Genomic DNA, 144,179 nt, shown 5'->3' with positions numbered 1-144,179 from the left:
TATACTACTTTCTTTTTCCTTCCATCATTAAACTGTGCCATATACGACTACACCTTTAGATATATTTTGTTATGATTTTTTTGTATGACCATTCTGCTTTTGTCCATATAAAATCAAAGGCAATCGGAAGAAATGCTTTAGATACAGCAGTTTATTTCAGATTATTTACAATATAATGGTAATAATTATTGATATTTCTGAAGAAATACTACTGTATATGACAATCATTATGACGTAGCAGACCCTTCAGCCAATCAGAGCCGCAGGCTCACCTGCCCAAACGCCCTTTAGCTGATACACGTGTTTTCATTGGAAGTAGCGAGTGTCCGTCAAATCTAGTTCTAAAACCCGCGAGCTAAACACAGCTATTATGTTTTATATTGTTTTTAATCCTTAATGATGATCCTGGGGGTAAATTAACGACACCAATTTCATCGCGGATATTTGGCACCACTTTCTCAAGAGGAACTCTGAAACTAACGCAGGACTTTGTGGAGAACTAGCGGGAACCAAGGCCGGACTTTGCCGGGATGACGAGAGGAGTTTCTCCGCATCACTGGAGCCCGGCGCGGGACCAAAGCTCTCAGCGGTCAATGGACAACGGGACACAAGGGTGACACAGAGTCTGAAAACACCAGGACGTTTGAGGACAGCGATGGAAGTGGACAGATGAGGTACGGAGTTAGCAATGGATGCGCCATGGAGTTGGCAATGGATGCGCCATGGAGGAGACTTATCGTGAAGACTGTATTGGTGAGTGTGCTTTGGTATCGCTGTTGTTGTGAGTAAAATGGATATAACCTAGTATACCAATATCATGTAATATGAGAGTGGTGGTGAATTGTGACCGCTGCTGCCGGTTGGGGAGGTTATGCGCAATAGCGCATGGAGCGCACGTTTGGAGACCGTTTGGAGACCATTTGGCACCGCCCGACTCTCAGTCCTTTTATAGTTGTGGCAGGACTGAAAATCTGGGGCTGCTTTTGTCCTCACATTTTGCATGGGGGGGCTAATTTTGCAAGTTTGTGATTCTTATCGTGATACCCATTGTGTTGCAACCCAATATCACGCAATTACGTGACTATTTCACGTATGGACCAACGTGAAAATGTCACGTTTTGCCGTGTTTGAACGTGAGCATGTCACGCTTTTTCTGTTTGTGTCACTGTCACGTATTGGTTACTCAACTTTTTTGTCCTATTTTCAAACCATTGTCGCTTCGGTTTAGGGTTAGATTTGGTGCTTGCGTTATATGTCACTTTAAGTATTTGTCACTTTAAGTATTGGTTTATAAAAAAAAGATACAAGACTTATTCTTTTATATTTTCTAAACTTTAACCAATTGTCGCCTGACGTTGGGGTTAGAGTTTGTTTAGGTAAGGATGTCATTTTATGTAAATCTAACCCTAAACCGAAGCGACAATGGTAAGAAATTAGGACAAAAAAATTGAGTAACCAATACGTGACAGCGACACAAACTGAAAACGTGACATGCTCACGTTCAAACGCGGCAAAACGTGACATTTTCACGTTGGTTCATACGTGAAATAGTCACGTAATTTGGTTTTTCTTATTATTATTATTAATAAACTTTCTTCTGCCATTGGAGTCTATAGCAGCCCAATTAGAATAGAACTGTCTGGTAAAAAGTTGTGAAATTTGGCACACAAGTTAGCAACCAATCAGCAATTAGCGGACATGACGACAACTGTGTGTCAAGAAGACAGCTGTAGTCCAATTCAGAAAATTGAATATAAACTAACAAGAGCGCGGAGGCACAATCCTTAACTCCATCTATGATTAGTTTTGGCTAATAACTTCTGTGTGTGTCACTGTTGAAAGAACGACAACATAGCGGTGCAGCAAGCGACGTAACCTTGTCATTTCCCTGTGACAGTTGTGATTGGTTCGGCTAGGCCTCAGCCATTCAGTCACTTGTTTACCGTGTGTGCTCAGCAGTGTTGGGAAAGTTACTTCCAAAGTGTCATACATTATATATTACAAAATACTGTCATTTGAAAGTAATTAGTTACATTACAAAATTACTGTCTCTGAACTGTAATGAGTTACACTACTTTTGCGTTACTTTTGAGTTACTTTCATCAAAATAATAGAAGGCACAGTGAAGACAGCAAAATACAGTAACAATCACTGTCAGAATCATAGACAAATGATCTGGTAAAAGTCTGGTAAATTATGGTACACATACCAAACACAATACAGCTAGAGCCCACTATTATACAACCTATAGACTAATAACATCATGGCAAGACACGCAACCTCTTTTCATTTCTATTCTTTAATTCACTTTTAATTCAGATTCACAGCACAAACCTGGTATGCACTGGGTTGACACAACTTATCAAAAAGTGCTATTGGAGGATCAGGCCTCAAGGAATACAGCTCATTTCAGTACAATATAAGGATTACATGTAGGCTAACATATAAATGCTTAATAAAACACAGACAAATAGAGGAACACTGCTTTTGCCAAACAATGAATATAGACTCCCATACAAAGGCTGGTAAAATCTTTAAACAGTGATGTTTAAATGTACTATTTACATAACCATGTTTAAGTCTACATTAATGTTACGTTGTAGTTTAGGTTGCTGTTTGTAATAAAACTGTAGATAGCATAGGAATAGCCTAGCAATCTATTATGTATAGGGCTTATTCGCAAACACTGGAAGTCGCTAACCGCAGCCATCTTGTTGACATGACATCTGTCCTGCCCCTAGCCGCACGTAGATTTGAGTCGAGGGGAGCATTAGCCTAATGGCTTCATCTCGTCTGTATTAAGAGAAGATGAGCTTGATTGTTGTGGAACCATATCAAATAGACCCAATAGCCTTAAGTAAAGATCCGTCCTTATTGCCAGCTGTAACTTATCCGGATATTTATAACTATATCGTTCATACAGTATCCGCATTCATCATACAAGCACTGAAGGGCCGTTCACATTATAACGATAACTATATCATCGTCCACATCACCAAACAATACGTTTATGCTAATTCGCTCACGGCATTCACGCAAATCACTTGCCTTTAATATTGCTTGTAATAAAAACTTTTGCAGATGTCCTCAACACGCTGCGTTTCGCGTAACTCTAAACAGTGAATCTAATAGTTTGTGTAATCTCTTACCTTTTGGCATAACAGTTAGTTAATGTAATAGATTAAAACGCATTACGTAGTCAATTTTCACAGCAACTGGAGGTAATCTAATGTTATAGACCTCAGCAATGAGCTCACTGTCATTTCAGTGCTTGTGCACTTGAAGTTCAAACAGATTTTAATGCTATCAATGGTTTATACTTCATCAGGTGGGAAAAATCGCTCAGAAAGTGATCCCAATGATGTCGTTCATTGTATCTGTATCGTTATAGTTTTGGTGTGAGCTCCACTATTTTGTTTAATATAAAACGATTTTCAAAACTATATTTTTTTATAGTTATCGTTATAATGTGAACGGCACTTAATTCCCTACCTAGTATCAATGCCAGACCTATTATTATGTTCATATAGTTATTAATACTAATTTAATAACTGTCTCAATTTATGGCAGCTTATTTGAAAGAGCAGTTTCAGCCACTGCTTACAGCTAACCATATGTGATCAAATTATGGGGACAGACTTGGCTGTGAGGCATATATCCCTAACGTTACCTGGAGTAAAATGATGGGGACAGATTTTGCTGTTGGGAGTCTCTCCTTCGCTGGTTCAACTCCTCTGTCTCCTTTCTTTCATGTTTTCTGACAGTCGGTATCGCATAAAAACTAATTCCGGGGTTCTTTTTGCTGTTGTTAGAACATCCATGTATTACACCACACACCATCGCGCGGTTTAAAAAAAATTACACCGATAATACCATGCATAATACCCACGCTGCCTCGCTTGTCAATTGACAGACTGACAGTTCTATGTCAACAATATGGCCGCCGCGAACATTGATGACGTAGATCGAATAACCCCTATATGACTGTAATCATAGCAACGTTAGCTTACCTTGTCATTGCTGGTGTTGATGTGGATTTTACAGGCAAGTCTCTTTACTTTTGGGGTTTCAAGCAGCATGGGAGACCGATAGAAACTTTCTGTTGCTTTTACTTAGTGCTCTAATTCGCAGAATTATGCGTGTGCTGCGCTACTGGACCTGATTGTGACCACTTTAGTCAATGCTTATACAGCCCCAGACTTCCCAGATTTCGGCTCTTTAAGAGACGCGTCTTTATTTGACGCAGTGTCCAAATTATATTTCAAATACAAAATTAAAGTAAAAATGAACATGCTGCATACAGCACCCGGAAACAGACATACTATTTTACCCGCAGCTTTTTCCTGTATGCATGCTGGTCGCGCGTCATTGGTCAAAAATAAAAATAACACAGTCTAATTTTGAAATGCATTGTTGTAACACGCGCTACTAAGACTGTAACAAGTACAATATCACCAAAAATTTATTAGTAATGCGTTATATTACTGCGTTACAGCAAAAACTAATATATTACTGTAATATATTATATTTGTAATGCGTTACTCCCAACACTGGTGCCCAGACCCACCTTCTTTCTAGGGCTGGTCCGAATACCAGGTAATGAGCTTTGAAGCTTTGGCAGTATCAACACCGAATATTTGATGCTTCATTTAGAGGGGACTGAACATATTCTCTAGCCTGACGTTGTCATACTCAAAATTCTAGTCAGAATTTGAGTCTGATACTGATTATGGGGAGTGTTTCAACCAAACCAGGAAAATGCCTCTGCACTCAAGTGGATAGACCTACAACCAATCAGAGCCATCTTTGTTGTAAACGGAGTCAACACAAATGCTCTTTGGTGACGTGGATCATCACGTAACTTTTGATCATCTGTCCATCATGGTATAAAGCCCGCCCTGACAATTCGATTGGTTCGGTCAACTCTTGTTCGGGCATTGTTGCGCTACAACGGAGCAATGCCAGACTGAACTTCCCGACATTAAATGTTGTGGGCGGGGCTAAGTTCGGCCTGGCACCCAGGCTACATATTCTCTCTAATAAAGGCAGGCATCTCTGTCTGTTTGCATTTTTATTATGTTGAGAACTGTTCATCCTATCAACTTCAGGCATTGCGGGTGTGTTGCTGCGGAGCAACGGGAGTGCAGTTTCGCATTTTGGTGCAATATGGACACGGGACACGTTCAAAATAAACTTTTACGCTAACAGGTCTTATATGCTCAGAGATACTGCACTAGTGATATAAAACACAGAGGGCTGTTAAGAGCAATACTTATAATAAGGTAGCCTATCATTTTTTAATAAACAAATCATTTCCTAATCAGAAATTAGAAGCACAATAATTACCGTAAAGGGTAGGCTATTTGAAAAGAAGTGGGTGTGGTTTACCAGGCTATCATGTGAACTGAACTAGTCTGTTACATATGCACTCTCGACTGTTGCGTATGAACTGTGAACTGTTTCACATTAACTGATCTCATCTACGAAATCATATGAATTTTCTATTTGAATGGCCATTCATATCCATATTTTTGTCTGTTTGTTGTATGTCCACTGTAAATATTTAATAACATTGGTACCACTTAAAAGCAATTACTGGCCTCTGTCCCATCCCTCCGAGGGTCGTAAACTTAGCGTTCTGACTTCCCTGCTGAAAAAAACAGCATACCAGCAAGACCAGCATATGTTGTGTTTTGGTGCTGGTTTGCTAGTGAACACCAGCTAAACCAGCACCAAACCAATTGATTCCCTGACCGTGAAAACCTGGGTATTGATGTGTGGTTATGATTTTAAGCATAGTCATCTGCCAAATAATTACTTTATTACTGTTTGGGGTGACAGTGTATGAATGAGAGAGTGAATGGGTGACTGGTTCCTTGATGTAAAGCGCTTTGAGTGCCTAAAGCAGGTTTAAAGGTGCTTTATAAATGTGACAATTTACCATTTAATTATGTGAAAGAAACTACATTTATGCAAAAAAGGGTAAATTGACACAGCCAATAAGAAGTACAGGTTGCATTTATTAATTACAAATAAAAAATAAAAAAGATTTCTTGATTGAGATAAATTAATTCATAGCAGCAGCTTTACCCATGTAAAATATATTATGAGGATTGTAAAATATATATATATATATATATATATATATATATATATATATATATATATATATATATATAGTCATCATTTTTTTTATAAAAGACCATTATCTCTTCAAAAAACTTACCAAAAACTTTGTTGTCTTTTGTGTTACCTGCAATTTTACTTATTTTACCTATTTTCAAAATAAAATTACAATATTTGTAAGCACAAGAGGACATTATAAAATCCTAATTTATTGCAGTACTTGTATTGACCACTATGGCGCACTTCAGCATTTTTTCCTGCAGTACTAACTTTTGCCAGAGGGGGCGCTCCAGAGTAAATAGTGTGTAAAATTCAGGGGAACAAAACTAATTTTTCTATCATTTTGAGGACTATCCCTGGAAAGCACCAGGGCAACTTGAGGAACCCTAGAACAGGCTTTTTTTACTTTAGCAAAGTGAGGACAGGCCAAAATGTCCTCACTTTGAAAAATTGTCCTCAGTTTGTTGGTCTAAAACTCGTTGACGTCCTCACTTTGTGAGGTTTGCAAGAACACACACACACACACACACACACACACACACACACACACACACACACACACACACACACACACACACACACATACATACAGGAGATTCTGTTTCTTCAAGGTTGAGCTGCCCTGCCCCCATTAAGTTATTCTGTATGCAACCTTCATTTCATTGGTTAATACACATTTATCAAAGACAACATCTTATATTTATTACATCAATTATTCAATGATTAATACTGATTAAGTAAGAAATACATGGCATATTTTATCCTGTGAATATTAAAGCATTAATTAATGACATAGTTCCCTGTTTGCTTTTCTCCCTCAGGCCTCTCTCTTATCTTAACAATCTCCAGACGTAAATTCCTCAGCATATGCTCCTTGTAGCTTTTACACACATACAAAAACTGGTAACTCTCCACTCTCAAACATAAACACCTCATTTCTACATAATAGCTCAGTGCATATATGAAACACACAATGTTTATAGAATAAAATGATCAATTAAAGAAATATAAAAATGGAACAAAATCAATTTCCACAGTCCTTATTTGGACATCTTTGTAACTTTAACACTTTTAGCAATCAGCATGAAATGTAGGCAGTAAATATGTAAAACATAATTATTCAACAACACAACAGTACTCCATTGTTCATGAATTGGTTAAATGCATTCATTAGTTAAACATACTAATTTTCACTTTCTCTAAATATAACATAGTTATAAAGCAAACAACTTGTTTATTGAAACCATCTGTTCTGCGTGTTTTCTCTTCAGGGCTTTGTTCCTACCCCCAACTGGAACAGCCTTTCCACTCACACAAACAATCTCTCACATATCTCAGCACAAAACGCATAATGGCACATATGGATTATAACATAACATACTGATTAATAAAACAACATAAAAATCCCACAACACGCACACAGGCGCACACACGCGCACCAGAGGTCGCGTTAGACTTTCACTTTTAAAAATTCTGGAATCACTTATTATTCGTCATTTCATGCTTTAATTATAAAAATTGTTTTTGTTTACATGTTCATTTTAAATCATGGACTTACAAAAAAAGCCATTCAAGTTAAAATGTGTTTAATTATTTGTGAAGAAGAGAACAGATAAACAGACACCATGCATCACTTTACATGTTTAACATCATGAAACAGATGAATTAATGTTTTTTTTCTCACAGTGACAGCGGAGGCGATTAAACACGCGAACTTGTGCTGAACAGGCAAAAATAGACAAATCAAATCTCTGTTAAAATAGCAACAAACGTGTTAAAATTGTCAAATTGTTAATTTGAATTATATCCGGAGCTCCGTATCAAACTGGACCTTAGCTAACAAATAACTGTATGTAAATACAGAAAAACACACTACAAAAGTTACTACATCATTTTAAAATATTATTTTTAAAAAACTTAACCGAACCATTAAGCAGACATATAATTTAGATGTAGGCAACAGTAAATAATAATAATAATAATAAATAATTATTCTTCTAAATATCAATTAAACGTCATTAATAATAAAAATAATAATACAAATATTACAAAACGTCATGTAATTATTAATGCATCTTTAATCCCGCTCTAAACGCCCAAATAAAACAATTTTGTTTCTTTCCACTTCCCTGGTTTCTCTTCTTTGCCGTCTTCCATGTGTCAATGTCGTAAAATGATGGCGTGGGGGAGGTGGAGACTTGAATTTATATGGGCGTGTTATTCTAATGACGATCGATTTCAGCCGCGGCATTTATGAAGGGCAGATATTACTTACACCTGAATTTCAGAGGTACGCACAGCTTCATAAATTAGGCGGTGAGAGGAGTGTAAGCACAATCTTACGCCAACATATACGCCCGTTTCTACGCAAGAATGATAAATGAGGGCCATTATCTCTAATGTGGTCACACCCAGAGGCGCGGTACTCGATGTTCACATGGTAATGAACAGACGAACAGTTCAAACAATAACAAACAAAGCATAAAGTTTCAAATGAAATTTAAAGACTTTACCGCATGTTTGGATGATAAACTTTATACACACACACGTAAGGAATATCTTCATTTATGTCTAGACATTGAGGAAGAGAAGCGTTTATTTTTAACATTACCTGAGAAAAAGAAAAATGGAAGACGCAATGGACCCTGCAAACACGTCCACTTGGGGCCCACATGGGCCTCAATTGGGCTAGTTGGGCTTCGGCTGGGCATGGGGTCAGAGTGGGCTTTGTTGTTGGGCCCTATATGGGCAGGAGATGGGCTATATGGGCTAAACTAATGTGGGCTCCAGCTGGGCTCCGATCCTAAGATATTATGTTTTCACATATATATATATTTCACATATATAATCAAAACGGATTACGTCAGACATGGATGCTATTTTTAACAATCGCCACATGGACTAGGTCCACTTTTTATACAAATTATATTAGACTATTAAACTAATTAGAAGCCAAAGCAATGTAATGGTCTTAAACTATACGACTTTCAACAGACAAGTTTGACACAGCAGTTTCCCCACAAAATGTTCGAACCCTAAAGTAAGCAGTGCACACTCTGTGCAGCGCACATCCAAGCTCCGCCCCCCATCACCGGGTGAAAGAAGTTTGCCCAGCAACAACTTTGCCGCCTTTTTGAGTCTGCTGTCAGATCCGTTACGGTGTCGTGTGGACAAAAGACAGGTAAGATAATAAATGTATAATAAACAGGATGATTTACTGTATGATGCATGTTAATTAAAAGCTTTTTTGGAAAGTAGTAGTTAAAAGGAGCTTTTGGTTTTATGTAAACCATGGTAGCTGCTTTGGTAATGTTAATTAAAGCATGGCGTTGAAAAGACGAGTTAAATTTATACAATTACAATTAAGTCAATATCATGCATATGTTGAGCTTTTTTGAGTGGTTGACTTGAATATATTGTTTAGAAGTTTGGTTGTGAACTTGTTAGCAAGGCAGTCGAACTTTAAGATATAATTACAGTATTGTGATGATATATTTTCATAGAATAAAGCCTGATCGAGTTTAGGAGTCAGGGTAGTGATAATGAAGGGTTATTATAGTAACACTTTTAGGTCTTTATAGATTTGAGATGTTTTAGGAAAAAAGCTCTTAATACTGCTGACAAGAGATTGTGTTAAAAATATATTTTGTCCGTAATGCTGCTTAGTTTTAAAATAGTTGTTTTTTGTATTAAAAGAGAACAGAATATTTAAATAATGCTTAGAAAGCACATGTGTGTAATTTGAGTTGGACAGAAATCCAAAAACTTAAGAGAATGACCTGCTCAAAGTTCATTAAAACAACTATTTCAAATACTGAAGTGATTTTATTTTTTTATTTATTAGTTAGAATATGTATAACTTAATGTTTTAACTAATTGAAAAAGCTGAATAATCGTCAAAAGGTACTGAGTAGTCGGTGAAATAATCGCTGATTAGTCGATCAATTAATCAAAGTAATCGTTTGTTGCAGCCCTAATACAGGATGGTGCTGACAAACTTGCTGTCCGAGTGGCTCTATGCGGTCATCGGACACAACCGACTTTGTGTTTAACATTAAATATTCCCATTTCAAATATTTTTTTACAAAAGGTAATATATTTAACAGTTTGTGATAAAATAGCATTCATTTCATAAAGATGTTAATACATTGTGAATCATAAAATAAACCGAAATCCATATTTTTGTTGCCCCACCCGAAGCTGCAGTCTGTTAGCATTAGCTTGCCCAACGGCCATTTTCAAACACAGGGGGCGCACCCTGCAGACTTGCGGAATAATCACCGAAACAGTTTGCAGGAGGTTGTCTTTCCTGGTCGTGGATGAAAGATGGGGAAATAAGGATGACACACGTATGAATTTTATGTGTGACCTCAAATTATTTATTGAGTTATTGGCATTTAAACGTCGCTCTTTACGGAACATCGATGTGTACGGAACACAGTTAATCTACGTTAGGCCTTAACAGAGATTAATGCTATCTTTAAAATAGTGTACTGATCAAATTGAAGGTTACTACAAGAAAAGTTGGTAGGGATGTCCCGATCCCACTTTTTCATATCCGATTCTGATACAAGAATTCTGTATATCATCCGATACCGATATCTGCCCGATACTATTGTAATTAAATGTGTATAGTGCTTTCTGCTACATCTAGTATCATTTTAAATGTTAAAATCTATAATTTAAAATGATTTACAAGTTACAGGAAACAGTAGTAAATATTAATCAGTGTTTAGGAAAACATATAATAGGTATGTTTGATCAATTAAGTATGCTAAATATTTTTTTCTTAATTGCGTAAATCTGTCATAGTAAAAAAGCTTTAGTGTGCGGATGGTTATTTGGGGATTTAGGCATTTGACCGGACTTTTTATGCATATTCCGGGTGCAGTATTGATGCGCCTAAGTCATAAACTGGGCTTTCTGGTGGTTTATGGGCTTTCTGGGTGCAGAATTGATGCCCTTGAATTATCCTCTCATGGGAATCCTCACACCGCAATGGGAAGTTTATAACTGTTAAAACACAAAGAGAATAGACGCATCGTGTGCTCAGCACAAAGTGAATTGCCTCCATCCAACGGCTTACTGAGACTTTATAAAATCAGATCTTTAACCCTCAAGAGTTCCTTTAAAAAACTTCCTTAAGTGTTCCTAAGGCCACAAAATGACACCTTCACAAAAACTGCTCTAAAAATATCATACGTCAATATTTTTTTTCATTTTAAAAGATGCAGTCTTTTAGAACTAGTTCTGCCTGAAACATAGATATCAAATATTGATTACATTTGTGGAAATTTTAACCCTTTATATGCCTGTTTGTTTACATTAGCCCATGTTTTTTTAACAGAAAATTTTTTCCAAAAAACACATTTGAACCACCATGTGATTATTATTATTATTATACCCTAAGATGGGTCAAAGATTGGTAGCAACATTGATTTTCATGCATTATTATTTTTTTAACAAGGTCAGATTTTATAAAAAACTTCCTTAAGTGTTCCTAAGGCCACAAAATGACACCTTCCTAAAAATTGCTCTAAAAATATCATATGTCAATATTTTTTTCCACTTTAAACGATTCAGTCTTTTAGAACAACTTCTGCCTGAAACATACATATGAAATATTAATTAAATTTGTGGAAATTTTTACCCTTTACATGCCTGTTTGTTTACATTAACCCATGTTTTTTTAACAGAAAAAACGTCTCGGTTACGTATGTAACCCTCGTTCCCTGAAGGAAGGGAACGGAGACGTCACGTCGTGACCGACGAATTGGGAACCGCTCCGCGGGTGACCTATCTACTTCGAGAAACTATAAAAACGCCAATGAACTTGGCATGCAGGTATTTGCATAATGCCGGCGCCGCCCCGCCAGGTGCGTATATAAGCCGCAGGTGCACAATACCAAATTAGCTATATTATTGCTGAGAAGCCGAGCAACAGTGCCCGGCCTGAAAAACAGCAATGGAACAGCAAACTGTGGCGACGGGACGTGACGTCTCCGTTCCCTTCCTTCAGGGAACGAGGGTTACATACGTAACCGAGACGTTCCCTTTCAGTCGGTCACTACGACGTCACGTCGTGACCGACGAATTGGGAATCCCTACCAAAACGCCACTGCAGCTGAACCCTTCCAGTGTCTGTAAAAGCCCTCCGCCCTCCACATAGGGGGCGGAACCTAAGGCGAAATGCAGAAGGCCGGTCACTACCTGTTCCTTAACCCACGATAGTGAAGCAGCGAACTGGGGAAGCGTCTAAACTGAGCGGAGCTAGAACACTGCGGAAGCCATCCCCTAAGAAGGTTGAATGGATGACATAAAAATATGAAACAACCGATAGGTTGCTCATAAAAAGTCTCTGAACAAAACATAGTATGCAGAGAGATGCAGAGCAGGCTCTGCTAAGGAAAACGTGGAGGATTAGTACCCCACGGAGTATACACACAAATGAACCCCACGTAGGGGACAAATGTGGACGCCTAGCCTACACAGGTTTACAGAGAATACATCAGTGATAGGTTGACAGCGGATGCTCCGCAACACCAGCTATCAGGGCGGTGGAGGAGAGGCAAAAACAGTTTTTTAGACGTTTTTGTCCCGATGGCCTTCCATATTGGTGCAGATGTGCAGCACCAAAATAGAGGCTCCAAGCCGACACACGAGCCGACCCTCGGCATTCTTAACTAGTTAGTAGAAAGAACCCGAGTGGAAACCGGTTCGACACGAACACTATAGAATCTTGTGAACGTATTAGGTGTCGCCCAGCCTGCAGCTCTACAAATATCTGTTAGCGAGGAACCGCGAGCCAGTGCCCACGATGATGCCACACTGCGTGTAGAGTGAGCACGTAAATTAAATGGACAAGGCACATTCTGCTTTTGATATGCAAGGGCTATAGTATCCACAATCCAATGGGACATCCTCTGCTTGGTGACAGCTTTTCCTTTCTGCTGACCACCGTAACAAACAAAGAGCTGATCTGAGGTCCTAAAACTTTGCGTCCTGTCTATATACACACGTAGTGCACGAACAGGGCATAACAAAGCCATGGCTGGGTCTGCCTCCTCCAAAGGCAGCGCTTGGAGGTTCACCACTTGATCTCTGAAAGGAGTGGTGGGAACTTTGGGCACAAAGCCGGGCCGGGGTCTCAGTGTTACGCTGGATGCAGCCGGCCCGAACTGAAGGCACGATTCATCGACCGAAAATGCATGAATATCCCCTATCCTCTTAACAGAAGCCAAAGCAAGGAGAGTTAATGTTTTCATAGTAAGAAATTTAACACTCACACTATGCAGAGGCTCAAATGGGGCTTCCTGGAGTGATTTCAGCACCAAGGACAGGTCCCAAGGAGGAATAGAGGGAGGACGAGAAGGATTCAGTCTTCGAGCGCCTCTGAGAAATCTAATGACTAGGTCGTGCTGACCCACTGTTCTACCGTTTACGGGTGAATGGTGAGCTGATATCGCAGCGATATCGACCTTAATAGTGGATGGTGACAGCCTATTCTCCAAACGACGCTGGAGATATAAAAGCACAACACTAATCGGGCATTCTCGGGGGTTTTCACTTTGGGAAGAACACCAGTCGACAAACAGTTTCCATTTAAGCGCGTAAGCCTGTCTCGTAGATGGCGCTCGCGCAGCAGCAATAGTGTTAGATACCTCTTGCGGTAAATCACTCATATCCTCCGTGCCCCGTCCAGAGACCACACATGGAGGTTCCACAGGTCGGGGCGCGGGTGCCATAATGTGCCCTCTTGTTGAGAAAGAAGGTCCTTCCTCAGGGGAATCTTCCAAGGAGGGGCTGTCGCGAGGAGAGAGAGTTCTGGAAACCAACTCCTGGTTGTCCAATACGGTGCCACCAACAGCACGCTCTCCTCGTCCTCCCGGATTTTGCATAGGGTTTGCGCAATGAGGCTCACCGGAGGGAACGCGTATTTGCGCATGTTTCGCAGCCAGCTGTGTGCCAATGCATCCACGCCGAGCGAGTCGTCGGCTAGTGAATAGAACAGGCGACAATGGGTCGTTTCTGGGGAAGCAAACAGATCTATCTGCGCTTTGCCGAAACTTCTCCAAATCTGCTGAACCGCAATGGGGTGGAGTCGCCATTCGCCGGGACGCGCAGCCCGAGAGAGCGCATCCGCCTCTACATTGAGCGTGCCCGGGATGTAAATGGCACGAAGAGACCTCAAATTCTTCTGACTCCAAGTGAGGAGATGACGGGCGAGATGCGACAGGTGACGCGAGCGTAAACCGCCTTGACGATTGATGTACGCCACGGTCGCAGTGTTGTCTGTGCGAACTAATACATCTTTGCCCTGTAACTCGTTGCTGAAACGGACGAGCGCAAGATATACAGCCCACATTTCTCGGCAATTTATGTGCCAATGCAGCTGGGGTGCCGTCCAGACCCCCGAAACCGCAAGCCCATCGTACGTGGCCCCCCACCCCGTGTCCGAAGCATCTGTGCATACTATTGCATGCCTGGAGACCTGTCTCAGAGGCACACCGGCTCGGAGAAACGCACGGTCTGACCACGGAGTGAAAGTGCGACGACACGCAGGTGTAATGATAACACGGTGAATGCCGCGCAGCCACGCTCTCCTCGGGACTCGATCGTGAAGCCAATGCTGAAGCGGTTGCATATGAAGCAGTCCGAGCGGAGTTACAGCTGCGGCTGCTGCCATATGCCCCAAAAGCTTCTGAAATTGTTTCAGCGGGACCGCGCTCTTGCTCTTGAATGTATTCAGGCAAGTCAGAATCGACTGTACACGCGCTTCTGTTAGACGAGCTGTCAAATCGATCGAGTCTAGTTCCATCCCGAGAAAAGAGATTCTCTGCACGGGGCAAAGCTTGCTCTTTTCCCAGTTGACCCGAAGACCCAAACGAGCGAGGTGTTTTAGAGTTAAATCTCTGTGATCGCACAGCGTCTGACGTGTTTGAGCTATTATGAGCCAATCGTCTAAATACGCGAGAATGCGCACACCTTTCTCTCTCAGGGGTTTTAAAGCCCCCTCCACTACTTTGGTGAATACACGGGGAGACAGAGAGAGCCCGAATGGGAGGACTTTGTACTGGTATGCTCGCCCCTCGAACGCAAAGCGGAGAAACGGCCTGTGCCGGGGGAGAATCGATACGTGGAAGTACGCGTCCTTCAGGTCGATGGATGCGAACCAATCGTTTGGACGAATGCATGGAAATATGCGTTTGGGCGTCAGCATTTTGAACGGCATTCTGTGAAGTGCACGGTTCAGCGAACGCAGGTCCAGGATCGGTCGCAAGCCGCCGCTTTTTTTGGGTACAATAAAGTAAGGGCTGTAAAACCCCGACCTCATCTCGGCTGGAGGGACCGGCTCGATCGCGTCCTTCGCCAGTAGGACAGCGATCTCCGCACGGAGGACGTGCGCATCGGCAGCTCTCACCGCAGTGAAACGAACGCCGGAGAATTTGGGGGGACGCCGGGCAAATTGGATCGCGTAGCCGAGACGAATCGTGCGTAAAAGCCAACGCGATGGGCTGGGAAGCTGTTCCCACGCCCCCAGACACAGTGCGAGAGGGACTAAAGGCACGATCGGAGTACCCGCGGCTGGCGCAACGGAGGTGATCGCCGGTGTGTGCGTATTGGCTGCACCGACAGCAGTGTTGTGCATGATAACACTCACCTGAGTCCGCTGCTGGGTGGGTGAGTAAGGGAGGCTCTGCTGGAGACACCTCACGCCACTCGATGCACCCTCTGGCGAAGGGGGAGGAAGACGATGGGTTATGAGCCCGTGATTGTCTTCTCTCCCCTGAGAAGACAGAGAGCGCGGAGGGGTTATGAGCCCGTGCGTTGCTCTCGTACTCCTCTGATGAGTCGGAGAACGAGGGGGGGTTATGAGCCCGCTCGTGTCTCCGGCGCTCATCCGAAGACCTAGAGATGGAAGTGGAATTCGCTCTTTTTGTGGAATTGTGGGTGCCGACTGAAAAGTCGGCGGAACAGAAAAATGAAACAAAAGATTCCCCAACCGGCCCTTCTCCGGTGGGGGGAGTGGTGCCTTCACCATCTCCCGAAGAGCGATCCCCTCCATCTCTAGGTCGCCCGTCTCAGGGCCGCTTCGATTTTCTTTTTCCACCCTTTGAAGCGGGCTGAGCGGGCGGGGCGGGCTGCTGACGACCGGTTCCTCGCTTCTTAGAAGAGCCCCGGGGAGGAACGGAGGCGGCCGCCGCAGGACGCCCTCGGCGAGGAGCAGGCTGAGGTGCCGACGTGGACGGGGCAGGCGCAGGACGCTTCCGACGTGGCATGATCTGAGCGATGGCCTCAGTCTGCTTCTTGGCCGCGGAGAATTGCTGGGCAAACTCCTCGACCGTCTCGCCGAACAGGCCGGCCTGGGAAACCGGAGCATTCAGGAGCCGGGTTTTGTCAGCATCCTTCATGTCCGCCAGGCACAGCCAGAGATGGCGTTCCTGGACCACCAGGGTGGACATCGCACGACCGACGGCACGTGCGGTGACCTTGGTCGCACGAAGCGCCAGGTCAGTAGCCGCACGGAGCTCGGAGAACTCCGCCGAATCGTGACCCCCCGCGTGCAGGTCCCTCAGAGCCTTAGCCTGGTGAACCTGCAGCAATGCCATGGCATGCAGGGCTGAAGCTGCCTCCCCACAGGCTTTGTAAGCAGCGCCGGTTAGAGCGGACGAATGCCTACAGGCCCGTGAGGGGAGAGTAGGCTGGTCCCGCCAGGAGGAAGCGACACCGGCCGGACACAACTGCATCGCGACCGGCCGCTCCACTGACGGGATACCAGTGTACCCCCTGGCATCTCCACCCTCGAGGGAGGTGAGAGGTGAAGGCTGAAACGGCCGGTTCCGGGAGGAAAACGGGGTTTTCCACGACCGCGTCAGCTCTTCATGCACCTCGGGGAAGAAAGGCACCGGGGGCGAGGGCTGGGAAGCCCTGGCACCCCCGAAGTACCAATCGTCGAGGCGGGACGGTTCGGGTGGGGGAGGTTCAGTCCACTCCAAGCCGACCGCCGCCGCCGCCCGAGCGAGCATGGCTGCCATCTCGGGGTCGAACGCAGGGCCCGCAACCCTTCCCGAAGGAGGGAGTGGGTCTGGATCGGCGTCCGAGATTGACAGCCCCCCCTCCGATGCTACGGTGGACAAAGTCTCCGGTGGAGGCTCGACAGAGCGCGAGGACACCGTAGAACACGGGCCACTCGTCTCCATCGGGACCTCCGCTGGCAACGGATCAGGGCGCTGGGAGCCACTGGACGAACCAGCAGACCGACCCAGCACCGTTATACGGAGATCATCCTTCGCAAGCCTAGTAACTGCGCTCTTAGCAGTACCAGGCTTGGAAGGCGGGGGCCGTTCCCGGAGAAACGACACCCGTCTCCGCAAATCCGCCATAGTCATGCCCTCGCAGATGGAGCATGAACTATCACGCAACGCTGCCTCTGCGTGCTGGAGCCCCAGACACGAAACACAGCGCTCGTGGCCATCCCGGGGAGCGATGAACACACCGCATCCAGAAACGGAGCACGGGCGGAATGCCATCTTTAAAAAGACGCACCCAACCGTGACACGAATGAGTGGCTGTCTTTAAAAAGACACAAAGCTCAAACGTGCTGCTCTTTTAGGGAAATCACTCTTTTGTGCGAGCTGGTGAAACACACAGGGAGAGGCAAACGCACTCACTCGAACTCAAGTCCTAAATTAAAGAGACAGAGAGAGAGAGAGAAGGGTGGAGAAAACACTGCGAGCCTCCGCTGAGGTGTCTTTGCCCAACCAACTTCAGCAAGCTGAGATTTTTCTTTCCCCTCTTTAGAGACAGGATCTACGAAGATCAGTTTAAACAGCTTCTCGAGAGCAGATGTCTGCCGGCTTCGAAGCAATAAAAGCTAATTTGGTATTGTGCACCTGCGGCTTATATACGCACCTGGCGGGGCGGCGCCGGCATTATGCAAATACCTGCATGCCAAGTTCATTGGCGTTTTTATAGTTTCTCGAAGTAGATAGGTCACCCGCGGAGCGGTTCCCAATTCGTCGGTCACGACGTGACGTCGTAGTGACCGACTGAAAGGGAACAAAAAAACGAAATATTTTCCCCCAAAAAAACATTTGAACCACCATTTGATTATATTTATTATTAGACCCTAGGATGGGTCAAAGATTGGTAGCAACATTGATTTTGATGCATTGTTATTTTTTGAACAGGGTCAGATTTTATACAAAACTCACACTTCCTAAGGCCAAAATGATCCTAAGGCCAAAATGACACCTTCCCAAAAACTGCTCTAAAAATATCATACATCAATAATTTTTTCCACTTTAAACTATTAAATGTTTTAAAACTACTTCTTCCTGAAACATATATGTCAAATATTAATTAAATTTGTGGAAAGTTTAACCCTTTAAATGCCAATATGTTAACATTAATCGAACCACAGTGTTCGGCTGATGTCGTGAAACCTTTTGTGGGACATCGTAGCCCAGATGGTGACCTGTCCTGATTTCTCACTCCAGAGACTGAGGGCTGATTCATTTTTTATCTGTTAACACCGGTCAGAATGAGAAGCCCCACATAAGCCTGTAGTTTCTCTGTCTCAAGATCTCTCCAGTCTATGACTGTCTCCCATGTAGGTTTGTCATGGCCCCAATATACTGCAGGATTTCATGCATCCGCATCAATGAAAACTTGAAGTCAGGGCACTGATTCGGGCAGTGGCGTGTGTGTGAGCCCTGGGATCAAATCTCTGGCTGCTGGGAAGTAGCGGAGCGTCTCCATGTTTGTGGGAGACCAGAAGATTTTTCAATATTTGACGTCCATCCTGCCGCCACTTCATCCATCTCCTCTCCGCACTCAGCTTCTGACAAGTCTTCTGAAGATCCCTCTAATGAATTAGACTCCAGCTGGTCTACTTCCACCTCTGAGGCCTCTGTGTCGACCTCAGAATCCTCGGAGGAAGATGAGGAGCCATCCTCACTCTTGAAGTGCATGATTATTTCAGGAGCCATATGTGTGTTGTAATGCCTTGCCATTTTCACTACTTCTGCTATACTGTTCATACTTATAGCAGTGTACTTGCATAAACAACATGAGCGAGAAACAAAATGAACATTGATTTTGTTTCGGTTCTGGCCTCTCATCGTTTTTATTACTGAATTAGTTTATAACACAGAATGTGCCCTTCAAAGAGAGAAGAATTTGGATATGTTGAATATGCCCCCCTGCCCCACTCAACACCAACTCCACCCCGAAATCACCACCACCCCCTTACCACTCAGACACACTTTTTTTACACACACACCAATTTTCAACATTAAAGGTTTATCTTTTCAGCAGCTATGCGGTCCGCAGAAAACAGCAAAAATTGTGACATTTTGATGAATGCATGAAATGGTAAAAAGTAGCGCCACCTGGTGGACAAGAATAAAAATTAAAACTTCAAGGCCAGTAGTTTAAAATGATATATTGACATAGAGGTATGTATTAGTTTATGATAAGATAAATGGGGGGTCAAAAATGGTAGTTATAATGGTTTTCAATGGGGCAGTTTTTGTCCTTAGGAACACATTAGTCGGTTTTTGCGTAGCTTAGCCATTTTAAGCTAATTTAATAATCTGAAACCAAAATTCAAAAATGTATCAAAAATGATTAACCTTTGGCAAGTTTGGGCAATATTCAATAATCACAGTCAAGATGGTTTAAAAATCAAAATCAAAATGGCACAAAATGTCCCTAGGAACTCTTAAGGGTTAATAAAGCCTACAGTTATCTTGTGTTTGCGTGTGTAAATGACGCGTTTCATCCGTCCACTTCACCAGTGGATTATTAACTAATTTTGCGAGTAAGTTACAGTTTCTGTGAACTAAAATATCTTTAAATGTGTGTTTGTTCCTTCACATGAAGCTATTGAGTGTATTAAAAGACTTTGAATATAGTGCATAAAACGTTTATGGTGCTTTTATAATACGTTGTCCATTTAATAGCTTGTCAGTAACAACCACGGCTAACGCACATATCGGAATTGGATCGTTCATTTTGTCGGTCCTCGATGCGATGTCCGATCCAGCCAAAAAGCCTGGATCGGACCCGATACCGATCCAGCATATCGGATCGGGACATCCCTAAAAGTTGGTAAAATCAGCCACATTAATACCAGCTTCACCAAACTATATGAAATGCAATTGTACTCTAAAGTTTGTCATTCCTGATCCCCTGTAATCATAGATAAAAACTAAAATGCTTTTTTTTATAATATGGAGTGTTCAGAAAGAACTAAAAGGAGGAAAATATCAGCGAAAGTGGAGGAACATTTGCGTCTCCTTGAAAAGGAGTCTATGATTGATGATTTGTTGGCACATGACTCTGAAAAGGAATACCCACTGGATGATTTGTTAGAGCATACTGAAAGCAAAGATTCCACAGAGACTTTCTACTATGCTTGTGATGAGATTTGTTTTGAGAATTCATCAAATGATTTAGAAGATGAAAATTCCTCAGATTCTTTTTATGATATTAAAGAGCACCTATTATGAGATACACGTTTTTAAACATCCTTTTGTGTGTAGGTGTGTATTAGTACATGCTAACGATATTCAAAAAGTACATACCTCAACGAAAACGATGACGCGAGTAATCGTCTCTAACGTTCTAGGACTACAAAAAACACTCGGATTGTAGGCAACAGTTTACTTCCTGGGATTGGTGACGTAGACAAGACCAACATTATCATAGTTCAGCCCTCTCTGCTTTGCTTGGGTACGCCCTCAAAGACGGGGGTGGAGAGCGCAGAGTCAGAAGAGAGCTAAAATGGCGGAGGTTGGGAGTCCCTGCTTTGATTCTGTTTGTAAACTCTTGTTTCATCGTTTAAGCCAGTGGTTCTCAAACTTTTTTGGCTGAAGTACCCCTTTTTATGATTTTTTCAAGCCAAGTACCCCTTAACCAGTCAACAACATTTGATTTTGAGATACAGCGAAATGAGAGTGAGACAGTTATTATATCTGATGCCCCAGAGCAGGTTTATTGCTTATTAGTATTCATCACGAAACTGGTGGTATTTTTGAGGCTCTGGTTTGTTTTTTCTTTTTAGCCTCCTCTTTTAAGAAGCCACCTCTCATAACTTTTATTATTTTGCGCAGACCCTACTCCTGATTTTGGATTCAGGTCTCAATAAATACTGTTAATGATCTCAGTACTGAACATATATCAGGGGTCTCCAACCTTTTTTTATTGGAGAGCTACTTTCTAAAAAATAAAAGTGGTCGAGGGCTACTTGTGTCACCTTATACCTAAATTAGTGAGTTCATAGACACCTGTCTATTAACTCACTGTGATTTGAACTCTTTCCCCGTCAGCATTTTTAAAAAAAAGTTGCCAGCCAGTGCCAGCATTTTTTTTTATTTTTCACAAAATTGTAATGCCTTCCAGAAAATGCTTTTCTTTAAACATAAACGTACAATACATCAAATGAAAGAACAGATCCTTTTAAACAACAACAACAAAAAAACTTTCATGTTGTCTTTATTTATACTTTTTGATCACCTCTTATATAGGATTCATCCAAAAACACCACATTTTGAATAAAAAAATAAATTATTAAAGATCAGATTTAGAAAGATGATCCAAACATAGAGTATTTACTGCTTTTGGATTCATAATAGGGATGTGCATGTATGTCACGCATGGCTCTCTGGTATCTCTTGACATTTGATGTTTAAATATGAGATGATATTGAACTTGTGACGACTGTATTTTCGTTTTATCAAAAATGAATCCGAAAATGACGGCATACATTTTAACCATAGTGCCTCGACTCGAGATGTGCGCGGATCGTCCAGGTTGCCGCGGCCCGGGCTTCACAGCGTTGCGCGGATCGTCCGGTTGCCGCGCCGCGGGCTTCATAGCGTTGCGCGGATCATCCGGCGCGGGTGCGCCGACTTATCTTTTTGAATCATACATGTTAAATTACTGATGTCATATGATACGCCGGTCTACACAGACGCGACATCAAACACGTACCCAGTCTTTACCACAGGCGCTTGTAACCAGACATCCAAATGCGCCATAACCACAGAAAATAAATAAACCCACGAGCGAGCTACCTTCAATTAAGACGCGAGCTACCCGTAGGAATTTGTGTGGAATACAGCTGCTTTCCCAAGGTTATTGTGGAAGATTTAATGAGGTACATTTAAATAAAACTCAAACATATTAACAACACTGTCAGATGTCACTTACTTGAATATATATATATATATGTGTGTGTGTGCACAGCAACACCACAAAAGAAAGTAAACTTTAAGTATGGAATGATAACAGGAGCAGACTCCGTGTATCTCCGTTGCTGAAGCTGCTGAACTGAAACCTTGTGCATGCGCCAGACAAGGTCAACAGGTTGAACTCGCACATGCATTTTGTACAATGTGCTTTAAATTTATGATTTTTTTAATGCATCTTTGTGTAGTCCTAATGTCATATCAAAATACTATCATCATGAATTACTGATTTTATTAATTTATTCCTAAATGTCAGTATCCACTTTCTCTCACGTACCCCCTGCAGTACCCCAAAGTACCCCTAGGGGTACGCGTACCCCCATTTGAGAACCACTGGTTTAAGCGATTAAATCTCTTGAGTAAACACTGTCTCTTTAGATGCGAGGGCAAAATAGCACTATGGACTTCCACAAAGGACATCATGTTTAATACGGTTCCGGCAAAATCCAGTCAGAAGTTGTTTGTTTTCACAATGACTGCTTCATGAACCGAAGCTAGATTGCGCAACGTCTCCTCCTGAAAGTTGGATTACTGTGCACTTCTGGATCACAGGCTGTAAGTGTCACAGGGTGACTATTGGAGGGCGGAACCAAAAGTGACAGAGATTGGTTCCGCCTGAAGATGGGGTTTCCGCCCACGCTGCATTTGATGACACACCAGTACTTCCTGGTTTCCAGGGCAACACAATCGGGACCTTACGAGCCACAGGTGCAATGAATTAAGTAAGCAAATTGTGATTGGAGGCTGTGTGAGGATGAGACACATAAATAGCTCTGCAGGAACACAAAGAAAGCAGGGATTGACACGGGGAAAGCTCCTTTTGCCAAGGGCAGATTGAAGACACGCACCTTTTGAAGAGCCCGAAGGCTCTGTTGATCCGGGTATCGCTGGGAAGCGAGCGGAAAGAGGACAGAGCCACAGGAGGCGAAAGAAAGGTATGCCGTGGACTATTTAAAAGAGCACCCCGAAAAAGGTTCGAGTTTTGGTGCGCTCGTTATTGTGCTGTTTCCCTCTCAGGCTGAAGCTGGCGTGGCTGTGTGGGACAGAACAAACCATAGTGGCTGGAAGACGACTGGAGATTACTGGAAACTGAAACAAAACCGAAGGAGAAGCGGAGTTAGCGTGAGTGTTTGCTATATGAGGAAATTGTGACACTAGTGAAATCGCTGTGTAACCCTGTTGGGGGAAGATATGCTTCGTTCCGTGTGGCTGGAAATAATCGCCTGTGTGTACTAAAGAGGAGAGCATCAGAGAGAGATCATACAGGATTGTGAGTATGAAACATTGATTTTGGACACGCTGTGCACTAACCTATTCCGTAGCGAACGACTCCAGGAAAAGAAGGACGGCCCTACCCCTGAACAGTGTGGTGGGAGAGCCGGAGGAGGACGAACCTGGGCTACTACAGTGGCGTGAATGTTGACTGGGCCATGCTAACAACGCCTAACGGGTCCCGGTGAAGTGGAGGAAGACGGGGCGTCCTAAGTGTTCACTTGAGTGCGTTGGGTGAGTCTGTGTTTACTGTGAAGAATACACTTTGAAGTGGTGTAGTGTCTCTTGCTGTGTGTGTATTGTCAGAAGAAACCCCCGCCTCCACCCCTTCGTCGTGGAAGCACGAAAAGACTGCCGGTACCAGTCGTTATAGTGCTTGACATATGCTGTGGGCAAGCCCCTGATGTGAGCAGTACCGTGGTGAGAGAAACCAGCGGTATGAATAACTGATCTTCTGTGTCCCAGTCAGCAGCCTATGGAGAGAGAGAAAGAGCACGAGGAAAACTTTACCTGCACCGTACTTACTGTACGTCGTCCCAAGTTTGGAGAGGTGAGAGAAACCAGCAGTTATAAATAACTGATCTTCTGTGTCCCAGTCAGCAGCCTGTGGAGAGAGAGAAAGAGCACGAGGGAAAACTTTACCTGCACCGTACTTACTGTACGTCGTCCCAAGTTTGAAGAGGTGAGAGAAACCAGCAGTTATAAATAACTGATCTTCTGTGTCTCAGTCAGCAGCCTGTGGAGAGAGAGAAAGAGAATGAGGAAAACTTTACCTGCACCGTACTTACTGTACGTCGTCCCAAGTTGGAGAGTTGAGAGAAACCAGCAGTATAAATAACTGATCTTCTGTGTCCCAGTCAGCAGCCTGTGGAGAGAGAGAAAGAGAGCAAGGAAACTTACCTGCACCGTACTTGTACTGCCTGTAAAGAAGAGAAAGTGAACCTGAAGAGGCCGTTATTTTAAGTTCCCCTTTTTCCCTCCCCTAGTTATCTTTTAAATAATTTAAATAAAGTGTATTTTACTATTACTCTTACCTTGTGTGTCTGGTCATTGGGTTGACTTTGGGAACCTCCTCGAGATGGAACCTAGGAAAGGGGCGTGACCCTTTAGCTATCTCGGGTCCGCCCCGACCTGTGACATAAGTATTCATGTTTATTATTTGCCTTTTACTGTAAGTTATGTTACCGGTAACCGGAGCTTAACATTATGTGATGTAGAGCTAAGCTTGCGAGCTGATTGTTATGTGTTGTAAAACAATATTTCATAAACAACGTACCATATTTACACACGTGTATGTTGAATTATGCAGACTATCGTTTTTTTATTGATGTTGATTTAGACGTGTTTACAAACTTGCTAAGTTACCAGCTAAACTGTTACTGGTAAAGTTTGTTCTCATGATCAAACTCAAGAGACTCTAAGTATCATTACAGATGGTTTGTTTAACGTTATATATATATTACTGTTGTATTTACTTGAAGCTTTCTTAGATTTTGAAACAAAGTAAACACGTCATGTGTGTTGCTAATGTTGGAGCATGTAATACATGAACGTTTTAATAAATAGTCTAACGATTTATAGCCGTTGTACCCTATTGTTATAATATGTCTTTATGACTGAATACATGTTTGTTTTATTTGTCTATATCCTAGAATCGCAGCAGGACACACCCTTCTACACTGTAGGCAGCAATAGACGTGATGTACAGTGCCAAACATGCAACATCATTACACACAGTACAAGGAGTCATACTGGCATATGAGGAGCAAAGGTGTGTAACACATGATATATTTAGCTAGTGATCCCACTAACAGTCTTAAATGTATAACTGATGATGACAAAGTTTTTTTTTTCTCTGCATAATCATAGGAACCCAGGAAGTAGCATCGTTTCACAATATTTCCATCACCATCATCAGTGGATGCCTTTGCCGTCCGTAGCCTGAAATTTCAGATTTGCAGCAAAAAATTTGATTTTCCCATTTATTGGAATGCTGTGCAGGTATTTAAGTATTTTAGTAACTGTGTTAAATAAAGTAATATTTACTTTTACAATAAATGTATTTCTTGTTTATATTTTTACAGGTTGTACCTTGCAGCCATCCATTACAAAGTCACCAAGCCTTAACAAAAGCAGGAGAGGAAAAGTACAAGGTTATGTTCCCAAAACACACAAGTGACATACTGTAAGCAGTAATGTTTTTATTTCAAATATATTCATAAATAAAAACTAAATGTATGAAGCAGGGAAATAAATGATCAAAACAAAAGATTTATTGACTGCAATATTTCTACAGTTATGTGGATGATGTGATCAGGCTTGTGTTTGATGAGGTATTTGAAGATAAGCTGAAGGAAACCCCGATTCCAATGGACCTGGCATCACAGTTTGAGAGACCTTCAAAGGAGGACGTGATTGCATGTCAGTATGTTGGCTTCAGACGACCCCTACACTGAAGATGGCCAGTCAGATCAGGAAGCTCCAAGCATATCTGGAGAACAACACACGACAGGATGATAACCTTACTGTACAGTGTCGTCTTAGATAGCATCAGCTGACAAAGCCTTGATATGCCATTTATCTGTATAAATAGCTGTAAGAAGTGAATTGAACAATTTATGGTTAACATTAAAATATATATTTGTAATAAATAAAAAAAACTTTTGACTGAGTACTATAATTTCTTTGTAACATCTTTTGTTCTTTTAGGTACTTTGTTAGTATAATGCTACTTTAGTGTTATTAGTTTAAAAATGCAATAAAACTTATAAACACTTACTCTAGTGTCCTTCGCCTCAAATGCCCATAGTTGGTACAATAAATGTTCTGTGTGTAGGATTTACACAAGTTGTGCAAAACCTGGATGATGAATCACGCAGGTAAGAGGTCCTGGACCTGTTGCATTCTCCTTAAAACCTAATAAGTAATAACATAGCACATATAAGTAAGCAGTCTTTCGTAATAAAGTTTACCATAGTGAAACAATGTAGAACTAACATTCATTTCTATGAATATGTGCTACAGTTGGTGTTTCCATATAGTTTGCACAGTAAAATCCCAGCAAACAGGGGACGTCCCCCGGACGTCGCGAACGTCCTATTAAGTCCACATAAGGTCCTCAATTGGTCCGCATTGTAAAGTTCGCTGGTGGACCTTCCGAGGACGTTCGCATATGGTCCGCTAAATTACGTTCGCCGGCTGACCTTCCGAGGACGTTCGCATATGGTCCGCTAAATAACGTTCGCTGGCTGACCTTACGGGGATGTCCGCATATGGTCCGCTAAATAACGTTCGCTGGCTGACCTTCCGGGGACGTCCGGATATGGTCTGCTAGACAACGTTCGCTGGCGGACCTTCCGGGGACGTGAAACCACTCGAAGCTTTAATATAAACCCATACTACACATTTAACCATAAGGCAGAGAGTTACACTTAGAGCTCTATCTTACACCCGGCGCAATGCAGCGCAATGCGCGACGCAAGTGTCTTTCGCTAGTTTCCACCCTAATTTTCACGTTTAGCGCCGCGTTGTTTAAATAGCAAATGCATTTGCGCACCCTTTTGCACTCATGGGCGTTCTGGTCTGAAAACGAGGTGTGTTCAGGCGCATTGTTGGCACGTTGCTATTTTGAGGCAACTAAAATAGACTACGCCATTGACCAACAAAAACCTGGTCTAAAGTCTAAAGTCAATGGCGCAATGTGTTTTATGTTATTTAAAGAGCGCATTAGTAAAATGCGCATATAAACGGGAGGACAACGCGGGTTTGCTTATCACAAGGTACATGCGCAGCAGCACAAAAATGCTTTTAAATATGAAAGATTAAAGGATTGAATGTAAAAGATTATTATTAAATCTCTTGGACATAAATGAGGACTAATTATGAGACGTTAGAAGGCGCAAAGAGCTGCTTCACCTGCAGCCTGGTAAGTAAATAAATGCTTTGCTTTAAACTAATGCATCTGTTTTTAAATGTTTTTTTAAATGCTACCTCACGGATTTATTATATGATGACTCTGTACCTGCGGATATGGTGAGATGAGAAAATTTTTTAAGTCATGCTTAAAAAAAACTCTTTGCTAAAAAAACCGCTGTCCAAAGTGCTGAAACGCGCATAGAGCCATTTGAAAATTCTTTATCTCCTGTTTGTTACAAATAAAGTATTTTTAGAGTACAAACCTTATCTTACATGCTTGTAAATTATTTTTTGATGATATTGGATAGCCATACATTTAAAGGAATTACAAGCCTGCTTTTTTACTTCCATGACTAAAAGAAAACGGGTTTTAAAGGTTTTAATAAAAAAATACAAGTGAAATACAAGTGAAAAACAATACAATTATTTAACATTAATCTTAAACTGGGGATCTTCTTCCTCCGCTTAGTTTTTCAGTTTACAAAGTCCGTCATCTAAATAGGGATTAGACATAGCGCCAGCGCAACTTGCTTTTAAAGGGGATGAGAGCTGAGACTCTCATTGGTTTACTGCACGTTACGCCCAAAATACTCCCATTACAATAGGACCAACCCTTTTCGACCATGCACTCGGGGCACAAACCATTTTTCCCGTCCTTAAATTAGCAAAAGTGGATTCGGACACGCCCATTTACACGTTGCTGTGTGCTTTAGACAATGCGCTTAGATCGTTAAAATAGGGCCCTTAGAGTTACCCTTTTATGCAACATCAAAGTAAAAATGCTGTTTTTGCTATGGCTTTACTAATGAAAATCGTAATTTATAGAAATTTTTTCGGTAACACTTTACAATAAGGTTCATTATTTAACATTAGTTAATGTATTAACTAACATGAATGAACCATGAGCAATACATTTGTTACCGTATTTATTAATCTTGGTTAATGTTAGTTAATAGAAATAAAGCTGCTCATTATTTGTTCATGTTAGTTCACAGTCCATTAACTAATGTTAACAAGATTTTAGTAATTGCTGAAATTAACACTCACAAAGATTAATAAATGCTGTATAAATGCAGTTTCTTATTAGTTCATGTTAACTAATGTAGTTAACTAATGTTAACTAATGAACCTTATTGTAAAGTGTTACCTTTTTTTCTTAATTTATAAAGTACTTAGAATGCTAAAACATGGCCTTTATATCGACCCTTTACTGAATATATTACATAGATTCCATTACAGCTGCTTACAATTGTACTATAATTTTATTGCATTTAAAGTAAATGAAAGATCTGGCACCTTGTCTTTTTAAGTAAATGATTTTCCCCACTATTCCTAAGACATAACTATGGTCAATAAATCGCAATCACAATGCACATATTCATGTAATAGTTAAAGAATCCACCATTGTGAAGTTACATATATCACTCGATTAAATATAAATGAAGTGCAAAGACATGTTTATTTTTATTAATATGACACATACATTAATATGAGTGTTGTGTGGTTCTTCAAGTGTTGTCTTTCTCATATATGACGCACTGCATGATAAATAATTGTAAAAATCTATATAAATACATTATATCAAGGAAAAACAAACTTGAATCTACAACTACAGTTCAAATGTAAAACTTTTTGCGAAGTTATTATTGCGAAGGATTCAAAATGCAAGCAAAGCAATGCAAACAGAAATGCAGAATGACAGTCGCTCAATCTGTTGCAAGCAATGACTTTCAAACAGCAAGTGCTAAAGAGGCCAAACACGCAGAATTACAAGTCTGCTGAAACTGCTGGAAAAGAACATTTACACATTTTTAGGTTTAGTATCAAATTGCAATGGTAACACTTTACAATAAGCTTGTATTTGTTAGCATTTGCTACCATGAACTAACAATAAACAATATTTCTACAATATTTATTAATCTTAGTTCATGTTAATTTCAGCATTTGCTAATCCATATTTAAAATCAAAAGTTATATGTTAAATGTGTATTATATTTTGTTGTGGCATCTAGCGGTGAAATTGCAAACAGCAATCAACCTCAATTTCGAAACGCAATGAGATTCTATGGTAGCTGCCACAGGACAAAAATGTCATCGTCTGAAGCCCATGTTATAGTGCGTGCATAATGTCTACACCGTAGGTTATCCCTAGCCTGATAACCCATTAGAACCCCTCTCATCAGGTAAAAACTGCATCATAGCCATTTCCAATTGTGACGGTGAGAACAAAGATAGGCCAAGTTGAGGATTGATTTAACTCAAACTGCACGATTCGCTGTTTATTTACTTCCATCACTACTGGTCAGTGGCGTTCGTTACTCCTCATCCAAGGGGCGCTAATTCAAAATAAGTGTACGGAGTATCATGTGCCTTATATGTGTCCTGCGTGTTGAGAGATCCTGTGTGCATCACATGTTTTGTCATAATAAGTGCCTACTGCACACGCGTCAAAACCGTTTATGATAAAAAAGAGACGCTCACGTTCACAAAATACATGCAAGACACTAGTGTTGGGCGATATGCCCTATTTTCAGATCGTCCTATCGTCAGCCTGTGAGATCGGCGATACACGATACTATCGGGGGGCGTGGCAGTAGTTTACTCTTTTTTTTATTTGTTAATTTTTACTCATTATAACAAGTCACTTGATGGGTTGACAAAAAAACAAGACCGTAACACCGTCATGACTGCAACATTCTTAAAACTGATGCCATTAAAGCGAGCGCGTCATTAAAACCCTATCATGATTACTTAATAACTGTAAAAACATGCATCTGCGCACGCACACACACGTGCGCGCACATACAAACCATTCAATGCATTTATTTAGTGCTGTTGCAGAAGACTACACGTGTCAAGCAGTGGTGCTCTCATGAGGTGCCTTTTTAAACGCATCGACGGTCCAGCGGAACGTGATCATATTTTAAACACAATCATATATTAAACACGAGGGACGTGTTGCTAGAACTCATTGAAATGCATATCATAAACAGGATTAATACCTAGTGATCTGACTTCAGTTCAGACAGAGCGCAGCTCTCTGCACGTACGCGAGAGTGAGAGAGAGGCGCTAATATGCAGCGGGTCATATTTTAAACAAAAAGTAAAGTTTGCATCAGCTCGCATGAAACGCATTAAACTGAACAAATAAGGATTACTACTTTAGTTTATGTTTAGACTGCGGACAGACGCGAGAGCGCGTACACGTGAGACAGAGAGAAGCGCAGCTGCTCATGACGCGGCGCGCTGGATTTATTATTGGTAGAAGGAGACCAAGACGCGCGCATTAAGTGCAGGTACGTGCAAGAAGGAATTCTCTCTTTACAAGCTCTCCGCGTAAAGTGAAGCCCACAAACCCTCATGTGAGGAAAAGCATGCATTGTCGGTGTTAATATAAAACTATGATGATAATAATAATAATAATAACCATTCGCCAACTATCGTCTTGACTATCGCCATGAAAGCCTGCCATTGGCGATATGTCTGAAGATCGTCGATACACGATACTATCGTCTATCGGCACAACCCTACAAGACACTCCCTTAACAGTAAACTCTGATTACGCATGAGATTATGTGAGTGTCTGGCAATCGTGAGTGTCTCTTTTATCAAAACCCTTTAGACGCATCTGCAGCAGGCACTTATTTTGACATGACACGTGATGCACACAGGATCTCTCAAAGCGCAGAACACATATTTTGAAAAAAGAAACCACACACATGATGGGTTAAATACATGTTGTGACGAACTTCGAATTGAGTGCCCTCAAAAAAAGAAGTCACCGGCCGCCACTACTGTTGGTCTTCTCAAAACATACACAACAATCTGCTGTTTCTTCATTTGTGAGTTAAACTGGCCAAGCTGCTTCTGTGGTTACACGCGTGGAAACTGCCTACCAGCGATCTGCATGTATGTTTGCTATAATGAGCCCTTGAGACAACCTATGGACGAAACACGCTCTGTAGAACAGTTTGTCCGTTTTGGGCTACTGTAGAAACATGATGGTGACTTTCATGTATGGTGGACCGCGGTGTTTAGACATAAAAACGGCTCACTCAAATGTATTCATCTGTGAAAGACAAAAATCTCCATATCTCATTAAATGTGAATAAATGTTAAGATCAAAATGCCGTGTTTACACTGCAAGAAAAAATTAAAACTTTTTTTATAAAGTTTTAGGTTGTGATGTGTCAGATAAATTTGCTTACCTAAATCCTTCAAGCCACAAAAGTAGGACACTTTTGGCGCTTTTCCACTGCATAGTATGACCCAGTTCAGCACAGCTCACTTTTGGGGAAGGAGTAATGGGTTTCGGATGTGAAGTCATGTGCAAAGTTACAAAAATGCAGAGCACACCACCATACCTATGTCTGCATGGCATTTTTGTAACTTTGCGCATGGCTCCGCATCCAAAACGCACCAAAAATATAGGCGTCATGGCTTAAATGTTCTGTCCGCGGAGTGCAGGTACTGATGACACGGGTGTTTGTACAGAACCTGTCATGTGAGAGAGGTAGTGGAAAATGTAGTTGTGGCTGTCAATTTTGATTTTGTGGCTACATTCCATTAATATGCTCTGTTGCTCCATGTTGTGTGTGTGTTTATATCACATTTACGATGATGTTACGGCAGTAGAGGGGACGCAACTGTAACAATAAGCCTATAATTAGGGGTGCACATAACTTTTTTTGTCCTGGTTCTAAAAGGAGCACCTGGAGAGCTTGCTCTCTTCCATTGGTGAAAAGTGAAGCCGCCAGTGTCGCCGCTGACATCTTGGGTTTTGAGTCTGCGCAGTAGCAATTTCGGGACCAGTCCTGCGCAGTAGTGTGCAGGAAGTAAAGCAGCGAAATCAAGGCCCCGCCCTCACTCTCCCAGAATGTGAATACACAGCTGTCAATCATGACGTGACACCACCGTTTTTATAGCATTAACTAACTAACTAAAAACAAACTTATTTTAAAAACAAACACTTGAATTTACATCAGCATGATAAAACCTACAGTAAATGACAAAAACCAGCTTCGAAAAAAGATTATTGAAGCGTAATTAAATTGTTTAGTTTAAAGTTAAAGAGGGAGGCGGGGTTTATGACCTATACTGGGACCAGTCACTGGGGAGTGATCGAGACGTTATGAAATCCCTTATGTTGCAGTAAATTAGCTAACTATGTAACAAAATTCCAGCAACGTTGGTACGCTGGAATTGTTTCTAATCGTGCATACACACCCTTATGTGCACCCCTGCCTATAATCTCACCCACTCTGAAGCGATACTAAACTGTACTGGAAAAGCAACGAAAGCGAGCTGAGCTGCATCGTGCCAAGCCAAGTTGTACCCTACATTGGAAAAGCGCCATGTCATGACATCAGACCCTGGAACACAGAAAAGCATGACCCCTCGTTCAGACAGCCAGCAACGTTATCACTGTGTGTCGCTTGTCTCTTTCAATGAGGCGTTTCTAAATCTGCTTGTCATAAACAAATGAGTTCCATCCACGCCAGTAACTGACGAGAGAAGGATGACGTGAACTCCACTGCTTTGTTCTCATTGGTAGTCGCTCCCGAAAGTCGCTCGACATTTGCATAAAGTTAAACTTTTCTTAACTTTCTCGCGTCGCTGGACACGCCCATACGGTCGCCAACGGTCACTTTCGCTCGTGTCGCCGGAAGTCGCCATCTTTCCATTGATATGAATGAGATCGCGTCGCTCTGCTACTGCTTTTCGTTGGCTGTCTGAATTGGGCGTAAGACAGTAAAAAGCATCAGATGTTTGGTTCTGTTTGAATGCTTTCTCTGAACAATTTCACCATGAACTATGCATGTAAACGAAATTAACCAAGCTACCTATTATTTCTTTCCCCTTCTTAAACATCCTGTAAAACCATAGCCAGAAAACTCACCATTTCAGCTTGTTATTAACAATATCCTTATTTGTTCAAACAAATATAACTATATAACTTGCTATACAAGTCAAATATACAAATATAACTTATTAATAATCTTATTAAGAAATATTACCAAATTAAATTATTTTAGCCAGGGAAACTTAAATGGCACTACACTGAAATGTCATATACCGGTATGGTTATAAAAGTATAAATTTTGACTCACAGCTCAATATGGTGGCCTGCAGGTCTTCATTCTTGATGGGATTCAGAAACTGAACTACTGTGTCTTCACAGACAAATAATCCAAAATCAGCCTAAGAGTGTGGAGTAAACAGCATCAAGCCTCTCTTTAATAGGGAACTCATCTACAAAAACAAACACTTGTTATACTTTTATTAATTATCAAGTTGTACAACACACAGCAATTAGGATTTAGACAAACAAAAAAAATCACAGATTTTATTAATTTTATTGTTGTGTCTAATATATATTAGGGGTGGCACGGTTCATGAAAAAAATCCGAACCGTTCGGTTCGCTTGTCTCGGTTCGGAGCGCGTGTGTGTCGCTCGGTTAAACGGTTTATGACATGCGCAATGTAGCCTCATGCCCTGTATGTGACCTCAGATTGTGTATGGAGCACACCCTGCAGTTAGCGATAAATTCTTTAACTGTAGCAGCCAGGTATTGGTGCCACCACTGGTTAAGATTGGAAATGGTTTGTTTGATTCCAACATGTGAGGGGGGTGTGCTTGAGTGATTAGAGGTTTTATCATACTAGGTGGAATAATTGATTTACGTCAGGTCCCACTCAGCCATTGTTTAAACGTACCGCCCCTTTTGAAGCCACATAGACTTTTCCTCAGGTGATGCTTTGTGTTGCTCTACTGCTATGTCTGAGTCAGGTAAAATGTTATTGGTACCTTCCTGTTCTGCATCTTGTAACACCATTTGTGTGACGTACCCTGCACCTTGCTTTGCCGCCATGTCGGCTATCCGGTTACCCTGTGCCGCATCTGAGTTACTGTTATCATGACCTTTACATTTTATGATTGCCACCTGCTTGGGTTTCAAAATAGCTGCTGCTAATGCTATGATGTCTTCCTGATGTTTAATAGGTTTGTTGTTAGCTGCCATAAAACCACATCTTTTCCACTTAGGCAATTCTGTTACAACTGCACCCACTGCATAGGCAGAGTCACTAAAAAGGTTGATTATTTTTCCTTCTCCCCACTCTAGCGCCTTTGTCATTGCCACAATTTCTGCTCTCTGAGCTGACTGATGTCCCTGTAAAGGTTCTGCTATCAATATTTCAATGTCTTCCTCTTCCAGTGCTGCAATACCTATTCCTGACCTCAGTGTTGCACTCGAATCTCTGAAACAGCATCCATCTGAAAACACCATAACTCCCTCTGGAATGATTTTTGTCAACAAATCTGGTCTAATTTTCTCTTCCCTTTCCACGGTCATACAACAGTCATGGGGTTCTCCTTCTGTCCAATATGAGGCCATGTTTATGCCCTCATGTGTGAAAACCAGATTTGGTTGTGCGAGACAGTTTTCCAACCGTCTTTGTCTCAGAGTGGAAAGTGTAAATGATGCTGAATTAACATAAGCTACCACTGAATGTGAAGTGAGAACTGTTAAACAATGTCCCTGTACTATGTGCCCAACTTTGTCCACAATTTTTGCCAGTCCTGCTGCATATCTGGTACATGGGTGTTCTCTTACCTCAATGTTATCCAGTGAGATGCTGATGTACATAAGAACTATCCGATTACCCTGATCTTTCTGGAACAACACTCCGTTTACTGTAGTCTTACCCTGTGAAACATCTAGGAAAAATTGCTTGTCATAATCTGGTTTTGCCAAATCTGCTGCCATGGATAAACTGCTCTTCAGATCTATGAACGCTTTTTCTGTCTCTGTGTCCCATGCTAACTTTGCTCTTAGTTCCCTTGGCCCTGCCTTCCTAACCATTTCCCTTAGTGGGCGTGTCAACTCTGCATATGTTGGAATATAATTCCTGCTAAAACCTGCCAAGCCAAGAAATGATAACATATCTTTTACTGTAATTGGTTTGGCATGTCGCAAAATTGAGGTTCGATGTTGGCTGGACAATCCTGATCCCTGTGCTGACAATACTCTTCCTAGAAAAGTAACTTCCCTTCTACATACCTGTAATTTGCTCTTGTTCACTTTGAAGCCTTGTTCATACAGTCGTTTGAGCACTTCATGTGTGGCCTGGATACAGTGCTCTGCTGTTTCTGCGGCCAGTAACAAATCATCTACATACTGAATGAGAGTCGTGCCCTCCGGCAAGTTCACTCCCTGTAACATATCTTTCAGTGCCTGGTTAAATATCCCAGGGGATAAAATGAATCCCTGCGGAATGCGGGAATATCTTATTTGTCGCCCCCTGTAGGTGAAGGAGAAAATATCTCTTAAGTGCTCTGCAAGGGGTAAACAGAAGAAAGCATTAGCGAGATCGATGCAAGTATACCATGATTGATGTTGAGTGATTTCATTCAGAGAAGTTTATGGGTTTGGAACAGGTAAAGTTGGAGTTTTAATGATTTGATTGATTGTTCTCAAATCATGTGCCATTCTGAATTTTCCTGTGTTTTGTTTTTCCACAGGCAGAATGGGTGTGTTCCAATTGGAATCAGCATACTCTTAAACCCCTGCGGTTAACAAACCTTCAATGGTATCTTTGATACCTTCCTCTGCCTTTGGTTTGTGTTTATACTGAGGCCTCCAAATTGGATCATCAGCTCGAACGAAATTTCTGGGTAATTTTTACAAAACCCTACATCTGTGGGACTCTGAGTCCATAACTGGTCGGGCAAACTTTTCAACATTGTCTCAGCATCTTCATGATCACTTTTCTCCCTACCATGCCATCTTGTGAGCCATTCGTGTTCCAACACTACAGTGTCTTTTGTTTCCTGTGTGATCAAATAATACCCTGAGCTAGATGAATATTTTACACCAGGAAGTTGGGTTCCCTTTCAGTCGGTCACTACGACGTCACGTCGTGACCGACGAATTGGGAACTCGCTTAGAGAGACCAATCTGCTTCGTACTCTACTAAAACGCCAATGAACTTGGCATTGAGATATTTGCATAATGCTGGCGCCGCCCCGCCAGGTGCGTATATAAGCAGCAGGTGCAAATAGGGAAATTAGCTTTTTTCGCTTCGAAAGCCGGCATTATCTGCTACTGCGAAGCTACTCTCTGCTCTTCTGGGAACGGTTGCTGAAGTTGATTGACAAGCAGTACTGACACAGCGGACGCTCGCAGTATTCCACTGCTCTGCATATTTTTTGTTTTGAGTTTAGTGTGTGCGTTGCCTCTCCCTGTGCGCATCATCAGCTGAGCACCTAAAGAGTGATTTCCATAAAGAGTGATACGTGAGAGCTCTGTGTCTTTTTAAAGACAGCCACTCTCTCGTATATTCGGAGATCAGCGTCCTTTTCAGGATAGCTTTTCCTCTGTGCGATCTTGGATGCGAGAAGTACAGGGATTCCAGTGACGGTCACGAGCGCTGTCTTCGTGCTTGGGCATCGAGCACTCCGAGGCTGCGTTCGTGGAGAGCTTTTGTTCTCTCTGTGAGAGCATAACCCTCTTGGATTGCGGAGACGACTGTCGTTTCTACGGGAACGACGTCCGCGCCTTTGCAGTGCTGAACGCCGTCATGGTGCGGCTGTCAAGCGCTCGCAGGACGCTCTTCGCATCACTACGCTGAGTAGGACGGAGGATGCGTCCTTCACCTACCGGCCTTCTCATCCTCAGCCGGTTGAGGCTCCGGTGGAGACTGCAGAGTCGTGTTCTGCGATTTCTGCCGAATCCATTGGACCTCCTTCTGGTCCCGTCACTTCTGCAGCATCAGAGGGGTGCCCATTTTTTCCCTCCGAGGCGGAGTCGTCCCGGAGATGGCGGCCGTGCCCGCTCGAGCGGCGGAAACGGTAGAGTTGGAGGGGTTAATCCCTCTCCGCCCGAACCGTCCCGCCCACATGATTGGTACTTCGGAGCTGCCCGGGCCTCTACGGTCCTCACCTCCTGTGCCTGCGACGGCACGAAGAGCTGACGTGATTTGCGGCCGTCTCGGCCGTTCAGCTTTCACCCCTCATCTCCCTCACTAACGGAACCGCTAAGGGGGATCCCTTCAGTGGAGCGGGTGGTTGCGATGCAGCTGCGTTCCTGGAGGGACCACCCAACCCTTCCCTCCCGTGTTTGTATAGACAGTCGTCCGGTTACGGGCGCTGCCCATCAGGCATGCGGAGACGCGGCTTCAGCCCTGCACGCATTATCGTACTGCAGGTTCACCAAGCGAAGGCTTTAGAGATATACGAGGGAAGCCGCGACCTTCAGTCGTGCGATGTCCACCACAGTGTTCAAGATCGCCACCTTTGGCTATGTCTGGCTTATATGACGGAACAACTTCATGAATGCTCCTGTCTCACAGACCGGCCTCTTCGGCGAGCCCGGGGAGTCGTACAGCTCCGCTGCGCAGACTGAGGCGATCTCCTAGGTCGTGCCCCGGCGGATGAGAGCTGCCCTTGGTCCACCAACGCCGGCTCCTCAGTCTGCCTCTCGCCGTCGGCGTCCTGCGGCGGCCACCTCTGTTCTCCTCCTCGGACCCCATCTCGGCAGCGCAGGGGAACCGGTCGTCAGCAGCTCGCCCCGCCCGCTTAGCCGCTTCCCGTGAAAATCGGGAGTTTGAGTGGCCAGAGACGGGCGACCCGGAGTGGCAGAGGATCACTCTTCAGGAGACCGTGATTCGCTCCTTCCCCCGGTAGAGGGTCGGGTGGAAAATCCTTGGTTTGCATATGTTCCACCGGCTGTCCAGCCGGTACCCCTTAACCACACATAAGAGTGCATTCCTCTTTCCTCTCCAGGTCTCCGGAGGATCGATAGAGCCGGGGGGGTACACCTGCTCACTCTACCTCTCCTCTATCGCCAGCGGGTGTCCTGAGGAGTCCGAGCTCTCCACTGAGGAGACCGGACCACCAGCACCCTCATCGGAGTCTGCGCTCTCCGCAGAGGAGACCAGACGACCCTCAGCGGGCTCAGGTCAGTGTCACACACACACACATACTGTAGATGTTTATGCTGTCACGGCAGACGCACCGGCAGTCTCACCTGTCTCGCTTCGCTGCCCCACCGCGGGTACTTCGGTAGTGTCGTTAATTCTCCTCGTACGGTCCCGGGATGCTTCGCTTCAGTTCCCAGCCCGTCTCGTTGGGTTTTACGCACTATCCGCCTCGGTTACGTAATACAATTACCGGCACTCCCCCAAATTCTCGGGCATTCGTTTCACTATAGCGAAAGCGTCCGATGCACATGTACTGCGTGCAAAAGTCGATGTCCTGCTGGCGAAGGACATTCGAGCCGGTCCCTCTTACCGAGAATGATGATAAGGTTTTTCCAGCCTTTATCTCATATTACCCAAAATACGCGGTGGGTTACGACCGATTTATTTACGCTCCGGCTCTACAAGTGTGATCCTTTAGGATGATACGCCGAGGCTCGTATTTCAATATTCAAATCGGTTTGCAGCCTTAGACCTGTAGACGTGTACTTTGTGTCCATCTCCCCTCGCCTAGACCGTTTTTCGCTCTGCGTTCGTGGGGTGGGCATATTAATAAGTACACCATTCGAGCTGTCTCTCTCTCCCCGTGTCTCCATGAAAGTGCTAGTCATGGCATTTAAATCTCCGAGAGAGAGAGCGTTGTTCGCATTCTGCTTATATTTACGTCAACTATAATGGCTCGTTCTTGGCAAACGTGCGCGAACACAGAGATTTAATGCTTCAGCATCTCGCTCGTTTAAGTCATCAGGTCAGCTGGGAAAAGAGCAACTTTGCCCCGTGCAGAGGATCCTTTTCTCAGTTTGGAAATAGACTCGATCGATTTATTGGCGTGTTTTACAAGAGCGCGCAACCAGTCAGTTCTGACTTGCCTCGGTTTAATTCGAGGGAAGTACGCGGTCCCTCTGAAACAATTTCAGAAGCTCTTGGACATATGACAGCATGCTGCGGCTGTGACACTGCTCGAGCTGCTTCATATGAGACCGCTTCAGCATTGGTTTTACGATCGAGTCTCGAGGAGAGCGTGGCGCAACGGCATACACTGTGTAACCATTACACCTGTGTCATTTCAATTTTACCCCGTGGCAGACCCAGCATTTCTGATAGCAAGATATGCCCCTGAGTCGGGTCTCCTGGCATTCTGTTGCACATACAATGCCCCCAGCACGGGATGAGCAGCCACGTATGACGGGCTTGCAGTCTCAGGGGTGTGCATAGCACCCCAACTGCCGCGAGCGGTGCGCTGTATATCTGGGACTTGTACGCTCCGCTATGGAGATGCGAGGGAAGGATGTATTAGCCGACACCGACAACATTGCGACTGTTGCGTTATTTACCGTTAAGGCGGTTTTTGCGCTCTCGTCACCTGTCGCATCTCGCTCGTCATCTCCTCCTTTGGAGTCAGAAGCATCTGAGGTCCCTTCGTGCCATTTACATCCCGGGTTCGCTCAATACAGCGGCAGACGCGCTTTCCCGAGCTGCGCGCCCCGGTGAATGGCGACTCCACCCCCAGACGGTCCAGCTAATTTGGAAGAAGTTTGGTCGTGCGCAGATATATCTGTTTGCGTCGCCGGACGATACCCACTGTCGCCGGTTTTTATTCACTAACCGAGGGCAGCCTCGGCGTGGATGCGTTGGCACACAGCTGGCCGCGGGGGACGCGAAAATACGCATTCACTCCAGTGAGCTTAATTGCACAGACACTGTGCAAAGTCAGGCAGGACGAGGAGAGCCTTTCGTTAGTCGCCCCATACTGGACGACCAGGAATTGGTTTTCAGAGTTAACGCTCCTCGCGACAGCCCCTCCCTGGCGAATTCCCCTAGGAAGGACTTTCTTTCTTTAGGAAGGGGCACATTATGGCACCCGCGCCCCGACCTGTGGGATCTCCATGTATGGTCGTTGAGTGCGCGCAAGGTTTAGGTGATTTATCGCAAGCGGTATCTAACACCACCGACGCGGTACGAGCACCGTCCACAAGACGGGCTTACGCGCTTAAATGAAACCCTTTTCGTCACCTGGTGCTCATCGCAACGCGAGGACCCCAGAGAATGCTTAACATTGTGCTTTATATATCCTCAACATAGGTTAGATGGTAGGCTGTCACCCTCCACCATTAAAGTTGATATCGCCGCTATTTCTGCTCATCACTCGCTTATTAACGGCAGATCAGTTGGCAGCATGATTTGGTTATTAGATTTTAAGAGGCGCTCGCAGGCTAAACCCCTCGCGCCCTCCCTCTATTCCTCCTGAGACCTGTCCATGGTGCTGAAGCCCTACTACAGGTTCCACGTTCGAGCCTTTGCAGTCTGCGAGTCTGAAGTTTTTGTCAATGAAAACTCTGACCCTGCTAGCATTGGTCTCCGTGAAGAGAGTAAGGAATTTACATGCATTCTCTGTTGACGATTCGTGCCTTCAGTTTGGTCCTGCTGTCTCACTGAGACCCAGACCAGGCTACGTGCCCAAAGTTCCCACCACTCCCTTCAGAGATAAGGTGGTGAGCTTGCAAGCGCTTCCCCCCGGAGGAGGGCAGACCCAACCATGGCTTTATTATGCCCCGTACGAGCGTTACGCATCTACGTGGATCGCACACAAAGCCTTAGGACCTCAGATCAGCTCTTTGTTTGTTATGGTGGTCAGCAGAGAGGGAAAGCTGTCACTAAGCAGAGGATGTCTCATTGGATAGTTGTTACTATCGCCCTTGCTTATAATCTGCAGGGCATTCCTTGTCCATTTAATTTGAGAGCTCACTCTACTAGAAGTGTTGCCTCATTTGGGCATTCGCTCGTGGTTCCTCGCTAACAGACATCTGCAGAGCTGCTGGTTGGGCGACACCTAATACGTTCATTAGATTTTAGTGTTCGTGTCGAGCCTGTCTCCTCTCGTGCCCTTTCCTCGTTAGGGGAAGCACAGAGAACAGGTCGGCTTGCAGCCTCCGACTGCTGCTCCAAACTGAGCTCAGTATGGAAGGCCATCAAGGCAAAAACGCGTAATAATTTGTTTTGCCTTCCTCCGCTGCCTTGGCAGCCTGATGTTGCGGAGCATCCGCTGCCAGCCTCTCACTAGCTGCATCCTCGCGAACCTGTGTTTGGCTCGGGCATCCACATTGCGTCCCACCGGGTTCCTTTGTGAGTATTTTCCGTGGGGTTAATCCTACTAGCCCACGTTTCCCTCAGCAGAGCACTGCTTTGCTTACACAGCCACGGCTGTCATTTATACCTCAACTACGGTTGACTTTCGCCCACCAATAGCCCTTTACGGGGCGGTGGCTTCCGCAGCGTCCCTATACCGCTCAGATAGGGCGCTTCCCAGTCGCTAGCACTACTGTGGGGTTAAAGGAACATCTAGTGCCCGGCCTTCTGCCTTAAAACCTAATTCTCCTTATCCTTGAGTGGAACCGGAGGGCTTTACGCAGACACTGGAAGAGGTCAGCCCTCAGTGGCGTTTTGGTAGGGATTCCCAATTCGTCGGTCACGACGTGACGTCGTAGTGACCGACTGAAAGGGAACGTCTCGGTTACGTATGTAACCCCCGTTCCCTGAAGGAGGGAACGGAGACGTCACGTCCCGTCGCCACAGGGCTGCTCCCTGCTGTTTATCGGCCGGTCACACTTTCCGGCTTTCTCAGCGAAAAAGAAGCTAATTTCCCTATTTGCACCTGCTGCTTATATACGCACCTGGCGGGGCGGCGCCAGCATTATGCAAATATCTCAATGCCAAGTTCATTGGCGTTTTAGTAGAGTACGAAGCAGATTGGTCTCTCTAAGCGAGTTCCCAATTCGTCGGTCACGACGTGACGTCTCCGTTCCCTCCTTCAGGGAACGAGGGTTACATACGTAACCGAGACGTTTCCCTCCAATCTGTTAAGTGTATTCCCTTCTTTACCATTGGTCCTAGATCTTTAGCTTGGTGTTGGGGGTGTACTAACAATGATATATGGGGTGATGCCTCTTCCCTCATTTTGTACCATTGTTTCTGTTCGGGGGTAAGTTCTACAATACCTGCCACTCCCTCTTTGCCTATCAATATTCCTGCCCCAAAAATTTCCCACTGTTCTCCTGCAATGTTATCAAATTGTTCTTGGTACCAGTACTCTTGTGTTCTATCATAAAACAGAGTGACATGCAGTGGATCTATTAGCTTGGTGTATGGCGCTAATGATAATATCCAAGGTTCCCATTGAGAGTACAGATCGTTCAGGGTGTCCCCTGTGTCCCCCAGAAGCACCCTCCCCCAGTAAATGTCAGCTCCCTGTGGAGAGGTGTTTGCAGAAAGTAACCATTGTCCATGCGTTCTCATTGTGGTCATGATGGAACAGTTCATGGTGATACCATTTTTCATAGTTACTATAATCCCCTCCGGGCTGCATAGGATTTCAGCTCCAAGTTTCACTAGCAAGTCTCTTCCCAACAAATTTGTCGGTGAGGAATATGACAGCAGAAAAGAGTGAGTCAGTGATTGTTTTTTCATGCACTGCACTGTGAGTTCTTTGGAGAATGGCAGTCTAGTTATAGCCCCGGAAAACCCCCTTACTTCAGTGGTTTCGTCTGAAATAAGATTTTTTGGAAGTTCAAAGTTCAGTGTGGAGTATGTTGCCCCAGTATCCACCAGGAATTCAACAGGACGTGTGTTTACCTCCAAAGTCAGCAAGGGTTCCGCCCTGACCCTGCTGAGGTCGTTCCGTGGGCTGTCTTAGTACCACTCCCTTTCCCCTCCAGTGGACAAAGGGTACTGCGAGGCTGTGGTCGTGGTGCTTTTTCCACGTTAGGGGCCATGTGTGGGTTATGGCCTCTGCCCCGAGACGGTCTCTGTTGGGCTCCGAGTTCAGGTTGCCGACAATCACGGACGAAGTGTCCCGGACGACCACAACGGAAACACCCTTCCTGATACTGCACTCTTCCCCTCCCCCTATTGTAATCCCCACCCCTACCTCTATTGGAGTAATACATTGGTCTTTGGGTGGTTCTCTCCCATTTAACATTTGATGGGTCAACTTCCTGTTCTTTGTTATATCTTGGAGGGGCTTTCATCTCCTGAACTACCATTTGTATATCCTTCTTTTTCCCTTTTTCTTCATTTAATTTAGATCTTGCTTCCTGCAACTGTAATTTTAGCAACTGTTTTTTCAATTCCTCTACTTCCCCTACCTTTTCTTTTTCGTTCGCCCTAGACATGTGATGAAGGAAATGTCGTTCCCAAACCTCACATAAAGCACCTGGTAAATCGGGGTTGGCTTTTATTTCATCTTGTACAGATTTAGGAGTCCCTTCCAATACAGCAGCTCTGAACATCTGTTCCTGTATTCTATCTGAATGTGGATGAGCCCCTGTTTGCTCTTCCCACTCTCCTTTGCATCGACTCAGATATGCTGCTGCTGTTTCTTCCCCTTTTGGAGAACATTTTATATTGTAAAGGGTGCCTGCTGGTGCTGGGTACAGCTTTCGCAGTGCCTTTCCCCAATCTGATGCAACTCGACAGTATGGATAGTCATCATATATCCCAACCGTTCCTGCCTCTTGCCCAATTTCCGTGATCTGTCCTACAGTCAGTACCTGGCCCAATAACGCCCTCAGGTCTCCTATCGCCAACGTATGGCCCTGCATCAAAGTTATTACCTTTCCTATCCATTTACCCCCTCCACTCGTGATATGAGGTAACTTTGCAAGGATAGCTCCCATGTCTGTGAATGACCATGGTTTGTATTCTGGGTTTCCATTTGTGTCCACTAGTGGGCACATATTTGGTATCCCTCGAATGAGACCTAGTTCCCTATATTCCTGTTCTTCACTTTCCTGTTCTTTCTTTGGTGTCTTTATACTGGAGTTATATCTGCTCTCCTCTCTCATCCTCTTACCCATCTTCATTTCTCCTCTGATTTCAACTGGATATGTTCCCTGATTTTTCAACCTCTATCTGACTCCCAGTCTCATCCACTGTTTTAAATCTGCTGCTAAATGATTCTCCTGGGGTGCTTTGTGCTCTGGGCTGAAATGTCCTTTCCTGTGCTACGCTGTTCCATTGTTCCCTTATTTCTTTCTCCAGTGTTGCTTTCACCTGTTCTCCCTGCACAGCCAGCTCTTTACGTTGTCTCATCAGCTCAGCTGTCTCTCTCTCTTTCTCCTTAGCTTCGCATCTCTTCATTTCCTCTCATGTTTCTTCTTACACACAAACCCTGCTTCCTGTACATTCTTTCTCAGAAAGTTGCAGTTTGCATCTCCTTCCTGTATTCTAATTTCTTTCAGACTTAACCTTTTTTTTTCTTCATATCTTTTCGTTTGCTTCCAATCCTCATATATTTCTTTTAATTTCTGAATTTTCTTCTCCCTATCTTTGTTCTCCCATCGTTCCTTAAGAGTTTTCATTTTATTTTCCCACTGAAGTAGTTCTTACCCTGAATGTGTTGTTTATTCTTCCTTTCAATGTTATTTGATGCCAGTCCTTCTGTAAATACACAAAAACTATTTTCTGTGTTTTCTTAGTCAAATGAATAACAATCACCTCTTTATCAAAATTAAAGTTCACTTTAATAATATTTAATACTTGCCAGACAATAAAATTCAGTAATGTTAACTTCTTTTTGAAATTAAAATATAATAATATTCAACTCTTCAGTCGATGACGGTTAAAGAGGATTCAAGGCGTTGTCAAAACTTAAAGCGAATTCAACCCAGTAATATGTAATTCTTGTCAAAATTCAAACTACATTCATTATATAATACTTGTCAAATTTGAAATTTAAAATCTGTCAAAGCCCAAAAAATTTAATGATATTTAACACTCTAATCTCTTTACTGATCTCACTAATATTCTAACGTTTTTCCTAAAAGTTACAATATTCTTATTAGAAGTCAAACAATTTATACAATACGCGTCTCAATCAATTCACAGGCACTGTATACTTTTATGATAACATGGCTGAGTTTCAAACAGAGTCGGTTGATTTTTATTAAACCCTGTCCCAATACTGCAATCAAAACTATTAGATATAAGTAACCGTTTGAATCTTTTACAATTCAACACTTTATGTCTCTTGTCTATCTCGGACTGGGTTTATCTCTCTTCCGCACGCCTTTTTACCATTGATAATCTATAATATATAACTACTTCAATTTTATTTTTCCAAAATGAAAGTAAAACTACAGCCCCGTAGCGGACAAACAACAGAATAAGAGCACAACTTCTAAAGAGAAACTAAATTACGCTACGAGCTGAAAAGTTCACAGTTTTCTCTCCCTTATTTTAGAATCTGTTAAATATGAAACAATCTCTTCTGGTAATAAATTCACCGAAATCAATTCTCAATTTCAATTTATTTTAAAATCAACTACAAATAAACCACTCTTTCTTCCCGAGTCACACCCCGGAATGAAATAAGAAAATGGACATCCACACTAAAATACAATAAACATAAAATATACTGCAGAAACGTCTACTCCTTTAAACATGAAATAACACTAGACAACTCCGGAGAATCACACATTCACACTAATAAAACAAAAATAAAAACTGGATCCGTCTACACTTGTACCGTGTAAATGAAATGATACTAAACAAAATCCCCCAAATACACACAATAGTAAAATATAATATACACAGGATATAAAATATGCTTTTCTACAAATTGAGTTAAAATTTGCTGACAGTAAATTGCAACCACAATAAATTTTCTAAAGACGGAATCCGATGGCTTTTAAAACTAGAAATTTTATTCCAATTTCACTTACAGTAAAACGATTAACAACTGAATACATAAAAACTGAATTACGATTTTACTTATAATAATTCTAGACAATACTCAGATTTTAGGATGCTAAATTAAAATTTACTGATCATAAATCTGACTCAAAATAAAATGTCTTCGTAAAAATAGAAAATTGAATCAAAATTTAAGATATACAATTAAGTAAAAATCAATGACAATAAAATTGAATAAGAAAAATAGAAAATTTAATTAAAACCTAAGATATAAGATTAAGTAAAAACTTGTTAATAGGAAAAATAGAAAATTGAATAAAAATGTACTAATCGTGGAATTTAATAATAGCAAAAATATTTCGTAAAAAGATAACACTGAATTGCAATTCACTGGCAGCAAAAATCAATAAAAATATTTATCCAAAGAAGAAGTTGAATTAAAATATACTCACAGTAAAGCTGATAATATACCGGTAGCAAACAGCGCAAATAAACAGCACATTTAAAAATAAGCAGCCATTTCGTATAATCTTCAGCAAGTTTCAAATTCCTATTCTTTAGCACAACTTAACAATATTGCTTACAATAAAACTTTTTCAAATACCAATATTCTCTTCGTATTTTCGACTATTTCGTGGCTTTCTTACCACTTTCGCTTTCTCTTTATGCGGTCCAACCGCTGCGTTGCCCGTGGTCCCTGACCACTTTCTCGGGTATGAAACCCACTTCAATCTCTATGTATCGCGGTCCAACCGCTCTGTGTTCCCAGAACATTAAATCCTATTCTACTGTATTCTATTCCCGCGGTCCAACCGCAACGTGTTCCCAGAACACTAAGTCCTATTCTACTGTATTCTATTCCCGCGGTCCAACCGCAACGTGTTCCCAGAACACTAAGTCCTATTCTACTGTATTTTATTCCCGCGGTCCAACCGCAACGTGTTCCCAGAACACTAAATCTTAATCTACTGTATTCTATTCCCGCGGTCCAACCGCTCTGTGTTCTCAGAACACTATCAAATATGTCCTACGTTAACAACGTGGTACGTGTCCACGTTCGGGTCCCGGACCCTAATTTTGGAATAACCCACAGAACACTCGTCAGTGCCAGGTTTCCAATTCTGCGTTCCAAACGCCTCCTGGTCCCGGACCAGTTATAACAATATTTCCTTTCTTTCGTTTCACAATTTTTATTTTATTTTATTTTATTTTAACTGAATAATTGTTATTTCCCTTTTTATTTTATTGACACATTTAATAGTTCATTTGAGATATATGAAATTTAGATAAAAATGACAATAATCATTGTATCATATCATTAATCATTCTTCACGACATTTAAATAAAGCAGAATTTTGATATAACAGGTATCTGCTTACCTTTCCTATTTTGCGCAAGTGGAATGTCGAGAAGAAAAATCAATGATGTCCAGTCCTCCTCATCACGTCGATGGGGTCACCAATTGTTGGACTTTAAATGTCCTGCATGTTCTTTGAATGAGGAGATCAGACAACATAACTCAAATCAAATTATTTAATGTATCTCAAATGAAGTATTACAGAGCTCTGGGTCACAGTTTTCCTGTCCATTATATAAAAGCAATGCGAGTCTGTCGACAGCTAACTGTAACAACTCGCCAAATCCTCTAATTCAAATATATATGTGAGTTGAGTTGGGGTGGGTTTCCTCAGACGGAAAGTTTCACTTCTTCTTTTGAAAAGTCCCTTTGCAGAAATAGCTATAGTAGGCTGTCTTGTCTACATCCTCTGTTTTCACCAAGCTGACTTTCTGAAACTCAACAAGTTGAACACACACAGAGCACAGTTTCATGCAAACATGACCTTTAAAGGTAAAACGTTATAAGCCTGATACAATGGATTCATATATACCCTTGTCAAAAAAATCCTATAGGATTTTTAATAAGAATCCTGTACAGGAATCCAATTAGAATTTCTATCATATTTTGGAACCGTTCCATTAGAAAAATCCTATAGGATTCCATTAGAAAAATCTTATAGGACTCCATTAGAAAAATCTTATAGGATTCCATTATTTTTATTTATTTATTTATTTATTTTGTTTTGAACATGTAAATGCAATTACAAAATAGAAAATTGAAAGAAAAGAGAAAAGAGAAAACAAAACACATGGTAACAAAAAATAAAAAACTTATAGATATAAAACAACTCAATTCACATGTCCAAAAGGGATAGTGATGGGTCGTTCGCGAACGAGCCGGCTCTAAGAGCCGATTCTTTGTAGTGAACGAGAAGAGCCGACTCCCGTCAACGAGAGCCGAATCTTCAGCCGCAGGCAGGGACGGGACCTATTTGTATGTGGCACAAGATGCATCCAATCAAATGGGAAAACAGACTAGGATTATACTGTTATGTGAAAGAATAATGGGGGATATATGCTGCAAAAAGCCAGTGTAGTGGTACAGTACAGGCCAGTATAATGTAAGCACGTTGGGACTAAAAGAAGAAGAAAGTTGAGGCAAGCTGAGGCATTTAATATTTCTAAATGCTAACCTGCACTAAAGACTAATTTTGACTTTATTTATTTGGTTTGCTGTGGTTCTGTGTTCATTGTTCAATTGTTTAATTAAAGTTTTATTATAATGTTAATTAAATAACTATGTAGTTTTTGACAAAAAAAATCATAAAAATACAGCTTTTATAAAAACAATTGATACAAAAATTGCATACCAATTCACAAACCATTCACAATTGCTACATTTGGCTTTAAAAATAAGTCTAACAGATACTAAAAATTAATAAAGAGCTGGAGCCATAAGAGCCGGCTCTTCTAAGGGAGCCGAGCCAGAAGAGCCGAATCTATGAAAAGAGCCGGATTGCCCATCACTAAAAAGGGAGTAGGAAGAAGTAAAACTTATGTACTCCTACCCCTTTAAATCCCTACTTTACTTTTTTTTTTTTTTTTTTAAATATATATAATCTGTAAATCTTTATGTGCACATACAAATATTACACATACACAATATTATTTATACACATATAAGTTATTACAAATACCCTCAAATTATTGTTAACACCCTGTGTCTTTATACCTCTGAAATATAATTTCTTTACACATCTTTTTAAAATGTAATATGTTTGTACATTGTTTTAATTCATTATTTAATTTATTCCACAGTTTGACACCACTGACAGATAAACAAAAACTTTTCCTTGTAGTTCGAAAACTAGGAGTCTTAAAATGTGACATTCCCCTTAACCCATAACCCCCCTCTTTTTCAAAAAACCTTATCTGTATATTGCCCGGCAATAACTTTTTTCTAGCCTTGAACATAAATACAGCTGTTTGAAATTCAACCAGATCAATTAGTTTTAATGCTTTAGACTGTAAAAATAATGAGTTGGTATGCTCCAAATATCCTGTGTTATGAATTATTCTTATTGCTCTTTTTTGTAGTATAAATAATTTATGCAATGAATTTTGGTATGTGTTTCCCCAAACCTCTACACAATACATTAAATACGGTAACACCAGTGAACAATACAAAATGTAGCGTGATCTGTAATTGAGAATGTACTTAGCTTTAGCCAAGATTGAAATACTTCTAGACAGTTTAGTTTGGATATATTTTATGTGAGATTTCCAGCAAACCTTGTCATCAATAATCACTCCAAGAAATTTTGTTTCATGGACCCTTTCGATGTTCACATTATCGATCTTTAGCTGACATTGCTTGATTGAATTACTATTTCCAAATAACATAAATTTAGTTTTGCTCAAGTTTAGTGATAACTTATTTATATCAAACCACTGTTTTATTTTGTTTAATTCTAAAGTGATTGTGTCCAGGAGTTGTTCCAAATTATGACCAGAACCAAAGATATTTGTGTCATCTGCAAATAGTACAAATTTCAGTAGATCAGATACCTTACATATATCATTTATGTAGAGAATGAATAATTTTGGTCCTAGTACTGACCCCTGGGGGACACCACATTTAATGTCCAAACAATCAGATGCATAATCTCCCAACTTCACAAATTGTTTCCTATCTTTTAAATAACTGCTTAACCAGTTCAACACTATCCCCCTAATCCCTAGCCTTTCCAGTTTATTGATTAATATTACATGATTAATTGTATCAAATGCTTTTTTCAAATCAATGAATACCCCAACTCCATATTTCTTTTTGTCTGTAGAATTAGTAATTTCTTCAATAAGTTCAGTTAATGCTAGTGATGTTGACCTACTTTTTCTGAAACCATATTGACTGTCCGAGAGTAATTGGTATTTATCAATGAAATTATCTAATCTGTTGTTGAATAATTTTTCTAAAATTTTTGAGAATTGTGGTAATAAAGAAACTGGCCTATAATTTGTGAAGTGGTGTTTGTCTCCAGATTTGTATAGAGGTATTACTTTTGCTATTTTCATTTTTGTAGGAAATTGACCTGTTTGAAATGACAAATTAAAGATGTAAGTTAATGGAAAAATCTTATAGGATTCCATTAGAAAAATCTAATAGGATTCCATTAGAAAAATCTTATAGGATTCCATTAGAAAAATCTTATGGGATTCCATTAGAAAAATCTTATGGGATTCCATTAGAAAATTCTACAGGATTCCATTAGAAAAATCTTATGGGATTCCATTAGGAAAATCCTATAGGATTCTATTAGAGGATATTTCTAAAGGATTTTAAGACATGACAAAAATATCCTTTAGGATAATTTGTAGAGGATTTTAATGGGATCCAATTAAATGTTTTGTTTCTTAAAATATGCTTTCCTCTTTTTGATTTTGTACATTGTTGTTACACTGTAAAACCCGAAAAGTTAACTCAACTTAAACCGTTTGAGGAAACCGATTGCCTTAAACCAAACATTAGTATAAAAAATGATGACAGAAAAGGGTAAAATTATTACAGTTTATAAAACAATTGTTTATTTTACAAACATTTTTTTGCTTTTCTGTCCAAATTCACATTAAAACTAATATTAGATTTACACATTCCTTTATAATATATATCAAGTATTCCTTTATGACTTTAACAGACTCAGTGTATTGCACACTTTTAATAAATCAGCGTACTGTTCCTTAAACGACATTTAAACATTTTTAAGACGTACACATTTCCCATGAAATTTCCAAATTACACAGGGTCACATTTGTCTATGCCAAGCATTGAGAAAAAACAAACATTATTGTTTCACTGATAAAATTGTGGTCTACTCACAGCATAATGATGAGTAACTGAATAGGTCCACTTGTAGTAACATTTCTTTAGTTTTTGTTGTGTTAATGACAGTTGGTAGATGAAAGTCAGTCAACCTCCTCAATGGTAAAGATCCAAAACTGCTCTAGACACGTTCATACTTACCTGTGAGAAAACACAAAAGTATGAATAAATGTTTCACTAACAGAACTGTGGTATACTAACAACTTAAATAAATGTGGTACCTTTAAAGTTTTTGCGTGTGAATGATGGTTGGTTGAGAACAGTCAGCCAGTCTCCTCAATGGTAAAGATATAAAATTATGCTGGATGCATTCGTGCTAACCTGGGAGAAAACACACAAATATGAATTACTTTTCCAATTACAGAACTAGGGATGTGCATTTATGTCATTTTTTCATTTCGATTAATCCATAGGTCTGAAGAACGAGTACTCGATTAACTGGGGCGGGGCAATCAAAGGGGCGTACACGTCATGGTGAAAATGAAAATATTTTTATTAAAAACACTGAAATAAAACTTAATTTTGAAGAAACTATGACAGAACAATGAACACATACTAGATTATTAATGAATTAAATGGTTTTAACAGAAACCTCTAATAGGAATAGCTGCGTGATGAAGTGAATCTAAAGGGTTAATAAGCACAAACCGCTTTCTATATGACGCACTCTAAATATAGTAAGCCTTTATACAACATAAATGTACATTGTGCATCTATCTGCATAAAATGCTAGACTTCAACTAAGTTTTTAACTAAGTTATGTACAGAAAGTTTAACTCCCATTGTGGATGTGCACCATAAACAGCGCCCTTTTAAACACGTCCAGTCAAAGCACAAGCTTCATAACATTAAGCAGCTTTAAGTCTTTTGCTATTATTGTTGTGTATGTAGTATAAAACAAAGCAGTCACAGTCCAGGTTAACTATATTTTCTTTACTCAACTTCCTCACACACGGTTCTCTTCATCTCCTTCATACATACGTATTCTGTTGAATAACATGGGTGCATAGCGCCACTAACTGGGCAGGAGGTGTATTGCCTTATACCACATATTCCTCTCTTGTAAGAAATAAAACTCTGTACTGTAGCACCAGAATATCAGTACTTAATGAACAATATATGTAAACTGAAACAACAAAATTTGTAGAAAATAATAATCTCACATGTAATCACATGGAAAGTATGTATGTAACAAAATCTGTAGAAATGTTAGTAACTAATGACCTAAACATGGAAGAACAGAATCCACAGGTATTGTCAGATCTAGCCTAGCATGTAAACGGAAAGTCTAATCAGTAAGTCAAAATTCAAACTTATGACAAATATACTAGTAAATGAACTGTAGATACAATCTTCAGGGAACAGAGACAAAATAAACATGTTCACATCACTTTTTTTTTTTTTTTTTTAAATCACATAGTCTCTGGACCATACCGGGGGAAGTCGCATCCTTGGAACTCTTGGAGAGAGGGGAAGGGATTGCACAGTTTCGGGTGGTTCAGAGGTGCTTGGCAGCAAACAAGCATCATCGGGCTGTGATGTAGGAACACTCGAATTGGTGGGGGGTGTAGGTGCAAGGTGGATGGCATTCCACACTTTTCCATTTGATAACAGGTAAGTAGCGGGGCCTTTCTGGGCTACCACTTTAAAAGGTTGGGTGAACTTAGAACATCCTTTCGCAATGAACCCAGGCTTGCGGACACGTACAGAAGATCCAACTTGGAAAGTGGATGGTTTTGCACTACGTCGTTTGTCTGTATACCGTTTTGTTTTCTGTTGCTTCATCTGGATGTTTTGTTTCAGGTTTGTATGCTCTGTAAGAGGCAATGTGGAGTGGAGACCTCTGATATGCAGCTTTGTATTGAGTGGTCTACCATGCAGCAGCTCGGCAGGAGACACTGAGGTCATGGCATGGGGAGTGGCTCTGTATGTGTGTAAAAACTCAGTGACAAAAGCTTTCACAGGTTTACCTTCGATGTTGGCTGTCTGTAAGCAGTCCTTAAATACTCTGTTGAAGCGTTCTATTTCCCCATTTGCTTGTGGGTAATACACGGAGCTGCGGCAATGCTTGATATCTCTGTCAGCAAGGAAGGATTCAAACTGAGCCGAAACAAACTGAGGGCCATTGTCAGTGACCAGTTCGAGTGGATTTCCTTCTCTACTAAACACAGTGGCAAGAAAGTTCATAACAGTAATTGAGGTAATACCTGAGCTGAAGGCAATCTCAGGCCATCGGCTATAGTAGTCAATGAGAGTTATTGCAAAACGGCAGTCAGGAGGTGCAGCTTGAATAGGTCCCACAATATCCACAGCTACCTTTTCCCAGGCTGCAGACGGAGTAGGCACAGGTTGTAGCGGGGCAGCACGGGTGATAGCAGTTTTGTCATGCTGCAGGCAGGTAGAGCATGACTTAATGGCAGACTCAACCTGTGAATCTATGCCAGGCCACCAATACAAGTCTCGCAGTCTTTGTTTTGTGCGAACAATCCCTTGGTGTGTGTCATGAGCTAACTGAATGAGCTTTGATTGCAGAGCTTGTGGTACAATCACACGATGAGTGCCGCGAATTATGTAACTATCCTGCACAGCCAGTTCATTCTGGATACGAAAGTAAGGTGTGATGACAGGGTCTAGGTTCTTTGCACTCCTAGGCCATCCTTTAGAAATGTAGAGTCTCACCTTCTGTAGCACTGGGCATGCATCACAGGCTCTTGAGAGCTCTTCAGCAGTGACAGCTGCAAAGTCAGCTGACACAACAGCCACCATCTCCAGCTCAGGATCTTGATGTTCTTCTGTAATGGGAAGAGGCAGACGTGACAAGCAATCGGCTGTAACATTCTCTCGCCCTGGTTTGTATTCAATGTTGTAATTGAAACACAACAAGCGAGCAGACCATCGGGCTATTCTCATGCCTGCACGTCCAAGGCCTTTGGTTGAGAGTAAGGTAGTCAGAGGGCTGTGGTCCGTTCTTAAAGTAAAGTGACGACCCCACAAGTAAGTGCGCCACTTTTCAGTCGCCCACACACACGCTAAGGCCTCTTTTTCGATTGTAGAGTACTTGCGTTCACACTCGGTCAGTGCTCTAGAAGCGAATTCAACTGTCTGTTCTGTATGGCCCTGGATCTGTGTCAACACAGCACCAATGCCGTAATCTGACGCGTCGGTAGTGACGACTGTCGGCAAGGAAGGGTTGAACAAGGCAAGAGCAGGGCTTGTAGCTATTATGTCTTTAACACGGGAGAAGTTTTCCTGAGCCTCATCAGTCCAATGGAAACCAGTAGACTTACGAAGTAGAGCACGAAGAGGTTCAACAAGTGTGGCATAATTGGGAATGAACTTTGAATACCACGCAGTCAGGCCAAGAAAAGAACGTAGTGACTGAGCGTCATGAGGAGGGGGAGCTTGAACCACAGCTTGGACATGGTCAGGGTCGGGTTGTAGGCCAGAGGCAGAAATGAGATGCCCCAGAAAGGACAACTCAGACTTTCTGAAGTGGCATTTAGCGGTGTTCAGCTTCAACCCACTCTCTTGTAGGCAGTGAAGGACAGCTTTCAGTCTCGTGTCATGAAGTTCAGGCGTCTCACCATATACTATGATGTCGTCTAGATAGCATTGCACACCTTTTTTATCTGTCAGAATCTGAGACATCATCCGTTGGAAGGCACTAGGTGCTGAGGCCAAGCCGTATGGGACCCTTGTAAAACGAAAAAGTCCGTCATGCGTTATAAACGCTGTAAGGTCTCTGCTGCTTGGGTGTAACTGGACTTGATGGTAGGCATTTTCCAAATCGATTGTGGAGAACATTGTTGCACCACGAGCTCAGTAAAGACTTCTTCTATGTGTGGCAAAGGGTGACTGTCTATCACCACCGCTCTGTTTGGCTCACGTAAATCCACACAAAGACGAATGCCACCAGTCTTTTTCTTCACAACCACCAGAGGAGACACCCAGGCAGACGAGTCAACTCTCTCTATGACGCCTTTTGCTTCGAGTCTTTTCAACTCCTCTGAAACAGCATTACGAACAGCAAATGGCAGTCTGCGAAGTTTCTGCTGGACTGGGGGCACATCAGAACGCATTTTAACTTTGTGGGTAAATCCAGTAGCAATGCCTAAAGCCTCAGTGTTGTTAACAGCAGTTCGATCCTCTGCTGGTGAGGCAGGTGGTTCAATATGTCCATCTTGAATTTGAAGGCGCAGAGCAGTGAAAAGATCCATTCCGAGCAAAGATGTCCCATCACGGACAATGTAGAAGTCTGTTTGTGTGCTATGGTTGCAGTATGTAACAGTAAGGTTAAGGCATCCAAGGACAGGAATAGGTTTCTTCATGTAGGTCACTAGACGTACTGTAGGCTTTTTAAGGGGCATATGCAGGAACGTCTGGCGGTAAACATGCTCTGGAAGAATGGAAACTGCTGACCCTGTGTCTACAAGCAAATCTGTGTTAAGTAACTGTCCATCTTTTACATGAAGAGACACAGTACAGGTAAGGCGTTTTGTCTGTGACACAGTGGAAGTAGGAGTAATATTTAAGACCGTAAGATCTGGCACAGTAACTTCTTGCACATTGCATGTGGAAGCTGAACTGCGACACACTTTGGCAAAGTGTCCTATTTTTCCACAATGTTTGCATTTTGCATGTTTAGCAGCACATGTTGGGTTGTTGGCTAGATGTGAACTGGATCCACAACGGTAACAAGTCTTGCGTTGGGCAGTGTGAGTAGGGCCATTGTGTGTGCGTGTTGCATTTGATTTCGTTGTCGTTCTATGTTTATGTGTGGCAGCACCACCTCTTGATTGAACGAATTTGACTGTAGCCTCAGCTGCGGGAGCCATCGCTTTCGCTTCAGCCACTGCATTTTCAATTTGGGACGCAATTGTAATTGCTTTCTGCAGTGTGAGATCTGTTTCTAAAAGTAGACGTTCTCTAATACGTCCGGAGGACGTTTTTTCTATAATTTGATCCCTAATCATGTCATCAGCGAAAGCGCCAAAATCACAGTTCAGAAGCAAATCCCGTAATGCAGCAACGTATTGAATAGTAGATTCGCCGTGCATCTGCGCACGCTGACGAAATTTATTCCTCTCCACCACCACGTTCACTTTCGGAACAAAAAAGGCTTGTAAAGCATCACACGCAGACTTGTAAGTTGTACCGACATCCGGAAGTGTAAGAAAAATCCGCTGGCCTTCTGTGCCCAAACAATGAAGCAGCAGCGCACGTTTTCGCTTGTCCGGCATGTCGTTTGCAGTGAGCGCCAGGAGGTAATTCTCAAACATTTGTATCCAAGACTTATAGAAAATTGTCGGCTCACCAGGAGTGTCCAGGAAAGCTGGGGGTTGTGAAATTCCAAGAAAAGCCATTCCTCGTCGCCAATATGTTGTGTATGTAGTATAAAACAAAGCAGTCACAGTCCAGGTTAACTATATTTTCTTTACTCAACTTCCTCACACACGGTTCTCTTCATCTCCTTCATACATACGTATTCTGTTGAATAACATGGGTGCATAGCGCCACTAACTGGGCAGGAGGTGTATTGCCTTATACCTAGGGATGGGTATCGTTAAGGTTTTAATGGTATTACTACTCTTACCGGTACTGCGTAACGGTCCGGTGCTTTAACGGTATTCTTATCGGTACTTTGGCCAATGTTAACATTTGATCACGAACATATGTTCACATGATTAAGTTAATTATGTGTCTGCATTTCATTATTACAAATTAATTTCTGGATATCATTTCTAAATATTATACATATATTTATTAATGCACCAGCGTGAAAGCTGCAGAAAAAAATACTCTAAATAGGATATTTAGGCTAAATAAATGTTTACATGCTGATTTTTCTTTATTTGGGATTTTAAAAAGAAGTAGAAAATATGTTGAATGCATAACGTTCAGCATTTCTCCCAAAAGAAATCAACAGAATTTCAACGTAAGGTAAGCAAACCAATTAGGGAGATTGTACATTTATTTTAAATGATGTGAACAATGTTGATTCAACATGATTTTAGCATACATGCCTGATACGGTTGATGCGGCAACCACCAGAGATGATGGTTGAATTTTGCAGGCTGCGACCTTCTAAGGACGTATTTTAAGACCGATTGCGTCACAGCAGCGCGACTTGAGGCTGTGACTTGTGTTAATATTATTCTGTTTATGTTGCGTATTTCTAAGGTTGATTAATTTTATATACTGTTGAATAGTTTAATCTACATCAACGTGTCATATTTTCTAAAATAAATGAATATTTTTCTGATTCCATATTTATTTAAATAAGTCAGAAACGTCTCCGCTGTGTCCTGCTGACAGGCGCGGTGGGCGCGTGCAACAGGTGACGCAAATTATAGGTCCTCCGAGGGTTAGACTGTCTCATTTCAGTTCTCTTCGCGGACTTCTGAGGCTGCCACCTTGAAAGAAAGCGTGCTCCCCTTTTAAGGTTGTATGCTTAGAAGGTCGCAGCCCTTGAATTGGGACACAGCTTCTTTCTGCACGTAATACACTTTTGAAAGATGCTTTGACAGATTGCTTGTGTTTCCGCCCTTACATGCAAACATCTTGTTGCACTTACCTGTATGACAACGAGCGTTGTCTGCATCAACTCTAGTGAAGTATAACCACACTTTTGAATGTTTTGCTCTATCCGCCATCGTCACTCTTTGTATTAAGCGGTAGTTCTAAGCGCGTGTGCGTGCGGCGCGCTCGTTGTTGTGGTTGTGTTTGACAGACAGCCAGCCTCCGCGGCGCGCATGAGAGATCTCGCAGATCTCACAGACAAACGTCTTAATCACAAATTAGAAATGTTTGGTGAGATAAAATGTGCACGAAAACATTATTAAGCAAGAATACATAGTACATTTATTTTTATTTTTTTCTCCAGGACCGAAAGCAGAACCGATAGCGTCAGATCTTACTGATACTACGGTCTTTCATAATTTAGCCCCGGGGCCAGTTTAATACCGGGTTTCGGTACCCATCCCTACTTATACCACAATTATTTTAGCGATTAGCTGTGGCGTGTCATCCCCTTACCTGTTCTCAGTCAAGATATAATGTTAATGCTCGTATGGCTCTCTGGTATCTTTTAACATTGATGTTTAAATATGAGATGATAACCGTCCCCTTACCTGTTCTCAGTCAAGATGAAATGTTAATGCTCGTATGGCTCTCTGGTATCTTTTAACATTGATTTTTAAATATGAGATGATAACCCATTGAACTTTTGACGGCGCTGTACTTTTTCACCTGACTGACTGTATTTCTGAAAATCAGGGCATCTTTTTAAACAATAATGCCTCAGTGATGTGAGGTGTGACCGGCTTCACGGGATCGGCGAGTTGCCGCGCATTGCGCGGATCGAGGGGTTGCCGCGTGCACGGCGGGTGCGCGGAATTATCTGTTTGTTTTTTAATCATGCATGGTAATGTTACTGATGTCATACGCCGGTCTGCATAGCTCAACACGACGTCAAACACGCATCTCCAGACCTAGCCTTTACTACCACATGCGCTTGTAATGCTAACCAGACATCCAATGCCGTCATATCCACAATAAATAAATAGATAAAGCCGCATGATCATCGTTTTTGTGATCGATCATCGATGCCACGTTCGAGTACTCGTGCCCATCCCTATACAGAACTGTAGTATACTCACAACATAATAAATGTGGTAACGTTACCTTTAAAAGGTTTTATGAGTGAATGGCCATCCATCAGTCCTTACTGAGAGAAATTCTAATTTGCGCGGGAAACACTTGTGCTAAACAGTAAGAAAACACACACAAATATGAATTAATTTCCAAATGAAAGAACTGTTGTGTACTAAACATAACAAATGTGGTAATGTTACCTTTTAAAGGTTTTATGAGTGAATGGCCGTCCGTCAGTCCTTACTGAGAGAAATTCAAACTTGCGCGGGACACACTTGTGCTAAACGGTAAGAAAACACACACAAATATGAATTAATTTTCAATTGAAAGAACTGTGGTGTACTAAACAATATTAAAAGAACAAATAAATGGGGTAACATTACCTTTAAAAGTTTTTTATGAGTAAGAATGACCGTTTGGTCGAGAACAGACAGCCAGTCAATAAGTCCTTACTGAGAGAGATTCAAACTTGCACGGGAAATATTTTTGCTAAACAGTAAGAAACACATAAATATGAATAAATTTTTCACAACTGTGGTGTCCTCAAAACATAATAAATGAATGAATAAATGTGGTAACGTTACCTTTAAAAGGTCTTGAATGACCGTTTGGTTGAGAACAGACAGACAGACAGACAGAAAGTCAGTTAAAGTTAGTCCTTACTGAGAAAGAAACACACATAAATATGAATTAATTTTTCACTTACAGAACTGTGGTGTACTCAAAGCACACTAATCTGCTGATAAAAATGAGTCTGAGGTCAAATTGCTGTATCAATGTCGTGTTGTTTTATCGTATGTCCAACATTACACAAATTACTGTAACCGGGTGAGTATTACAATGTAGAGTCACGACCAGGGCCTGAAGTTAACATTTTTGACCACCAGCCACTGTGGCAGGTGGATTTAGAAATCCACCTGCCACAGAGACACTTTACCAGCCATTTTTTTTTTTTTTTGCCTGAATAGTGAATGATAACACTGTCTTTTTTGTATGAATTCAATATATATATATTTTTAGAGATACAAAAGTGAATTTCTCTTTGTCTTAGGTTGTTTGATTAAAATTAATGACACAGACTTAAGTAGGTTAATTGAGGTTACTGTCTCTTTAAGACCAGCACAGACTGGTTTTTGACTCTCTAATACATACACTTAAGACATAAAGAAATATTTTATTAGAAAAAGAATACTGTTGAAATAATTTTGTTTATATGTGCCCTGTCAAGAGCAGAAAGAGTTTATGTACGCTTGCTTTTAGGAACGCGTCTCTCCGATGTGCCCTATTGAGTGCCCTAAAACCCGCGCACGCATACAGAGACGGAGGGGGCACAAACTGCGCACATAAACACCGCACATACGTTGTTTTTCATTACTCTATTCGCAAAATGTATGTTAATGTACTACAGTATAAAGCACAGTAGCGCAACTCTCTCTAAAGTTTACACATCAAGAGTTCTGATCCGTCACAGCAGCACTACACATCTGTGGAACTGTGATTATACTGTAGCCTATGTCAGCATTACATTCTCATCCCATCTCACCAACAGTTTAATACTTACTCGCACATCCAAACGTAGTCAGAGAAGTGCCTCATCTTCTTTCCAATCGCATGAACGTTGCGAAACAGCAGTCGCATCCTCTCAATGAATCACTCAATTTGCATCGGTGATATGCGCAGGTTGATAAGAAATGAGCGGGTGCCGGTTACGAGTCATTCAAAAATATTTTAATGATATTCTGGCCGCGGTCATTCGGTCGAGTTTAAAAACTATTTTGAACAATTGCGGGCGCGTTAGCTGAAAATGTCGGTCGGGAGTGGGTTGTTTATACATTGACCCGCACATCACTGATTCGCATTGGCTACCCGCCAATGTGGCTGGTAGATTGACAGTGTTACCCGCCAATTGCAAAATCCACCCGCATTTGCCGCGTGGTCGGGTGTTAATTTCATGCCCTGGTCACGACAAACAACATGTTTTTAAAGTGTAAAGATGCTTTAAAGGACAAGTTCGGTATTTTAGACTTAAAGCCCTGTTTTCAGATTGTTTATGGTGAAATAGAATGGTTTTGACTGAAATTTCGACATTTGCGGCTGCCCTGAGAATTTTCGCATGTTTGTGTTTCAGCTCAGACCTCTACAATGGGTTTAATGGTGCACTGGAACAATCCTTCCTAAAATGCATTAAACCTTCGTTTACAAAGACGTGAAACTCACCGAGTGGTCAGGGGTGTTCACTGGTATGCTCACACAAAAATCGCTCCAAAAGACACATTCCAACAGGTTTTATTGTAGTTTTTGCCAACTCCATTGACTTGTATTAGATGTGCTGTGAGGTACGTATTACTCCGCGCCGGGAACTTTGTTTCTATTCTTGCAATTGGCAAAGGCGGATTAGCGCCACCACCAATGTTCCCTCTAAGCTGCGCGCGTGCGCGGCCGCGCAGGCCAGCCAAAGTGGCCGCGCAATAGATTTGTCAGACCGCGCACATTTTTCAGACCGCACATAAACATTGATGCATTTGCTGTTGTAAAAGAATTAAGAGAGAGAGAAGGCGAGTGTTCTAGAAGGAGAAGAAACTTTCAACCAATCGCTGATCTTGCTACGGTGACAGACACTTTTATGAGCCAATGGTAGCAGCGCATTCAGTTCACACAGTGACGCTGCCAGCACGCACGAGCACAGAGTGAGAGCGAGCCAGATGAGCAGCTGCACGGGTCGATCTCAAGAAACTAAAATATTTATTAAGAGGAAAAAGTTCAGATTCAAAACAGTGATTTAAAACAAATTATTGGATTCCTGAAGTGATGCGATAACTTGGAAAAGCTGTCGCTAGAGTGAGGAGAGAGCAAAATAGAGAATTAGAACGGAGGCAGATGCAGAATCACAGAGCATCAAAACACTGCGAATGAACTTCTTCTTTTAAATAAGAAGTTAAAATGTATGCTTTGGTGAGTTATATTCTAAATATTAACTTGACATTGTGGCATAAGTGTTGCAAATTTGGCAGCAAACTATGAGTTTTATTAGTTTGTTTACATTGGCCGTTGGTATATAACGAACGAGCTGAAGCTATTTACATTTGAAAGTTAACAGTCAAGTAACATAAATGTGATTAAAAAATAAAATTTTAAGTGTCAATATGTTCAATAAGTGTTGAAACCCTGAGTAAGGTTGTTATTTGAAATGTTTACATGATGCTTATTGATAAATCTGTTGAACTGAAGATTAATTACTGTTCTGCCTTGTGTTTTTACAAGGCTGGGTTTTTTTGTGAGAATTTCGAACATCTGTAAAGTTCTCCTGCTCCATCTTGGACACGCGAGACAATTAAGTGAAAGTGTATACAAAAAGGCGAGCCAACCAGAGCTGTGCTTTGAATTCATCAGAACTGGTAGGAGGATATTTTTCCTTTTTGTTTCGGACAACTACTAGGACGTGAATTCGCTGAAACTTCATTTTCCGTATTTTCTTGGATTTTCTTTAAAGGACACTGACTTTGAACTGAACTATTTGAACTATATAAAGGAACAAACGGTCCTTTGAACCGAATCAATTGATTCATGAATTCAACCCAACAGAGTCATTTAAGTGAATCATGAATTTGGATTACAAACAAAATGAAACAGTGTTACACTTTTACAAGTATTTTATTTATTTATTTATTTGCACTGTAGTATATGAGAACTGATTTTCAGCTTGAGGTGAACGGTTCAATCTGCTAAACCCAGGTACCTGGTAAATTCAAAGAGAGTGTTAATTACATGTATTGGGATTTATACACAGGCCCACATTGAACATTATACGTGTGTATACACTAAACCCCGTTACACGCTACACTGTCATCTCTTTGAATCTCCTATGGTTAACGCAGGCTCGTGTTCATTTTCGGCAGGTCGTGTGGTTGCGAATTCCTCACAGTACTGAAATGTGTGCTCAGAAAAAAAATAATTTGCTCAGTGCTGAAAAAAATTAGAGGGAACATTGGCCACCACCTGGGCTGGAGTGTCTATTATTCAAGCTCTAAGCGGAAGAATGTACGGGTGTGAGGCGTTTGGAAAAATAGGTCCACAGGTTAACAACGAATGCTAAAACAGCTGTTGGAAAGCATCTTTTGCAGCGATTTTTGTGTGAGCATATCAGTGAACACCCCTGACCACTCGGTGAGTTTCACGTCTTTGTAAACGAAATTTTAATGCATTTTAGGAAGGATTGTTCCAGTGCACCATTAAACCCATTGTAGAGGTCTGAGCTGAAACACAAACACGCGAAAATTCTCAGGGCAGCCGCAAATGTCTAAATTTCAGTCAAAACCATTCTATTTCACCATAAACAATCTGAAAACAGGGCTTTAAGTCTAAAATACCGAACTTGTCCTTTAAAAAGGTTGAAAGAGTTTGCAGTGCTTACCTGTTAGCTCTTCATATCTGTGTCCTGGCTGTTGCTTACTTATTTGGTTTAATTTATGGTTAATCATTTGCAGTTTTTGAGTTCATATCACAGTTTTTATTAAGTGAAATTAACTTTAAAAAATAATAAGTTTTAAAAACTCATTTCGTTTAGTGACTTACACTGTTAGGTTTTACAGTGTATATACAAAAAAATAAAACAAACAAGGCTGAAATAAGAGGTTATGGGCTAAATAACCAAGGAGCACACATACTAATAAAAAGTATATGCTTTGGATAAAGCCGTCCACCTAAAGCATACATGTTTCCACCTTGGTGGTCCACCTGGGGTTACATCATGTGTATATATAATATTTATGCATTTGGAGACGCTTTTATCCAAAGCAACTTAAAGTGCATTACAAGCTGCTTATTATTTGTATCAGTATTTGTGTTCCCTGGGTTCAAACCCACGATGACCTTTTGCATTGCAAATGCAATGCTCTACCACGGAGTTATACATGAACAGCTCTAAGGCTCTAGAAGCAGAAAGGGTATCATGTTGTTTTTTGTGTTAATAAGAAAACAATTAAAACCCAGCAAAACCATACTTTGTAATTATGCTGTGTTTGAACAAAACAATTTCTTACCTCTTTTGAATAGAGTATTAGTGCTGATAACAGGTAAAACATAACAGACACAGTGACAAATGCTTATAACTGTAATTATTTTATTAGATACTGTAATCATATTATATTTGTTACTTTCAAAAGGTAAAAAAATCTATATTACATTACCGTGAAATATCTTTTAATGCAAAGCAGTAATTTTCACAAACAATGACTGTGGTGCCTTTTTGACATCTTACATTCATCTGCACATTTCTGGGAGATGGTCTTCCACTAAGTTCCATATGGAATTCATTTTTGAGGTAGCCTGTAAAATAAAGAAATAGAAAACATATTTTAACAAACCAAAATTAATAAATAATGTCATTAGTTGTAAATTCTGTTCATAGTCTAAATTTAGAGATTTGAGAAAGTAGAATTGTTTTAGAAAAAACAGATCTGTGGACATACATCCATCTTGGACACGCGAGACAATTAAGTGAAAGTGTATACAAAAAGGCGAGCCAACCAGAGCTGTGCTTTGAATTCATCAGAACTGGTAGGAGGATATTTTTCCTTTTTGTTTCGGACAACTACTAGGACGTGAATTCGCTGAAACTTCATTTTCCGTATTTTCTTGGATTTTCTTTAAAGGACACTGACTTTGAACTGAACTATTTGAACTATATAAAGGAACAAACGGTCCTTTGAACCGAATCAATTGATTCATACATAGTAATATACTTTAAGTAGGTTGGTTTCTACACAATTTGAGACCTTTAATGGCTGATTGTTTAAATTGCATGAAATAACCAAGAAAACTCTCTTACAATGTAGTGAGCAGATCGCATGAAGTGTCAGTGTTGTTAAAATGAAGTGTTAACTGTTATTCTTATCAACTGAAGATTTAAAGTTACCACATTTACACCATTAGTACTTTATACACTAGATTTACATAGAGAACAAGCTGACGTGCTGAGCCACGCGCTGACTGGTGTTTGTTCATTCATGTGTTCACATAAAGTATGACTTTTCTTTCCCATGCACGGAGAAAAGACAGTAACATTAGACATAACTGCGGTGTCCATAATAGTTTACCATGGTTCTCTCTTATAATAATAATATAACAATTGTAAAACTTTGTTTGTAGTTGCCTCTATTCTGGTTAAAAAGGCGAGTTCAGTTTGAGAAAAGTGACGCAAGCTCTTACACGTGCAGCAAAGCTGTTATGAACTAACATCAACAAAAAAGGTCGATAACTTATCATTAGTTACAACAAACATTTAATGCCTATCCAGTTTTGTACTTTTATCACATGAATTTGCGTATTTTGCACGGATACTCACTCTCTCGCTTCATTCATAACGGTTAAGAATGTTGCTGGGTAACGGGAACAACAACAGTAGCTTATAATGAGAAATTATATTTTACACACGCTTACATTTCTAGACTGTGCAAAATATTGAAAAAATAGTAAAACTTAGCCACTTACCAGTTGTTTGTGCTACTCAGAGTTTCCATTCAGACGAACTGAGTTGTGGCTAGAAGGGATACTAGCCGGCTTACAGCTGTGTCCAAAATCTCGTGAGCTCTCGCCGAACGAGCGCTGTTTTCAGCTAAACCCAACATCTCGCGAGATTTTGCCGTAGCTGTACTTCATCTAGCCAGAACCCTCAAACTGCTGAAGTTTTTGAACAGGACAAAGGATGCCTATGCCCAATGTTAATGATTACAAAGTGTGATAGGGAAGTGTAGACATTTTATGTATAAATATACAAATTATTTTATTTGTATTTTATTATGATTACTTGAGAAAGACACAATTTATTGTTGTTGTTGTTGTTATTATTATTATTTATTACTGGTGCTCTTTGCAGTTAACTACATGTGTGATTTCTTATATAATATAAATCTAATAAGTCAAATAAGATCCTATAGGTCAAAATGAAATTTCGATAGGGTGTATAACAATGTCAAACAGGATTTGTAAAATCAAATACAATTCTAAAGGATACACTGAAAATCCACTAAAATACATCTGAATTTCCAATAGGATTGTATAATCCTTTAGAATCATACAGGACAAATTAAAATCCATTAAAATAAAGCTGAATGCCCAATAGGATTTTAAGAATCCTTTAGAATCCTACAAGACAAAGTTAAAATCCACTAAAATATATCTGAATGTCCAATAGGATTTTGAGAATCCTTTAGAATCCTACAAGACAAAGTTAAAATCCACTAAAATATATCTGAATGTCCAATAGGATTTTGAGAATCCTTTAGAATCCTACAAGACAAAGTTAAAATCCACTAAAATATATCTGAATGTCCAATAGGATTTTAAGAATCCTTTAGAATCCTACAAGATTCTATGAAATTCTAATAGGATTTTTTGACAAGGGTAAGCTTTGATCATGCACAACAAATAAGACCATCAATCATAAACATAACTAATTTCAATACTATGTGATAAACTGCTAAATATTAATACTATTAGAAGCAATGCAATTATTAATAATGAAAGGATATACTGATGTGGGAAATGTTCTCATTTTCCGTCACAGTATAATCAGTATAATAGTATTAAAACAGATGGCGTACGCCATTTTTAATCACACTATGCGTCCATTTAAATGCTTTAATCACATTTATACCTCACTAACTGAAGTGCACATGTGTTTTAGTAACGCTCCTTGAGTGGGAATTCAGTTTAAACTTGACATAAGGAAGTTTTCCCTGAACTCTGTCATCATGACTCGCTGTCAGAAGTCTGTCTTCATCCAGAAACCGCTTAAATAAAGCAACAGCAGCGTATAAAACCCTTACAGGCCCTGTCATAATATTTCTGTCTTCATCACAGCACCAAATAATGAAATACGTTAATATAGATCGTGTTTTTCATTTAATGTAAGTCAATTAAAACAGTGAACAGCATTTGTGAGTTCATAATATTTGCTCTGCATTGGGCTATGTGTGAATAATCAGAAAATTAAAACTGCATGTAAACAGGAGTGAAAAGGTTAGCTCCAGTCATTTGAACATCTTACAGCGGTTAAGTCATATCACATTGTGAGGGTGCATGTAATCGTGGTCCGTGTTTCATTTCTGCTGTTGTATTTTACAGTTTAAATACTAGAGAATCTGTTGAACCCAGCTGTGTGTCTATGAAGAGTGATAATTCAATGGGTAATCCACTATACTTCAGTTCAGGAGACTCTGGTACAGATGTGAGGTGAGGACAAATAAATAACACATTCATCTATGTGTTTACTGTTGTGTATTACATCTGTGAACTACTTTATTTGCAAATGCATGATGTAATGTATTGTATTACAGTAACACAACAGATGAATCAAAGTCCTTCAAAGGGAAGCAGATGGATTCTGTTTTCCAGGTGAGAGGGAGAGACTTTTTTACTTTCAACACACTTTATTAAATTGTTTGGTTAAGAACATAATATACTCACACTCAGTCACCTCACTATGTAGAAATTCATAACGCATCCAGCCAATGTGTAAGCAATTTCAAAGGCCAAAATGTTTTTACCAATTAAACAGTATATTTCCATTTTAAGCAAGCGATAATAATGCCAGATTTTCACACCATTTAAGTTCACATTTAAGTGGGTTATAAGTCAGTTGAAAGAATCTGTACCCTACCTTTACTTTGGAATCAACTAAAGCGGTAAATAACTCAAGAAGGTTAACATTATTCCCTCAGCCACTAGTCTTCAAGATTTCCAAATGGCTAGCTTTGCTTGCCTAGTTAAGAAATTGGCTAAAGTAGAGATGACTCAAAATCTTCCGTGCATTATCCCCTTGAAATGCTTGCCATTTACACAAGTCTGATATAGTTCCCTGCCTCTTGGAAATCAATTTCTTATAGATTCTTAAAAGTGAGCAGTTTTCCTTCTCTTTCATCATCCAAAGAATCTTTAGGGGACACAGTTATCTCAGGAAAGGTGCATTAAAAAGGCGTCCAGACAGTGCACCATTTATAAAATGGAGAAGAGTGGCAGGAAGGGCTGCTTTCAGTTGTTCCGTTATCTGCTATATCATCCTTGCAGATCTGAAGCCTGTCTATCTACAGATTGTCTCTGCTGACCTCCATGTTTTGGAGGAAAGGTTAACCAGATCAGACACCTTGGACAACCCTTTTTTCATGAAGGTCTTAACAACAGTGTTAGGCTGCGTTCACACGGTACCATAATACAGTTGTCAAACCCGTATTTGAGTCCTTAAGACGGTTCCGTTCACACGCAGTTCAGTTATTTACAGGTTTGACAACCACATTCTATAACCGACCTCACACCCATAAATTTTCGGGTTTCACAACCGTATTTACAGAGAAGCTGTGCCGTGTGAACGGAATCGCATTTGACAACCAGTTGTCTGTCACGTCATTCGTTGCTCTTTGTGTTAAGATAATGTAACAGTGCATAAAAATGACTGCAAACTACGCAGCAGAATTGCTCCATAAGGTTAATGTGATTTTATATTACCTTCATAGACGCCACAGAACATATAACATTATGCATAAAATCGCGTGCAGCCCACTAAGTGAGATATATATATATATATATATATATATATATATATATATATATATATATTAATCGTCCACTTTTAAGGTTTAAACTTTATATATAAAGTATAAACCTTAAAAGTGGATGATTAATATAATGTTAAGTGTATAATAAAAGGGATATAAAAATTAGCTGTTTATTTACTCATCTTCAGTGAAGCAATAAAGAAGATATTATGAATCTGTGATTCATATAATGCCAGGCAAAAGATGCGTCACTTTGAGAGCTCAAAAAGCAGATATATCCAATACAAAAGTAATCCCCATGACTCCTGGGGCCCGTTCTTCGTACGTCGCTAACTCAGTTAGCTGGATTTGATTGTTGATGATTTGGCATGATCTTGGATCGTTTGGTTCTTCGAAGCTCATCCTAAACTTGCTGTCATAGCAACAGGTCCGTAAGCTCAAACCTGCTCGGGAGCAGGCTTATTTCATGTAAACAGGATTAGATTGAGGCTTTTTAAGCGGAGGAGATAGGGAAGTCTGACGCAGCCATGTCTTGTCCGTTTTTACGCGAGCAACCTGTTGCGGAAGGTGCGAGAATAATTCGCAGAGCTTTACAAATTAATCGGATATTGCGGGATAGACAGGATCCTTTAGCCCAGCGCGAAAGTGTAATTGTTGAGAGATACCGTTTTTCTCGTGAGGGTGTCATTTACATCATTAATTTGTTGGAACCACACATTAAGTGTTCAACACGGAGGAGCCGGGCTTTGACAACTGCACAGACTGTGTGCATTGCCCTGAGATTCTTTGCGAGTGGCACTTTCCTTTATACTATTGGAGATGCAGAGAACTTAATGAAAAGTGCTGTCTGTCGTGCCATTCGCAAAGTTTACCTGGCACTCAAGCAGTTTTTAGGGGTTTTTGTTGTATTCCCAAGCCACTTAAGACCCCAGGTTGTAAAGCAGAATTTTTTCGCTATTGCAGGTACATTTATAATTGTAAATGACACGCAATCATGACCATGCCAAAAAGTATGACTATTATGTGTCATTCAGGCTTCCCTAACGTGATTGGTGCCATAGACTGCACGCACATCCCCATCAAGGCCCCACCTGGCCCAAATGAAGGAGATTTTGTGAACCGAAAGGGGTTTCACAGTGTAAATGTGCAGGTAAGTTGCTATTACAATTTATAATATTCCAGATTATTAATTTATTACATTAAAAAAAAGGAATGAAATGAAAAAGTATGCAGTTGACCAACTAAAATCTCACAGATGGTGTGTGACTCCATGTTCCATATCACAAATGTGGAAGCAAAATGGCCAGGATCAGTGCATGACTCCAGAATTTTCAGAGAGTCACATTTATGCACATTATTTGATTGTGGTAAGGGAACATAAATGTCAAACTCACAGTATTACACACACACACACACACGCTGAGCCTAACAAAACTGCATTTTTCCATTATACAGGGGATTTTGATGGGATCCTGCTAGGAGACAGGGGCTATGCCTGCAGGCAGTATTTTATGACACCCTTCCCTGACCCAAACCCTGGACCACAAACCCGTTACAATGCAGCTCTAGCCAGGACAAGGGCACGGATTGAAATGACCTTTGGGCAACTAAAGGAAAGATTTCAGTGTCTGAAAAGTCTGAGGGTTGCACCTGACAGGGCCTGTGACATAATTGTTGCATGTGCCATATTGCATAACATCGCCACTATCAGAAAGGAGAGGATCCCTGTGGTGGGGGTGCAGCCTGATGATGACCTCCAGCCAGTGCACTTGGACCAACCTAGTGGCAGAGCTGCACGGGACAGAATTGTGGAACACCATTTTTGAATGTGTAATAAAAGTCGACAAATATGCTTAGTTCTCAGAGTTTTATTTAAAGATTTTTTTATAAACAAAAGCCAGCACGTCATCTTTTGCCTGCAATTAGAGATAGTAGTATTGGTGACTTTAAATAACTATGTGTCAAATAGTGTATTAGCACTTACTCTGAAGGTCCTTTTGAAGCAACTCTATCTCTAGAGCAATTTTTGTCTTATTCAAGTTGTCAAGTTCAATTTCTCCTCTTAATTTGCGTTTTTTTAACTCAAAATACTCAATTTTTTGTTGAAGATGCCGTTTATAGAGGGAACGGATGTCACCCTGTCATTTTTTAAAAAACAGAAAAAAAAACAATAAATACAAAAAGAGTGAAAACATGCCTCATGCAACAAAAGTAAAAAGTAAAACTGTCCACCTCTGTATTAGTTGTTTGTGCAGACTCTTCTGCAAGGCTTTCTGTAGGCCTTTCTTTAGGTGTGGACTCCTGCAACTCAAATTGCATACAGAAAGAATAGGTACACAAGTAGGCTATATACAAATTAGTGTAAAGGTACTTATGCACTTACAGGTTCTTCCTCCAAAGGACAGCCTTCTGAGAGGGTTTCTTCACTGTCCTGTGCAATGGAAATACATGGTATTACAGAGTGTTGCACTTTCTTCCCTTTATGCAAGTTAGAAAAAGAACAGAACTTACTGCACACGCTTCAGCTACCACTTGCATGGGAACAGGTAAAGGTGTTGGTGTATTATGTAAAACTGAAAAAAAGGGTGTGGGCGGGGTGAATTGTCATTACAAATAACTACACTGTAAAAGAAATATAATGTGATCAATAACTCATGGCAACATATTTTATATTAACTAAAAGTGTAGAAGTTTTCACTTTCACAAAGAGTTGAAATGACTGTACCAGCCATTTGGATGATACTTCATTTATGGCAGCAACAAATAATTTTACAGTGTACTAAGACAATTGAAAGCTCATTTAGCCTACCAGTAATGAAGGTGTTGCTGCTACTGGTCCCTGTCTTTGGGTCTGAGGAAGAGCTGCCCCCAGGGATGCCCTCCACAATGGTTCGGTTTTCATTCAATCCAAGGGCCAGCTCCTCTGCTGGGGTATATTGTGGTGGTGCAGGACCACCACCTGTTTTTTTTTTTTCAGCCTTTTTCTTGGTGGCTGTTATAAATGCACAAACACATCATTTCACAGTGGCTTTTAAAAAGAAGGCAAAAGTGGCTTTTTAAATAACGAATGTATGAATTAAAAGCTACCATTTTGTAGAATATTCTTGTATTTCACTTTTACTTGTTCCCATGTTCTAGTGGGTCCAGTGGTGGCTCTGACATTAAAGAAAGTAATTATTAAATTATTAAAATGACAAAACACATACTGTAGAAAATGATAGAAACCTCTATGGACAGCACTTACGCATTTAATTTGTCTGCTACTTTTTGCCAGCCCTGTCTCCTGGCTTTTGCAGAGTTTGAGGTGTTCCCTGTCGTTTTAATTAACGACTGAAATTCGGCATAACCTTCCATCATAAGCTCTTGTTCTGCTTTGGAAAAAAATTGGGCACGTTCTTTGGCCATGCTGAACAGCCAATAGCAGCGTTGCTGATCAATGTTTCTGCTATCGATACATATCCCCTTTTAAACCAACACACGAACGCGCAATTATCTCACATAACTCAATCCAGCGATACTAATCATACACAACAGGTGTGTTCGAAGAACCCAATTAGCCGGTTCATGATTAGGACGATGATATCATCCCCGATGTGTCATTTGATCTCGGATGTAATAAGCGACGTACGAAGAACGGGCCCCTGGTTACATTTGTTGCTGCTTGTGAAGCAAATCGGTTGGTTTTTGCAGGATATTGAACGTTATTTACAACATTATTAGCGTCCATACAGAACCTTGGAAACATATAAAGTGCGCTTTTACGCTTCTAGGTGGCACTAAGAGGCTGGTTTTTCCTGCGGTTGGTAAACCATAATCTCTGCGCCACCTACAGAGCGGGAACATAAGGGCACTTCCTATTTGGCTGCGTTAATGTTTTAAATAAAGTTCAATTTCTTGCAAAAACGGATCGATTTGCTTCACACGTCATTTATGATTACTTTTGTATTGGATATGTCTGCTTTGTTAAAACGTGCAGTTGCTGAAACTGATTTTATGTTCATTCATTTTGGAAATTAAAACTTTAATAAGGAACCACCCTTGTTTATTTTCTCTGCACAATGGTAAGCGTTACACCAGCCAGCTGTTTTTGTTAATTACACACATAAAGTTTTGCCCATTTCATAAATAATACTTTTTTAAATATTTTCGTCCATCACTATGGTTACAGGCGCCGCGTGTAACAAGCATACGGGTTTGAGGTCGGTTGCTTATTCATACAGGCAGTGTTCTATTTGTGTCTTTAATTTGCTGTGTGAACAGGACACTTCCAGACTCACACCTGTAAAATAAGGTTGTCACTCCCGAAATTTTGTCATGTGAAAGCACCCTTAGATGTGCAAGTATAGTCACTTAAAAGAAGGTTATAAAACAGAGGTTCATTAATTCCATAACAATGGTTTTCATTTCTGTGCAGTATGCAAATCGAGCAAGAGTCTAGAACAGAGGCATACAATTTGACATCAGAAGAAAACACCTTACCATGAAAAGTCATTAAAAACTAATGTTTGTCTAACCCAAACCCATCAAGAGATCTGAGGAGAGCTAGACCAAACAACACCCAAGGTCTAAATTCTACTGAAGTAGATTTTAGGCAGCTTTTAGTCTCATTGCTTTAACTTTTGCTGCAAGATCAATTAGACCTTGACCTCCTTCATTTACTGGCAGGTAAAGAATTACAGGAGGCATCCAGTGAAAACCATTACAGAAGAAATTAACACATACTTTTTATAAGCGTTGTAACAGATCTCTAGGTGGATCGAGCATATTTAACCTATGCCACATCATTGAGGCTGCCATATTTTTAATCATTAGTACCCTTTCTCTGTAAGACAACTTTGGAGGAATCCATTCACATTTGTTTAAACGTTTTTCTGCATGTACAGTTCTGATCCTTGAAAAACTCCTAAAATTTGTATCACTTCCAAACTCCATGAGCAGTTTTGAGGAAGTACTGGAGGCCCTCCATCTACTCAATCGCCTTGCAAAAAGGCTACGCTCTTTTGCCAATTAATACGGGAGGAGGAGGCTTTCCAAAAAAAACACTAGGGATTTCTCTAGTTCTTTAAAGCTACACTGTGTAGGATCTACTCCCATCTAGCGGTGAAATTCTATATGACAACCAACTGAATATTACTTTCTAGCCCCCACCATTCGGAGCGCGTTTTAACTCATGTCATGCCTAGGTTAACATTGCTTCCAGTACAAAGCAAAATCAATAAAAATAATGAACAATATACAGTGTTCTTTGCCTATGATTCATCATAGCACACAGATTTATGTTAAACATGGAAAAAGTCAGATTTTCATGATATGTCCGCTTTAAATCACATACAAAAAGCAACTATAAACGTAGCTTAGACACTCCTTTGTGTGTGTGCGTGTGTGTGTGTGTGTGTGTGTGCGTGTGTGTGTGTGTATGGTGTATAAATGTGCATGCTCTCTTTTCTACCTCTTTACTGTTAGCCCTTATTATTGCTGTATTTTGTTTGTCGGATTGTTTGTTTATAGTTATGTTAAAACTGTATTATGAATACAAGTAAAGGTATGTTTATCATTCATCTGAATATTAGAAGATTATTACCTAAAATTGACCTGTTAAGAGCATGGCTTATGTATAACAAACCTAAGGTAATTACACTTACCGAGACCTGGCTCAATAATACAATATCAGATGATGATATAAAACTTGACAATTATGTTATAGAGTGGATCGTGACTCTAGAGGGGGAGGAGTGGCTACATATATTTCCTCACCCCTAGTTTCAGAAATTGTTACACCAAAGGAGTATCCCTTGTATCTTAAATCTTTATTTGTAAAGTAATTCTTCATAAAAATAAACAATTAATAGTAGGGAATATTTATAGACCCCCAAAGCTCCGGTTGAATCCACAACATATAATATCAACTATTAATTCCCTTGATGATCATACTGAAATGATAATTTTGGGTGATTTTAATAATAACTTGTTAGCTGGTTAGCCGGTTCATGTAGGTATGATCGTAATTTAATTAATAGCTCAAACTTAATTCAACTTATAACAGAACCTACCGGAAAGGATTCTAAATCATCATCATCTTTGCTGGACTGGATTTTAGTCACACATCCAGATAGGATTATGTCATCTGTTGTTTTTTGCCAGACTCATTTAGTGATCATTCTATGATCTACTGTGTCTGGAAAATACATATACCTCAATTACCTGCAAAATTAATTAGGGTCAGACAATCAAAAAATATTAATTCCAAATACTTTGTCCAAGACATGACTAACATGAACTGGGATAGATTTCAGATAATCCCATTTGTTGAAGATGCATGGAACTATTTTTATTTAGAAGTTACCAAAATTATTGATAAACATGCACCTTGGAAAACAATCAAAGTCAACGGAAGACATTTGCCTTGGATAAATGGTGATTTAATAATTCTTTTCGAAGATAGAGATAGAGCTTGGAGAAAATACCGCTTAACAAGGTATTCTACAGATTGGGATACCTATAAGAGGTTGAGGAATATATGTACAACAAAAACGCGAAATGCAAAAGCATATTATTTCAAAGACTGCCTAGCAACAGATAATCAGACAAATTAACCAATTTTTCATCTAAAAAACAAAAATGTAATTTCATGCGAATAAATATTGAAATTGTTGATGATCCATTTAAAATTGTTGAGGAATTTAATAAATATTTTTATCCTAGGAAGTCCTATATCTATCCTCTGATTTTTCAGATCTCAATTCTAATTTCATTACTTCTAATTATAATGGTGAAAACTCCTTCTCCTTTAGACTCATTAGTCCTATAGAAGTGCAACAAGTTATTGATAGGTTGGATTTAGATAGTAGTGCAGGTCCAGATGGTTTGGAATGCACTACCCCATTAACTTGGGAAATGTACTAGAGTTACTCCATTCTACAAAAATTGTGATCTACATGACATTAATAACTACAGATCAATTTCAATAATTAATAGTGTGGTGAAAATATTTGAGAAAATAATTTTTAATCAGTTCAATGATTCCAATATTGTATCACCTTTTTAAGTCCAGCTTCCGACCAATTTGTTCTACAACAAGTGCTCTTTTAAAAATAACCAATGATATTACATCTTCTTTTAACAATAATAAATTAACTGGTGCCATATTTGTTGATTTAACAACAGCTTTTGATTTAGTTGAGCATTATCTTCTTTTAGATAAACTGTATGATATTGGTCTTTCAAGGTCTTCTTTACTATGGTTTAACTCATATTTACACCACAGACAACAATGTGTTTTATATCAGGGAAGTTGCTTGGAATTTACAATCATTGATAGAGGAGTACCTCAGGGTTCATCTCTTGGACTGTTATTGTTCTTTTCCACAAGTTTGTTCTAACTGTCAAATTCAGTTATACGCTGATGATACTGTTATTTACTTTTCCAGTCCTGATATTTCTTACATTCAGCGATCTCTGCAGTCTGATTTTGATGAAATTCAAAACTGGTTTACTTTTGACAAACTTCTGCTAAATAAAAATAAGTCTTATTATAAGTTGTTTAATACAAAACATGTGAGGATATGTGACAAGAAAAGAACCCAAATGCAGACGTAAATAAATAAGGATTTATTGCACAAAAACAGGGGAAAAACAAAGACCCACGAGGGGGTAAAACAAGACAGGATCACACTACACTAACTAACATAAAACTAAACATGAACCAACATAACTACAAATAACAAACTAGACTAGATATACTCAATACTCACAACTGAAAACTCTGAAACACGACAGGAGTGGTAACAAGACAAACGCGCACTGGACAACAAACACAAGGACTCTTAAATAGGGAGAAAGTAAATTACATACACCTGGAAATAATTACAAGTAAGGGATCGGGGAAAAAGTGACGAGACCTGGGAAATGTGTGGTCAGAATAAACCAATACAAAAACCACACATTTCCCACATAAAACATGGTACTGCCAGGACCCCGAACACAAAGACTAGATGTAATAAAACAGATGATTTCAGACGGATCCTGACAGTAGCCCCCCCTTAAAGAGCGGCTACCAGACGCTCCTCAAGGGGAACACTAAACATGGGACAAAACAGACTGCATACAAGACATGACCCACGAGAACATTACAAATACTAACAGGGGCAAACAGGAAACGACAATAACAGGATTGGGATGGGACAATAAAAATAACAAACAAGGGAGGGGGGGGTGGGGGAACACAAAAGTTCAGAGGAGGTGGTCCAGGGTGGGAGGGTGGGAAAGTAGTCTGGGTAAACTTGGGGGGAGTTCTGGAAGGTTCATGGCCGAACATGGCAAAATCTGGCTGGGGTTGCGCTGACTGCCCACACGGCTGGGGTGGCGCTGGCGGCGGCAACGGCTGGGGTTGCGCTGGCTGCGGTCACGGCTGGGGTTGCGCTGGCTGCCCACACGGCTGGGGTTGCGCTGGCGTCTGCGTCGAAACCTCTGGGGGCTCTGGCGTCTGCGTCGATGGCTGTGGGCGCTCTGGGCGCTCTGGCGGCTGCGTCGACGGCTGTGGGCGCTCTGGCGGCTGCGTCGACGGCTGTGGGCGCTCTGGGCGCTCTGGCGGCTGCGTCGGCGGCTCTGGGCGCTCTGGCGGCTGCGTCGGCGGCTCTGGGCGCTCTGGCGGCTGCGTCGGCGGCTCTGGGCGCTCTGGCGGCTGCGTCGGCGGCTCTGGGCGCTCTGGCGGCTGCGTCGGCGGCTCTGGGCGCTCTGGCGGCTGCGTCGGCGGCTCTGGGCGCTCTGGCGGCTGCGTCGGCGGCTCTGGGCGCTCTGGCGGCTGCGTCGGCGGCTCTGGGCGCTCTGGCGGCTGCGTCGGCGGCTCTGGGCGCTCTGGCGGCTGCGTCGGCGGCTCTGGGCGCTCTGGCGGCTGCGTCGGTGGCTCTGGGCGCTCTGGCGGCTGCGTCGGCGGCTCTGGGCGCTCTGGCGGCTGCGTCGGCGGCTCTGGGCGCTCTGGCGGCTGCGTCGGCGGCTCTGGGCGCTCTGGCGGCTGCGTCGGCGGCTCTGGGCGCTCTGGCGGCTGCGTCGGCGGCTCTGGGCGCTCTGGCGGCTGCGTCGGCGGCTCTGGGCGCTCTGGCGGCTGCGTCGGCGGCTCTGGGCGCTCTGGCGGCTGCGTCGGCGGCTCTGGGCGCTCTGGCGGCTGCGTCGGCGGCTCTGGGCGCTCTGGCGGCTGCGTCGGCGGCTCTGGGCGCTCTGGCGGCTGCGTCGGCGGCTCTGGGCGCTCTGGCGGCTGCGTCGGCGGCTCTGGGCGCTGGTCAAGAGTTCCCTTCTTCCTCTTCTTTTTGCGAGGTCGTGGAGCAGAGAGTGGTTGAGGTGGTGCAACCAACTCCGAGGAGGACCCCCCGGACGAAGACTCCCAGGAGATCCTCCTTTCTCGTTTCCCTCGAAGGGAGACAGGTGGGGAGGAGCTCTCTGGAGCCGGAGGGAAAGGTTCTGGGTCGCCGAGAGTCAAGCCTCCCATGACTTGACCCTCTGGGATGGTCTGAAGAGGAGCTGGATGGGAAACTGCGGTAGGAACTCTGAACTCCCGGTTCATGATGTATTCCACCGAGTCCGGGAAGCTCATGGGTTTGATGACCCACCGTTCAGTCTCCGATAGAGGCTCATCAAGGCAGCTAAGGAAAATGACTTTTAGCTCAGACTCATTAAAGCCAGTGCCCTTCGCTGCCTTTAAAAAGTCCATAGCAAACCCCATCAATGGATCTCCCTTCTGGCGCATGCCAAACAACACGTGAGCCCCCTGGGCTCTACAATCGGCAAACATATAGTTCATCGTCTGCTGGGTTCAGTGGTGGCGCGTTCGTAATGTGAGGATATGTGACAAGAAAAGAACCCAAATGCAGACGTAAATAAATAAGGATTTATTGCACAAAAACAGGGGAAAAACAAAGACCCACGAGGGGGTAAAACAAGACAGGATCACACTACACTAACTAACATAAAACTAAACATGAACCAACATAACTACAAATAACAAACTAGACTAGATATACTCAATACTCACAACTGAAAACTCTGAAACACGACAGGAGTGGTAACAAGACAAACGCGCACTGGACAACAAACACAAGGACTCTTAAATAGGGAGAAAGTAAATTACATACACCTGGAAATAATTACAAGTAAGGGATCGGGGAAAAAGTGACGAGACCTGGGAAATGTGTGGTCAGAATAAACCAATACAAAAACCACACATTTCCCACATAAAACATGGTACTGCCAGGACCCCGAACACAAAGACTAGATGTAATAAAACAGATGATTTCAGACGGATCCTGACAAAACAAATCTCATTACCACTCAACTACTCAATTAATTTTATAGATGGAACTTCAATGTTAAAAGTCGATGAGTTTAAATATTTAGGTCTTTAACTTGATTCTCAATTGTCATTTAGATCACATATTGATGCAGTTCTTAAAAAAAATATCATATCGACTTAGAATACTTTACTCCTTTATTAGTTGTTTTACCTTTAGGGTTAGAAAAATAATTATTACCCAATTAATATTTCCAATCCTTGACTATGCTGATATAATTTACCATAATACCTCTTATACAAATCTTTGTTCTCTTAATGTTGTTTATAATAGTCTTTGTAGATTTGTATTGAGATATCCATATTAAACGCACCACTGTCAAATGTATGAATTATTAAATTGGTTATCGTTATATTCGAGAAGGCATCTTTCATTTAAATTATCCTCAGTACTTCAAACAATATCTAATTCCATTTTGCTCTTCATATAACTTATGGCATACTGCAACATTTTTTTTTATTTTCCCAAAATTTATAAATAGGTAGGTCGCAGGGCATTTCAATTTAAAGCTCCATCAGATTGGAATAATTTAACAAGTGAAATAAGATCTATTACTTCAATCAATATCTTAAGGTCAGCTTTACATGATTACTTGAAGAATATTTGCTCTTGCTTTTGAGAACATTTATTGTATTTATGTACTTCTAGGGTTGGTATGTGAGGAGATGTTATGGAGAGCTAATTGTTGTATGAATGTATGTTTTATGTGTTAAACATTGTAATTTGTTGTTTGTATCTCTGTCTGTTTTAAGGACCCCCTTGAAAGCGAGATGGTGCATCTAAAGGGGTTATCTTTAAATAAATTTCAAATTTCAAACTTTTTCATCAACGCAAGGAAAAATATCCCAGGCGCTGTTACACTTTGTATTAAGATGTGTTTTTGTCGATCGTTCACAAGTGGATGAGAGAGACACATCACGTTTACACTTGGTATTTAAATCCATCTCTTTTGTCCATTTTCGACCGCTTCTCTCCAGATTACTGAGGGGATGGTCTGTGGACGAGTCCCTCTCCTGTCATTTAAACATGAGCGGGAGTAATGACGGGTTTAAATGGACACAAACTTATATTATGTCACAGTCCAATGCTTGTATTTTAAGTAAACATGTTACACAATGTTTTGTTCGTGTATATGTAAGAGCTTTCTCTGATACTGCTGAAATAAGATCACACAACTTTCACACGCTTGTAAAATGTGTTCGTCAGAAAAGATGTAAAACATTGATCTCAGTACCTCAGATTACATTAAATGGGCGGAGAGACGAACTAACATTACTCTAATATTGACTTAGGTCTTGTTGTTTTTCCTGTCGTGTTGTTGTTTTAAATCTCCTCGCCAAAACCCTCAACATGGTCATAGGCTTTCTCCTGGTCTAGGGCAGTGGCGGCGTTTCACAAAAACCTACGGTATGGCATATTTCCTCTGACCATAAACACATACACACATACATACGGCTTTAATAAGTGACAGAAACGTAAAACCACATCGCATTTAATTGTGTACTAAACGTGTACACTCCACAAACGTGTACAAAACTCACAATATTAAAAAAAATGCTAAGCAGATAAGTAACAATAGGCAAATAATATAAACTTTGGAATATCCTGTTTTAGGTTGTTAACTGGTTTTCCAGCAACAAAAACTATACTTCTATCAAGCTGAAATCAACACAAAAAAAACATTCTGTCATGTGTCTGTCTGTGACAATCAGCTCAAACCCACCCAGCCAGATGTTGTCATGACAACTGTCAACAAACTGATTTTTAAATGACCAGTTAGCACGCGAGTCAAAAAAATCTGAAGCAAAAATACAGACTAAAACATCAAAATTCACAGCAAACAGAATTAAATATAAAACCTGATTTTACCTTGTAGCTGTGCAGTCTTTTTATTGCATAAGTGGGTAGCGGCGCGGTCGGAGCATAGCAAAGTTTGTGACAAGTTAATCCAAATCAAAACATTTCACCAGCTCTTTCTCCACAGACATGAGCATTAAATAACTTAGTCTCTTATCACCCATCGTTGTCCTCAGATACGTTTTGACTTGTTTGAGGACAGAAAAAAGCGTTTGTTTGAAGCTGTTGTGATTGGAAGGGTCAAGATGATTTTATGCCACTGGCATAGACTGCAACCGAATAAAATCCGACAAAATATTGTCATCTGTTGGTTTGTCGTCACACTTTAAAAAAATCTTTGCCGAGCTCACCTGGGATTGAAGGACCAATTCATCAACATGTGCAGCATAGTAGTTTGCAAATGCATTAATTTTCACAGTATCCAAGAACAAAGATGAATTTTTTTCGAAGGCCTCTAGTGACTGGAAAAGGGCATCGTTGTCGCTGAAACAGCGGCCGAGTTCCGCAACGAAACAATCAATAACAGAAAAGTACACCCTTTTCGCATTGTCTGCTCCCATGGTGTCTCTGGATCCAGTGGTTGAAGCAGTGAGATACCCATTCAAAAATGACGACAGATTCTGTATTCTTGCTGGTTGGGACTTTGAATCTGATGCTGCAAACTGAGGTGAAATGCCTATAGTGTAGGGATGTGACGAGATCTCGCGAGATTAAATGTGTATCGCGAGATTAAGTGTGTCTCGCGAGATTTCTTGTGTAGGTGAAATTCTGGCCGTTTCTCAAAAAAAAAGGCTGCATCCTTCGGAGGTCGCATTTTTAAACTGCATTTACTTCATAAAGACTGTCTTTTTAGAGACTAACAATTATAAAGTTTACTAATAATTTAGTTAATCGCAAATTGTTGTAATATGCTCATGACTTGCGAATGTAATGCTCAGTTAATGATCTGAAATAAACCTTAATGACGTATGCAGCCTGCATATGCGACCTCCGGAGGAGGCAGTTGCAGGCGCCTTTTTTAAATGATATTCTATGGGCATGGAGCGTTTGCGCGCTGTTTATGCGCGCTGAGCGCCTTGCGGTTTTTGCCGGCGGCCGCAGCACGCGCCTTTGAAGGAACGCTGAGAGCGGAGAAGCGCCCGACGTCATTCGCGTCTTTCCATTGTCCACTCGAATGAGGGGAGATGCGGGCCTTACGTTGTGGTGAGGGAAGTTTACAGTTGCTTTGAAGAACCGGACTCCACTCGCTCACTCTCTCCTGCGTGTTTGTGCACCTCTCACCCTCAAACAAGGTCAGATCAAGCATCCTCTTTTTAAAGTTTCTGCTAATATGACAGTCAACAGCAAAAGAGCGCACGCTTCAATATTTGATTGACAAGACAGCTGACTAGGTGGTTGCCTAGCAATATTAAAAGCCGCGTCGACACGCACTGCTCTGTTTTTTTAAAAGGCAGTGCGTCGCGCCTTGCGTTTCCAAGCGTTTAAAGCGTGGTTGGTATAATTAGCCTCTTACAGTGCATGCATTATATTCTGTCTTTTACTGCATTTGCTTTTTTGTTTGGGTTTCCAATAATGTTCGTTTGGGAGCTCGTGTGAAGTCTGAGACGTGTTGTGTTTTTCTGTAGATCAGTGTCAGATGTGAAGTCTCAGCAGATTAAACCATCACAGAGTTTACATGATTTAATGTCTGCATGTTCATTTCTATTGTAAAGAAATGGACGTATATTAAATATTCAAATGGATTTAAACATTGTTTGGCTAAAAAATAAGCGTTTTTTTTTCCGTCTAAAGTGAAAGTGAAAGTGAAGATAGCATCCGAGACGAGTCTACTATCGCCCCCTGCAGGCATTTGTTATAATATATACATAATGCTATTTATTTATAGACCACAAATGTAATGTGTTTGTTAATGTAATGTTGTTTAATGTAACTTGGTTTTAATACTTTATTTGAACCAATTATTATTGCATCTTCGTTATTATGTAATTTTAAAGGCTACTGCTCACTTGGGTCTATTTTTATTACCCAAAAATAACAAATTACTTCATTATCAGTTAGTAAAATAATTGTTAGGGGCAGTCCTTGATTAGTTAAAACATTTAAAAATAACATGATTTCAGTTTCTTATTCATTTATTTTATCATCGAGGGTTTCTTAAAAAGTGTAAAAATATTGTCTCGTCTCGTTCTTGTGAACCCAATCTCGTGTCTCGTCTCGTGGATTAAGTGTCTCGTCACACCCCTACTATAGTGGCAGCAAAGTTTTTTGCTTTGTCCAACAAAATCTCCCATTCTGTGTCAGATCTGATAATGTCAATGTGTTCTTTGGTGCTTCTGATCAGAGCCATTGCTTTAAGAACAACAAGGCAAGACTCCTGCAGCTGTTCAGACAGACCAAATGTAGGCTAATACCCTTTCAACAATGTGAAGATTAACAATAAAATTGTATGACTCCAATTTTGAATTTAGTCCAGCAGCCTTGACTGACCCGTCCCTGTTGGCCGCAGCAGTTGCATCCAAAACAGCCATAACTGCCTCGTAACGCAATACTAGTTTTTGTACAGCTCTGTACCAGTACAACCATCGAGTTGAACATGTCCGTTCCAGCAGTAACACCTTTTGACCCAGGTGCTTTTGCGCTTCCATGAACATTGTGTGCCTTGTGTTACTATTAGCTATAAAAGTGTATTATGTTTGCAGCACATCAAAAAAGTCTGAAAGTTCGTGGATATTCTTAATAGTGTTCACAAGAACTAAATTAAGTCTGTGGGCATAGTGATGCGTATAAGCTGCATAAGGCACTTTTTCCTTAATTTTAGCCTGAACTCCATTGACTGATCCACCCATAACACCGGCACCATCATAACACTGTCCAATGCAAAACTGCATGTCTATACCAAACTCAGTTAATTTGTCAACAATAAACGTGTAAAGCGAATCTGCAGAGAGGTCTTACATATAAAAAGCACCTATGGCACGCTCCTTTATTACACCCGAGTGTACATACCGCAAAAAAACTGCAAGCTGCTCCTTTTTTGACAGGTCTTTGGTTTCATCCACCAACAGTGAAAAAAAACGGACCTCTTTAACTTCATCGACAATTGTCTTTACAATTTTATTTCCAAACACTGTAATTAGATCATTCTGACTGTCTTTTCACGTATAATGTCAATATCTTCCCTCCTTTCTAGTTCTTATTTCGCTGTCCATTTCTCCAAAAACATCAATTAGCTCAAAAACATTTCCTCGGTTGCCTGACTCTTTGCTCTCATCATGGCCGCGGAAGGACAGTCCCTGATGTCCCAAGTAACCTGTTGCAAGTAGCAAAAAAAACCTCGGCAGATCGGTTGTTTGAAGTAGTTGTTGCTATTGATGGCTTTTTACCTGCACATATATCCTTGTAATCTGCCCATGCCTTCACTGCATCACTGTGTCGAGGCCGCTCAGTGTGTTCCCTTAACTGTGAATGAATGTTCTTCCAACACGTAAAACCCCTTTCTATGAAAGGTCGAGCTCCACTCCTTTCACCTGGCCCAAGTGACAAACCACCAAAATGTCGACAGGCAAAGCAAAAAACGGCATCCTCGGAAATTGAATATTCAATCCATTTATGTATTTTGTAAAGCTGCAACGGAAACCGTCTCCCATTTCGGACTGGAAAGTTAAATAGCTGCGGCTGCCTCGGTGCTTCATTTTTAGTTTTGCTGATGTCTTTCGTTGTGTCGATTGATGGCGACGATATACTAAGGTTTTCTGGAGGATTCGTTTCAGAAACTGCAGAAGTGCTGTTAGTTCAGTCCTCATTCTGATTGTTTACGCTTCCACTATTCTCCTGCTGCTTATACGCTTTCTTTAATAAAAAAGCATCTAAAGAGGATTGTTTAGAGCTAGTTCTTTTAATGTTTTGTCCTCGGTAAATTAGCAGCTTAATCAAAAATGCGCGCAATTAACACAATTCACTGCGACTGCGCAACAACGGTGTTCCGTAACTTTAAGAAAATAATTTATTTATAGACAAAGAAAATTACTTTTGTCATAACATGTATTTCTGGCTTGAGGATGGGTTATATTTTCATGTGATGATTGTTAAAACAAAAATACATTTTAATTGTGAAAACACTGGTAAAGAACTACACTACCCACAATCCTGAAGCAGGATCCAATCAGAGAAATTGCATTTCAAATAATTACAGCGCTCATACTATAGCAGCGCTCATGATGACCTCCAGCTGGGGGAGTGCGTCTCGCTTTTAATGATCACTATTATGAACGTACCAATGTTCAGATATGTTGTAGTAATTTTTTATTATTATTATATATGTTTTATATTTAATGGGCATCATTATGTCAACTGTTTTGTCTAAAAGCTAGGGTATGGCAACTGCCATACCCTGCCATACGCAAACGCCGCCCCTGGTCTAGGGAAACAAGACCAATATCCAGATTGTGTACTTTGGCATAAGAAATCAGGTCTCAAATCAGGAAAAGACTATCAAAAATAGTGCATCCAGGAATGCAATATGATTCAATACAGAGTGTAATCCTGTTGGTTAGAGTCTTTGAGAAGATCTTATAGTCGGTACCAAGTAATGAAACTGGACATCGCTGCTATTTTGAGGCAACTACAAGAGACTACGCCATTGACCAACTAAAACCTGGTCTAAAGTCTACAGTCAATATGTTTTTTGTTATTTAAAGAGCGAATTAGTAATATGCGCATAAACGGGACGACGACGGGGTTTGCTTATCACAAACATAAATGCGCAGCAGCACAAAAATGCTTTTAAATATGAAAGATTAAAGGATTGAATGTAAAAGATTATTATTGAGTCTTGGACATAAATAAGGACTAATTATGAGACGTTAGAAGACAAAAAGAGCTGCTTCACCTGCAGCCTGGTAAGTAATAAATGCTTTGCTTTAAACAAATGCATCTGTTTTAAATGTTTTTTTTTTTTTTAAATGCTACCTCATGGATTTATTGTATATGATGACTCTGTACCTGTGGATATGGTGGGATAACATTTTTTTTTAAGTAATGCTAAAAAAACCTGACGCTCTCCAAGTGCTGAAAGGTGCAGAGAGCCATTTGTAAATTCTTTATCTCCTGTTTGTTACAAATAAAGTATTTTTAGAGTACAAACCTTTTCTTACATACCATACAATAGCCATACAATTAAAGCAATTAAAAGCCTGCTTTTTTACTTCCATGACTAAAAGAAAAAGGTTTTAATAAAAAAATAACTATTCCAATACAAGTGAAAAACAACACAATTATTTAACATTAATCTTTTAATGTTATTAAATCATTAATTCTTCTCAACCACCACCAATAAAGTTTAAAAATTATTCTTTAGAAAAACGGTGTTTAAACCCACGTGGAGCAAACAAGAAAACATATGCTTACATACTGTACAGTTGGCATATTGTAATGTTTGTCACTACTGTTGTATATTGAACTGCATCACCCAAGAGTGTAAGGGGAACCGGAAGTGATGTAATAAAAAGTAGACGTCGAGCTGATGGTCTACACGCACTGCACGTTATGCGTTAAGTTGTGTTTATTCATATAAATTGATCATTAAAAGTGAAATAACGAACTCACAGAGAGGAAAAGATGGACTCCGCCGGTGTTCTGATGCCCAGGATGGACAGGGATTCCCTCGATTTGCCTGACTCATGGAGATGATTTTCCGTGCCCAGATTAATGGCATTAGTTTTAAGACGGTTGCAGTCATGACAGTGTTGCCCTTGCTTCTTTTTTGTCAATCAATCAAGTGACTTGCCATAAATTACTAAAAAGTTACCAAATAAATAAATGAGTAAACTACTGCCCTTCCTCCCGATACTACCGTCTTTTGGCGATCTCACAGGCTGATGAGAAGATTATCTCCAAAATGGGGCATATCGCTCAACACGTGTGTGTGTGTGTGTGTGTGTGTGTGTGTGTGTGTACCTGGTAATTATCACCTTGTAGGGACATTTTGAGGTCGCCATGAGGAAACAAGCTTACAAGTCAAACCGAATGATGTTTCTTGGAAATGTGAAGTATCAGAAGGGTTTCTGTGATGGTTGGGGTTAGGGAATGGGGTAGGTTAGGGGAAGAGAATATACCGTTTGTAAAGAATAAAATGCATTACATCTATGGAATGTCCCCACAAAACATGGAAACCAGAATGTGTGTGTGTGTGTGTGTGTGCGCGCGCGCGTGTGTAAAGCTGTCTGTGTTTGAACAATGATTTCAGGAACTTGAACACAAAATAATCTCTCGGTTGAAGAAAGAGCTGAAAATCTTTAAGAGACTATTGATCTCAGATTACCCAGCATTCTCTGAGAGAGAGGAGGAGGAGGATGAAGATCAGATCAGAGTCAGAGAGGAGCTTCTGAAGATCACACTGCACGTCTTGAAGAAGATGAACCAGACAAACCTCGCTAATAAACTACAGACCAGTAAGAGAGTCATGAACTAATTCCTGTACATTACCTTCATTTACTTTTATTTGTCATATGTGACCAGTCACGGAAAGTAGTGACACAAGTCGGATCTGGGCCAACGATGTGTAACACGTGGAAATCTGATAAGATTTGGAGAAGTTGTGGCCATTTGAATATAGGAACTCAGAAAAACTCATACTGAGAAAATCAAGACGAAAAGGACTCTTCTTTACAGCTGGGGGAGACAATAGGGCTCATTTAACTAAGCCATACCCCCTGTAAAGCCTTTTTGAGATACAGATGTTCTAGCATCATATGTAGTATTTTATGACAGAAGTCCAAATGACAACATGCAAAAATAAACATGACTATTTACCTTTGTGTTGATCACAAGTCGGGGGGCAGGGGCGAAAACACAAGTCGCACAGTATGTAAATATACACACAATGACGCCCCCGCTGCATGCTAGAATCTCTGGAAAAACAAGCCGATTTCAACTGCAAATGTACGCTTTTAAATATGTAACCCGTCACGGAAACCAGGGACACAAGTCGGCAGCACAAGTTTCGAGAAAATGAGAATCAAAGTTTTTTTTTTTTTCAAAATTTGTGATTTTCGTTTTATTGCAGAATCTGTTAGTTGAGATCATGGAGAAGCCTCTCCATATGTCCAGAAAGGTAATAAAAACATCATCAAAGTAGTCCATGTGACATCAGTGGGTCAGTAAGATTGTGTAAGAGCATCGAAAATACAGTTTGGTCCAAAAATAGCAAGAATTACGACTTTATTCAGCATTGTCTTCTCTTCCGGCTCGAGCGTGAAGTCACGTGACTGTAGTGACGCGGCTGCCCTGTTCCTCAGACATGTTTGCTTATTTTTTTTTTTACTTATAGCGTGCGTCTCCCCAGACTGTAAATGAAGCTCGGGCGCACACAACAAAAGAAAAATAAAAGAAGCTGGGGCGAAACTAATAACAGTCAGCCGCATCGTACGTCAGCCGCGTCACTGACTTTATGGGGCGCTGCAGTCGGATGACGTCAAAGTACCGCGAGAGCTCTTCAAGAAATCTTACGGAGTAGTTTAATTTCGACTCGCTCTCGCGGTACTATGACGTCTTGCAGCGCAGCATGAAGTCAAACTCATAAGTTACACAGAGATCGTAGAATTCTTTATATAATTGGCTACATGTTTTGTCTATCAATATTTTCCATGAAGTTATTGGCTGATGGAGCAACGAGCGAGTGAGCGATCGGTAACATCCCTTAAGGACTTCACGTTTTCGACGGTGCTGTCTTTGGATTATCTATTATACTACGTCCCTATTTTAAATACAAAATTTGAAGGCGGGTTCATGTGTTTGACGGAACGTAAATACCGGAGTGTAATCTGATAAACCCTTACATGTTACAATGTAAATAGTCCTCAGATTGTATATTATATTGTATCACCAGAAGTTCATGCGAAATCTGATGTAAACAATAGACGATCTATATTTCACAGATTATACGCATTTGTGGACAAAAATCATTGGATGATTCAAACATCTGAAACAGACTGGATTTGACTTGTGATCCCCACAAAGGTAAAAGTCCTGTTTATTTTTGCATTTTGTTCATTCGGACTTCTGCAATAAAATACTACATATGATGCTAGTTTTCTGTATCTCAAAACGGCTTTACAGGGGGTATGCCTTAACTAAATGAGATGTAAATTAGCCCTATTGTCTCTCCAGCTAGGGAAAAGGGAAAGTGTTAACTTTTTTTTTTTCTCAAATTTCTCCGCATTCTCTTTCTTGAATGTGTTACATTCAAATGGCCACAACTTCTCCAAATCTTATCAGATTTCCATGTGTTACACATCGTTAGAAAGCTTAGAAACTGCACTAAAATCACAATTTTTTTTTAAAAAAACTTTGTTTCTCATTATTTCGAAACTTGTGCTGCTGACTTGTGTCACTGGTTTCCGTGACGGGTCACATATTTCATGCGTTCACATCCATTTCTCTTCATCTATACAACAGAACTTTTACCTTTGTGTGTGAAAAAACACAAATCCAGACTAAAGGAGAAATTCCAAAGAATAAATGAAGGAATATCATGTCAAGGAAACTCAAGACTTGTGAGTGAGATCTACACAGAGCTGTACATCACAGAGGGAGAAAGTGAAGAACTCAATAATGAACATGAGGTGAGACAGATTGAGACAACATCCAGAAGATCAGAGACACAAGGAACACTTATCAAATGTAATGACATCTTTAAAGCTTTACCTGGACAAGACAAACACATCAGAACTGTGCTGATTAAAGGAGTTGCTGGAATTGGAAAAACCGTCTCTGTACAGAAGTTCATTCTGGACTGGAGTGAAGGAAAAGCAAATCAGGATCTTCACATCATATTTCCACTTCCATTTAGAGAACTTAATCTAATGAAGAACACAAATGTCAGTCTGATGTATCTTCTTCATCAGTTCTTCATAGATACAGAAGAACTGAGATCAAAAGACTTTGATGTCTATAAAGTTGTGTTTATCTTTGATGGTCTGGATGAGTGTCGACTTCCTCTAGATTTCTCGAACAATCAGAATTTGATGCAAGAGAAGAAGCTTCAGTGGATGTGCTGTTGACAAACCTCATAAAGGGGAATCTGCTTCCTTCTGCTCTGATCTGGATAACATCACGGCCAGCAGCAGCCAATCAGATTCCTCCTGACTGTGTCCACCAGATCACAGATGTACGAGGATTCAATGATCCTCAAAAGGACGAGTATTTCATCAAGAGAATAAATGCTGAGAGTTTGGCCAACAGAATCATCAAACACATCAAATCATCCAAGAGTTTGTACATCATGTGTCACATCCCAGTCTTCTGTTGGATTACAGCCACTGTTCTAGAGAGAATGTTGAGTGAATCAGAAAGTAAAGCAGATATCCCCAAGACTCTCACTCAAATGTTCACACACTTCCTGATCTTTCAGACCAAACTGAAGAGTCAGAAATATGATGGGAAATGTGAGGTAGATCTTCAACAGGTTAGAAAGAGTCTTCTATCACTGGGAAAACTGGCTTTTCAACAGCTGGAGAAAGGAAATTTGATATTCCATGAGGAGGATCTGAGAGAGTGTGACATTGATGTCAGAGAAGCTTCAGTGTACTCAGGAGTTTGTACTCAGATCTTCAGAGAGGAGTTTGGACTGTACCTGGGGAAGGTCTACAGCTTTGTGCATCTGAGCATTCAGGAGTTTCTCGCTGCTTTATTTGTCTTTCTTTCATTTTCTCCAGAAACATCAGGATTAACTACGAGTGATTTACTGAAGAGTGAAGTAGACAAAACCTTACAGAGTGAGAACGGACACCTGGACCTTTACCTCCGATTCCTTCTGGGTCTCTCACTGGAGTCCAATCAGATGATCTTACGAGATCTACTGACACAGACAGAAAGAAGATCTGACACCAGACAGGAAATAGTTGAGTACATTAAGATGAAGATCAGAGAGAATCAATCTCCAGAGAAATCCATCAATCTGTTTTACTGTCTGAATGAACTGAATGATCAATCTCTAATGAATGAGGTACAAACATATCTGAATAAAAGAGATTTCTGGTGTCTCTCTAGAGTCAAACCCTCTCCCTCTCAGTGGTCGGCTGTGGTGTTTGTGTTACTGAACTCAGATCAGAAGCTGGATGAGTTTATACTGAGTAAATATGATCCGTCAGATGAATGTCTTCAGAGGCTGCTGCCAGTGATCAAGGCATCCAGAAAAGCAGAGTGAGTCATTTAATCTTTAAACTAAATAGTAGAGATGACCCTGCTGAAAAAATATTGCATACCAGCAAGACCAGCATATGTTGTGTTTTGGTGCTGGTTTGCTAGTGAACACCAGCTAAACCAGCAACAGCATTAGCACCAGCTAAACCAGCACCAAACCAGCATAAGCACCAGCATCCCATGCTGTTCATACCAGCAAGACACAGCATATTGTTGCTGTCCAATGAAAGCCACGTACGTCCATTTTGCCGATTTTTAGATTTTTCGAAGCATTGAATGTCCAGGTTCATTTCCAAATACAGTATGCTTCACATATCTAAATGGCCAATGAAAAGTTGTGAAATCATGTCATCTGATTTTCACGTATATCCGTTTGGTGTCAAAGCTGTCAATCACGCCGCATATCTCCCGCCCTGTGGAAGCATCTCGCCGGTCTCCTGAAGTTTTATCGAAGCTCAGCACTGGAAAGCCGAATAAACATAGCCTGGTGAGACAATGACTTTCCTTCATCGAGGTAAACCTTTCCCCCCTGATGCCAGACGTACGTATAGGAGTTACTAAATTACGGTAGGACTGTGCAAACAAAGTATCTGCCTAGCATTACCATGTCAGTGTATTGATTTATTGTCCCTCATAGTTTGCAGGAGACATTTAATAAATGTATAATTAATATTTAATAAACTAAGATGTAGGCTATTTAATAAACTGGGCATATTTATCTGTCAATATAAAACGCGACTTATTAATGATCAGAAGAACGCGTATTGACCACCGTTACTGTAAAGCAGTGTTCTTCAATCCCAACCCTGAAGAGCCAGTGCCCTGCAGAGTTTAGCTCCAACCTTAATCAAACACACCTGCAAGCTAATCAATGTCTTCATGCTCACTAGAAAATCACAGGTAGGTGTGTTTGATTAAGGTTGGATCTAAACTCTGCAGTGCACCGGCTCTCCAGGATTGGGAGTGAAGAACACTTCTGTAAAATATGCACGTATGTCCATTTAAACTCAAATGTGGATTATATCATTACACTGGCAAGAATATGGTTACATGTAAAGATGCCGTACCAAGTATGACAACGCTACAATTAACTGCTTTTGAAATACTGTGTTTTTTCACTTTCTGAAAAGTAACCATTTTGGACATATGTGAGTTTCATTGGGCAGCGACGATATGTTGTATTTTGGTGCTGGTATGCTGGTGACCACCAGCTAAATCAGGATCAAACCAGCATATACCAGCATAATTCCCATGCTGGTTTAATGCTGGATTTTTCAGCAGGGGAGTTTATGAAGAGAGTTTGTATGTTAGATGATAAACAGTGTGTTGTTGTTATGTTGGTGTAAGTTTGTGTAGTGTAATGTGTCTGTATATTTAGTGTTGAGGAGTGAAGACAGACACAGATTCAGTCAGTTATGAATCAGTGTTGTTCAGTGTTTGATGATTTGTGAGGTGTTGATGTCTCAGTGTTTCTGTGTCTGAATGATGTTAATAGCTGTGAACTCAATGCACTGAAGCTGTTGGTCGATGAGAAGAAGATCTCACATCTGTTTACAGGGGAGTGGTTAACTACAAGTAGTGACGCAACTAACTTAACTACATTTTTCTGTGGCTTTAACAGTAGTTAAATAATTTTTACATCGTGCCTCTGCAATGCTTTTAAGCAAAGGGCAAAGGTCTTCTCTTGGATCACAACCTCAAATTGTTCATTACTGCCATCTATTGTTCTGTCATGCGTCTTTGCAGAGATTGTTTGATATAGAATGTGCAGGAGGTTAAATCGACATCAAATTTAATGTCTGTAAATTTAGACTAGAATCTTTATTGTCCCATAGGGATATTCTTTTTCACACATCATCACATTCCAAGAAGACAAACTTATTATACATTTATCAAACCACATGATTTAATTATATACATTGGTTTGCTTACAAAATTATTAATAACGATTAATAATTTGTATTAAAAGCTAAAATTAAAAAAGTGTTTTTAAGTGATTTAAAATGTTTTATGCTCTCTATTTTTTATGCCTATTTATTGACAATTTTACAGACTGTCAGTTTGAGATAAATATTTGTGTATTGTCTAGTTCACAAACACAAAACATTACCGAAATCACAATATGACAGCATATTGTTTTAAAGAGCCACACAGATCCAAAATCTAAACTTACCTTTATTGCAGTGTGTCATGTAGCTGTCCATCAATGTAAACAACGTGTAAAGTAGTTGAACCAAAAAGTACACGATTAATAAAGTTATTGGCTTCTAAAGTAGGGAGTCGACTCTGAATCGCTGAAACGAGTCGTTATAGGGAGTGAGTCTTCTTCCTGATATTATCCACGTCACACGAACTTATCCACGTCACATGAGATACTAATCTCTGCCTACAGCCTTGCCCGGGAGAAACGAAAACTATGACCCGCCCACAGCTAGTTTGTGTGTGAGTGTAAACATCAGCTCATGCTGTGTTTTCAGCTTGTGTTGTTTTCACTACCAAAGGAGACTTTTTCAAGGAGGGATATACTAAACGTGTCTGGCTGTGAAGAATCAGTGGTTAAAATTAATTTTTATCGGAGGGATTTAGACGTTTGCCAATGAAAGATGGTTCAGTACCCACTTTATTTGGAACAACATGCGTCTCCTAACCACAAACTGTAAGTATGATTATAGCTACATACTTGCTTAAAAGAGTGTAAAATGTCTATATTCGTTTTTATTGCTTATATTAATGATGAATGATATCGTTGTTTAAACTCTAACTTATATACTGTCAGAGTCACGATAGCAAGCGGTTTTGCTATGACCCGGTTAGTTTACATAAATGCTTAAATTAGTGTAAAATTGTTAGTTTCAATCGTCGTTTGTATTGTTTGGATTAATGATGAATGATGTTGTGTGTTTAAACTGTTAATTTACTGTCAGAGAGTCACCTTAGCAAACGGCTAAAGCATGCTCATTTACGGTTTTGTAATGACCCGGTTAGTTTACATAAATGCTTAAATGAGTGTAAAATGTTAGTTTCAATCGTCGTTGTTATTGCTTGGATTAATGATGTGTATTGATGTTGATAATGTCTTCTCAGTAAATCATGTTGGCACGAGGTCAATACATGTTGCACTGTTGTTGGTCTGTGCCACCGATCTGTGGTCTGTGAGACTGATCTGTGATCTGTTCAAAGACACTGTGTCAGTTGACCAATCAGAGCAGAGTAGGCTACTGAAAGGTGGGGTTTAGGCAGACTGAGTCGTTGAACGGCTTCACACGAATCATTTGGGGATCTCTAAGAAATGGGGTAATTTTAAATTTATATTTTGAGAAAATTACAGTGTTTTTTGACCTTGCATGCATTTAAACCTGTTGTCCAGGACTTATAAATAGTGATAGGATGCTTAAAATTGTCATCTTAGTGGCTCTTTAAACCCCAAATCCTTTTCTTTAAATATTCTTTATGAACACTTTGTGTAGTTCTAAACATAGGTTAGAGAGAAGCCTAAACTTTCAGGTCTGTCAATCATGATTATAGGCATATAAGGCAGCCGTCAGGCCTTCAGGTTCAGCTGCAATTTTTATGGCATATGGCCCCGCCTGTTCCCCGGCATCACGTCTCCACACGAGTTCAAAAACGAGTTCCAGCGCTCCCACCAACTTGGAAAATATTTTTTAATACCACTGCAGGACCAGTATATTTTAGTTTTCGCTCTTAGTACAGCAGTAGTGATGTCAGGGGCTATGTACACTACATTTTATGCAGTTCGGATGTTCTGTCATTGGCGTGTTTTGGTTATGATAAACGCAAATGCTGTTTGACAACGTGATGTCATGAGCAGTGATGGGAGTAATGCGTTACAAAGTAATTCCACTACTTTTATTAGCAGTAACGAGCATGTAACGAAGTATTTTTTTAAATCAAGTAACGCAATTACAATTACTGAAATTTAAATGAGTTTGTTACTCGCGTTACCCTATTTTGTAAAAATTACCACTTGCAGACAAGACATTTCTGATCTAACGTCACAGGACCGTTGTAGGCGGTGCAATGAATCATTAAACTTCATCATGGCTGACAGTGCATATAGAATGAACATAAAAAAATCTAAACGGGACAACATACCTTTGTTTAATAATTGTGTGCAAGTCATAAGCAATCCCAGTATGACATCAACTTGCATTTGTAGTCCACAAAAGCAATACATCTGAAAAATGTTTATATTCTTAGATGTTTACATCGGCTTCATGATAGAGAACGATCCACGATCGTTGTTTCCAGTAAAATATTCACACTGCGCTGTGGAACTGTTAAAACGTGTTAAAACTCCATAGTATGTGTGAGTGCGCATTTAGTTTCAATTTCGGTTTCACTCGCTCCGTATACGACAAACAATCCCCTCACTCTGTGTCTGGCCGACAAAACAATCCACATACTCCGTTTTCTGGTTAAATATCTTCATTTAATCTTCTGTATCATTTAAATCAAACATAAAAAATATACAAACAATATATGACCAAAGAGCGCACTACCCGCCGCAAGCTTCACAAGCTGTGTCCCAATTCTAGGGCTGCGACCTGCTAAGCATGCAACCTTAAAAGGTGAGCACTCGGTCTTTCAAGGAAGCCTCAGAAGTTCGCGAAGAGAACTGAAATGACAGTCTAACCTTCTGAGGACCCATAATTTGCATCAGCTGCTGCACGCCCACTGCGCCTGTCAGCAGGACACAGCGGAGAAGTGCTTATTAAAATAAATATGGAATCATAAAAATTATAATTTATTTTAGAAAATATGACACGTTGACACAATTGTCTCCAAATTCTTAAAGAGACAGTACACAATTTTAACACATTATGTATTTTAAATGTAAACATACAGAATATTTGTCTAAATGGTCTAAATGATATACATAAATAAACTTAGCTTACATATTAAGATTATTTATCAAAATAGGGCTCCTACAGTATGTAAAATAGCCCATCCATATCATTTTATTGTTTGACTGTTCAGTACTGTTCATATTTACATTTAAAAAGCAGACATAAAAGTAACTTAAAAGTTACTTTCCCTAGTAACTTATTACTTTTGATATACAGTAACTGGTAGAGTAATTCAATTACTTTTAAAAGAAGTAACTAGTAACTGTAACTAATAACTAATTTTCAGTAACTTGCCCAACACTGGTCATGAGCATCTGTTAATTTAATCTGGGCATGTGCGATCGACCAAAACAACAATTGAGGCCTACAAGACTGTTGTTGCCCTCAATTCCATGTTTATTAATCCCTTTTCCACCAAAGTTACAATTATCTGAGCTTTATAATTCAGGGTTATTTGTAGTGAACCTATACCTCATTGTCAATTCAATCAAACTGCTAGTTTTTCTATTTTCAACTGTTTTTTCACAGCTCTGTAGAAGAATGCGCTTGCACGCTCCCACGTGGTTCTTCCATTCAAGGCAACACTGCTTTCCACTGGCCCTGCATACATGTTAGGACGATCTCCGCAGTTGGGCGAGGATACAAAACAAAAGGCAAACGTCTCAAAAACGTAAGGCATTCATAGTTGATGCGCTCGCTGTTGCACTATTCTTTGAACCGACAGGGGGCGACTAGAGCAATTGAGTGCAAAACCAACACAAAGCAAACAATAGAAGAAGTCGTTCATTGGAACAACCCTATTGCTTGTAACATCAAAGCTTGACATATAAATATGAGAACATGAATGAAACTACAATCTCTTAAATGTGTCTTTATTAAACATTTCATTTACGTTTTTCTTAACAAACAATACTGAAATATTAAGGTTTGTAATTTATTCCTCATCCAGTGATACATTCTATACAAATATAAGACTATAATTCTGCATCATATGGAAAATAATTTATGTTTTAAATTGCAAGTTTCTATACTTTAAGAGTGTATAAGATAAAAAGTATATATTGCATGGATCGATCAAAGAGATACTTGCCTGCTCAGACAGAATCATCTCGAGGTTGTTAAGTATTGTTTAAAACCCTACCGCATTAGGGATCTCAGTTTGCATTTATCCTATTATTATCATCAATTTACTCTCTGTTACAGAAGCAATTTCATCCCCACTTGCACTACCACAGTAACCAGCCCACTTTCATAAACAGGCCCACCTAATAATTTGTTAAAAATTAATAAATTAATGTTTTATGCGTAAATGTATTGCCTTGTCATTGCTTTTAATATAATTTTGATTATAACATAGAAAGGTGTTTTGCTTGATTGACAGGCGACTTAACCAATCATAACACCAATCTTACAGCTATTCACAACTTTTGTCCGACAGACAACCACAGAGTATATAAAAAAAAATTAAGCACACTACGCAATTTTAAATGGTTCTTCGATATTGTCTCTCATCGCCGCACCATAAAACTCATATCAGGTCATTAAAGCAATATCACGCTGTGGAGTTGTCATGCTTAGAAACTTTATAGACTTATAGACTAATGCTGCGTTTACACCAACTGTTTTTTTAGGTGTCAAAATCGCGTCTACCGCACCTAGTTTGCCGCTTGAACAGTTTGAATGCATTCGCGTCTAAAGCGAAGTAGACATGCGGAAAAAGCAAGCATTTGATGTGCGTCAGAGGCCAAATCTGCTTCTTGTGGGAGGGGCAAGTGCTATGCGGTTGTCTGTTTGCAGGATGGCTGATGTTGATTGTGCATTTATCGAGAGAGTTACTGGTTTGTATTTAGTCAGCTTACTATAGGGGGAAAATAAACGTCACGTGATGCAAAAGTGAAATGAGTATTTACAACTTACCAGGTTGCCCAATGTCCTCACTGACACTCTTCCAAGCGAGGTCCTTTTTACTCCTTTCTCTATAGAAATAAGAACTTTTGTCGTATAGCTCCGGGGTACTGCTCACAGATCAAGCCTTAATGCTGAATGAGTGACTCCGGGCTGGGATGCCACCACAGCAGCAAGCAGGCTCCTGATTAGTTAACGTGGCGTGAAAATCTGCCAAAGTTAAAATTATTCAACTCGGGCGTTATCCGCAAATGCGCATCAAACGCTAAATGCACAAAAAGCGGACCGTGCCATACGTTCAATACGCGCGAATGAGGCGGAATCGCGTCGCGGGACCTCCAGACGCTGATCAACACATCTTCACATTGACTTAACATTGAAATCACTCACGCTTCCCGCCTCTACAGCGTCTGGTGTACACGCATAAAGTAAGGTGCTAACAGTAAAGCTAAGTGAATTAAGTCTTTGGACTGATCTCACAACTTATGCATTATAACAGTTGAGAAACCCCATCTTCACCGCTTTTAATTCCCCCATAAACTGACTGGCCGCAAATGCAGAAATTCTATAAGATGCATATATTCTACACAGTATATTCTCACGTGCATTTAACTCTTTCACCGCCAGCATTTTTCATGATTTTCACAAAAGTTTAATTCCTTCCAGAAAATGCTCCTTTTTAAATATATAAACATACAATATATGAAATAAAAGAACAGACCCTCTGCCTTCAAACAAAAAAATCAGTTTCATCCTACCTTCATGTGTTCTGTTTTTATCACCTCTCAATTATGTGTAGGTTTCATCAAAAACACCAAATTTTGAGCAAAAAGCTAAGATAATTCAATTTTTTTGAAGGACTTTTTATAGAAATCAGATGCAGAGCGATCTTTAAAACATACACGGACATACAGCTGTTTGCCCTAGGGCAATACTTCGGTTTTTATAAGTTTTATTTACCTTTATTTAACCAGGAGGTCCCATTGAGATTCAAAATCTCTTTTACAAGAGAGACCTGGCCAAGGTAGCAGCCAAATCACAACAAATGCATACATAAACACCAAATTACATTTTCACACAATAACAGTACAAAATATTCAAATATATAAATATATAAAACACAATGAGATTATTAAGAGAAACAAGAACATGTCTCCATCACAGTACTCTTTATAATAGTTTTAAATTCATCATGGACATAAGGGTTTCTAACTTTAGCTCTTTTTGCAGATTATTCCACCCCCAAGGTGCTAGATAAGAAAAAGCAGTTTTTTCCAATTCCGTTGCAACTCGTGGCACATTAAAAAGCAACCACTTTGAAGAGCGTAGCTGGTAGGTACCAGAGCAGACAGAGAGAAGGTTACAAAGGTACAGTGGAAATTTGCCAAGTATAGCTTTATAAATAAAGATATACCAGTGCTGTTGTCTACGAAGTTTAAGTGAAGTCCAACCAACTAAATCATAAAGAATGCAGTGATGGGTAAGAGACTTTATATTTGTTATGAATCGTAGAGATGCATGGTAAGCTGAATCAACATGACGCAAGATGGAAAATGCAGCATGCATATACAATATGTGACCCGTCACGGAAACCAGGGGCACAAGTCGGCAGCACAAGTTTCGAGAAAATGAGAAACAAAGTTTTTTTTTTCAAAATTTGTGATTTTCGTTTTATTGCAGAATCTGTTAGTTGAGATCACGAAGAAGCCTCTTCATGTTTGAGATAGCAGTTTTTGTATATTTAAAAGCGTACATTTTGCGTTTGAAATAGGCTTGTTTTTCTGGAGATTCTAGCGTGCAGCGGGGGGCGTCATTGTCTGTGTGTATATTTACATACTGTATAAGCTTTTGTTTTCGCCTCCGCCCCCAAAGGGAACAGCGTGACTACTAAATAAGGATATTTCACCCAAAAATGAAAATAATGTAATTAATGACTCACCCTTATGTCGTTCTAAACTCGGAAGACCTCCGTTCATCTTCGGAACACAGTTTAAGATGTTTTATCGTTAGATTTAGTCCGAGAGCTTTCTATCCCCTTCATTGAAAATCTATGTATGGTTACCATGTCCAGAAAGGTAATAAAACATCATCAAAGTAGTCCATGTGACATCAGTGGGTCAGTAAGATTGTGTTGATGTCACAGTGTCAAACTGTGTTCTGTGTTTGTAATATGTATTAGTGTTGTTCCCCGAGTTAGCCACCAGATGTCTCTTGTCTTCACTGTCACATGTGCCATGAACTGCATATCCCACAATCCTGTCTGTCATCATTGATCATTGTTTTCAGCTGTTCCCACTCACCTTGTTAGTGTTGTGTATTTAAGCCCTGTCTGTTCAGTCTTTGTTGTGGATTCCTTGTTGTTGTCACATCGCCTTCTGTGTTTTTGATTATTGTTTGGACTGTGTTTATGGATATTGACCTTTTGCCTGTACGGATTATGATTTTGGATCACCCCTATTAAACTGCTTTTGGATCTTACTATTTGTGTGTGCGAGTCGTGACAGTTGATGCATCGAAAATACAGTTTGGTCCAAAAATAGCAGAATTACGACTTTATTCAGCATTGTCTTCTCTTCCGGCTTGAGCGTGAAGTCACGTGACTCTAGTGACGCGGCTGCCCTGTTCCTCAGACATGTTTGCTAAGTTTTTTTTCCCAAACTTATACCCTGCGTCTCCCCAGACTGTAAAGCTCATTCACAAAACAAATGAAAAATAAAAGAAGCTGGGGCGGAACAAATAACAGTCACCCGCATCGTACGTCAGCCACGTCACTGACTTTATGCGGCGCCGCAGTCGGATGACGTCAAAGTACTGCGAGAGCTCTTCAAGAAATCTTACGGAGTAGTTTAATTTCGACTCGCTCTCGCGGTACTTTTACGTCATCTCTATGTCAGTTCTTGCAGCGCAGCATGAGTCCAAACACACAGAAGTTACACAGATATCGTTGTATTCATATAATTGGCTACATGTTTTGTCTATCAATATTTTCCATGAAGTCATTGGCTGATGGAGGAACGAGCTAGCCATTGGTAACATCTCTAAAGGATGTCACATTTTCGATGGCGCTGTTTGGATGATCTATAGACCCTTTTACAGTTGGTAAACAATGTGACGTATTTGTGTGGGCGGGGCATAGCTGGAGGCAGAAAGTGCCGCAGAGGCTATGTTGACAAGCTTAAACTAGCATGTTTTAGGAGGGATTTATTAAACATGGATTCAGAAGAAGTTTCGGATCTGTCCGAATATGTACAGTCACTGATTCTGCGGGACCGTGACAGGTATTTTTGTAAATTAACTCTTGCGATTTTAACCAGGTTTTAGATATTTCCTAGACAACATATGAATTACTTTCAGGTGGATTTGGGTAATTTTGTCTAGGCTTACTGTCTTATGTAACCTATCACTGGGCTAACTATGATTAGCAATGTGTATTATTTTAAGAGACTATTCAAAAGATGGCATACACATCTATCGCTGTATGTTTGTTTAACATTTAAGCTAAACAATAGCGCGGTTGGTGACTTTTCACCTATAAAACAGAAACTTGCTGATTTATACTAGATAAAACCAACACACCAGTACATATGCATAGATTATTTTACCTGATATGAAGTGTGCACTGCAAACACGAGTATTATTTATGATCGTCTCCGTCTAGTCTATACGTCGTATTGCATTCAACCACAATCGTCTTCTTGATTTCTGTGAAGAAATGTCTGCCGGGATCCGGTAAAACTTTATTTTTGAACCAAAAGTGCTGTTCCTTCTAATCTGGCAGCCAAGAACACAACAAGATGACATTTTAAAGTCAAAAACTCAAACTTTTAGCGCGCCGGCTATGAGTTCTACTTATTTTTTGCCTCCAGCTAGAGCGGTGACGTCACCGTGACGTGGGTGATAAAGGGGTCTATTATACTACTTCCCTATTTTAAATACAAACTTTGAAGGCGGGTTCATGTGTTTAACGGAGTGTAAGATCATATACCCTTACATGTTACGATTTAAATAGTCTTCAGATTGTATATTATATTGTATTACCAGACATTCATGCGAAATCTAATGTAAACAATCTATATTTCACGGATTATACGCATTTGTGGACAAAAATGGTCATTGGATAATCTGAAACTGGATTCGACTTGTGATCCCCACAAAGGTAAAAATGTAACGACACAATAAAGTTGAGGAAGCAAGCGCAGGCGATCAACACAGATTTATTGTAAATGATGGTAAGAACAGAGAAACAACAGAACATATGACAGAGTCCAGGATGATGGCGATGGTGATCGAAGGTCTACGGTGGCTGAAGAGTGGTGAAATGTGAAGTCGGTGATGAGTGTGATAATGGCCAATGGACGAAACCAGGAACGGACCCAACACTCACACGGAGACGACAAACACGAACACTGATCCAATGCACACGAAGACGAGAGACGATAATCCAAGTGGTACTGCTGGAACATGAAATGAGGATCTGACAACAGGAAGAGAACTGAGTGAGTATATGTAGCAGATGGGTAATGAGGACCAGCTGGAGCGAGGCAATCATACACAGGTGACAACACTTAATCAAACGAGCACATGGCAGGGGTGAGTGAACAAACAAACACACACACACACATGACACGGAGGAAACAGAGGATTTCCTACCGTGACAAAAAAGAGTCATGTCTATTTTTGCATGTTGTCATTTGGTCATAAAATACTACATATGATGCTAGAACATCTCAAAACGGCTTTACAGGGGGTATGGCTTAGCTAAATGAGATGTAAATGAGCCCTATTGTCTCCCCCAGCTGGAAAGAAGAGACCCTTTCGTCTCGATTTTCTCGGTTTGAGTATTTCTGAGTTCTTATATTCAAATGGCCACAACTTCTCCAAATCTTATCAGATTTCCATGTGTTACACATCGTTGGAAAGCTTAGAAACTGCACTTTCGGAATCTGCGAATAACTCAAAATGCCCAGATCCGACTTGTGTCCCTACTTTCCGTGACTGGTCACAAATGTGGGAGATGGCACCACAGTGCACCCATCTATGTGCCATCCATGTTTAGACTGTCCTCCCTTGTAAGACCACTCACAGTATGAAGATGGGCCGAGGGATGAAAACCATTTTCGTTATTTCTGATTTGACGGCTCCCCAGCTCTCAGCTTGTAGCTTTGAAGTTGCCTAGTGCATAAATGCACAGATAGTTGAACCCAAAGCCATCAATGCCTTTTTGCATATTTTGAAGTGACAAATCATGGCAGCATAGTTTGATGTCTAAATGCGTATCTGCTACGCAAAAATCGTAAAGGTTGGCAGGTCTGATCTTGTGTTAATCTGACTAAACTGATCCGATGTTTGCCATCTTCATTCACACAAAACTGATACTCATTCTACATTTATTTACACTTATTTTCTTTATATATGACTATGAGTGATATTTAAAGTTGTAGTTTAACACACTGTTATCTTGTTTTTTCTCTCTCAGTCTGATGAATTGTGATCTGACAGAGAAAAGTTGTTTATCATTGAGTTCAGTTCTCAACTCAAGCTCCTCAAGTCTGACAGAATTGAACCTAAGTGACAGTAAACTGCAGGATTCAGGAGTGAAGATTCTCTCTGATGGACTGAAGAATACAAACTGTAAACTGAAGATATTAAAGTAAGTAAAGTGATGTGGCTCTGTAACTGGGGCCGTACAAAGGATTTCCTTAACACCGAGGTCTGAAAATGTAATTTGGTGGGACAAATGATGATGATGAGAATCTGAGCTGAGACTACAGCTTGCGCCAGCGCAAACTTTCATTTTGGCGTTAAATAATGACTGTCTGGATTTACTAAAGACACGCAGTGGATAATTAGCACTGAAAGGGTGTGGTCTAGTTATTTTTGCGTCTAATCTTATTGCATGCATTTCTAGTAGTTTCCCTTTTAGATGCAAAATTTATGGGATGATATTATTTAAACGATTCACGCAATGTGATTAACTAATGTTTGCACATGTGATATTACTGCTATTTGAGCCATTATTTAACCCTCTGGGGTTTAAGGGGTTTTTAGGGCCCTGAAGAAGTTTTGACATGCACTGACATTTGTACTTTTTTCAGTTGCTTAAATACATAATAAAAGCAAAGGTCTGATAGCACTGTGTTCAGCACAAACTGGGCTACAATATTATATGAGAAACATGTATGTACATGTTTGTATTTTTGAGAGAAAAATGTTTATGTGTGGTTTTTGAAAAAGCAAAATTTTTAAGTCACTGATATAAGTTAACAAAACAGGGAAAACATGTTTAGAATGAGTTTTGTGGACTTATATCAGCAGTGTTGGGAACGTTACTTTAAAAAAGTAATTAGTTATAGTTACTAATTACTTCTCACAAATAGTAACTGAGTTAGTAACTGTGTTACATTATTATAAAAGTAATTAATTACCAGGAAAAGTAATTACTGCGTTACTTTAAAAAAATATAATATTTCAAATAACTTGAATGCCCTTACAAAATGAAATATGTATGTTAAATGACTAAAATGGATACTAAAGAAAAATCACTAATTTTGTGGCAGCATGTGACGATGTGAGGTGCTTAATTAGATCAGTATTACTTGCCACAGACGTGGAGAGACTTTTTCTTCATGGGCATAAGTTGCACATTACACAAACATTCTTGCCTTTCACCTCAACAATGGAAAAGTAGTGCTTTATACTTCGTGTTTGCGACCGCTACCTTTGAGCTTGTTGTACTTGCCATCGCCCTGTCGCCGGTGTTTTCGGAGTGATTGATGCGCGATGACCGGGCTGCATGTCAGTGCTTTGAGATGGGGCACAGTCAGCAGCAGCACCGCTGCTCATTGAGAAGAGAAAACAACGCGTATTTTCATGTCAGTCTACAAATGTCTCCAACCATGCCAGAAAAGATAGCTAGATTTGTCCTATAAAGTCGCTAAAGTGATAGAAAGTTGCTAAATCTAGCGACAAAGTGACCAAGTTGCTCAGACTTTTTAACACTGCTGCTCGCTCCTCTGACTTGGACTGCGCGTATGGGGGGGCCTTTTTGTGAACTCTGCCTCTGGTTGGCTACCGATGGAAATTAAGCCAATCATCATCCGTTATGTTTCTCACAACACACACAAGAGAAAAACAGTGTTTGGCTGAGAGAGTGAGCATACGCGGCTGAAAATCACTACAGTAAGATCAATTTTAGTAACGCGCAGCATTTTAATGTCAGTAACGATAACGGCGTTATAACGGGGGAAACAGTAATTTATTTGATTACTCGTTACTGAAAAAAATAACGCAGTTACTAACGCCAATTACATATAACGCCGTTATTCCCATCACTGTTCTTCACTAAACTAAAGTGTATAGTCATAAAACTAACTAGACGTCATACACTCATGAGGTTACATGCACAATTTTGTCATTGCGTCACCTAGTGGTTTTGAAATAGAAATATGGTATTTTTGCTAAAACTACTGCAACACTACATCTAAAACCTTGAGTCATCATGGATTATTCCTTTCATGGCTTGGAGTATAATCATTGGTGCAGTGGTGTAGTCTAGATTTTTGTAGTGAGTATACTGTGATTTTTCCCTCTCACCCTTATGCTTACTCGTCCTAGCGCGACACCTCATAAGCACCACCACACTCACAGATGCATACAGTATGGATCTTCATGTAACTAAGAGCATTCTGAAAGTGTACTCATGAACACATAAACTGAATGTGTTATCAACATGTCAGTTTATTATAAGAAAAAAAGACTTTAACAGCCAATGGGTTTACAGCTGGGGAAACTGGACTGATTTTTAGACTGGTTTAGTGTTAATCAACATCTAACTCAGGGACAAAAGTTATTTAACTGTTAATTAAAATTGAATAAATCTTCAATCTGTGGCTAACACATGCTTAAAGGAGAAAAAATATTAAATTCTTTCAATAGCTATTATCTGACAACTATTGATAACATTACCATGTGTAATTTAATGGTGTAAATGTTTTTAATTAATACACATTTAAGATGACCATGAATTAACTCTAATTTGCATAGTCATTGATATAAAAGCTTATTTTTGCATATAATATAAGCATTGTCTAAAAATGAAAATAGGCTTATACATAATTATTATTACAAGACCATCATGTAGCCTAATATTAGACACCCAAACCAAACAGAAGTTTAAGATCATATACATCTTGAACATAGATATATAAATGAACACAGAGAAGGGAAGATTAACACTGTGAAGCACAAGCAAACATGCAGAGGAACTGAAGGCAGCTAAAAACCATCAGGATATTATCACGGGCTTATTTTATTGCATTTGGAGCCTTACCTCTAGATAAAGTAATAAACTGGACTGATGATTTAAATGTTGTTTACTCACATGTGCGTTGTAAACTCTATGGAGTTTATGTTGCAGCACTCGTTCACTTCACTGGACTGTTTGTTTACAGTGTCGCGTGAGCAGCTACACTGTAGGTTCGACTTCATTTGGCGCTAAGCAGACATCTTGGTGATGTCAAAGTACCGCGAGAGCGAGTCAAAGCAGATTTCTCCATGTGATAACTGGAGTCTCTCTCGCGGTACTTTGCTGTCACTCGCCAGTCTGCTCCCCAGTTACTTTCGCGTCACTATAGTAATCTGATTTCATAGAAATTCATACGCCGATCGGATCGCGCTATTTGGCATGAAGTATATAGCCTAATATGTATTTCAACCCGCTAAAGTAGCAAGTGTAGCATGCTAATGGTCAATGCTTCACATCTATATTATGACTAAACTTTAAAAATGTCACAAAACCATGCTGTTACGCATCCTCGCGCTATTTTTAGTGGGTATATGGAAATCCTTGACAATTTCTAGTGGGTATACGGCGTATACCTGCGTATCATGTAGACTACACCACTGCATTGGTGGTTGCCAATTCACTCCCTAGCAACCAATGAGAATACCTTATCAACTGTTTTTGCAAGAGCTATATCTCTGCATCAGAACATCGTAGAGACATGGGGGTGGGCTCTTTTGACTCATTAACACCACTGTAACATTTTGTGAGCTGAGTATTGCCACTGCAAGCACCCAAGGCCGCGTTATCCTAATGGGCAACATGGGCTGCAGCCCAGGGCCCCGAACACTAGGGGGCCTCCGAGACAAGAGTTTTTAAAAACATTTTGATTGATGTAATTCTGCGTAAGTGCTACCTAGAGCAGAGGCCCCCAACCACTGGGTCGCAGGAATGTTCTTAAAAAAAAATTGTATAATAGCTACGTAATAGCTATGGGATATTTTGTCCTTTAAGAGCCTCCGCGCCCGGCCGCAATTCTTCTGGCATCTCTCCTCATCATCTCCTCCTTCACTTAACTTGGGGCTCGAACCCGACCGAAGGTTGTGGCTCGAGCTGCCTTCAAAAACAGCAAGCCAAGTTCGTTTACTGTTAATTATTATGACTAAATAGGCAGGGAATCTCGTAAAACAATGAAAGTAAAACGATCCGCCAAAATATGATTTAACTTGATTTTGATTTAGTTGAGGAATTCTCTTTAAAGAAGAGCAGAAAGAAGCACTTTTAGTTGCTTAATAAATGTTATCTTCTGTGCTGTTCTGATTGTAAAATTATTACTTGATAATATTGTTTAATTTGTTTAAATAATTTTAGCCTACTTTTTAGAGCCCTGCATTTCAGCCTGACGGGGCTCGACCTGTTTACGGGTCGGGTTTTGGGCCAATTTTAACGTCACAGCAGATACGCGGGCCGGACCTCGGGCTTATTTAGGCTTCTCCATCTTTTTATATTTTTCAATTAATTAAAAGAACCCTTTGACAGACATTGATGATTGCAAAACAAACATAGGAAGACGTTTAACCTATCACATGAGTCCGCTACGCACAGCCACACATTTACAATGGAGCTGTGCTTTTTAACAGAAGGACCTTCAGCGCACCAGGAAAAATTATAAATGGAGTACTAGATTAAAACCTTGGATACTGTACATAATATATGCAGACAGCATCCAAGACATAATCTATTAAAGACTTCTCCCTGTATTAATTTCGTGTAAGAAGGCTGTTTCTTTATTTCTTGTTTGTGTATGGATCGACTTTTTTCTTAGTTTAACTGTTGGATGGATACATGAATAGCCATCTTCTGTGGTAAGTCCTTACATTAAAAAAATGTATATGCAAAAGTGAAGTTGTAAGATAAGGCAACATGCATGTTTATTCTGTTTAATGTTTATTTCGTTTCATATTGTATAGCCCTCTTTATTTTTTTATTTCTGCACCCGTTGCAACTGCGAGCAGCAGAGCAACCTGCCTTCGCTTTTTAAAAATAGTGTGTGTTGATAATAAACGTTTAAACTAACATTGTGATATGCTGAAAATATTTATTTTAAATAGTTGTTATTATAGGCAAGTGAAGTGTTGATTTGAGAGGCTCAATTCATCATACATGTCCTCAACTTGCTGTCGGCCGCTAACCACTTGTTTATCATAAAAACTTTAACAAACAAAAACTGCTCTAAAATGTAAATAAAAAAAGAAATATAACTATTTTGCCATTTTAAACAAAACTGAACTGCTTTAACTGCTGCAAGAGTACAGCTGTACAAGCTGTGTAAGCAGTTATTTTTTGCTATATCTGCGGATTTCTTTTGCAAAATCTATGCGGAATTTTGCAGAATGATTTAAAGCGTTTTAAAACAATCCGAGAGAATGTGCGCTTGTGAATATTACAAAAAATAAAATATTTTATAACTATATTATACATTTTATTAAAGGATTACCCTGAATTAAACTAGACCAACATGAACCAACAGATAATGGATAATGTGCTTTCACGACCATAGAGTTTTATATAATACACATATATTACTGTCTACAGTGTAACAGTAAAAAGAAAAGGCTTCTCATAATAAATGTAGTGTATATAGCAAGATAATTTCATCAGTTTAACAACACAATGTATATATATTTATCTTGTAAACTGATTTGAAAAAATAAATAATTGTCGCGTCACGTAGCAAGAGAGACGATAGAGATCTCATTAACTTCTCCGCAGTAAGTTTTATTTCAAATTCAAGTTTTACATATTAAATAGACTATTAAAAAGTTTGTGCTTCTCTCATTAAAACCTCACAGCAGACAGCACAGACTTCTACTCACAAACATACGCAATGCAGTAACTATATCTGCGGACACAGATTCCTATGGGGAGAATTAAAAAGTTCGGACTCGGGCTAAGAATTTTGGGCTCTACTACTTTTGCGTCAACTTGATTTTAATAATTTAATTGAAGAATTATATTTAAAGAAGAACAGACAGAAGCACTTTTAGTTGTGAGTTGCATTTAATAAATGTTATTTTCTGGGCTGTTTCTGATTGTAAAATTATTACTTGATAATATTGTTTAATTTATTTAAATAATTTCAGCCTACTTTTGCGTCAACTTGATTTTAATAATTTAATTGAGGAATTATATTTAAAGAACAACAGACAGAAGCACTTTTAGTTGTGAGTTGCATTTAATAAATGTTATTTTCTGGGCTGTTTCTGATTGTAAAATTATTACTTGATAATATTGTTTAATTTATTTAAATAATTTCAGCCTACTTTTGCGTCAACTTGATTTTAATAATTTAATTGAGGAATTATATTTAAAGAAGAACAGACAGAAGCACTTTTAGTTGTGAGTTGCATTTAATAAATGTTATTTTTAGGGCCCGAGCACACCGGGGTGTGAGGACCCTATTGTTCTTCAAGGAGTTATTATTAGGGCCCGAGCACCGAGGAGCAGGCCAGAATGGCCTGCACCGTAGGTGCGAAGCCCTATTGTTTTTGCTCGGATTATTATTTTTATTATTTTTTTTTTTTATTTATTTTTTTTTTTTTTAACACTTTTGGACTTTTTGGGAGCCTTAACATACTCGAAAACTCTTGAAATTTGGCACAGACGTCAGAGTCGCTCCTCATCGCAGAAATCCAAAGGCTGGAACACGGCGTGGCACGGGGGCTCTATAGCGCCCCCTGTAATGCAAGAAAAAACATTGATGCACAGATCGGGCAAAAATTTACGCACATGTATGAGAGTTGGTACGCATATAGATCTCATCGACCCGAACAACTTTCGTCCTCTAACATTTAAGCTCCGCCCAACAGGAAGTCCGCTATTTTGGATTGTTTAAAAAATGCATTTGTTGAACTTTTAAATACTCCTCCTAGTGGATTCATGGGATTGACACCAAACGTGGTGATCATGATGCCGAGACATTGTACTTGTTAAATTGCGAAGGGATTTTTCATATCTCGAACGGTTCTGACATGGCGAGGCGAAGAATTTATGGCGAATTCAGAGAAACAGGAAGTGTCTAATATCTAAGGCAAAAAATATCTTATTGTGATGCCATGCGGGGGGTTTGTTTGTCTGAAGATTCCGATCGCATCGATGTGCCTATTGTGACTCCCGGATATAGCGCCACCACCAGGCGCCAGGAAGTGTGTCAGTCAAAAAGCTGGATTTTTTTGACAGTTCCATGCTATGTTCTTTTAAATACTCCTTCTAGAAAAATAATGCAATTGACACCAAAAGTGGTCAACATGATGCCGAGAGATTGTAGATGATAAATTGCGAAGGGATTTTTGATATCTCAAACGCTGTTCCCATGGCAACGCGTCAAACTTTACTTTCATTTTAAAGGCATATTTAAGCCTTTCAGTTGACGCCGATGTTCCTTTAAATACTCCTTCTAGGATATTCATGCGATTAACACCAGAAGTGGTCAACATGATGCCGAGACATTGTAGATGATAAATTGCGAAGGGATTTTTTATATCTCGAACGCTGTTCCCATGGCAACGCCCCAAACTTTACTTTTATTTCAGGCATATTTAGGACTCTTGGCGTGCTTAGATTAACCTAAACGTTGGCACACACATCAGAGTTGTCGGCTGTTGAGAGTGGACAAATAGGTCAGACAAAAGCGTGTCTCTTAAGTGGCTCACTAGCGCCCCCGTTTGTCTAAAATGTGGGGTTTTTCTTTTACCTACAGTCCCCAAATGGCTCAGTAACAACATTAAATAGCCCACTGATGTTTACCCACTTGATGCCCTTGCCCACCGTGCATCGTTTTCTCGGACGCATCATGTAGCAATAAAAAAACGTGCGAGGGCCCGCCATTGCTGCTTGCAGCTATATTTATTATTTTTTTTCTTTTTCTCCGACTTCAGCGGGACTTTAGAGGGCCTAAACATACTCGAAAACTCATGAAATTTTGCACAGATGTCAAGAGTGATGAAAATTTACATGTGGTGTATGCTTTAGAATTAGGCGTGAGAAAATGGCTCTATAGCGCCACCAACAAATTTTCAACGAAGCAGCCCTCGGACTGTGTTTGACGTACAATTACGAAATTCGGTACGCGTCTGTAGCATGACAAGACCTACAAAAAAGTCTCTTGGAGCGAAGCCGTAAACCAAACAGGAAGTCAGCTATTCTGAGTTATTTTTGTGATTTGGGCGCAGTTTTTGTCATTTCCAGGCGTCATACTTTAACTAACTCCTCCTACAGTTTTCGTGGGATCATCTTCATATTTGGTGAGTGTCATCTTAAGGCCTTTGTGATGCTAAATTGCGAAGGATTTGACTCTACGTAAAAATTTGTGTCGGTTCTGGCCCGACAAAGTTTGATGTTTTCCAATGAAACAGGAAGTTGCTGGAACTCATGCATACAGTGTCCGATCTGTCCCAAATTTCACATGATTGCTAAGAGTCCTGACCTGAACACATCTACATAACAATTTTCATTTATAGCCATAGCGCCACCAGCTGGCAACCTGAAGGAACATGTTTTAGCGCCACTTTCAAATATTGAATGAAGCAGCCCTTGGACTGTGTTTAACTTACATGTACGAATTTCGGTATGCTCATGTATTATTACAAGCCCTACAAAAAAGTCTCTTGGAGCAACGCCCTAAACCAAACAGGAAGTCAGCTATTTTGAATTATTTCTCAGATTTTGGCTCAGTTTTTCTCATTTCCAGCAGTCATACTTTAACTAACTCCTCCTACAGTTTTCGTCGGATCATCATCATATTTGGCGAGTGTCATCTTAAGGCCTTTGTGATGCTAAATTGCGAAGGATTTGATTCTATATTAAAATTTGTGTCTGTTTCGGCCAGCCAAAGTTTGATGTTTCGCTATGAAACAGGTTGCTGGAACTCAGGCATACAGTGTCCGATCTGTCCCAAACTTCACATGATTGCTAAGAGTCATGACCTGAACACATCTACATGTCAATAGTCACTTATGGTTATAGCGCCACCAGCTGGCAACAGGAAGTGACATGTTTACAATGATTATCCAATGTCTGATCTGTCCAAAACTTCACATGATTAATAAGAGTCCTGGACTGAACACATCTACATGTCAATAGTCACTTATGGTTATAGCGCCACCAGCTGGCAACAGGAAGTGACATGTTTACAATGATTATCCAATGTCTGATCTGTCCAAAACTTCACATGATTAATAAGAGTCCTGGACTGAACACATCTACATGTCATTAGTCACTTATGGTTATAGCGCCACCAGCTGGCAACAGGAAGTGACATGTTTACAATGATTATCCAATGTCTGATCTGTCCCAAACTTCACATGATTAATAAGAGTCCTGGAGTGAACACATCTACATGTCAATAGTCACTTATGGTTATAGCGCCACCAGCTGGCAACAGGAAGTGACATGTTTACACTGATTATGCAATGTCTGATCTGTCCCAAACTTCACATGATTAATAAGAGTCCTGGAGTGAACACATCTACATGTCAATAGTCACTTATGGTTATAGCGCCACCAGCTGGCAACAGGAAGTGACATGTTTACAATGATTATCCAATGTCTGATCTGTCCCAAACTTCACATGATTAATAAGAGTCCTGGAGTGAACACATCTACATGTCAATAGTCACTTATGGTTATAGCGCCACCAGCTGAAAACAGGAAGTGACATGTTTACACTGATTATGCAATGTCTGATCTGTCCCAAACTTCACATGATTAATAAGAGTCCTGGACTGAACACATCTACATGTCAATAGTCACTTATGGTTATAGCGCCACCAGCTGACAACAGGAAGTGACATGTTTACACTGATTATGCAATGTCCGATCTTTCCCTAACTTCACATGATTAATAAGAGTCCTGGACTGAACACATCTACATGTCAATAGTCACCAGTGTTGGGCAAGTTACTAAAAAATTAGTAATTAGTTACAGTTACTAATTACTTCTTTTAAAAGTAACTGAATTACTCTAACGGTTACTGTATATCAAAAGTAATTAGTTACTTAGAAAAGTAACTTTAAAGTTACTTTTATGTCTGCTTTTTAAATGTAAATATGAACAGTACTGAACAGTCAAACAGTAAAATGATATGGATGGGCTATTTTACACATAAGACTCTAATATATCACATACTGTAGGAGCCTATTTTGCTTTAGATTCAACCTTTGAATATTTTTGTTAGAAATTATCTTAATATTTAAACTTAGTTTATTTATGTATATCATTTAGACCATTTAGACAAATATTCTGCATGTTTACAAAAATATAAAATGTGTTAAAATTGTGTAGTGTCTCTTTAAAAATTTGGAGACAATTGTGTCAACATGTCAAATTTTCTAAAATAAATTATAATTTTTCTGATTTCATATTTATTTTAATAAGTTAGAAACGTCTCCGCTGTGTCCTGCTGACAGGCACGATGCGTGTGCAGCAGATGAGGCAAATTATGGGTCCTCCGAAGGTTAGACCGTCTCATTTCAGTTCTCTTCGCGAACTTCTGAGCGCCTTGAATGGGCAAGTGCTCACCTTTTATTGCATGCTTAGTAGGGTGCAGCACTTGAATTGGAACACAGCTTGTGAAGCTTGCCACAGGGACTGCGCTCTTTGGTCATATATTGTTTGTTTTCTGTTGGATTTAAATGATACACAGGATTAAAGGAAGATATTTATTCAGAAAACGGAGTAGGCTACGTGGATTGTTTTGTCGGACGGACACAGAGCAAGTGGATTGTTTTGTCAGATGGACACAGAGCGAGTGGATTTTTTGTTCGGATACGGAGAGACTGAAACTAAAACTAAAAGCGAGCTCACACATACTATGGAGTTTTAACACGGGTGTACACCGCAGTGTGAATATTTTAGTGGAAACAACAATCGCGGATCGTTCTCTTCCATGAAGCCGATGTAAACATCTAAGAATATATGATCATTTCTTAGATTTATTACCTTTGTGGACTACAAATGCAAGTTGATGTCATACTGCGATTGCTTGGTGAAGATAATTTACAAACATGAGACCGGATGGATTATGACTTGCGCACAATTTTTAAACAAAGGTATGTTGTCTCGTTTAGATTTTTCATGTTCATTCTATATGCACTGTCAGCTATGATGAAGTGTAATGAATTATTGCGCCGCCAACTACAGTCCTGCGACGTCAGATATGTCTTGTCTATTTTTTACAAAATAGAGTAACGCGCGTAACGAACTCATTTAAATTTCAGTAATTGTAATTGCGTTACTTGATTTAAAAAAATAGTGGAGTTACAGAACCCCTTACTCCCATCACTGATAGTCACTTATGATGCCAATAGTCAGTTACGGTCATAGCGCCACCAGCTGGTAACAGGAAGTAACATGTTTACAATGATAATGCAATGTCAGATTTGTCCCAAACTTCACATGATTGATAAGAGTCCTGGACAGAACACATCTACGTGCCAATATTTACATGTAGTCACTCATACACACACACACTCGCTCACTCACTCTCTCTCTCTCTCTCTCATGCTATCTTACACGATGCTACCTCGCTGTCATTTGTAATTAGCAACAGGAAATGTGGCACATTATACTACACTTTTAAATGGTTCACCAATGTTTACATGCTTAAATGCCTATTTACTACTGTTCCCTTTAATTCTTCTCATGCCACGGCGTGGCGGTGTCAGGTGTGCGAGGGCCCTTCCATCACTGCTTGCAGTTTTAATCTGGGCTGTTTCTGATTGTAAAATTATTACTTGATAATATTGTTTAATTTATTTAAATAATTTCTGCCTACTTTTGCGTCAACTTGATTTTAATAATTTAATTGAGGAATTATATTTAAAGAAGAACAGACAGAAGCACTTTTAGTTGTGAGTTGCATTTAATAAATGTTATTTTCTGGGTTGTTTCTGATTGTAAAATTATTACTTGATAATATTGTTTAATTTATTTAAATAATTTCAGCCTACTTTTGCATCAACTTGATTTTAATGATTTAATTGAAGAATTCTTTTTAAAGAAGAGCAGAAAGAAGCACTTTTTGTTGTAAGTTTTATTAAATAAATGTTATTTTCTGAGCTATTTCTGATTGTAAAATTATTTGATAATATTGTTTAATTTATTTAAATAATTTTAGCCATTTAATGTTGTACGTACGCTGTAAAAAAACACTGGATTTACTAAAAAATATAGACAGTGCATCGTTTTTGCATCCCTTTTTTTAGTAAGTTTTACTAAAAAAATTTACGCAATGGGGCACAGTAAATCCAGCCTTTATTTTTTTCAGTGTATATTGGGGGAGGGCCCAAACCAGCGTTAGCCCAGGGCCTCACAAAGGCTTAACCCGGCACTGCAAGCACCACTCACATTTTCTTCAGTGTTCTAGTTGTCAATGCTATTCGCGAAGAGAGGGAGTGATTTCACAGAATGAGACCGCAGCTTTTTTGCTAGAAACTGTTATATTTTTTTGTCTAAAATCAAGAGATTTTCCTAGGTTCTTTAAGCTGCTCATCCGAACTCAACTATACTTTCTTCTGTGCCCTTTTTGGCTTGACCCCGGTAATTGCTGCTTGCAGCTATATTTTACACTTGTTTTCTTTATATCTGACTGTGAGTGATAGTAAAAGTTGTAGTTTAACACACTATTATCTTGTTATTTCTCAGTCTGATGAGCTGTAATCTGACAGAGAAAAGTTGTTCATCATTGAGTTCAGTTCTCAGCTCAAACTCCTCATGTCTGATAGAACTAAACCTGAGTGACAATGAACTGCAGGATTCAGGAGTGAAGGATCTCTCTGATGGATTGAAGAATACAAACTGTTAACTGAAGATATTACAGTTAGAAAATCCTTAAACAAATAAGATTAAATAATAAGAAACTATTATTAAGAAAAACATCTATGAATTCTTCTTCTGTTTCTCAATGTGAGACAGAACACACAATTCTGTTTTTAATCCAATGTACTTGTATCACAAAACACTGTATATGTTTTTCTTCTCTCTTCAGTCTGGAGCGCTGCAGTATTGGAGATGAAGGTTTTGTTGCTTTAGCTTCAGCTTTGAGATCAAACCCATCACACCTGACTGAACTCAATCTGAACTTTAATAATCCAAAAGATTCAGGAGTGAAGCTGATCTCTGATCTACTTAAGGATCCACACTGTAAACTACACAAACTACAGTGAGTTATTCATTTACTCTTTGATTTATAGTTTTGTTATTAAATTTATTAATCATTATTAACTACAAGTGACTGTCATGCAGGGCCGGCCCTGGCCAATTTGCTTCCCTAGGCAAGATTTCACCTGGTGTCCCTGGAATCACAGACAATTGTGTTCTGTTCTTTTTGTTCATAAACTGTGGGATTTTTATGTTGTTTTATCAATCATGTTATAATTGATATGTGCCATTACGCTTTCTGTGCTGAGATATGTGAGTAAATGTCTGTGTGTAAAGTTGAGAGGCTGTGGTTTCGGTTGGGAGAGAAACCAGCAAACGCTGATAACAAAGCCCTGAAGAGAAAACACGCAGAACAGATGGTTTCAATAACCAAGTTGTTTGCTTTATAACTATGTTATATTTAGAGAAAGTGAAAATTAGTATGTTTAACTAATGAATGCATTTAACCAATTCATGAACAATGGAGTACTGTTGTGTTGTTGAATAATTATGTTTTACATATTTACTGCCTACATTTCATGCTGATTGCTAAAAGTGTTAAAGTTACAAAGAATTCCAAATAAGGACTGTGGAAATTGATTTTGTTCCATTTTATATTTCTTTAATTAATCATTTTATTCTATAAACATTGTGTGTTTCATATATGCACTGAGCTATTATGTAAAAATGAGGTGTTTATGTTTGAGAGTGGAAAGTTACCAGCTTTTGTATGTGTGTAAAAGCTACAAGGAGCATATGCTGAGGAATTTACATCTGGAAGTTGTTAAGATAAGAGAGAGGCCTGAGGGAGAAAAGTAAACAGGCAAAGATGTATTAACTAATGCCTTAATATTCACAGGATAAAATATGCAATGTATTTCTTACTTAATCAGTATTAATCATTGAATAATTGATGTAATAAATATAAGATGTTGTCTTTGATAAATTTGTATTAACCAATGAAATGAAGGTTGCATATAGAATAACTTAATGTGGGCAGGGCAGCTCAACCTTGAAGAACAGAATCTCCTGTGTGTGTGTGTGTGTGTGTGTGTGTGTGTGTGTGTGTGTGTGTGTGTGTGTGTGTGTGTGTTTTCTTTCCTAACAGATGGTTTTTAATAATGATTAAAGTGTTTCCTTAGAAGTAGTATTGCAGTAAAAGATTTAATATGTGTTTATCTATCTAAAGAAGTTAATGTGTGCCCTATTCATATAACCAATTTTACAAATAATGAAATGATGTCATGATATTGAAATATGTTTTACATAATAATCACTTTCATCTTACAGCTTATGTTTTTTATAAATGAATGTTTTATTAATGATTTGTTTTTAAGAAAGCATTATAACATGCTATGTGAATTGGAGGAGTACTAGGGAGGAACGGCAGGGCTCCCAGGGATGAGAGGAGAACAGTTTGTTTTTCTTTGTCTATGTGTGTCCATCTTTGCCTACAGGCTAAAATTGGGTGTGGTGATGGAGTCAGATGGACGAGGGGAACGGCCTTTGTGGGTGGAGATTTTCTGAAGAAAGATCGACGTCACATATTTTATAAATATGCATGTTACTTCCTGAGCTGGTTGTTCGCTACTTGAGAGGACCCAGCGCTGTTAAACTTTTTCATATCTGATCAATAAATATTTGAACTTAGATATTTGTATCTTGTGCCTTTCCTCTAAATTATGAACATGCAAATGGACGCCTTAAAGTCCAACAATTGGTGACCGCCGACGTTTTGTGGAGGGAAAGGAGAGAGTGAGAGGAAGGAGGGTTTCACATTGAAGAAACCAGAGTAAGGGAGGGCTCCATTTCAACACAAAAGACCGGTCTTCTAAAATAGAGGTAAGCAGAAACCTGTTATATCAAATTCTGCTATTGGACATATACCAAATTACTTGTGTTGATAAGGAGATCCGAACTGAATTACAAATTTACATTTTTGTAAATTGATCAGAGTGAAAAACTTTTATTTTTATAGATATTAAGAGATTTATTAAAATTGGGTTTGAGGCCCTTAATGTATTAGACATTATAAAGTAATAAGTTTGGGTTAGAGGCCTTTAATGTACTAGACATTATAAAGTAATAAGTTTGGGTTTGAGGCCCTCGGGTTAAAGTCCCGTAAAGGTAAATTGTGGTTGGAGTCCATTAATGTATTAGACATTATAAAGTACCAAGTGGGTTAAAGTCCCTCGGATGCAAATTCCGTAAATTCTAATTTTAATCCGGATATTATTTAATCGCTTTCAACTTTCGCTAAAAAGACGGGTCAGTAGTCGCGCGGGTGAAACCCCTGAAAACTACTGGTGTATATATTCTTTTGCTAGATTAGAGTGACGTTTTGTGGTTTTTTGAAATTCTGCATGCTTGTAAATTGTGTGAAAATGGCTAAATTCCAGAAAGAATGTGATGAGTATGAGTGTCCACCAGTGTATGTGTATTTGCAAAAGATTGTGAGGCTTAGGATGGTCCGAACAGATCCAAATGCTTTTGTATATAGAGAAAAGACAAAAAGTGGTTGCATTAGCGTGGAACATGTTGAGAGAAGAAAACTGTTGGGAGGCAGAGGAGAAAAAGAGAGTTCCTCTCACGCCTATTATTTTTGCCATGGAACATAGACTGGTAAACAAAATTAAGATTGTAAAAGCAGAAGGAAAAAGTGGTTTGGTAAAGGACCAAATGTGACAAGCTTAGAGAAAGAGTTGAGAATTCAGACGAGATTAGCTCTGGTTGCTGCTGTCATGCAGGCTATTAAATCAAATAGAAAAAGGGGAAGTTAGCAGTGGTGCAGCTGCAAAGCAAAAGGAAGTTAAACAAGGAAACAGTCAGCCAGACTCAAGTGTGACACCTACGGCTCCTCCTCCAGCTCCACCCCCAGTGAAATCGATCTACCCCTACTTGCACACACCTACTCCTTATGAGAAAGCCAAAGCCCCAATGCAACAGCCTGTTTTTCAAATCAATAGCGGTGAATTAAATGTAGATGTAGATTTTATTTGTATGAAAATGTAGTGTGTCTGTGATATAATGAGTCTGTTAAAACCATAAATGGGATTAAGCAAAACCTAGCAGAAAGACAGAAGCGAAGCTTTGAAAGAAAAAACAACAAATTAGAGAAAAAGAGTAGAAACCAAGTTATTAAAGGTGGATATAAAGATAAAAAATAAAAAAGGACAGAAAAATTATTAAAAGGTGAATGACATAGATAAATTATACAAAGATAGATTATTACAAAATGAAGAGGAGTCTTCATCTGATGATGGAAGGTGGTCACAAAATAAATTTTATTTTAAATTGAAAGGCAATATTTTGCAATGGGTTAAGTTAAACCTTGAAAGGCTGAAAGCTCTCATCCTTTGACATTCAAGAAAGTGACTAAAAAGCTGGCAAGAAACAGACAATGAAAAACTGTGTGTGACATCAAAGTGTTGGAGTTGCAAAGAGAGGAGTAACTCATAAACTGGACTGAAAGCACATTCTATTTGAATGGGACTATACTTGAACTCAAGCAGTGAAGGGGGCACTGCATATGGTCAGAGACAATTACAAGGATGAAACGCCAAAAAGTCTGAGTGGAATCCAGAAAGAGACTCACAAAGACAATATTGTTCTTGGAGGCAAGAGAAACTGGACAATATTTCACTGGACACTGAACTTTTTCATCTTCATACGAGCCTTTGAGTGAAAAAGGGGAAAGAGTAAATAGCCGTTCAATGTTTAGTAAAGACCTTGTTACTGTAGGGACACAGACAATCTTTATGAGAAAATCAGCTAGACAAATTTAAAAGCTGATCAAGAACTTTGTTGTTAGGTGTGACTACCTGTTCTAAAATCAAATCAGACTCCTATTAATCTGACAGGAAGAAATGCATAATTGAATTTGGTATCTACAGAGGAAGTTAGAACTCCACTGATGGTATTAAGCTAAAAAGCAAATATATATGGCATAGAACAGCTATGGCAGAAAGGAAATTAAAATAGATAAAAGAAATACATTGAAAATGAAAAAAAGAACACCATAGAACACTATAAAAGGTAAACAAGAAAAGCTGTGAGAATAGAAAAATAACTGATTATTGTAACAAACTTTGTATTTAAGGAAATTGCCAGCCCAGACATCATATATGTGCATGAAGGTGTTCACATGGCAGATCTCATCACTGAGGGTGAGCCAAAGGATTGTATACCATTGACTGATATAAAATTATTATTATTGTAATTAATTATAATTGTTATACCATTGACTGAAAAAGCAAACAAATTGAGAGATGGTTTGTTCGCGGTACCACTGACAACTACCCCACCGTTAATCACACTGTTTACAGATGGTTGTTGTTTCAGAGCAGCAGATGACACATTGACGGCAGGTTTTGCAGTTGTTGAACAGGTTGAGGGTGATTTTGTAACACGACTGAGTGGTAGATTGAAAGGTAAACGGTCAGCACAGAGAGCTGAAATGACAGCTGTTATCAAAGCCTTGCACTACACTGGTGAAGAGAGGGTGATTGTTTATAGTGAATCTGCATATGTGATTGGTGCAGTATATATGGAACTGCCATATGGCAGATAGGTGGGTTTGAAACCAGGAAAGGCCGGCCTATAGTAAATGCTAGCAAAGCCTGACACATACTACAGGCTGTGAAGGTACCTAATGAAGTGGCTGTTGTCAACTGCCTAATAAACCACTTATATCCCCAACCATGGTTTCCCAAGACAAAGTTAGATCTGACAAAATTGACAAACATGCACTGGAATTGACATATAGTTTCGGGGCTGCTTATCACCCCAATGTTAGAGCAAAGCTGAAATAGTGAACCTGACTTTGACATTAAAACTTGACTTGACAAACTATGTGCACAGACAAAAATAACATGGCTTGAGGCATTATCAATTGCATTAATGTCTATTCGTTATTCTGTTAACAGGATTTCTGGTTTCACAACCTTTGAATTGCTTACAGGTCGTCAGTTTCCGGGTCCGAGGAATGCCCTGGTGAAGGACCCTATCATGCCACTAACTAATGATGTTTATTTCTACAGACTAACTGCTATGATTAAACATTTTTCTTGCCAGGCTACCAAAAAAAACGACATTGTGAGAACGACCCAGATGTTAAAAATGATGGTTGGGTTTCTAACAGACATAGGTGTGGACCTGAGGACTCAGGTCCAAGAGAGGGAGAGTGTTGAAAGTGAAAGTGAATCAGCTGGAATACAGAGAGGACAAACATGAAGTGGTAACACATCAGTGGTAACACTCACACAACACCAACAACAAAGTCAACAAACACTCTGTAAAATTGTGCATAAAAAAGGTGACATTTTTTCCAGCCCAGTAACAGAACCCCTAGCACACTGTGTGAGTGCAGATTGTGCCTACGGAGCAGGTATAGCCGTACAGTTCAAAGTGAAGTACGGTACACAAAAGGTTGTAAGACAGAACAAACACACAGGTGAATGTGCAGTTACCCATGAGGACGATGGCAGATTGATTTTTCATTTAATAACAAAACAAAATTGTACTGATTTACCAACATATGAGAATTTTACCCACAGCCTCAGATGTATGAGAGAGTGGTGTGAGAAAGAAAACATAACAAGTGTATCCACTCCCCGGTTGGGGTGTGGCCTGGATAAATTGGATTTCCACAAAGTGCTGGAAATCCTGACAGAAGGGTTTAGAGACCTGAATATCACAATTACCATATATTCATTATAACCTGGGTAGCTACATACCATATTGACCTTTGAATTTTGACCTTTGAATTTCTTAAGTTTCTTATACAATTCTACAGTATTAATTTCATATTTCATTTTTCTTCTCCTTTTTGAATTTACGATTGTTATTTGAGTATTAGCCAATAGGCATAAGTGTATTTTTTCCACAGAGATGAAGCTATATGGAAATTGGAAGGTTCTGTGGGCCCTAGGAGTTATAACTGCAATTATAATCACCATAATATTTGGCATAAACAATGGAGATCCTTGTGTAACAGACTGATAGTGTCTGCAATAGAGAAAAAAGAAAATCCACCGAAATAAAGCATGGCGCTATTAGGCCTACAGAACCTGGAGGATGATGAGAAGAAAATGTGTGACCTCTTTCAGAGGTCAAGAGAGGGAATTGTGGGATTTTTATGTTGTTTTATCAATCATGTTATAATTGATATGTGCCATTACGCTTTCTGTGCTGAGATATGTGAGTAAATGTCTGTGTGTAAAGTTGAGAGGCTGTGGTTTCGGTTGGGAGAGAAACCAGCAAACGCTGATAACAAAGCCCTGAAGAGAAAACACGCAGAACAGATGGTTTCAATAACCAAGTTGTTTGCTTTATAACTATGTTATATTTAGAGAAAGTGAAAATTAGTATGTTTAACTAATGAATGCATTTAACCAATTCATGAACAATGGAGTACTGTTGTGTTGTTGAATAATTATGTTTTACATATTTACTGCCTACATTTCATGCTGATTGCTAAAAGTGTTAAAGTTACAAAGAATTCCAAATAAGGACTGTGGAAATTGATTTTGTTCCATTTTATATTTCTTTAATTAATCATTTTATTCTATAAACATTGTGTGTTTCATATATGCACTGAGCTATTATGTAAAAATGAGGTGTTTATGTTTGAGAGTGGAAAGTTACCAGCTTTTGTATGTGTGTAAAAGCTACAAGGAGCATATGCTGAGGAATTTACGTCTGGAAGTTGTTAAGATAAGAGAGAGGCCTGAGGGAGAAAAGTAAACAGGCAAAGATGTATTAACTAATGCCTTAATATTCACAGGATAAAATATGCAATGTATTTCTTACTTAATCAGTATTAATCATTGAATAATTGATGTAATAAATATAAGATGTTGTCTTTGATAAATTTGTATTAACCAATGAAATGAAGGTTGCATATAGAATAACTTAATGTGGGCAGGGCAGCTCAACCTTGAAGAACAGAATCTCCTGTGTGTGTGTGTGTGTGTGTGTGTGTGTGTGTGTGTGTGTGTGTGTGTGTGTGTGTGTGTGTGTGTGTGTGTGTGTGTGTGTGTGTGTTTTCTTTCCTAACAGATGGTTTTTAATAATGATTAAAGTGTTTCCTTAGAAGTAGTATTGCAGTAAAAGATTTAATATGTGTTTATCTATCTAAAGAAGTTAATGTGTGCCCTATTCATATAACCAATTTTACAAATAATGAAATGATGTCATGATATTGAAATATGTTTTACATAATAATCACTTTCATCTTACAGCTTATGTTTTTTATAAATGAATGTTTTATTAATGATTTGTTTTTAAGAAAGCATTATAACATGCTATGTGAATTGGAGGAGTACTAGGGAGGAACGGCAGGGCTCCCAGGGATGAGAGGAGAACAGTTTGTTTTTCTTTGTCTATGTGTGTCCATCTTTGCCTACAGGCTAAAATTGGGTGTGGTGATGGAGTCAGATGGACGAGGGGAACGGCCTTTGTGGGTGGAGATTTTCTGAAGAAAGATCGACGTCACATATTTTATAAATATGCATGTTACTTCCTGAGCTGGTTGTTCGCTACTTGAGAGGACCCAGCGCTGTTAAACTTTTTCATATCTGATCAATAAATATTTGAACTTAGATATTTGTATCTTGTGCCTTTCCTCTAAATTATGAACATGCAAATGGACGCCTTAAAGTCCAACAAAACACAGAAAGAAACTGCACAGCTTTGTCTTGTTTTTCTTTATTTTGGAAACACACACACACACAGCATATTATAGATACAATATGTTTTTATATCTATATTTTATTATTAAAAAGCTGATGATACTGAAACTATAAGCTAGAATGTGGTTTAGGTGCTGTCATAGTTTTAAACACACAAACAGCAAGAATAATAACATCTGGTATTCATGCACAAACTTTATTCATTGAGCACTTCTCTACCATACAGTAGTTACATTTTCAAAATTAATTTGGAAAGTGTTTGTTTTTCAGAATATGGCATGGCATCAATGTCCTACTAACTACACTTTATGACATGTTAAATATATATATATATATATATATATATATATATATATATACCACGGGTCTGTTGAATGCTGTATTCTAATTGGCTGAGAAATGTTCCGTGGGTATGCATTAATTTCTGATAACCGCACACCTAACTTGTTAAATGTCTTAAAAATAGGCACCAGAGCAATGTTTGTGGTATCCGTGGTATAAGAGGAATAATTGACTCCGGTCCCCCGGGTGTGCATTATTGTCTTATAATTCAATGGCCCGTCGTCAATTATTCCTTATATATGTAAGGAATAATTGACGACGGGCCATTGAATTATAAGACAATAATGCAATAATGCACACCCCCGGGATTGGCTATATATATAGCCAATTCAAATAAAAATACCATAAAATACTGCACAAGTTCAACTAACTATGTCATAAGCTAATTTAAATTAGTGAACGTTACTAGCATCGTCAACCTAACTTAATGCAACATCGATAAACATAAACTGATCATACATAAAAATCGTCTTTTTCACGTTTTTCTTCCTCTTCTCTTCTTTTTTCTTCCCTGGGCACCAGATGGCTTCGGTCTTTTTGACATAATGATAACTTATCAGTATCAGTGCATTTGGCCATCTGTCACACACATTCACACAGGTAACGAGTGTCTTTTTTCAGCGGGGGGAGGGGGGATTGATGCGTCAATCACTCGGACCGTGGGGGATTCGTGAAAGCAATGTTGTAGTTTTGTCTTTGTGGGATGATTGCTTTTTCTAATCCACAATATTTAGGTTGCATTTGTAAGAAATATATATAAGGGGTGGACGGCGCCCTTAGCATATGTTTATTCCGCCTATGCCCAGGGCCGGCCCTGCTGTCATGTCATTTACTCTCACACTTCTGCTGTAGTGTTATTTTACTCTGGTATTTAATGTAAATGCGGAATGATAGCACGACTTGTATTATTCTCATGTGTAAGTCACTTTAGATAAAAGCGTCTGTTAAATGAATAAATGTAAATGTATAATGATGGAAGTAATGTAAGATGATACATATAAACATGATTCTGACATGATGTCTGTTGATAGTGATTGTGATGAGTGTATATTAATTTCTGATCTTTCTCTTTAATGTTTTACAGTATTGAGTATCGACTGTATCAATCATCTACAAAAGCTACAGATAACAAATCAAACAACTGTCTTCAGTCATAAAGTAGAAGATCTGCTTATTGCCCCCTACTGGACAAACAGCAGCAGTGAGACATCAGAGCTTAACATGAGAGACGTCTGCTAGTATGGGGCGTTTGTGCGAATAATATTTAAAAGGAATTGTAAATTGATTTCCTACTTGAGGGTGTAAAAATCGTGACATAATTCAAACGCAAATGCAAACTGTTTGCATTTCTGTTTACATGAATGTATAATGCATGCAAAATTTCAAATGGAAAAGCAATGCCTGCACATGAACTTGTTAATCACAGTGTTGTGTGTGGGATTATACTGTAGTCCGTGTTTGTATTTGTAAGCAACTTCACTCTCAGTCAACCACACTTTACAGCTGTTTGCGCTTAAATGGCCACAGAATTATGCCTGTTTCACACATAATCCATATTCAGTGTGTTTGCGGTGTGTATTGCAGTATGTATGCGGTGGGATCCATCAAGCATCCGTTGTGCTTTCACACATACTTTGCAGTGCGTTGCTAACCACTGCTTCCATGTATCAAATAATCATGTGATTGACACTTTCTGTTGAAAAGTACCTTCTCAATAAACAATATAATAGCCTGCTGTGTTTTTTCACAAAACAATGTACTTTAGATATTATTTGATAGACTAGTAAGTAGTGTTGCTTTCGTCAACGAAAAGTATGACGAAATATAGTCGTCAACGAACCTTTTTCACGTGACGAAAACGAGACGAGACGTAACGAAAATGCTGGTCATGTGACGATGACTATAATAAAATGTATAACGCAATATTGTTGACGAATAAAAACGAGACTAAAAGTGGTTTACAAAATAAAAACTAAGCTAAAATGTCTCTTCATTTTCGTTGACCAAAACGAGACGAGACGAAATGTTATAACGTTATTTCGTCTTTTACCCATCTCAGCATCTCCGTGCCCCCACCACCTGACTGCAGGTGATCACGTGTGTTGTTGGCGCTGCGTAGATCAATCAAAACATGAAAGTACCGCGAGAGTGAGTAGAAAGCATGCGGAGCAGTCTGCTCTCGCGATGCTTTGATATCATACGCCTCCATTTGCACGTTAATGGGCATTTCAAACAGTGTATGCGGCAACCGCGAGACATGCGGAAAGCGGAGAAACGGGGGCGGTTACAGAGGTGAAGCGGAGTTGGTCCACAAGCCTTGCTCGTGCACCTAAGATCCTCTCCCTTTTACGGACACGACTCTTCATGGCAGTCGCTGTTGAAGATAAACACATTTCCACTAAATGCTGCACAAAACGCTTCAACTGCATGAGAGAAGATGTAGCCACGTGGCGATTCCGACCGGGAAGATGCAGCATTCTGGCTCCAAATGTAAAAGAAAAGTCCAAAATAAATCCTGTGCATCACTTTCAGGTCAGTTCAACAAGCCTGTTGAAATCTATAGCTTTGATTGCTGACACCACCAGTATAACAATGTACAAATTTATATCATGTAACAGTTGTTTAAATGACATTGTGCTGCGTTGCGTTTTGAAACATTGTAAATATATCTATGCTAAAGACATTCCTTGTTTTGTATATGCTTAATAACTACACTTATTTATTATTTAAATGAACAAAACATACTTCGCTGAATACTTGAGTATTAAATCAATCAAACACCTGTACTGTTGAGAACATAACCATACATACCAACTTTTCTTAATAGACATCTGCTGTTTTCTTAAAGCTGAATTTTAATTTACTTACAAGAAAAACATTTAGTAATTCTCCAAAATTGCTTGGATTTATACTGACATTTAAGATCAGCTTTGTCACATTAGATTAAGCCAAAGTCCATTAGGTACACTGGTGGTAACGTACAGATGCAGAAATATAAACTATAATAATATATAATTACATATGTATGATTGTAGTTTGTGCTGCTGTCAAAATACAATTATAAATGTTAACAATAGCATATTTCTATTTTCACACATACCATAGTTGTGTGTGACCCATTTGACCTTGTGTGTGTGTGTGTGTGTGTGTGTGTGTGTGTGTGTGTGTGTGTGTGTGTGTGTGTGTGTGTGTGTGTGTGTGTGTGTGTGTGTGTGTGTGTGTGTGTGTGTGTGTGTGTGTGTGTGTGTGTGTGTGTGTGTGTGTGTTTGCTTAGACTACTTTTGTTTTGATTATGTAGACTTTTATGTAGACTCTTACAAACAATCAAGTCACTCACTCAGAGGATAGTATAAATAAATATCTATTCAAATCAGAGCATCTTCCATGTCTGGAATGGATGTATTCTTGGGTCTATAAGGTAACAATAATATAACTTTTGTTTGAAATGGGTTTGGCTAAAAGAAAATATTGTTTTGTCTATAATACTATTAGGTCATTATACTATATGGGTTAAATAGAATGCATTACTAAAAAGAGACTAAATACAATTTCACTGACTAAAACTAGACTAAAATGTCATCAGTTTTCGTCGACTAAAACTAGACTAAAATAGTAATGGATAAGTCTGACTAAAATAAGACTAAAATGGCAAGAATTTTAGTCGACTAAAACTTGACTAGACTAAAAAGAGTATGACGTGACTAAAACTAATAAAAACTAAAATGACAGCTTGACACAAAGACTAGACTAAAACTAAAATGAAAACAGGCTGCCAAAAACAACACTACTAGTAAGGATGTTTAAAATCTCTAGTGTATAGCCTAGTGGTCAGGACACATGAATGGATCATGAAAGGTCTATTTATCTCCACATATATCATAATTAGCAGCATTAACTTTTGAAGAGCAAATATAGGTGACATACATGGTTTTACATTATACATTTCCTACTATGTATATATTTGCATAGACAAGAGTATATAACGGCAATGAACGTCTCATATGGCAATAAATATCCTCACATAATTAAAATAACAGCATAATGACATGAATAAACAGACAAGGAAGTAAGAGTGACATGCAAATTGTATTATTATTACCGGAAAAATAGCAATGTTACTGAAATAAAATCTGAGGTAAATGCGCCAAAAACGCTGTTATAATTGCACTAACAAGTCTAAAAAAGCTCAATAACAATAAAAAAACATTACTAACTCAAATGTTATATGACAAACATTATCTTTCAGTATATGTTTCAGAGGGAAAAAAGCCACATTTAGAGGCTTGTATGTGAAGGAGCCTTCAAATTGGGATAGCCTTCATCAAGGCCCGGTGATTTCATAAATATAGCCTTGAAAGGCAGCAGCCCCTGAATTGGGATGCACCCATAGATAAAACATTTGAGGATCTAAGGAGAATTACATGCAACAGTGTTTGCACAATAAGTTTTGCATTGGAATACATGATAACTGCATTTACAATGACTTTGTGTTATTGTATTATTTAGAAATTAAAATAACATTGAAAAAAACTAATTGAACAACATTGCAGGGATTATTTATTTCAAGAATTTGATCATTATCTATATTTTAGAACAAAATGTATGCAGGGTTGAGGAGTGACTAGTTACATGATATGAAATTATGTTATTAAATTACAAAATGAATGTAATAAAATTTTACTTTATTATCCTTAAAGGCAATTATTTATGTAGACAGCAGTATACATACACATATAGCAACAAAACACACACAATTTGTATTAAGTTGTATTACTGAGGTAAAATGTGTAATTCTATTACTAATCCAGGGTGTCCGCAGGGTTTTAAAAAGTATTAAAAAGTGATAAATCAAAATTGTCAAATTTAAGGCCATTAAAAGTGTTAAATTTGGTCTCAGAGGTATTATTTTTTTACAAATTAGGTATTATTTTTTTTTAGACTATCAGGTGTCATATTCTGATTGAAATTCTACCTGCGTTCGCATTAGTTCATTTAAATATGGGCTTTAGCATATCTGGGCACATAATCAAAGATCTTTCGTCTCTGGGATGTGATCAAAGCCTGGAGTGGAGCCAAATCACGTTCCTCTCTCCACTGTAATGCTGCATTTACACCGACCGCGGTAAGGGCGTGAAGCTCGCGCGAATTGAGCGTTGTGCGCGGTACGCGCGAATGGTGCCTTTTGTGCATTTTGCGGTTCACGCGAATTTGCGGCTGACCCCCGAGTTGAAAAATTTGAACTTTGGCGGAATTTCGCGGCGCGTTAACCAATCAGGAGCCTGCTTGCTGCTGTGGCCGCAGACCCGCCCAGAGTCATTCATTCAACATGGAGGAAAGGCTGATATCGTCCGTGAGCAGTCACCCGGAGATTTATGATACAACCTCGTATTTCTACAGAGACAGAATCAAAAAGGACCTCGCTTGGAAGTGTGTCAGTGAGGAGATTGGGCAACCTGGTAAGTTGTAAACACACTTTTCACTCTTGAGTCACGTGACTACACGTTTATCGGCCCGTGGCCGTCCCGCCGTTTTTTAAATTATTTCCCCCGTGACCACATGTCCCCGTTTTCCGGGGACAGGCCCTTTTTTCCATAAACCCACAACAATAAAGATATGAAAACATTAAAAAGGCTTTCGTCCCCGACTGTACATTCATAGACAACAACAAATAAGATTTCAAGAATATTTAAAACATTGAACTAGGACATGCTCCTACCCTTTGTTTTACTACAGTTAAATCCCCAAAAACCCTATTTATACCATGCAGTAAATCCATGGTTTTTCTGATAGTAATCAATACACCAAAAAAATATGGTCACTACAGTTTTACCACAAAAAAATAAACATGTGTAATTTTACATTACAGCTACTTTTCTCTAACAAAATGTATTTATTCAGAGGACATCTGCCGTAAGAAGTGGAAAAGTCTCAGGGACACATACCTCAAGGAGAGGAAGAAGGAGACAGAGAAGAGGAGTGGGTCAGCAGCAGGGTCGGGGAAGAAGTGGAAGTACTCCCAGATCCTGGGATTCCTCGAGCCCTTCGTTACCCCACGGGAAACCAGCAGTAACATGGGAGGGGTCGAGGCCCAGGTCATGGAGTACAACCACCCCAGGGACCAGGGGGACACTGAAACAGGTGAGTTTTCCAATAAGGCCAATTTACAAGCCATATATGGTGTTAATGTGTACAGATGCAGAGTATAATGTAATCTCTATGGGGCGGACTACTACTAGACTACATGAAATGTAGAAAACAACGTGCACTGACATATCTTAAAATACTTCAGTGCCCTTTGTTTTGCATCAAAATAATAATAATAATAATAATACATTTTATTTATAGCGCGCTTTTCTAGAACCCAAAGCGCTACAATGCACATTATAAGATACAATACAAGAATAAAATAAAATAAGATACATTAAAAACAGTCCAACACTATTTAAAAATAGAAAAAAAAAGAAATTAATGACACTCTATGTATGCAATTTTAAACAGATGGGTTTTTAAAAGCTTCTTAAAACTGGATAGTGAATCCGCTTCTCGGACAGCCAGGGGAAGTACATTCCATAACCTGGGTGCAGCAACAGAGAACGCTCTTTCCCCCATAGATTTCAATCTACATAAAGGCTGTTGGAGAGTGAGAGAATCAGCAGACCTAAGGGAGCGATGAGGCCTGTAACGACTGACTAAGTCACAAATATAGGAAGGGGCAATCCCATGCAAAGCTTTGTAAGTTATAGTGAGTGTTTTAAAAACAATACGCGACTGCACAGGAAGCCAATGCAGACTATAAAGCACACCTGTGATATGTTGACGTGATGAAGTATGTGTAAGAACACGTGCCGCTGAGTTCTGTACATACTGCAGCCGCTTAATTGATTTAGCAGGCAAACCTACAAAAAGAGCATTACAATAGTCAATTCTGGAAGTAACAAAAGCATGAATAAGCCTTTCAGCATCAGGTGGTGTGAGAAAAGGTCTAATCCTTGCAATGTTTCTAAGATGATGGAAAGCAGACTTTGTAATACTTTTAATGTGAGAGTCTAGTGTCAGGTGAGTGTCAAAAATCACTCCAAGGTTATGAACCTGAGCAGATGGAGGTACTACACTGTCATCTATAGTCAGATTAAGATTATTCCCTTTATGAATGACTGCTGGTGTGCCAATAAGTAACACCTCTGTTTTCGAGCAATTTAATTTTAAGAAATTATGGTGCATCCATGTTCTTATTTCCTGCACACACTCAGATAGAATTGTGGAGGTGCGAGTAGAATCAGACTTGGAGCTGATGTAGATTTAATAATAAATAATAATTCCTTACATTTATATAGCGCTTTTTTTTTCTCAGTACTCAAAGCGCTTTACATATGAATGGGGGAATCTCCTCAACCACCACCAATGTGCAGCATCCACCTGGATGATGCGACGGCAGCCATATTGCGCCAGAACGCTCACCACACATCAGCTTATTAGTGGAGAGGAGACAGAGTGATATAGCCAATTAGTATGAAGGGATGATTAGTAGGCCGATGGGCAAGTTTGGCCAGGATGCCGGGGCACACCCCTACTCTTTTTCGAAGGACATCCTGGGATTTTTAATGACCACAGAGAGTCAGGACCTCGGTTTAACGTCTCATCCGAAGGACGGTGCTTTTTGACAGTATAGTGTCCCCATCACTATACTGGGGTGTTAGGACCCACACAGACCACAGGGTGAGCACCCCCTGCTGGTCTCACTAACACCTCTACCAGCAGCAACCTGGTTTTTCCCAAGTGGTCTCCCATCCAAGTACTGACCAGGCTCAGCCCTGCTTAGCTTCAGTGGGCAAGCTGTCTTGGGCTACAGGGTGATATGGCTGCTGAAATTTGAGATTTGGGTGTCATCAGCATAGAAATTATATCTCAAGCCATATTTCCTAATAATTTGCCCCAGAGGAAGCATATAGACACTAAACAATATGGGACCCAAAACCGATCCCTGAGGAACACCGTGAGAGACCTGTCCAATTTGAGATTTATTGTTTCCCAGGACAACAAACTGTGAACGATCAGTAAGGTAAGATTTAAACCAGCTCAACACAGTACCAGTTATACCAAGCCACCTCTCCAACCTATTTATTAGAATAGAATGGCACACTGTATCAAATGCAGCACTAAGATCTAACAAGACCAAGATGGTAGAGGCTCCAGAGTCAGCTGAGATGAGCAGATCGTTCATAACTCGAACCAGAGCTGTCTCTGTTCTATGTCCCTTTCTAAACCCAGACTGAAAAGGTTCAAAAAGCTTGTTGGAAGTCAAGTGTGAGTCAAGTTGTGCCGCAACAACACGTTCTAGGACTTTAGCAAGAAAGGGTAAATTAGAGATGGGTCTATAATTTGATAGATCAGATTTATTACATCCAGGCTTTTTAAGGACAGGTGTAATAGCTGCAACTTTAAGAGCTTTTGGAACTATACCAGTAGTAAGAGAGGTGTTCACAATGTTCATGATAAAGGGACTAATTGAAGGAAGACACCCCTTTAAAACAAGTGTTGGAATTGGGTCCAGAATACATGTAGTTGTGTTCATAGCCATCACCAATTTCAGAATACAGTTATCAGTGACAATGTTAAAACCAGAAAATGAGCTTTCCAGGAAACTTGATGGATAAGTCTCAATAGCTGTAGTACAGGGTAACAAACTGATTGACTTGTGTATATTTTCAATTTTTTCCATAAAAAAACTAAGAAACTTGTTACACTCCTGTACAGAAGAACAGATGGGTAACTTAACCGGTGCAAAAATGCTGTTGATCGTTTTAAAAATCTTATTAGGGTTTGCAGCACCATCACTAATGATAGCCGAATAATACTGTGTTCTTGCTGCTTTTAGTGCTTCAGCATATTCACTCAAATGCTCATCATACATAAGCTTATGAACAGTTAAACCAGACTTCTTATATTGGCGTTCAAGCTGCCTACCTTTCGTCTTAATAGCCCTTAACTCAGTAGTATACCATGGAGATGATTTACTAAATGAAACAACACGTTCTTTCATAGGGGCTAGTGCATCCAAAGCTGATGACAAAATGAAATTATAGTGATCAACCGTCTCAACTGCTGAATGCTCTGAAATCAGACAGGAGAGACTGTCAAAGTTAACATTCTTAATATTTCTAAAATGAATGACCCTTTTATGAGTACTTCTTAAAAGTTGGACTTTTACATTAAAAGTAAGAAGCTTATGATCACTAATGCACAAGTCATTGCTATCAAGCTGATCAATGTCCACACCAACAGAACAGACCAGATCAAGTATATGACCTTTACTGTGAGTTGGAAATGTCACATGTTGAGTCATATTAAAACAGTCCAACACATCCATAAAATCAACAGTTAGATTACTATTAGAGTTATCCACATGGATATTAATGTCGCCAGTCACAACCATTGTTTCACAAACCGAGCTAAAAGATGTAAGTAGCTCTGAGAGTTCTGTAAAAAACAGAGGGTTTGGTTTAGGAGGTCGATAAATGAGTACAATAAGAACAGATGAAACAGCATTCATTTTAAAAGCAATGCACTCAAATGATGATACGCAAGGAACAGTAATTTCCGTGACAGATATATTAGCTCTGTAGATAACAGCGACACCGCCACCTTTGCCACTTAGCCGTGGCTTCTCAATGTACGTGTATCCCGGTGGGGCACTCATGTTTAAGTTTATAAAGTCATTTGGCTGGTGCCAAGTCTCACAGATACAAAAGAAATCCAGAGCATTATTTAGTATGATATCATGGAGTACAGCAGTCTTATTAGACAATGAACGCACATTTAAAAGTGCAAACCGAGCAGTTTCAAGTCGCATTTTCTGTTGAGTTAATTGTGGATATCTCAAGTTTCCATGGCAGACGCCACGAAGAAAACGCTTTTGTGTTTCAGAGTCCTTGGATCGAGAACATAAAACATTAAAGCCAGTCCCAGTAGTGTAAACATTTCGTCGTGATCCTCTGTGTAAATATTTCGGCCGACGTAAAAGCCGACATGATTTCAAGGTCTTTTGAACACAGACGTCAGGAAGTAAACGATGTTCCAATGAGCGAAGTTCGGAAAAAGAGTACCTTATCATGATGAAATCCAACTGTTGAAGGACCCGCTCTCCACGAAGCCCAGACAGGGTCAAAACAATGATGATGACAACAGACAGCAACGAAATCCACATGATAAGAGCAGTAATATCCAAACTGAATCACACGTGAGTTAGAATCCAGACACGTAGTTTTCACACCGCGGCATATAGAAAGCCGATCACAAGTCACAGCTAGCGTTCATAGTCAGCAGAATCAGTCCCACAGCGCTGAATCAAAATCACAAAACTCCAATATCAATGAAGCAATATAAAACCACCAAGTGATAAAATCCCGACTTATAAAATTAAACAAAGGCGGAGTTGGCCAGAATCCCGCCGTCACTGGTCCTGCCGTACCCCCCAACATCAATCACCCGGAAGCAATAGTTGGCATCCACAACTGCAAGGAGGACGATGGAGAAGGTTCCCTTGTAATTGTGGAACTGGGATCCTGAGTTGGGGGGTGCCTTTATCATTACATGCTTCCCATCCACCGCTCCACAGCACAGAGGGAAGTTCCACCGCTCCTGGAATTCCTCTGCAATGGACCTCCAGGTATCAGTGGTGGGCACAGCCATGTAGTCCTCCACAAGGCAGTCCCAGATAGCAGTCACTACCTGGGGGACAATCTTGCACACCGTGGCGACCCCAACCCTGAAGCTAGACGCAACGGTCCTGAATGAGTCCCCAGTGGCAAGAAATCTAGAAAACATTGTTATAAATATTATTAGAATAATATGTTGTTATTAGAATATTATTATAAGTATACTGCAGTAGTACCACTGCATTGAATGTAAAGGATGCATAACTTAAAAATTAAGAAGGATTAAACTGAGTTAAAAACAGGACTAAATTAGGATGACACAGCACAATAGTACTAGTCAAACAGTGTCCTTAGGAAGAGTAAGCATGTTTTCATTGTGTTAAAAGTGTATTAACCATGTTTTTTTGGGGTGCATTGATTACTATAAGCAAAACCATGGTTTTAGTACAGTAACCATAGTTAAACTATAGTTTTTTGAAAACAATGGCTCTCAAAACCATGATTACTTTGTGGTTACCATAGTTTCACTACAGTAACCATGGTTTTATTACACTAACCATAGTTATTTTGTGAGTAACGTGGTTTTACTACAGTATCCATGTTTTTTTACTGTAGTAAAACCATGGTTAATTTGGTAACCGTAGTTTCAGACACATTGATAGCATAGCGTACTCGCATACTGTAACGTTATTTATGAAATACATAATACACTGTATTTTACATACATATACCTTTACTAACCGAAGACAGATAGACAGGCAGCTGGGATAGAGCGCCTGTAGTTGGTGTCCTGACGGGTGATCCTCGCTCCAACGCGGGACAACAGGTCATCAAATTGGGCGCGAGACAGGCGGAAGTACCGCTGAAAGCGGCTGTCATCCAGGCGCAGCTCCTGGAGCAAATGGTGGTACTCGCCAAACTGGGAACGCCTCTGGAGGGTTTCATGGACCCATGTACGGCGACGCTGACCTCTACGCCGCTGTTCTGCTCTCCAGAGCAAATACAACCCGGTAACTCTCCCAATAAACGCACGATCAACATCAGCCATCTTGAAAAAAGACACTCGCACAGCAGTTGCCCCTCCCACAAGAAGCGGATTCTGCCTCGGACGCGCGTCAAATGCTTGCTTTTTCCGCGCGTCTACTCTGCTCTACACGCGCGAATGCATCCAAATTGTTCAAGCGGCAAACCACGCGCGATAGACGCGATTTTGACGCCCAAACCGTGTTTGGTGTAAACTCAGCATAAGCGTTCTGTTAATCACTATGCACTCCGGGTTTTCTGACTGTTTCACGTTAAGCTGAGGTAAAACTTTATTTCAGCTAGCATGGTCAAACTTATAATGCAGGAAGGCTCCGATGTTTTGAAGATCGATAAAGGAGTAAAAGACCAATGGAGATTGACTTGGCTTAGTGAAATTATGATGATTGGCAAGCCTTTCACACTGTAAACCCGAATGCTCAAAGTAATTAATTGTATTTAGTACTGTTAACTTAAATCATTACAGTTAGTTCAAATTAATTAACCTTGTTGAGTATTTAGAACTTTCAGATATTTATGAGTTTGTAAAAATTAAACTTTTTAAGTAAGATGAATACATGTTGTTTTTTAATTTGCACTAACTGTCTCTTTAATGTACTCCAACTTAAAATCCCTCAGTTTAGAGATTTTGCGTCTGACGTCATCCGTGTTCACGTAAGCTGCTCGCGTTGAGTTCTTCTCCTCAAGATGACGGATCGGTCGCTTCATGGGGTGCTGTAAGTCTCACCTTTAAACTCAATGTATCAATTCTAAAGGCCATTATGTTTACTTTTCATGTACGTAATTGTGTTTAACAGTTAGATGTGATGTAAATATGATATTTTTAGATGCGTTGTCACATTGTTGCTGTCTTTTGTGAGTAATGCCATATTTGGCTAGGGAATTTAGTGACTGCAGTACTGGAAGATTCCAGTAGGGGGTGTGGACAGGTGACTAGGGTCAAGCACGCGTTCCTTTAGTATCATAGAACAATACACTGATTGAGGGAAACTCAGCATGTTTGTTTGTCTCTAATACCTGTTCCCTTATTGCAGGTAAAACCCCTAGAAAACCTATTATTTATTGCTTTAATGCTTCAGTGACTGTTGTGGGAATGATTATGAGTTTGTTTTATGCACTTTATTAGTTTAAAAGTAGCTAAACTGTGTTTAATGAAAAATAGGTCACGCGTGGCGCACGTGAGTCACCCCCCCCCCAATGTGACGATAACTTGAGAGTAATGGTTGTGGTCAAAATGATTATTTCTAATGATGTGTATATTAAGGTTATGGCAATGCAAGTTTTATATGTATTGATCAGGATTTTTAGTTTGTGTTTATACTATTAGTCGATGTGTTAAGTGACTGGTCTAAAAGTAATAAACAGTGGTTAATGTGAATCGTTGTGCACATGGCTGTTTAAGTGATTAACTGAATAATGAGACACATATGTATACTATTAATATGCATTATATTGCATTTGTCAATGTATGTGTTTTAATGAGAGAGAATTGTTGCAATGCGTTTGCTACCTGTTTATTTTTAGATCCTGCTTGCTATTACTGTTTGAATCATAATGTTTAACCATGTAAATGTTTCTTTTCAGATTTCAAATAAGATAATAGACTGGGAGTGCAGGGTGTAAAAAGATGAATCGTTCAAGACTCCACCTCCTCAGACACCACAGACTAGAACATAGACAGTGCTCAAAAATAAGTCCACTTCCATGTATATATCATGATTGCCCCTGCATGTTTCACACATTCGGTGAACTCAAAAGTCACCTGTGTAGAAGCCATGTAACGGATAATTCCTAATAAGTGATGTACTAAATTCTGGCAGCATCATTTTCATGTTCTTAATCTTTTTTGTTCCTTATTTTTTAGCTTCTGAAGATTCAGAGTGGCTCTTTCTCAATGTGCACTTCAGAATCTGAAGTGCACATTGAGAAAGAGCCACTGGAGCAATATACTGTACGGCTGTGCGTTACAGCTCTAATGGCCAAATGAATAGTGACCCAGTGAATGTCTCTGTTGTTCTTGAGGACGAATTGGTCACCACCCACAACCAACTTCCAGAGGCCTTTCTTGTCCTGTTTGGATTCCTGTATGCTTTTCACATACATATTCCTAAAGGACTTGCAAAAACATTTGTATTTGTGCAAAAAACTTTTGCTTGGCATGGAAGATGGGAAACTGTCTCCTAGCCTGCAAACCTTAAAGAACGAGTTGATGTGAAGCATAACTTGTACTACCTCGGCACACACAAAAGACAAAAAGAGTTACTTAAATGTTATCTAACTGATGTTACTTTGATTTTTTCACTTGTATTTACTTAGTTCTTATTGACAAGTTATTGTATTAACAAACCGGTTCAGTTTAAGAAATTGTCATGTTTAATGGAACTGTGTGGTGTTAATATATGAAGTTGGCTGTTTAGCATTCCTTGCTTATTTCTCATTTTATAAAATGCTGTTAAACAGTTTGAGCCTGTTAAAAGGTATGTTGTGTTGCTAAGAGAATTTAATTTTTGACTGAAAAATATGAAATGCTGTTAAACAGTTATGTTACCTTGAACCCATTAAAAGGGTAACTTTACTTTTGTGGGTTGCTAAACAGACTTTAATTTTTGACTGCAGATTGTATCACATTTGTAAATTTAAGAGAGATGTTTAATGCAACTGTCTCATGCTAGTTTAAATGTATGAAATTTGCTGTGGAGCAATCCTTTTGTGAAATAAATTGCCAAAATTTAATTACACATGTCATGTGTTTCTGTGAAATTGCTGAAGCATTTTGATAAAGATTTTAGTAGTTGATTTAACTTGATATAGCAAATAAATAATTTGCTTAGCATGAACTCAAATAGAAAAGTATAGTAAATGACACATTTGATTTGCAAGCACTCAAAATACACAAGTTTAGATAATGAAATATTTGAGGTGCAAGAACTCAAAATACAAAAGTTTAGTAAATTAAATGTTTGAGTTGCAAGAACTCAAAATATAACTGTGTAGTAATTAAAATGTTTGTGTTAACTTACTTAGTACTTTCAGTTAGGTCCAATTAACATAAATGAGAACCAGAAACTCAAAACGTATTAGTTCTGCATAATTAAAATCAGGATCATCAAAACTTAAAAGATTTGAGGCAAATGATTACCTCAAATTTTTTACGTAATCCCAACTTTTTCGGGTTTACAGTGAACACAGAAAAACATAACTTGGAGTAAAATTGCTATATCAATACCCCCATCAATATCAAGTCACTCTTCTTCTCTAAATTTAATAACTGAAAATGTGTTTGTCTGAAAAATGATGGACATATGCATTTCGGACGGCTTGGGGGCAGAGTACCCAGGTACTCTGGGTTCTGCCCAAGTCCGAGCTCGAAGCCCTCCCCCGGACAGCACGCCAAACACGCATTCAAAATTACTCTATAAATTATATGTAAGTGTGAACTCGTGAATTAAGACTACATGGGTTATCAGCTGGTATAGCCTACAGGTCATATTATATATATTTAGTTATTTGAAAACAAAGTTTAACAAAAATAGTGTAGCTTCTTATACTAACAATATAGGGGTGTATAAGATTAACTGAATAAATAAACACAAAAAACCCTAGAGACTTTAAATATTTATTGATAACAGTAGTAAAAGTAGTCTTAAATACTGTAGTGCTGCAGAGTCAAAAAATCTGCTCTAAGAACAAACAAAGAACAAAATACATGTTACTAATCAATTATAATTAATAATAATATTAATTTATAAAGGTCATAAAATCAACTTAACTTTACATTTTGTCTGTATAGGTGATGTGAGAATGTGGGTGTGAGGGAGAGGTAGATTAAATATCCTCACAGCTTCCATCATCCATCATATGTCTGTTTGGTTACACTTTATATTAAGGGTCCATGAATCATAATGAACTAAGACATGAACTAATGCGGAGTTCAGACATGTACTAATCATAAACTAATTAATGATGACTCTTTATTAGTTTATGATTAGTACATGCCTTAACTCCGCATTAGTTTATGTTTAAGTAAAAATATATTTATGCCTTAGTTAATTATGATTTATGGACCCTTATTATAAAGTGTTACTGTCTGTTTCCTACCTATAGTAGCTTACCAAACCTGCTCTAGGTGGATTACAAGTCCCTTAAAGCCTCTCAAAGTTTTCAACGGCTCGCAGGAAATGTGAAACCCACCGAAATGCCATTAAAGCTTTCCCTCAAGTGTGCCTGTTAACAGAGCACTTGTGATAGAAAGAATACAGGCTTCTGAGCAGATCATCAACTTTCCTGGCAAGATTGTTGTTAGACATTGCATTGGAGTAGGCTACTTCCAACCGATGGGCTACTTCGCCCCCTGACACAGTCTCCATTACTAAAATTATGGCCTCAGCAATGTGGCTACTATGTGGATTGTCCACCGATTGGATACCTACACAAAGCACCTCCATCTTCCCTGCTGTTGCCCATCTGACATACACTAGTTCCTCTTCCAAAACAGCGCTGTCTGTAGAACCGTCACACATCACTGATAGGAACTTTGTGGTGGTTAGTGGTTCTGTTAGTTTTTTCTTTTGGTCAGCAATGCAAAATACTAATGTTTTTTAGCTCTATTTGAGTCTCCATAAGTACTTCCAACTTTCAGGGCTTTTTTCTCTAATGTTACACTAACCTAGCTTCAACACTAATAAAAAAAAACTTACATGCACATCCACACGTAGTCCGTGAAGGGTAGAGCTTTCTTCATAATAGCGTGTGCGTTCCGAAACAGTATCTTCATCTTCTCAAGCTCGGCGAACTTCATGAGGATGAGGGACTTTACTGCCACGCTATATTGTAGCGAACTCGTCACTCGAATATGCTGCCGGTATTACCAATGGACGTTTTGTGGTCCTTAATAGTTTCGACTTTAAAATTGTTTGTACCAGCCACAAACGAAGCCCCTTACACCTTTTCACCTCATACCTCTTAAAATAAGCACAGCACAATTATTACCCCATCAGGGTTATATATCAGCCATTCTCTGCCTAATCTCCACTTTTTATTGAATTGTCTTTTCTTTTTCTTTGTTTCTTTGGCAATGAGGATTGTGCATCACAGTCAGGATACGAGGGAGAATGCTAACTTCTATGGGTAAGACAAAAAGTTTAAATTGACTTAATAATAACATTTAGCTAAAGAATATTTGCCGGTCGGGTCTGTGTCTTCTTGGACGTGTTCGAGTCCAGCTTTTAAAAAATAAACGGGTCTGCGTCGATTCCGGGTCCAGCTTTTAAATAATAGACGGGTCCGGGTCGGTTCCGGGTCCAGCTTTCATAATAACAGACGGGTCCGGGTCGGTACAGTCTTGTACATTTACGGGTCTCTTCGGTTTCGGGTAGGAATTTTTGGACCCGTGAAGACCTCTACTCCACATTACATTACATTTTACATTTTTTCATTTAGCAGACGCTTTGTCCAAAGCGACTTACAAGTGAGGTAAACAATAGAAGCAATTATAGCAACACAAGAACAGCAATACATAAGTGCACTGTAAATTGTCTCATCAAGTCCAACACAATATACATAGCCAAGGGGTTGTTAGTATTTTTTTTTTTTTTTAGGATAAGTAGAGATAAAGAGAACGGTAAATAGAGGAAGAGATACAGAGAAAGGTAGATAGTTAGTCCATTGTTAGGAAGTGAGGTAATGGCGGAAGAGATGGGTTTTTAGCCGAGTCTTAAAGACAGCTACAGTGTCAGCAGATCGTGTCACGACCGGCAGATCATTCCACAGTTGTGGAACAGCTCCTGAGAAGGTACGCGCTAGTGATTTTTTTCCCTTTTTGAGATGCCACCATAAGCCGTCGCTCGGAGGCAGAGCGCAGGGATCGAGAGGGTACATAAGGCTCTATAAGTAAGTGATAGTAAGGGGGTGCTGACCCAGTAATGGTTTTAAAGGCCAGGAGCAGAGCCTTAAATTTGATGCGAGCTGCTGTAGGAAGCCAGTGTAAATTGACAAAGAGAGGAGTGACGTGCGCCCTCTTTGACTCATTAAAGACCACTCTTGCCGCTGCATTCTGAATCATCTGTAGGGGTTTGCACAGAGCCTTGAGGCACCCCGGTATCAAGACGTTGACGTTCGGAGACGTCTCCTCCCCAGGATACCCGAAATGACCTATCTGAGAGGTATGACTTGAACCATAGAAGTGCTGCGTCAAAGACACCCATAGACATGAGGGTAGACAGGAGGATGTGGTGATTGACCATCTCAAAAGCTGCAGATAGATCCAGTAAAATCAGCACAGATGATTTTGCGGCTGCCCTTGCCTGCCTTAGGGCTTCAATGACTGAGAGCAGCGCAGTCTCACTGGAGTGACCGCTTTTGAAACCGGACTGATTGCTATCCAGGAGGTTATTTTGTGTGAAGAAAGAGGAGAGCTGGTTGAACACAATGCGTTCAAGAATCTTGGCAATGAAGGGAAGAAGAGAAATGGGTTTGTAGTTCTCTAGCATAGCAGGATTGAGTGTGGGTTTCTTCAGCAGCGGAGTTATTCGAGCCTCTTTAAATGCTACCGGGAAGGTGCCAGTGGAGAGGGATGAATTGCTGATGTGAGTGAGAGAAGATAACTGACGGAGAGATGGCCTGGAGGAGATGGGTGGGTATGGGATCTAGCAGGCAGGTAGTCGGATGGCTAGAGGTCAAGACCTTGGAAACATCTGCTTCGGATGGGAGAGAGAAGGAGGGGAGGGAGCATGTCTCAGAGGTTTGAGCATGCGCAACAAGCGGTGGCTCTGAGAACTGACTGCTAATAGTTTTCGTTTTCTTCACAAAGAAGGAAGCAAAATCATCAGCCGTTAGATCACAGTGGGAAGATCCCAATGTAATTATCCATAAGGACCCTGGAAATTTCAGGACAGGAGTACAAGTTATTGTTATTTACCTCTGCATCTTGTGCTTTGTCAACTATGTTTTCCACCTCGTCAAACACCCTTCTAAACATTCTGGAGTATGGGGATCTACCCACAATTGTCTTTGCAGACCTCCTTTCAGCTTCATCCTCCCACATGTCAATGACATCTACACCTGCAATGTCTTCAATGACTTGTCTCTCATTGTTAATGAGGCTTTCAAGAAATTGGCAGTGTCACAACACTCTTTCAGAATATGTTTTGTGAGATGCATTTCAATGAAGACATTTTCATGTATTAGCATGCTTTTCTTTATTTCTGTTGAAATAACCTTCAGAATGCTCTTATTCAAACTTTGTGTTACATTTCCAGAGACGAGCTCAGTAACAGGTGTTGATCTTAATCTTTTGTAGAACACATGACTTACACCTTGTAAAACCACTCTAGCTATTTGTCTCCTCCGTATGTTGCTTGCAGGTCTAAATCTTGTCTCTGTTTTTAGTTGACGAATAGGCCCTGCTTGCTTGACTGGGATTGTAGCACTTGAGCCGTGTTGCTTCGGCTTTTTAAACATTGTAAAAGAGTACTGTGCACTACAGCTTGAAAATTTGCAGACTGCTTTTACTTTTAAAAAGGGAAGATGTCTTTTCCTGTTTCTTGTGGCATGTATATGTTGGAAAGTGAAGTGAAGGACACAACAAGGATTTCTCTTTCTAAATTTTTGGTACAGGATGTTGATCCAAGTACAGCTGAGTGTATTGGAATTTTGTAGTGGTGAGATTTTCTTCCAGTCTTTTGCAGGAATTGTTATTAAAGTTTTGAAGGAACGAATGGCAACTTTCTATATTTGTTTTTCTCTTTAGACTTAGATGCCTTGTCAAAACCATCACAAGTGGATGGTTCTGAGCCCTCTCTTTCAGATTCACTCCCTCTTTTGTCTTCAATTATTTCTTCTGTCACTTAACTGGCCTTCGAATCGGCACTACTGTCCTGTGAATCTCCCTCCTTTTTGTCTGACACAGTTTGACCCTTTTCTTCTAAATGTCAGATGTTTGGCTGACAGTTTGTTATGCTTTGCGAATCTGTTTTAATGTCTGTCCAATCTTGTGCTACTGGATCATGTTTGTCTGAGTATACCTCAACTTCCTGGACCTTTTCTTCTTCTCCCTTTGAGTCAATTGTTACATGTCTAGCTATTTGTTTTGTGGTTTGTTTGCTTGCTTACTGCTTCTTGTGTAATCACCTCTTTACAGTCGG

The 144,179-nt window shown here is 39.8% G+C and overlaps 2 protein-coding genes, 2 long non-coding RNA genes and 1 pseudogene across 6 annotated transcripts; 2 read left to right on the top strand and 3 right to left on the bottom strand.

Annotated features, from left to right (window-relative positions):
* Positions 1-25,905: 25,905 nt before the first annotated feature.
* On the bottom strand, positions 25,906-48,125 carry LOC135718196 (uncharacterized). 3 transcript variants are annotated; one of them, XR_010520662.2, is made up of 5 exons: positions 47,618-48,125; positions 44,934-44,984; positions 33,680-33,821; positions 26,434-26,570; positions 25,906-26,145 (listed from the first exon to the last, which is right to left on the bottom strand). XR_010520662.2 is itself a non-coding variant. In XM_065240473.2 (2 exons), the coding sequence occupies exon 2, from the start codon at positions 44,405-44,407 to the stop codon at positions 43,187-43,189; it is 1,221 nt and encodes a 406-aa protein (XP_065096545.1). In that variant the 5' UTR covers positions 44,408-44,984; positions 47,618-48,125; the 3' UTR covers positions 42,403-43,186. The 3 variants fall into 3 exon arrangements, 1 of the variants encoding a protein (XP_065096545.1); XR_010520663.2 differs by lacking the exon at positions 44,934-44,984; XM_065240473.2 differs by lacking the exons at positions 25,906-26,145; positions 26,434-26,570; positions 33,680-33,821 and having other exon boundaries at positions 42,403-44,984.
* A 2,886-nt stretch (positions 48,126-51,011) lies between these two features.
* LOC135741361 (uncharacterized) lies at positions 51,012-59,600 on the bottom strand. The gene is made up of 5 exons (XR_012337807.1): positions 59,493-59,600; positions 59,310-59,389; positions 59,140-59,219; positions 51,678-51,777; positions 51,012-51,597 (listed from the first exon to the last, which is right to left on the bottom strand). It is a non-coding gene; the product is annotated as an uncharacterized lncRNA (long non-coding RNA).
* Positions 59,601-63,759: 4,159 nt separating this feature from the next.
* On the bottom strand, positions 63,760-65,791 carry LOC141282923 (uncharacterized). Its single transcript, XR_012337808.1, has 3 exons — positions 65,599-65,791; positions 64,296-64,434; positions 63,760-64,171 (listed from the first exon to the last, which is right to left on the bottom strand). It is a non-coding gene; the product is annotated as an uncharacterized lncRNA (long non-coding RNA).
* A 1,447-nt stretch (positions 65,792-67,238) lies between these two features.
* LOC135718195 (NLR family CARD domain-containing protein 3-like) lies at positions 67,239-126,139 on the top strand (annotated as a pseudogene).
* A 3,529-nt stretch (positions 126,140-129,668) lies between these two features.
* Positions 129,669-131,639, top strand: LOC141282892 (transcription factor Adf-1-like). The gene is made up of 3 exons (XM_073815973.1): positions 129,669-129,798; positions 130,241-130,480; positions 131,593-131,639. Exons 1-3 carry the CDS (start codon positions 129,669-129,671, stop codon positions 131,637-131,639), a joined length of 417 nt encoding a protein of 138 aa, XP_073672074.1.
* The last annotated feature ends 12,540 nt before the right edge of the window (positions 131,640-144,179 follow it).

The sequence above is a fragment of the Paramisgurnus dabryanus genome, chromosome 10 (genome assembly GCF_030506205.2).
Source record: "Paramisgurnus dabryanus chromosome 10, PD_genome_1.1, whole genome shotgun sequence".
NCBI lineage: Eukaryota > Metazoa > Chordata > Actinopteri > Cypriniformes > Cobitidae > Paramisgurnus > Paramisgurnus dabryanus.
The sequence above is the reverse complement of the archived record's forward strand: the minus strand, read 5'-3'. Positions and strand labels throughout refer to the sequence as shown.

Coding starts and splice junctions, on each gene's coding strand:
- LOC135718196 (XM_065240473.2), bottom strand. CDS start 44,407: ATGAAGATGGGTAAGAGGATGAGAGAGGAGAGCAGATATAACTCCAGT.
- LOC141282892 (XM_073815973.1), top strand. CDS start 129,669: ATGGAGGAAAGGCTGATATCGTCCGTGAGCAGTCACCCGGAGATTTAT. Junction 129,799..130,240: donor TGAGGAGATTGGGCAACCTG/GTAAGTTGTAAA, acceptor GTATTTATTCAG/AGGACATCTGCCGTAAGAAG. Junction 130,481..131,592: donor CCAGGGGGACACTGAAACAG/GTGAGTTTTCCA, acceptor GCACACACTCAG/ATAGAATTGTGGAGGTGCGA.